Here is a 144,179-nt window from a genome sequence, read left to right on the forward strand (position 1 = left end):
AAGCAGCGTGTGTGAGTGCTCTGAGGTTTGTGGAGGCCTCATCTGGGCCTGGGACTCAATTTTGGGTCTAGGCCCTTTTGCTCCATGGCGGAGCCCGGTTGTGATCCGGGTGGGGGTCCTTCCCCAGAGGCACTAAGTACCGGTCCTGGCCTACCACCCATTGAGGACCTGGGAAAAGGGCCCAAAAGGAATGAGTCGTATGCCTCTTACCGAGGCCGTGTTGCGGCCCATGTGGCCCGGATTGGAAAAGAGGAGGAGAAGTTGACCAAAATGAAGGGAGACCTAAAGAGGTTTAAAGCCAGCTTTGAGAGGGCCAGGAGCGCTAAGAAGCAGGTGATGGGTCCTGAATTGGAGTCCATGGAACTGGCAGTACGCCAGCAGGCCAGTTTGGTCTCCTCCCTAAAGGCAGCAAGTGGGATTTTTCGTGAGAAATATAGCAATGAAGATCGTTATAGGCATGCCCGTGAGCGGTCTCTGGCAGCGGCAAGAGGGCAGGCCGGTGAGAAAGGATCTTTGGGAGACCTGTCAGATTCCTTTGGGGATGCGAGTGAACCTGCGTCTAGCAGCTTGCTGCAAGCGGGGGAGTGTGTGTCTGCAGTGGAAAGTATGAGGCCGGAATCCATCTCACCTCAGCAGCAGCAACAACAGCAGCAGGAACGGCCGGATTGGGGATCCCTGGAGGGACCGGAGGAAAGCGCCGGCATGATGCAGTTTATTTCAGAGTTGGAGTCCCCATTGGGGGGCAGGGATTTCTCCTTCTCGTCGGAGGATATTGAGGATGGGGAGGAGGATTTTTGCCCGAAGGCAGTGAAACCTAAGGAGAAAGGAAAGTTGGTGTTTGTGCACCTAGAAAGAATGCCCAGTTCACTGGTGGAGAAAGCACAGGAGCCAGGGGGGATAGTGGTGGAGCCACAGGAGAAGGCTTGTCCTCTGGCAGAGACTGTGGATAATGGGGACGTTAATTGTGTGGAGTCTCATGCGGGAATTGGGGGGGTGACAGTCCCAGCTGGCGCTATGCCAGGGGTAGGGTCTTTTGTGGCTTCCCCTGTGGGTGTCCCAGCTGGTACCTTGCCAGTGGGAGACTCTGCATATGTTGTGGCTCCCTCGATAGTAAATGCCCCGGCCGGTGGTGTGACGGTGACAGGAGCTGTCATGGCTCCCCGTGCACTGACGGTCCTGGCCGGCGGTATGCCAGCGGGACCTTTTGACCCTGTCATGGCTCCCCCTGCTTGTGATACTCAGACCGATGTTTTGCCGGAAATAGGAGCTGTCATGTTCCCCCCTGCTTTGGGTATTTCGGCCGGCGCTGTGAAAGCGCTGGGTCCGGTTGTACCTCCCTCTGCACCGGCGGTCCTGGCCGGTGTGGTGCCGGGGGGAGCCTTTGAGGCAGCTGGGTCCTCGAATATACTAAAAATCCCGGCGGGTGACTTACCGGTGCCGAGGTGCCTCGCTGGTCCCCCTGCGGTGGCCATCCTGTCTGGTTCGGTGTTGGGGATGGCACCTGTCACGGCTCCTGCATTGCTTGCTCCGGGCAGTGCGGTGCAGGTGTCTGAGTCTGTGGTGGCTCCCCCTGCGCAAGTGATCCCGGCTGGTATTGTGCAGGTGGAGTCTGTTGTGATTCCCTCTGCATTGGCGCCTCCGACCGGTGTTTTGCCGGCGGTGGAAACTGTCATGGCTCTCCCTGTGCCTGCATTTCCGGCCGGCTGTCAGCTGAGGGGAGCCTCTGCGAGAATGGAGGCTTCTCCTCGGCTGGTGTCTATGTCTGGCTCCTTGCCGGTGGGGGGGCATGGTGCTGACTCACATCTAGGGGTATCTGTCCCGGTCGGCGCAGCAATGTTTGTGGGGTCTGGGGGTGTTACAGGTCTCCAGGGGGTGCCGGTCTCGGCTGGCACCGTGGTAGCTGCTGGTAGCAGCACAGATTCTCCTCGGATGTCAGTCACAGCTGGTGATGTGGCGGCTGGAGCAGGGGCAAACCTAATTTCTGCAGCCAGGGTCATGAACTACTCCGCGGCTCTGAGGGGTGTGCAGGGTGCGGTAGGACCACCAATAGCTCAGCTTGGGAGATCTGTTGCCCCTACTAAAAGGAGAAATGTAGTGCAAATACGGTGGGTTGGTGGGAACTCCCCCCCAGGCAGGAGGGAGGTGATCGATAGGATCCTTGAGATGGGCTTCACGGCTTCAGACATCTTTGCCTTTATAGCCCCAGTGGGAACGGGGGAATTTGACGTGTCTTTCCAAAGGGCAGAAGGCTTAGATCTTTTTTGGATGAGATATGAGAGGGAGTGGAGAGGGACCCCCAGGTGGGAAAACCTTGCGCCCAAGGTGGTGTCTAGGCAGCCCTTAGTTAAAAATGTGACGATATTGGTTCGTAACGAATCCATCCCGTCTGCAGATATAGCAGTATGGTTAGGGCGGTTTGGTGATGTGTTGGCCCCCTTGAGGAAAATCCTGGATGATAGGGGCATTTGGACGGGGGGCTGGTCAGCTACGGTCAGGCTGCACGTGGAGGATAACGTAGTGAAGCATTTACCCACTTCAGCTTTTATAGGTAAAGATCGCTTGGTTGTCTTTTATGCGGGGCAACCAAAGGTTTGTCACAGGTGTGGTAGCAGGGAGCATTTTGCGGCATCTTGTGTAGTGTTGAAGTGCTCCTTGTGTCAGGACATAGGTCATGTAGCGAGGGATTGTAACCTCATAAGGTGCAACCTATGTTTACGAATGGGTCACTCATACAATCAATGCCCTGAAGCACTGCACAACTTGCCTGGGATTGAGGAGGAGTTAGAGAGGATGGATTCGGAGGAGCGAGGTGCGGACCCGCCTCCTAGCATTTTGGGTGTCTCTGATGCCCCTATGCCAGTGACACCAGGTGTGCCCCCTAATGTGTCTGTGCCTCCCCCGGCTGTAATATCTCCCCCTGTTTCGACGTCTTCCCAGGTGCCGTCTGATCCTTGTGTGCCTGTTCCCCCGGTTCGTAGAAAGCGTGGGGAGATAGTTAGAGGGATAGGAGGGTCCCAGAGGCCCTCAGTGGCCACTCCTCCGGTTTTACTTCCACGCCGTCGTAGGGGCTCTGTAGCCTCTGGAGGTGGGTTGGGGGGTCCTGATCGGGGTGGGGGTCCTGCTCAGGGTGGGGGTCTCTCGGGCAAGGGTGGTAAGGAGGTGAACTGGTCTATGGTAGGAAAGGGGGGTAGGCGTAAGGTTATGTTATCCCCTGCTTCCTCTGTGTCCTCTTTAGAGGCAGGTGATTTACAGCTGAGAAATAGGTTTGACATACTTTCAGGGGATGAGCTGGACTTTGGGCCCCTCTCCCCCATGGAAGATGGGGAGGCTGGGGGGTCTCTCAAGAGGGCTAGGCCCCCTGCTGAGTCAGAGAAGGATAAGGTTAAGAAACGTCCACCTCCATTATCTTAATGGCAGTTCCCGCTCCGTTGAAAGTGGCAACCATTAATGTTGCCAGTCTAAAATCTGTAAGTGCTAGGAGTACAGCCTTATTTTTGCTCAGTGGGATGGAAGCTGACATTTTATTTTTGCAAGAGACCCGGTTGTGTAGTTTGGCCGATGTCCATCTGGCTAAAAGGGAATGGCGGCGTGGTCCTTCCTTTTGGTCTCTTGCGGCTGAGCCTTACAGCGGAGTTGCGGTGCTTTTTTCCGGCATGGTAACGTGCCGGCGGATCATTGAGGTTGAGATTGGAAGGTGTTTGGTCCTGGACGTCCTTGTGAAGGGGCAAGAGCTAAGGCTCATTAATATCTATGGTCCTCAGACTAAGTGGGATAGGAAATGCCTCTTCACAAAGATTAGGCCTTTCCTTTTTACGTCCCGGCAGATTGTCTTTGGAGGGGATTTTAACACCGTTACTAGGCTCAAGGACAGGAAAGGCTCCAATGACAGGCTGGGATATGACAGCGTTTTTCTGAATAAGATAGTCAGGGAAGCAGGTCTGGAGGATGCCTTAATTAAGCGCAGCCCGGACAGCACGGGTTTCACGTATAGGAGAGGTAAGTGTGAGAGTAGGATAGATAGGTTTTTTTTAAAGGGGGACTCTAACTTCTCGGCACCTGTGTGTCGGGCGGTGGAGTTCTCCGATCACCTTATGTTAACTGTGACTTTGAATGCTTCAGATACACCACTGAAGGGGAGGGGTACCTGGAGAATGAATTCGGCCCTGCTGGACGATGAGGAGGTGAGACAATCCTTTGAGGAATTATTTCAGGCTCAGGAAACTATTCTGGATTTTTGCAACAGTAAGTCGGAATGGTGGGAGCTTGCTAAAGTGCGGATCAGCAGGTTTTTCAAGACCGTAGGTAAAAAGAAACAGCTTGATAAGTATATTGCCTACCAGCAGCTGCGGAGGAGGCTTGACCGCCTTGTCTCCAATGGTGGAGATCCTGGGGCCATCTCGGAGGTGAAGCTTCTTCTCAGAAAGCACCAGTACGACCGGCTCGCTTCCCTGGTTCTGGAGAGGGATTATGGGAAGTACCATTCACCCGACCCTTACCAGAATTGCAGGGAAAGCGCAGCAGTAAAGACGGTAACTGGCCTGAGGGACGGTACGGGATCCGTGGCAAAATCCAGGTCAGGGATCTTGGAGGTCTCGAGGTCTTTTTATAAGGAGCTTTTGGGGAAGAAGCACCTCGACCGGGCAAGGATGTTGAGCTTTCTGGATACTACGCCGGGTCTGGAGGGGAACATTTCGCTTGCAAGTTTGACTGGTGAGATCACAGTAGAAGAGGTGGTCAAAGCCATAGATAGTCTGGCCATAAAAAAGACACCGGGACCAGATGGCTTGACGGCAGAGTTTTTTAAGACCTTTAAAAATAGCTTGGCACCTCATCTCGCGGAGGTTTTCAACTGCTGTCTGGAGGAGGGGTCACTCCCTCCCTCCATGAGACAATCTTCTGTGATCTTACTGTCAAAAGGTAGGGATCCTTTGATGATTGAGAATTGGCGCCCCATTAGCCTTCTCAATGTCGATAGGAAGATTCTGGCCAAGATCTTGTTCTGGCGCCTGTCGTCAGTGGCAGACAAATTACTCTCGGGTCAGCAGCACTGTTCGGTTCAGGGCAGGAGCACATTTACAGCGGTGTTAGCTGTCCGGGAGGTTCTGGAGCGGTGCAGAGCTGATGATTGTGGAAAGTATCTGCTAGCATTGGACCAGGCAAAGGCTTTCGATCGGGTTGACCATGAGTACCTCTGGCATCTTCTTGACCGGTATGGCTTGGAGGGGAGGTTTATTGGATGGCTTAAAACTTTATATAAAGAGGCGGAAAGCTTCATGTTGGTGAATGGTTGGGTTGGACGTCCCTTTGAGGTTGGCTCCGGGGTGCGCCAGGGGTGTCCGCTGAGTCCCTTGCTCTATGTCTTTGCCATTGACCCCTTCGTGAGAAGGCTAGATGGTGGGGCATTGGGCGGGGCGCCGGTGGGCATTTCTGGGGGGTTGCCTTGGAGGGTCGTGGCCTATGCTGATGACGTTTCTGTCTTTATCTCTGGGTCCGAAGAGGCGCAGGAGGTGGTCTCGGTGATAGAGCAGTATTCCGAGGCATCTGGCTCCAAGGTCAACCAGGATAAGTGTGAAGCTTTCTGGATGGGTAGGGAAGGTGAGAGCTTTACGCTTCCGGATGCCTTCCCGGAGCCTCAGAGAAAGATCAAAATTTTAGGCATTGAATTTGGCTCGGATGATTACAGCAAATCAAATTGGGAGGCCAAGCTGACCGATGCCGAGGTCAAAGTAAGATGCTGGAAAGGATGGCGGCTCTCCTTGAGGGAAAGGGTCGATTTGATCAAGACTTACCTGGTCCCCGTCTTTTTATATGTTAGTTTTGTTTGTCTCTTGCCAGAGTCTCTCTATACGAGGGTCTACAGTTGTTTCTTCCAGATGTTATGGGGGAGCAGACTGAACCTTGTTAAGAGGAATGTGACCTACCTATCCAGGCGGGAGGGTGGCCTAGGCATGGTCAACCCGATTGTTTTTTTCTCTTTGATGTTCTTGAAACATAACTTTGGTAACATGCTTGCAGAGAGACCGCCTGCATGGGTGGGCCTTTTTCGGGCCTGGTTTAGTCCTTTTCTGAGCTGTTGGGAGAGTGGTGGTCCAGTGAGAAGCCTGAGGGTCAGACATGGTAAGCTCTCGACTTATGCTGCCCTGTGCCTGAAATTACTTAGGCGGTGGTGTGTGACGGCAGGGGAGGTCAGGTCTCTCTCTAGGAAAGTCCTGGGTGAGAGGGTTGTGGCCACTGCTTTTCATGTGCCACTGGCCTTGAAGGATTGCCCAGGCCATATTATGAGGGAGGGTTTGCGCTTGATTAACTTGGAACGGATACCCTTGAAATTTAGGGACCAGGCCTGGCTCGCGTTCCACGGCAGACTCTATGTGAGGGGGAACTTGAAGTTCCGTTCTCTGGATGACCGTGGTTGTCCGAGGACGGAGTGTGGGGGTGAAGTGGAAAGTATGGACCACTTCTTGCTTCAGTGCCCCTTTAACGTAGAGGTGTATAAAGAGGTGGGAAGGGCTCTGGATATCCCCTTCTTGCACTGCATGTCTTATGCAGAGTGGGTGTATGGAGCATTAGAAAGCCATGCTGGTTATGATTTTGACACTCTTTTTCTAGTCTGTCTAGTGGTCCGCTACTTCACATGGAATGCACGGTGTCAGGTCTCCCTTCGGCAGAAAGTCCTTCCGGTCCAGGTGGTGGTGTGTGACATTCTTGGTGAGGTTGGGAAAATTCGGGGTCTTGAGAGAGACAGATGGCGGCGAAGGGCTTGGATAAAGGCGTGGAGGAATATCAAGCCTGTAGCTGCCATCTGTTGATCGTGGGTGTTGGTATCTTTCCTGTCTTCTTTTTCATCTCCTTCACTCCCTTAGATTTTGCTGAGGAAATACTGTTTTGATGAAAGGCCACAAGTGCCTGAAGATCAGGTTTCTTAACCTTGTCGTTATCAGTTTATGTCCTATAGTATAGTTTGTTTTTTTTTTGGAGGAATAACTTGTTATGTTATGTCCAGGTTAAAACCAGAATATGGTATGTGTTTTTTATTTATTTATTTATTTATTTATGTAAATTCTATTTTTGTAAGAAAATTTTGAATGTTGGTTGCAAGTTTTTACAAATAAAAATTTCCAACTTCTTTTGCAATTACCTTTTGAGGCTTTCCCTCCTCATGGAGAGTGTCACTGATGGTTTTCTGCACAACTGTCAGGTCAGCAGTCTTTCCCATGATTGTGATTCCTACTGAACCAGACTGAGAGACCATTTAAAGGCTCAGGAACCCTTTGCAGGTGTTATGGCTTAATTAGCTGATTAGAGTGGGACACTTTGAGCCTAGAATATTGCACCTTTTCACAATATTCTAATTTTCTGAGATTGTGGATTTGGGGTTTTCATGAGCTGTAAGCCATGATCATCACAATTATGACAAATCACGGCTTGAACTATCTTGCTTTGCATGTAATGAGTCTATCTCATATATTAGTTTCACCTTTTAAGTTGCTTTACTGAAATAAATGAACTTTTGCACGATATTCTAATTTTTCGACTTTCACCTGTAGTTCCCTGGCACTGGTGCCAAATGTCTAGGGCACTTGTGTATATAAACAGTGAACCAGATTTCTGGATTGATAGCCTGGACCAACCCCCTTCCATTTCCTAAGCCTTCTATTTCTTAGGAAGTCCACACACCACACTGATGAACAAATTTGGAGGAGCTAGGGCACAAGGTCAGGTTCTCAATTTAGTCAATATTTATGCACTAGAGTGTCCCTGCATTCTAGTTGGAAAATGGTTCTGACATGCAGGTATCTGGAAATGCTTGCCACGAGCTATCAGCATTTGCTAAGGACTTTTATTCTGAACTTCAATTCAGCTTTGAGCTAACTCTTAGCAAACATAAATTCAGGTTTAACTAATGGTTTGCACAGTTATTTAATCCAGTCTTGGTTTATAAGATTTAATAGAGTCCAGGTAATCGTTTTAAAAATGTTTCTACAGAAATGCTGTAACCACAGGAACCTAGTAGAGATGGGCACTCAGATATTTAAACTTTCATTTGGGAATTAAATAAGATCCTAATCATTGCTTATGCTACCCTTGTGTACCTTTACTAGAGGGACTTAGAATTTCACTGGCATAAAGCAGCAAATGAGGTTAAATATCTGTGCTCTAGGGAAAGTATGGGAGGAATAAAAGGTCTGAAGTGACATCTATTGATATTTCTGTTTCCAGTGGAATGAACTAATCACACATGTGGATATAGCAGTACCTTCTCACTGTCACATCCATCTTAATTAAATAGCTCACATCAAAGAGAGGAAATTCTCAACGGCCAGCCATCTCAGTCCTTTTATTGTGGATGGATAAAGATGTCTTTTACCTATTTCCTTATTGTGTTAAAGAGTAGTGAGCTGCATGACATTTTACAGGGGCATTGCATCTGGCCTCATTCCCTTACCAGGGCGCCAGAGTGCATTTACGGAGAAGAAAATTGAAAAGACCCTATTGCATGTTCTTCTCTTACTGAAAGGTCCATTAAGCTTAAAGTACAAGTTGATCCAGTGTGACAAAAGCATTTTGTCAGTGTCAAATTAAAACTTCTATTGGACTTAAAAGTACTTTTTCAGGGGCTGCTTGCTCACTTAAATGGCCATTCTGTCTAGATGAATTCAGAATCTAGATTTTATTGTGGAGCTATTAAAAAAAAGATTGTTAAAACGTGGAGCTTGTGTCGCAATGTCATGATCCAGCTAGGAGTAAGTAGGTTTGGATCATATTTTTACTTATTTTCATTAACATTTAGATAGTCACGGTACATGTGCTGCCTTGATTTCTAACAGAACAATCTCCATATTTAATTTGGAATATGCATACCATTCTAACAATACAGTGTGAAAGGAAAGCCAAATGTTTCATTCATATGCCATCGCAGTGTGGGGTTACGTAGACACCAGTCTATGCATTTGTATTCCAGTTAGAAGAAATTTATGTGACCTGTACACCAAGAGCTTCTTGAATAAACCCACCTTTTTGACATGTCACAATCAAAAGTACACCATTTCAGGACCACAGGGTCCCTTCATCAGGCAAGTGACATAGTATGTGATACCTATAACAAGATATATACAGAGGAGACACCACTATCAAAACATAGATTACACCACTGTTACATCATAGTGATGTTCATAGTGACAACATGTTCCCTTCAAAACAACATTAATGAACACAGTTGTCAGCATCTAATTCTTTTTTTTTTCAAAAATACTTTATTGTTTTAAGAGAAGACAAAAGCATTTAGAGCATGTACAGCCATAGGTCCCAGTCAAAAATAGACATGACATGTTGCTTTCCGTTTCGCAGACGGGACAAATTGTAAACAGTTGTGCAAGACGAAATCATGTAAAACAGTACATCCATCATAAAAAGTAAAATGGTGGATACCAAGAGGAAAATGGATAAAATGATGTTAGTGAATGCTATCTCGTCCTGCCTCTCATCAACTTTTTAATGGTAAAGTAGTGTGATGATAGGGGTAAGGGTGGGAAAGCGTTGGGTACTGTAACGGTCATTGTTTACATATTTATAACTAGCATATGTACTATGGTTGAAGTTAGTCATATATGTGTGCAGGTAAATGCTCTATTTGGTTGATAGAGAAGAAATGATACAGGGAAATAACAGGTGTGAAGACAAGAGGTTAGAAAGAGAGAAAGACAGTAGTAGAAAGAATTATAGGGTGAGATGTTGGGGAAGAGAAAAAAAAAAAGGGGGGGGGAGGGGAGAAGGCATTACATCCTCATGTATTGGCCCAGCCAGACAGGTATTGCTAGAGCTTAAAATATGATGTGTGAAGGATCGGTTAGTGGGGTAACGCAGGTATCAAAAACCCCAGAAGGCATGTTGAGATAAAGATGAACATATCAGCATCTAATTCTAAACTGTTAAATCCTCATTATAAAATGAAAGGCCAAGGCTATGGTAGTTGTGCACTAAATATACTCTGTGTCCACAAATCTGATATAAGTACACTGACATAAGGGATCTTGGTGGGGTTGTGACCACTGTTACTGTGTCATCGACCAGCAACAGGTCCTCGTGTGGACCAATAATCCACTACTGAGTGGAACTGGTACTTCTCCTGGGGCCGCTGCTCATGTTTATCCATGTCCAGGGACAGGGGCGTGTCCTTCAGTGCTGTTTTTGCTTTGGTGGCAAGCCAATAAAAAGCAGTTACCAGCACATGTGCAGTGATATGCGTCTGTCGCTACACAGCATTTGCAGCTATGCATTCCGCGCTGCGTCTGTGCAGTCACATGCCAGGCAAATGACATCGATTGCTTGGTGGTTGCCATCAGCAACACACTGACATAGAATAGAGGTCCGCATGTGCAAAAACAAAAAATATATAAAGTCAGCACCTACTAGTGTAAAAATAAGTAGCTTGCAAATACAGGTAAATATACACCATCCTTCACGTGAACTCTAAATAAAATTGTCACATTATTAGTCTAAGAATGACAGTCCCATCAACTTGGTATATCAAAAATTAATTCATAGTCCCTCTGTGCAATATACTGTATGTACTTGATTTCCTCCAATAAAAATCAGACTATCTACCACTGACAATCAGAAGAATTGCACAAATCCACAAACATACTGTATGCTGCCTTGATATAAAGTGCAACATCAGCATTTTAATTAATCATCACAAGACCATCCATCTGCTTGTGTGGCTCCTGGGGGACTGCTCCACTCCTTCTTTCTTTGCAGTATAAGACTTGTATTGATGTGACACCAAAAACAAATAAAAATATATAGTGAAGTATGCTTATGTATAATAGAATTCAACACCTGTGCATAGGTGATACTCCATGATACCGTGTGTGTACAAAACTCCGCCACCCACATAAAATGCGTGCTCACTGCCAACGTTTGCTGATCATGAGATGTATATATTGTATATATTGTTATTGAGCCGCCACTCCGGTTTCCCAAATGGTAGTGTGAAATGTAAGTCAGAGCGGCTGTTTTTATTATTGATTTTATGTGATTTCACTGTGGTGCTACTTGTTTGGTTCGTAATAAATACTACACTATACAGCGTTTTATTTAGGTTGCCTTGTGGTGGTGTTTGACAGTGAAAGTGAAACAGTACCTCCTATGGAGATGTGATTAAATTGGGTGGGAGAGAAGATTGATGCCAGCACTTCAATTTGTCCTGATGCATCATCTCCTGAACAGCACACATTGGCAGTGAGCACAAATTTTATGTGGGTGGCGGAGTTTTGTACACACACACACTGTATCATGGAGTGTCCCCTATGTACAGGTGTTGAATTCTACTATACATAAGAGTATTACATAATATTTGTATTTGTTTTTTGTGTCACATTGATACAAGTCTTATACTGCAAAGAAGGAAGAACTGGAGCAGTCCCCCAGGATCCACACGAGCAGATGGATGGTCTTGCGATGATTAATTAAAATGCTGATGCTGCACTTTATATCAGGGCAGCATATATTTGTGGTGACTTGGCAATTCTTTTGATTTCCAGTGGTGGATACAGGGGTGTATTTACCACAAGGCAAACAAGGCATTTGCCTAGGGTGGCATTTTTCAGGGGGGCAGCAGCATTTTTCAGGGGGGCAGTGCCATCCCCCGAAAGGGACACACGCAGCACGGGGACCAGGTAGGATCTGAGAGAGGCTGCAGGCTGCTTGATGGTGCCTGACTCTTGTTCCTGGGGATGTCCGAAGCTGTGAAGGTGAGTGTCTTATCTCTTGCCGGGGCCGGGGTTGCCAGTGTTTGGGGGGGCGGTGGTAGTGGAAGGCTCTCTTGGGTGAGGGTGGAGGTTGGGGTGTTGTTGGTCAATGTCGGGCTCTCTTCATGGGGGAGAGAGGCGTGGGTCGGTGTCAGGGTCTCTCCGTGGCAGGGAGCCAATATTCATGTTGCCTATGGCAGCACGAAACCTAAATACATCACTGGGTGGATAGTCTGATTTTTAATGGAGGAAATTGAGTACAACAACACAATTATTGCACAGAGGGACTACGAATGAATTTTTCATATACCAGGTTGATGGGACTGTTATTCTTGGACTATTCATGTGACCTTATAGCGCTGCAATTCTATTTAGAGCAAAAACAAAATGGGCAATAGCAGGGAAATATACAGTATAAATACACAGTGGGGTAGATTTTCTAAAACTGGTGCACTCAGAATCTGGTGCAGCTGTGCATGGTAGCCAATCATCTTCTAACTTCAGCATGTTCAATTAAGCTTTGGCAATAAAACCTGGAATATAAATAAATTGCCGTGCTCAAATGTCACAACTCAGAATCTGTCACAACCATATAGGTAATAACATGAATTAGTCCAAATGTAGAAATTAATAGTCCCAGTGTTGTGAACCATATAGTAGATTACCAGGTGTCTTCAATATAATTAGTGCTCCACCACCAGAAAATGGTAGGACCAGAACATATGGACCCTTATAGAAGAGTCACATACGCATGAGAATATATTCTCTGAATCCCTCAGAATTGGAAGATGTTATATCAAGGTACTGTGTGGAAATATTACCTTCAATTCCTCCCCTTTCTTAATCACAAGATAATACCTCTCAGTATTGCCATGCAAAGAAAGACAAAGGGACAACCATTGCATAAAAAATATTTATTATCATAAAAGTATTGCACTCACAATCAGGTGGGCAAATCAGCGCTGTGTACAGAGTATTCTCCTGTCCTGGGAACAGGTACACTTCCTGGTGTTGGAGAGCAGACGTCAGACACACAAGCTCCAACTGACGCATTTCATCACATATGATGTTGTCTGGGGCATGGGAACTATGTGCGACCATCACCGCTGCTTTTTATTGCCATCCAGAGAGGGAATGAGCCCTCTTAGATCAATTATTGAAATTAAAAATGGCCGCCGTATCACCAGACCTTGATATGGATTTAAAATGCCCACCGCTTGGCTAAACCAATCCTCACTCTGGATGTCACAATAAAACCTAGAAGCTGATTGGTTGCTAGGTAGAGTTGCACCAGATTTTGCAATCTCCAGTTTTAGAGAATCAACCCCTCTGTGTCGTAACTGTGACAGCCACCAAACTTACCTCCATCCTGTGTGGATGAAGAAAATGTTCACCACCCATGAGTACTTTGTGCACAATATAGTGAAAATGTTCACCGCCCATGAGTACTTTGTGCACAATATAGTGGTGTAATTTGTGAAAGTCTGTTTTGTGTGCTATTAGCATCAATTCACATTTGGGGTTGTTTTTGTGTCCGGGATCTGCCTGGATCAAATTACTTGGTAAGGGGTACATTTTTCACCTTATGGAACAAATTTTTGTCAGCCTGTAGAATGTTCAAGTTCTGGGCTGGGTCTTTCTTAACAAAATCTGAAGATGTACTGAGTCTTTGTGCAAACAGGATTTGATCATCATTCCTCTGGTTCTCAACTTTCTGTGCCATTAGATCTGTTGGATGACCAAGAGCAAGACTGAGAACTGTTGTTGGGTAAGTCTGTTCTATAACTTGTTTAGCATTGTATGAATTTATTGAGTGCATGTGTTGGGATTAAAGCAGAAACACATAGCCCTCATAAACTGGGAATTGGGTAAAGTTGTGAATCAGATGTCTGTGTTATGTGCTCTGGAAATCTAAGCCTACTTTCACACTGATCTACTGAAAAAAACAAAGCAAAAACGTATAGGCATCTTTACCTTGCTTTTGCCGTGCTTTCCGAGCATTTTTAAAGGGCACATAACTTAAAAACTGCTCCAAAAAAAGCTTCCCATAGGTGCTTTTGAGGTGCTTTTGAGGCACTTTTGAGGCATTTTCCATTGATTTCAATGGGAAGAGGCATTTCTGGGGCTTTTTTTTTAACCCCCAAACATGCCCCAAAGATGCTGCAAGCAAGAGTTTTTACACCACACCTGAAGCACAACGCTTGAGTGTGAAAACATACATAGATATACATTCACATACATAGGAAAGCAGTTTTCTTGAGCTTTTCAGGCACTTTTTTTAATACAAAAATGCTTCAAAAATGCCTCAGTTTGAAAGTAGCCTGATCACAGTTTAGGTGCTCTGCTCTCCCCCTCCCTTGCTCTGCCCAAATGACCCCCCTCCACATCCTGCTGCAGCTCTTTGAAGCCGAGCCACGGAGGACAAGAGGTGTGACTCCTGTCACCCCCTCACTATCTTCCCCCCGGGGGAAGATAGCGGCCTCGCAGTGAGGATTCACACCTCTCCACAGAGAGGTGCGAACCTCCCGCGGCGATGTTCTGGGCCGCGGCGTCAGGCTAACGCGTGCGGGCATGACGAGTTCCTGCGCTTGTGGATATCACCGGACAAAGGCCACGCTCTTGAGAGCGCGACCCGTGTCCAGGGGGGCATGCCTCGTTGCTGAGTGATGAGGCACATCGCCTATGGCCCGCCCACCGTTGCCAGGACAACCTGGAAGCATCCTGCATTGGCTTAAGAGACCGATGCCGGGCTCCCCGGTCATTCATTCCTCTGCCAAGCCACAGAGGGATCCCAGTTGAGGGGGGACCCTCGTGGCGACTCTGCACAGACCCCCCAAGGATAAGGTAGAGCCTCCACAAGCTACCACTCTGCAAGCCCCTAAGCTAAGGGGGAGACCCACGCCAGCTACCCACCGCAAGCCCCAGAGAAGGGGGAGACCTCCGCAAGCTGCCACTCTGCAAGCCCCTAAGCTAAGGGGGAGAACCACGCCAGCTGCCCACCGCAAGCCCCAAAGAAGGGGGAGACCTCCACAAGCTGCCACTCTGCAAGCCCCTAAGCTAAGGGGGAGACCCACGCCAGCTGCCCACCGCAAGCCCCAGGGAAGGGGGAGACCTCCACAAGCTGCCACTCTGCAAGCCCCTAAGCTAATGGGCAGACCCACGCCAGCTGCCCACCGCAAGCCCCAGAGAAGGGGGAGACCTCCGCAAGCTACCGCTCTGCAAGCCCCTAAGCTAAGGGGGAGACCCACGCCAGCTGCCCACCGCAAGCCCCAGAGAAGGGGGAGACCTCCGCAAGCTGCCACTCTGCAAGCCCCTAAGCTAAGGGGCAGAACCATGCCAGCTGCCCTCTACAGTCACCCAGGACTTGGGGGGACAATTGCTAACGCTGACACTGCTAATACTCCAGGGCTGGGAGTACCACTGACACTGCTAATACTCCAGGGCTCGGAGTATCGCTGACACTCTGCTAATACTCCAGGGCTGGGAGTACTGCTGACACTGCTAATACTCCAGGGCAGGGAGTACCGCTGACACTCTGCTAATACTCCAGGGCTGGGAGTACCACTGACATTGCTAATACTCCAGGGCTGGGAGTACCTCTGGCACTCTGTTAATACCCTGGGTCAGGACTATCAGCTGTGGGCTCCACGATACTCTGTCAAATACTCTGGGGCCCGGATTACCTGCTGTTTCTGTATGCTAGAACTACCCACTGTTGCTGTGTGCTAGAACTACCCACTGTTGCTGTGTGCTAGAACTACCCGCTGTTGCTGTGTGCTAGAACTACCCACTGTTGCTGTGTGCTGAGCAGGGTCACCCCTGCTGCCGTCCGCTGTGAGCCAGGACATCCCTGCCAGAGCCGTGAGTGTATACACCCCTGTTTTATTCCCCCTGGACTGTTCTTGAACTCTGTTCCCCCTCTGCTCCCTATGTGGATTATAAATCACTACTCTAACTTACCACTTGGGGACGGATTACAATTATTTTGAGCCCTCTCCTTGCTATTTCCACACTAGGCACTTTTCCACTCCCTGCAATCCCCACATTGAGTGACTGTCATTTGTCTTAATAAAGTTTTGTGTGTTTGACATCCACCTTGTGTGTTCTATCCTGCCTATCCTCCGTCACAAGCCTAATAGCTTTTTCCTTTCAGTGGGTTTAGAAAACACTGATGCAGACAGGGCCCCATTCATGACAGAGCAATACACATCTTTAAAAAGAGATAGTTGTATTAAAATTTTAAGGATTAAATATGATGCATGGGAAGATTCTATTCAGAAAATCAAGAAAGGCCTAAAAGCCTATATGAGGAAGGTGTCATCTATAAACCTAATCTACCCTTTCACATGTCTGTTGTATAGTGAGGAGGGAGAGGGTAAATCTATTTGTTCTCTAGGTAGCCAACAAATAGAGCTGCCTTTAGCAGTGCCTCTGATTTAAGCAAAGGTTTGATTTTCAAATGGTTTAAAAAGTTTAAAATCATAATAATAAAAATGAACTCACTAGATACAGTATGTCAACAATAGGAGACTGATTCAAAAAATACCCAACCACAGTCTGTCAGCAATAGCATGCCCACATTCAAAATTATGTATTCATTTGGATAACTGTGCACAGGTGCAGACCAGCACATAGCTGGCCTATGCACACAGAGGTGCTCATGCATAAACTTTAATGTGCTGTTAACTAGGTTAAAGTGCAAGTTTACCCATAACAACTTGATAAAAAGAATGTTCTTTAGCAAGAAACATACATTGCACATAATAATGATGCTTTCAAAATAAGTATGTGCTGTAAATTGCCTCCAGCTTTGCTCCTGTTTATTACGCCTGAGGCTGCCATTTTGCTGAAGCCCAGAGCCCCTGAACATCAGTAAATCCTCAGGCTGTTAAGACTGACAGATATACCTATAACAAGCAAAAATGCTATCTACATCCTAGCGAATCTCTGTCCTGTATACTATAGTAATATGCTGAAAAGGTTGCTTAACTCAAGTTAAAGTGGCTTATTCTACAGCACTTGCCAGATATCAGGTGAAAAACTTCTTTTTCTGTCAGAGATCTTCCTTGGTGTTAAGTCATCTTAAAGTCCTCCTAATCAGTTTTTGTTGTTGCATTTTATTTAGAAAGCGTAGATAGCTAATCCCACATGGGTTTGGTCCCTCTCTACCTTATTATACTGTCCAATTCTATAGTTGATATATTCTCCAATTCAAGCTCAAAATGGCCCTGTTGTATCATGCATGCCATAGGTCATATATGTTAGAAGGCCAAGCTATTGGTAACCATGGCTACAGAGCAATAGCCAACTGTCAACTGAAATACAGCAATGGTATCTATGTTACCATTGTATCCAGCAGCTTTTGCTTGAGAAGCATCTCCTCAAACTCCAATAGACTTGATGTCTGTCTCCAAGATTCAACAGTCTGAGGAAATCAGTACACATATACTATATATATATATATATATCAAATGCAACACAGTAGGCACTTATTTGTAATGTTTTCCATAGTTACACATGCAAAAGGGGGCCAGCCTGAAGTGTTTGTGAAGTGTAGTGTGGAGGGAGCACAGTTCAGAAACAAATTCTTAAATCCCCATCTCCACTAAACCTAGCAAATGTGTATTAGGTACAGCTTGATTTGGGGATTTAAAAAAAGCCGCTGTTTACAACCCATGTGAAATGTGAAAAGGATAAACAATTGCCATGTTTTTGAAGTGGAAATATTCACAGTAACACCAATTGGGAAGCTAGGGGTATATTATTATTATTATTATTATGAGCCAAGAGTTTGCGCATAGCTTTACAAAATGAAGGTAGACATAACAGTTACAATACAATTTGGTACACGAGGAAGCAGAGGGCCTTGCTTGTTAGAGCTTACAATCTAAGAGGAAGGGTTGAGTGATACAAAAGGTAATAGCTGTGGGGGATGAGCTGATTGAGGAAACAAAAGGCAGTTTACTAGTTATAAGAAGGATAGGCATCTTTAAAGAGAAAGGTTTTCAGTGATCATCTAAAGGTGGATAGATTAGAAGATATCCGGACAGATTGGGGTAGGTAGTTCCAAAGGATGGGAAAAGCTCAGGATAAGTCTTGGAGGTGAGCATGGAAGGAGGTAACATGGGAACTAGAGAGCAGAAGGTCTTGGGAGGATCGAAGAGAGCGGTTTGGTAGATATTTTGAGACCAGGTTGGTGATGTAGCTGGGGGCAGAGTTGTGGATGGCTTTGTAAGTTGTTGTTAGTATTTTGAGTTTTATTAGTTGGGCGAGTGGAAGCCAGTGGAGGGATTGGCAGAGAGGGGTAGCAGACACTGAACTGTTGGTAAGGTGGTTGAGCCTGGCAGCAGCATTCATGATGGACTGGAGTGGGGATACCCTATGTAAAGGTAAGCTAATAAGGAGTGAGGTGCAGTAGTCGAGGTGAGAGATAACCGGGGAGTGAATTAGGAGCTTTGTGGTATCATTGCTTAAAAAGGGGCATATTCTGGAGATGTTGTGGTGGTTGAAGCAGTATGATTTGGAGAGAGAGTGGATGTGGGCCTGAAAGGATAGTTCAGAATCCAGGGTTACCCCTAGCACAATGGCATGCGGGGATGGGTTGATAGTTGTGCTATTGATCCTGACCATGAAATCAGGGGAAGAGGCACATGGGGGAGCAAATATTATGAGCTCTGTTTTGGATAGATTGATTTTTAGGAAGTGGTGTGACATCCAGTCTGATAAGTCTGTTAGTAAATCGGTGATACATGAGGAAACTGATGGGATGAGCTGAGGAGTAGATAGATAGATTTGTGTCTCATCATCATAGAAATTGTATTGGAAACTATGGAAAGCTTTCAGCTGACCCAAGGAAGAAGTGTAGATCGACAATAGGAGAGGTCCAAGGACAGAACCCTGGGGGACCCCGATGGTAAGAGGAGTAGGAGAGGAGGAAGTAGAGTTGTAAGTGCCACTGAAGGTGTGATGAGATAGGTAAAATTCTAACCAACAGAGAGTACAGTCACAGAGGCCAAGTAAATAGAGTTTTTTGAGGAGGAGAGGGTGGTCAACTGTGTCAAAGGCAGCGTAGAGGTCCAAGAGTAAGAGTATGGAATAGTGACTATTGGTTTTAGCGGTTAGTAAGTCATTTTTGAGTTTTAGGAGAACAGTTTATGTGGAGTGTTGTGGGTAAAATCCAGACTGAAGGGGATCGAGAAGGTTATTTTCAATAAGGTGGCAGCCCAGCTGGTTGTAGACTAGATGTTCAAGGAGTTTGGAGGCAAAAGGATGTAAAGAGATGGGTCTTAAGTTGCTAAGATTGGTGGGGTCCAGTGAGGCCTTTTTAAGTATGGGAGTGAGTAGACCATGTTTTAGAGAGTTGGGGAAGATGCCAGTAGAAAGGTAGAGATTGAAGATATAAGCTAAAGAGTAAGGGATAGAGCCAGAGGGTGACCCTAGTATTTGCGAGGGAACAAGGTATGGGGGACAGGTGGTTAGGTGGGCTTTAGAAAAAAGTTTACCAACCTCCTCTATGGTAGCTGGGTTAAACAAGGGAAGTATAGATTGTACAGCTGGACAAGGAGTGTAGGGTGAGGAAGATATTTGTACAGTGGAAATCTCATCACAAATTGTATCAATCTTATTTTTGAAGTGATTAGCGATCTACTGACTAGTGAGTAAGTTATAATGGTAGTGAGGTATAATGGAGGAACACACTCAATTGTTTAAATATACTGTATTCCTAAATACCAGAATACCTTTTAAATATATTTAAAAAACTAGATTTTATATGGTAACAGCACATGCCTGCCACTACAGCTGACAAATGGACTTTTTTAAACAGAGCTGTTGCATGTGATCAATGCTGTCTGGTCTACAGTGTTCCCTGTATAGATGTTACCCTCTCTTGTGTCTAATCACGTGATACTGACCCAGCCTGCCTTTAACTGCTCCTGAACTCTACCTCCACTTACCCTGGATTGTCCCTGGAATACGCTTCTGTCTACTCCTTGCTTCTGATTTGCTCATCCGTTGTCGACTCTGGGTTGAACCCTGATCACTCTTATGTCTCCATCTGACCACTAGTTTCTGACTCAGCTTGCCTGACTCTGCTGATCCTCTAGCCACCGCCTTTCCAGGGCCTGCTGCTCATCTACCTTCTACCCTGTCTCTGTCTGCTGCCCATCAGGTTTCTACTTTGTATCTGTTCACTACTCCACAGCCAGTTCCTGTTGAGCACCAGCCTGCCGGTCTCTGCTGTTTTTGTATCCACTGCCCAGTCGGACCCTGATGACATATAGACTGACTTCCCACCAGGACCATGTTTGCCAGTAGGCACAGCAGGAACTTTAGACGGCAGAGGTAAAACAACTTTTCTATGGATAAGTATTGACCACATATTTTATTTTTCATCATGAGTACTCATTTCACATTAAAACAATGAAATGTCTTGTGTAAAAGAGGTTATCCTGGTAGAGAGGTGTCCTCTATACACTCAGGTTTAATGATGCAAATCTGTTACTGCAACACACTGAAGAATTTTTCTGGTTCCATGATATAAGGGACAGCTCCAGCTTCATTTTGGACACGTGAGGTCACACTGACTTAATAACAGGCACCAACATCCTGTAACAAACTGTGCAGATGATATGTACACAGCAGGGATACAGTGCTCTCTTACCCTCTTATCTCAACACCAATATGTAAAATTAAGTAAAATGTATGAACATTAAACATAATAAAAGAAAATGCAGTGGGTTAACATCTTCTAGATATGAATAACACACTGTCTCTCACTTTCTGGGAAGAAGTCAAGCAATTAAAATACTGTTGAAAGTAAAATAGGACTCACTGACTCACACTTGTTAGGTTTTGTGACATTTGTTTGAAATGAATTAAACACAACCATCAAAATACAGAAGTTTCTGTACTTTAGGATCTCATGTTTAAAGGAGAGACAAGATTTAATTATGCTCCTTTTCTCTCACCCTTATTCCTTTTATTATTTTTTGCTTCAGATTACAAGAGACTTCATTAGTTACTGATTCTTGCCATTTAGGTGAGAAAACTCATTATACATCCCAAGAAATTACCTTTAAATAGATAGGTATGGGAGAGCATGTCCATTATTCTAGAAGTTTCTTTTTTCTCAACTTCAAACAGTACTGCCCATTTTTAAAGCAGATGTCATGACAGCCTTTGCTTGTCAAAGACTGACACTGTACAATCTATCACTTTCAATAGCCTACATTTTTTTATAGCAAGGAAACCATCAGCTTAGTTATCATATAGATATAAATATCTTTTCAAAATGTATGTATGTCCAAGAGGCGGACTGACCATTTGAGCACTCGGGCACTGCCCGAGGGCCCAGAGTCAGTAGGGGGCTCCATGAAATGCCCCTGGCACCTTTTTTATAGGCTTTTTTGGGTATGCTTTGAGTGTGGGCAAGGACACAGGGGCCCCATGATCCCCTATTGCCCGGGTTGTCAGTCCGCACCTGGTATGTCCTAAACTGATATCTCAGGGTTTTGTCATAGTGCTAGCTTCTTGTAATTTTTGGGGATTCCAGTAGAGTGATCATTGTACCAAAGTTTTCATCTCAACCCACCAGTTGTGGCCATTATGAGGAGGCACTTTCAATCTCACTATTAAATTCTTTTTACCCTTCACATCTCTTTACATGCATCATGTTTTCTGCATCTTAAATGCAGTATCCAGCAAAAAAAAATAGTATATAAAGCTTCCTAATATGTGCAACACCAGACTGGCCAACCAGAGGATCGGTGGGCCCCAATGCCTAGATGATACCACTGAGTTACAGACACTTACACCAGCTACAGCAGGTGTGAAAATTGTACCACCCATCAACAATTTAATTTTTGCCCCTTACCATTTGTGGCCATCTACTTTTAAATTTACAGAGCAGATCTCAGAGGACACAGACCACCGACCAATATCAGTGCTTGGGAGCAGAGTTATGTGAGGAGGTAATGGCTTTGCGGACCTTTTGAGTTTGGTGCATGAAGCACAGCTTCTATAAGTGATATAGTAGGTAAGTTATAAGTAAGCTTGGAGGGCCATTAGAGTGCTCACATTTATAGTAAATAACCATATGTGTACTTGTTCACCAGTGCTCTTCTTTATTTACCCCTATCCTTCAAATACTTGGTGTATATCCAATCAATTAGTCTCAGATCCAATTCAGCTCTGTGTCTCCTTGTGTCTGGTACTTCAATGGTCATCTCTAGAGATGAGCGAATCGAAGTAGGCGAAGTGGAATTCGAGTCGAATATTGGAAAATTTTCGATTCGCGCCGAATCCGAAAAATAGCCTACTTCGGACGCGCGAATCAAAATTTTTCATAAAATGGCGGCGGACATGTGCGGCAACGGAGCGGGGATGTCTGGGAAGGCGCGCAGACAAGGCGCGCTGACCCATAATGCATTCCTTAATGACATGTGATCGCATTAGCCAATCAGCAGCCAGCCAGCCAGCACTGTGTAATGGTCGAGCTATAAATAGCGGCCATTTTAGAATTCTTCATTTGCCTCCAGTCATTCAAGAGAGGCAGACCGCTCTGTATTAGGGACAGAGTTAGGGCCACAGAAACGTTACTTGGGGACAGAGAAACGTTACTTAGGGACAGAGAAGCATTACTCAGGGACACAGAATTGTTAATGAGGGCCACAGAATCGTTACTTAGGGCCAAAGAAACGCTAGTTAGGGCCACAGAATTGTTACTCAGGGACAGACAGAATTGTTACTGAGTGCCAGAGAATTGTTACTTAGGGCCACAGAAACGTTAGTTAGGGCCACAGAATTGTTACTCAGGGACAGACACAGAATTGTTACTGAGGGCCACAGAACTGTTACTTAGGGCCACAGAAACGTTATTAGGGCCACAGAATTGTTACTCAGGGACAGACAGAATTGTTACTGAGTGCCAGAGAATTGTTACTTAGGGCCACAGAAACGTTAGTTAGGGCCACAGAATTGTTACTCAGGGACAGACACAGAATTGTTACTGAGGGCCACAGAACTGTTACTTAGGGCCACAGAAACGTTAGTTAGGGCCACAGAATTGTTACTCAGGGACAGACACAGAATTGTTACTGAGGGCCACAGAACTGTTACTTAAAGGCCACAGAAACGTTAGTTAGGGCCACAGAATTGTTACTCAGGGACAGACACAGAATTGTTACTGAGGGCCACAGAATTGTTACTTAGGGCCACAGAATTGTTACTCAGGGACAGACACAGTTGTTACTGAGTGCCAGAGAATTGTTACTTAGGGCCACAGAAACGTTAGTTAGGGCCACAGAATTGTTACTCAGGGACAGACAGAATTGTTACTGAGTGTCAGAGAATTGTTACTTAGGGCCACAGAAACGTTAGTTAGGGCCACAGAATTGTTACTCAGGGACAGACACAGAATTGTTACTGAGGGCCACAGAATTGTTACTTAGAGCCACAGAAACGTTACTCAGGGACACAGAATTGTTACTGAGGGCAACAGAACTGTTACTTAGGGCCACAGAAACGTTAGTTAGGGCCACAGAATTGTTACTCAGGGACAGACACAGAATTGTTACTGAGGGCCACAGAATTGTTACTTAGGGCCACAGAAACGTTACTCAGGGACACAGAATTGTTACTGAGGGCCACAGAACCGTTACTTAGGGCCACAGAATTGTTACTCAGGGACAGACACAGAATTGTTACTCAGGGACACAGAATTGTTACTGAGGGCCACAGAACCGTTACTTAGGGCCACAGAAACGTTACTCAGGGACACAGAATTGTTACTGAGGGCCACATAACCGTTACTTAGGGCCACATAATTGTTACTCAGGGACAGACACAGAATTGTTACTGAGGGACACAGAATTGTTACTGAGGGCCACAACCGTTACTTAGGGCCACAGAATTGTTACTCAGGGACACAGAATTGTTACTGAGGGCCACAGAACCGTTACTTAGGGCCACAGAATTGTTACTCAGGGACACAGAATTGTTACTGAGGGCCACAGAACCGTTACTTAGGGCCACAGAATTGTTACTCAGGGACAGACACAGAATTGTTACTGAGGGACACAGAATTGTTACTGAGGGCCACAGAAACGTTAATCAGGGACACAGAATTGTTACTGAGGGCCACAGAACCGTTACTTAGGGCCACATAAAAGTTAATCAGGGACACAGAATTGTTACTGAGGGCCACAGAACCGTTACTTAGGGCCACAGAATTGTTACTCAGGGACAGACACAGAATTGTTACTGAGGGACACAGAATTGTTACTGAGGGCCACAGAACCGTTACTTAGGGCCACATAAACATTAATCAGGGACACAGAATTGTTACTGAGGGCCACAGAACCGTTACTTAGGGCCACAGAAACGTTAATCAGGGACACAGAATTGTTACTGAGGGCCACAGAACCGTTACTTAGGGCCACATAAACGTTAATCAGGGACAGACACAGAATTGTTACTGAGGGACACAGAATTGTTACTCAGGGACACAGAATTGTTACTGAGGGCCACAGAACCGTTACTTAGGGCCACAGAATTGTTACTTAGGGACATAGAATTGTTACTGAGGGCCACAGAACTGTTACTTAGGGCCACAGAATTGTTACTAGGACAGACACAGAATTGTTACTCAGGGACACAGAATTGTTACTGAGGGCCACAGAACCGTTACTTAGGGCAACAGAATTGTTACTCAGGGACACAGAATTGTTACTGAGGGCCACAGAACTGTTACTTAGGGCCACAGAATTGTTACTCGGACAGACACAGAATTGTTACTCAGGGACACAGAATTGTTACTGAGGGCCACAGAACCGTTACTTAGGGCCACAGAATTGTTACTCAGGGACACAGAATTGTTACTGAGGGCCACAGAATTGTTACTCAGGGACACAGAATTGTTACTGAGGGCCACAGAACTGTTACTTAGGGCCACAGAATTGTTACTCGGACAGACACAGAATTGTTACTCAGGGACACAGAATTGTTACTCAGGGCCACAGAACCGTTACTTAGGGCCACAGAATTGTTACTCAGGGACACAGAATTGTTACTGAGGGCCACAGAACTGTTACTTAGGGCCACAGAATTGTTACTCAGGGACACAGAATTGTTACTGAGGGCCACAGAACTGTTACTTAGGGCCACAGAATTGTTACTCGGACAGACACAGAATTGTTACTCAGGGACACAGAATTGTTACTGAGGGCCACAGAACCGTTACTTAGGGCCACAGAATTGTTACTCAGGGACACAGAATTGTTACTGAGGGCCACAGAACTGTTACTTAGGGCCACAGAATTGTTACTCAGGGACACAGAATTGTTACTGAGGGCCACAGAACTGTTACTTAGGGCCACAGAATTGTTACTCGGACAGACACAGAATTGTTACTCAGGGACACAGAATTGTTACTGAGGGCCACATAACCGTTCCTTAGGGCCACATAAACGTTAATCAGGGACACAGAATTGTTACTGAGGGCCACAGAACCGTTACTTAGGGCCACATAATTGTTACTCAGGGACAGACACAGAATTGTTACTGAGGGACACAGAATTGTTACTGAGGGCCACAGAACCGTTACTTAGGGCCACAGAATTGTTACTCAGGGACAGACACAGAATTGTTACTCAGGGACACAGAATTGTTACTCAGGGACACAGAATCGTTGAATTAAAGAGTATGTCAGACAACATGCAGAGGAGTGGCAGAGGAGGCAATGTTTTTGGAGCGAGCAGACGTGGCAGCAGAGGAAGGGGTCGAGGCAGCACTATTCGCAGCCAGAGGCCAGTGCTCCCGGTGTCATCCAGCGGTCGTGTCTCCACCGACAACCCTGCCGTCGTCGATTGGTTGGCTCGGTCGTCTTCCTCTTCCCAGGTCACCTCTGACACCTACAGCCAACGGTCGGTGGGTACGTCAGACACAACCGTTAGTTGGCATGGCCCGGGAGCAAGCCCACTGAAATCACGTGTCCTCTACCTGCCCCTGTCCTTTGGTGTTCCCTCACCAAGCGAAGTATCGCATGCTGTGGGCTCAGCCCCACTGTACAGTGAGGAAGAGCTAACAGAGGGCGGTCAGGAACGGTAGGAGACATCCGCCTTTTCAGCAGCCAGGCGAAGAAGTAGTGGCGAGGAGAGTGGCTCGGTAGCCGGTCTAGAGACAGGTCTGTCTCCTGACCCAGATGCAGCCGAGGGGGCTAGTAGTGAGGCGGAGACCCTACTTGATGAGGAGGAGGTTGATCGCACTTGGCAGCCTCGTCGTCATCAGGCAATTTCTTCCGCATCATCAGGAGAAGAGGGTGGCAGCTTGGCAGCGAGCGAAACAGTCGGTGGGTTGCCCAGGAGGCAGCAGGGTCGCAGCAGTGTCAGTGGAGCCAAACAGCCACGGAGTAGAGCACCAGCTCCACTGCAGCCTACCACCACGGCCAGTAGTGGTGCCGGTGTGCACGGAGGAAGCAGCAGTCAGCCAGTGAGGAGTATCGGGGGCAAAGTTTCCTACTCGGCGGTGTGGCAATTTTTCGTCAAGCCGCCCAAGGAAGTAAATGTAGCCGTATGTCGACTATGTGGCCAGAAAGTCAAGTGTGGCCAGGGGGCCCATGTTGGGACTACAGCGTTGCGGCAGCATATGCAGCGTCGCCATTTGGTGGCCTGGGAAAACCGTGATAAAGATACGGCGGTTCTGCCCGCCCCAGCCCCCGCTCCATCACCCGCTCCGTTACTTGCTCCGTCACCCGACGTCAATCGCCCTCCATCAGCCAGTCAAGGCTCCAACACCTCTGCTGAGGGGAGTTGTCGCTCATTGGCATCTTCCGCTCGTTCAGATGCTCCTTCTCCTGCTACTCCTCTTCACGGATTCCGTCAGCAGTCTTTCTTGGAATCCGTTTCCAAGAGACAACAGTTTGCGAGCACGCACCCGACGGTGCAAAAGCTGAACGTCCTCCTGTCCAAGTTGCTGGTGCTGCAGTCCCTCCCTTTCCAAGTGGTGGACTCAGCACCTTTCCGAGAAATGATGGCTTGTGCCGCGCCGCGGTGGAGAGTGCCAAGCCGTCATTTCTTCGCCAAAAAGGCAGTGCCAGCCCTGCATTCACATGTAGAAGAGATGGTGGGCCAGTCTTTGAGCATGTCGGTCTCTGCCAAAGTGCACGGCAGCGCCGACGTGTGGAGCTGTAACTACGGTCAGGGACAGTACATGTCATTTACGGCCCACTGGGTGAACGTGGTGCCGTCACAGCCGCACCAGCAACTTGGACAGGTCACGCCGCTTTTGCCTCCACGTTTGCACGTCCTTGGTCCACAAAAGATGTCCGCCTCTACCACCTCTTCTTCCGCCGTGTCCTCAGCCGCCACCCCCGTGCCAAGTCCCATTACCCGACCGGCATATCACATGTGCAGGGCGCAACGGTGTCACGCTGTTCTGCACCTGGTATGCCTTGGCGAACGTAGTCACACAGGGGAGGAACTTCTGAGTGTAATGAACAGAGAAATCGACAGATGGCTGTCTCCGCGCAAACTGAAAATCGGAACCATGTTGACCGACAACGGAAAGAACATGGTGTCTGCTCTGCGTCAAGGAAGGTTGTGCCATGCGCCATGCATGGCTCACGTGTTCAATCTGGTTGTCAAGCGGTTCCTAAAATCCACCATCCCACTGCAAGACATCCTTAAAATGTCACGTAAACTTTGCATGCATTTCAGCCATTCCTACACCGCAAAGCACACCCTCATTGAGCTGCAGCGGCAGAACGGAATTCCACATCATCGCCTGATCTGCGACGTTGCAACAAGGTGGAATTCTACCCTACACATGTTAGACCGCCTTTACGAGCAGCGAAAGGCCATCACCGATATCCTGATGTTACAAGCGGATAAAGGTACTCGCCTGTGTAACTTCGATGTCAGCCATTGGCAGCTCATGCGTGACACCTGCGCTTGCTCAGGCCATTTGAGGAGGCCACGCTATTCGTGAGTCGGCAGGACTATGGGATGAACGACGTCATTCCTCTGTTGCACGTCCTTGAACAAATGCTGTTAACAATGGCTGGTCAGGGTGCGGTAGACGTGGCGCACAGATCTCAACGCCACATGACCCCTGTGGGGGCAGGACAGGAAGAAGAGGAGGAGGTAGAGGAGGACATTTGTGCTCAGGAATTATTGAGTGAAATGGGTGGTTTTTCCACTCAGCGGACAGGAGTGGAGGAGCAGGAGCATCTGGTAGAGGAGGAGGAGGAGGAGACAGAGGACCCAGACGCACCGTGGCAGTATGCTGTGGAGATGGAGGCAGGGAGTCCCTCGCATTCCTTGGCACAAATGGCCCATAGCATGCTCGCTTGCTTGCGTAGAGACAGCTGAATAATAACCATCAGACAGAGGGATGACTTTTGGCTGTCCACCTTGTTGGACCCTCGCTACCGTTCAAAAATGGTGGCCTTTTTCACACCTGCTGAGAGGGAGGCCAAAATAACGTACTATAAAAACCACCTATGTAGTCAGTTGGTCTCTGCCTTTGTGCGCCAACGTCCATCCTCAGACACTGTGGGCCCTGTGCGCTCGCGTTCCGCTGCCATGGCAGCAGGGGAGGGGTGGGGTGGTAGGAGCAGTGGCAGCTCCACCAGCAGCGGCTGCCTCAGTTTGCAGTCGATGATGAGTAGCTTTCTTCACCAGCGCAGTGAGGAAACTACTAACCAGCCGCAGCAGCAGCAGCAGCAGCATCAGGTGGACCTGGAGCAGGACCTCAAACAACAGGCTTGGGTCTACTTGGACAGCACCCTGCCAACCGAGGTAGACAATCCCCTTGACTACTGGGCAACAAAACTTGACCTTTGGCCCCAACTAGCTGAATTTGCCCTTGAAAGGCTGTCATGCCCGGCCAGTAGCGTGGCATCGGAGCGCGTGTTTAGTGCGGCAGGAGGTATTGTAACTCCGTGGAGGACACGACTGTCCACCCAAAGTGTGGAGAGACTCACGTTTGTGAAAATGAATCAGGCGTGGATTAGTCTGGATTTCAAACCACCAGTTCCTGACACAACTGACTAAATCCGCCATGAATCATGCCTCAAACATGTGCCACTTTCAGGTCTCCTCACACACTGCTGGTGTGTTCCATTTTTTGTCATAGGGTGCTGGCAGATTACGGGCCTCCCATATCTGCTGCCAGGCCCCTAATCTGCCATAGGCCCCTATATACCGCCTCCTCATGCTGCTGCCAGGTCCAGAGTCTCTCATGGGTCCCTGTACGGCCTCCCATTGCTGCTGTCTCCATCGCCACACTCTGCCATGTGCCACTTTCAGGTCTCCTCACACACTGCTGGTGTGTTGAATTTTTTGACATAGGGTGCTGGCAGATTACGGGCCTCCCATAGCTGCTGCCAGGCCCCTAATCTGCCATAGGCCCCTATATACCGCCTCCTCATGCTGCTGCCAGGTCCAGAGTCTGTCATGGGTCCCTGTACGGCCTCCCATTGCTGCTGTCTCCATCGCCACACTCTGCCATGTGCCACTTTCAGGTCTCTTCACACTGCTGGTGTGTTGAATTTTTTGACATAGGGTGCTGGCAGATTACGGGCCTCCTATAGCTGCTGCCAGGCCCCTAATCTGCCATAGGCCCCTATATACCGCCTCCTCATGCTGCTGCCAAGTCCAGAGTCTGTCATGGGTCCCTGTACGGCCTCCCATTGCTGCTGTCTCCATCGCCACACTCTGCCATGTGCCACTTTCAGGTCTCCTCACACACTGCTGGTGTGTTGAATTTTTTGACATAGGGTGCTGGCAGATTACGGGCCTCCTATAGCTGCTGCCAGGCCCCTAATCGGCCATGGGCCCCTGTACCGCCTCCTCATGCTGCTGCTAGGTCCACAGTGTCTCATGCCATGTGCCACTTTCAGGTCTCCTCACACTGCTGGTGTGTTGAATTTTTTGACATAGGGTGCTGGCAGATTACGGTCCTCCCATAGCTGCTGCCAGGCCCCTAATCTGCCATGGGCCCTTATACCGCCTCCTCATGCTGCTGCCAAGTCCAGAGTCTGTCATGGGTCCCTGTACGGCCTCCCATTGCTGCTGTCTCCATCGCCACACTCTGCCATGTGCCACTTTCAGGTCTCCTCACACTGCTGGTGTGTTGAATTTTTTGACATAGGGTGCTGGCAGATTACGGGCCTCCTATAGCTGCTGCCAGGCCCCTAATCTGCCATAGGCCCCTATATACCGCCTCCTCATGCTGCTGCCAAGTCCAGAGTCTGTCATGGGTCCCTGTACGGCCTCCCATTGCTGCTGTCTCCATCGCCACACTCTGCCATGTGCCACTTTCAGGTCTCCTCACACACTGCTGGTGTGTTCAATTTTTTGACATAGGGTGCTGGCAGATTACGGGCCTCCTATAGCTGCTGCCAGGCCCCTAATCTGCCATGGGCCCCTGTACCGCCTCCTCATGCTGCTGCCAGGTCCACAGTGTCTCATGCCATGTGCCACTTTCATGTCTCCTCACACTGCTGGTGTGTTGAATTTTTTGACATAGGGTGCTGGCAGATTACGGGCCTCCCATAGCTGCTGCCAGGCCCCTAATCTGCCATGGGCCCCTATACCGCGTCCTCATGCTGCTGCCAAGTCCAGAGTCTGTCATGGGTCCCTGTACAGCCTCCCATTGCTGCTGTCTCCATCGCCACACTCTGCCATGTGCCACTTTCAGGTCTCCTCACACTGCTGGTGTGTTGAATTTTTTGACATAGGGTGCTGGCAGATTACGGGCCTCCTATAGCTGCTGCCAGGCCCCTAATCTGCCATAGGCCCCTATATACCGCCTCCTCATGCTGCTGCCAAGTCCAGAGTCTGTCATGGGTCCCTGTACGGCCTCCCATTGCTGCTGTCTCCATCGCCACACTCTGCCATGTGCCACTTTCAGGTCTCTTCACACTGCTGGTGTGTTGAATTTTTTGACATAGGGTGCTGGCAGATTACGGGCCTCCTATAGCTACTGCCAGGCCCCTAATCTGCCATAGGCCCCTATATACCGCCTCCTCATGCTGCTGCCAGGTCCAGAGTCTGTCATGGGTCCCTGTACGGCCTCCCATTGCTGCTGTCTCCATCGCCACACTCTGCCATGTGCCACTTTCAGGTCTCCTCACACACTGCTGGTGTGTTCAATTTTTTGACACAGGGTGCTGGCAGATTACGGGCCTCCCATAGCTGCTGCCAGGCCCCTAATCTGCCATGGGCCCCTATACCGCCTCCTCATGCTGCTGCCAAGTCCAGAGTCTGTCATGGGTCCCTGTACGGCCTCCCATTGCTGCTGTCTCTATCGCCACACTCTGCCATGTGCCACTTTCAGGTCTCCTCACACTGCTGGTGTGTTGAATTTTTTGACATAGGGTGCTGGCAGATTACGGGCCTCCTATAGCTGCTGCCAGGCCCCTAATCTGCCATGGGCCCCTGTACCGCCTCCTCATGCTGCTGCCAGGTCCACAGTGTCTCATGCCATGTGCCACTTTCATGTCTCCTCACACTGCTGGTGTGTTGAATTTTTTGACATAGGGTGCTGGCAGATTACGGGCCTCCCATAGCTGCTGCCAGGCCCCTAATCTGCCATGGGCCCCTATACCGCGTCCTCATGCTGCTGCCAAGTCCAGAGTCTGTCATGGGTCCCTGTACAGCCTCCCATTGCTGCTGTCTCCATCGCCACACTCTGCCATGTGCCACTTTCAGGTCTCCTCACACTGCTGGTGTGTTGAATTTTTTGACATAGGGTGCTGGCAGATTACGGGCCTCCTATAGCTGCTGCCAGGCCCCTAATCTGCCATAGGCCCCTATATACCGCCTCCTCATGCTGCTGCCAAGTCCAGAGTCTGTCATGGGTCCCTGTACGGCCTCCCATTGCTGCTGTCTCCATCGCCACACTCTGCCATGTGCCACTTTCAGGTCTCTTCACACTGCTGGTGTGTTGAATTTTTTGACATAGGGTGCTGGCAGATTACGGGCCTCCTATAGCTACTGCCAGGCCCCTAATCTGCCATAGGCCCCTATATACCGCCTCCTCATGCTGCTGCCAGGTCCAGAGTCTGTCATGGGTCCCTGTACGGCCTCCCATTGCTGCTGTCTCCATCGCCACACTCTGCCATGTGCCACTTTCAGGTCTCCTCACACACTGCTGGTGTGTTCAATTTTTTGACACAGGGTGCTGGCAGATTACGGGCCTCCCATAGCTGCTGCCAGGCCCCTAATCTGCCATGGGCCCCTATACCGCCTCCTCATGCTGCTGCCAAGTCCAGAGTCTGTCATGGGTCCCTGTACGGCCTCCCATTGCTGCTGTCTCTATCGCCACACTCTGCCATGTGCCACTTTCAGGTCTCCTCACACTGCTGGTGTGTTGAATTTTTTGACATAGGGTGCTGGCAGATTACGGGCCTCCTATAGCTGCTGCCAGGCCCCTAATCTGCCATAGGCCCCTATATACCGCCTCCTCATGCTGCTGCCAAGTCCAGAGTCTGTCATGGGTCCCTGTACGGCCTCCCATTGCTGCTGTCTCCATCGCCACACTCTGCCATGTGCCACTTTCAGGTCTCCTCACACACTGCTGGTGTGTTCAATTTTTTGACATAGGGTGCTGGCAGATTACGGGCCTCCTATAGCTGCTGCCAGGCCCCTAATCTGCCATGGGCCCCTGTACCGCCTCCTCATGCTGCTGCCAGGTCCAGAGTGTCTCATGCCATGTGCCACTTTCAGGTCTCCTCACACTGCTGGTGTGTTGAATTTTTTGACATAGGGTGCTGGCAGATTACGGGCCTCCCATAGCTGCTGCCAGGCCCCTAATCTGCCATGGGCCCCTATACCGCCTCCTCATGCTGCTGCCAAGTCCAGAGTCTGTCATGGGTCCCTGTACAGCCTCCCATTGCTGCTGTCTCCATCGCCACACTCTGCCATGTGCCACTTTCAGGTCTCCTCACACTGCTGGTGTGTTGAATTTTTTGACATAGGGTGCTGGCAGATTACGGGCCTCCTATAGCTGCTGCCAGGCCCCTAATCTGCCATAGGCCCCTATATACCGCCTCCTCATGCTGATGCCAAGTCCAGAGTCTGTCATGGGTCCCTGTACGGCCTCCCATTGCTGCTGTCTCCATCGCCACACTCTGCCATGTGCCACTTTCAGGTCTCCTCACACACTGCTGGTGTGTTGAATTTTTTGACATAGGGTGCTGGCAGATTACGGGCCTCCTATAGCTGCTGCCAGGCCCCTAATCTGCCATGGGCCCCTGTACCGCCTCCTCATGCTGCTGCCAGGTCCACAGTGTCTCATGCCATGTGCCACTTTCAGGTCTCCTCACACTGCTGGTGTGTTCAATTTTTTGACATAGGGTGCTGGCAGATTACGGGCCTCCCATAGCTGCTGCCAGGCCCCTAATCTGCCATGGGCCCTTATACCGCCTCCTCATGCTGCTGCCAAGTCCAGAGTCTGTCATGGGTCCCTGTACGGCCTCCCATTGCTGCTGTCTCCATCGCCACACTCTGCCATGTGCCACTTTCAGGTCTCTTCACACTGCTGGTGTGTTGAATTTTTTGACATAGGGTGCTGGCAGATTACGGGCCTCCTATAGCTGCTGCCAGGCCCCTAATCTGCCATAGGCCCCTATATACCGCCTCCTCATGCTGCTGCCAAGTCCAGAGTCTCTCATGGGTCCCTGTACGGCCTCCCATTGCTGCTGTCTCCATCGCCACACTCTGCCATGTGCCACTTTCAGGTCTCCTCACACTGCTGGTGTGTTGAATTTTTTGACATAGGGTGCTGGCAGATTACGGGCCTCCCATAGCTGCTGCCAGGCCCCTAATCTGCCATAGGCCCCTATATACCGCCTCCTCATGCTGCTGCCAAGTCCAGAGTCTCTCATGGGTCCCTGTACGGCCTCCCATTGCTGCTGTCTCCATCGCCACACTCTGCCATGTGCCACTTTCAGGTCTCCTCACACTGCTGGTGTGTTGAATTTTTTGACATAGGGTGCTGGCAGATTACGGGCCTCCTATAGCTGCTGCCAGGCCCCTAATCTGCCATAGGCCCCTATATACCGCCTCCTCATGCTGCTGCCAGGTCCAGAGTCTGTCATGGGTCCCTGTACGGCCTCCCATTGCTGCTGTCTCCATCGCCACACTCTGCCATGTGCCACTTTCAGGTCTCCTCACACACTGCTGGTGTGTTGAATTTTTTGACATAGGGTGCTGGCAGATTACGGGCCTCCCATAGCTGCTGCCAGGCCCCTAATCTGCCATAGGCCCCTATATACCGCCTCCTCATGCTGCTGCCAGGTCCAGAGTCTGTCATGGGTCCCTGTACGGCCTCCCATTGCTGCTGTCTCCATCGCCACACTCTGCCATGTGCCACTTTCAGGTCTCTTCACACTGCTGGTGTGTTGAATTTTTTGACATAGGGTGCTGGCAGATTACGGGCCTCCTATAGCTGCTGCCAGGCCCCTAATCTGCCATAGGCCCCTATATACCGCCTCCTCATGCTGCTGCCAAGTCCAGAGTCTGTCATGGGTCCCTGTACGGCCTCCCATTGCTGCTGTCTCCATCGCCACACTCTGCCATGTGCCACTTTCAGGTCTCCTCACACACTGCTGGTGTGTTGAATTTTTTGACATAGGGTGCTGGCAGATTACGGGCCTCCCATAGCTGCTGCCAGGCCCCTAATCTGCCATAGGCCCCTATATACCGCCTCCTCATGCTGCTGCCAAGTCCAGAGTCTCTCATGGGTCCCTGTACGGCCTCCCATTGCTGCTGTCTCCATCGCCACACTCTGCCATGTGCCACTTTCAGGTCTCCTCACACTGCTGGTGTGTTGAATTTTTTGACATAGGGTGCTGGCAGATTACGGGCCTCCTATAGCTGCTGCCAGGCCCCTAATCTGCCATAGGCCCCTATATACCGCCTCCTCATGCTGCTGCCAAGTCCAGAGTCTCTCATGGGTCCCTGTACGGCCTCCCATTGCTGCTGTCTCCATCGCCACACTCTGCCATGTGCCACTTTCAGGTCTCCTCACACTGCTGGTGTGTTGAATTTTTTGACATAGGGTGCTGGCAGATTACGGGCCTCCTATAGCTGCTGCCAGGCCCCTAATCTGCCATAGGCCCCTATATACCGCCTCCTCATGCTGCTGCCAAGTCCAGAGTCTGTCATGGGTCCCTGTACGGCCTCCCATTGCTGCTGTCTCCATCGCCACACTCTGCCATGTGCCACTTTCAGGTCTCTTCACACTGCTGGTGTGTTGAATTTTTTGACATAGGGTGCTGGCAGATTACGGGCCTCCTATAGCTGCTGCCAGGCCCCTAATCTGCCATAGGCCCCTATATACCGCCTCCTCATGCTGCTGCCAGGTCCAGAGTCTGTCATGGGTCCCTGTACGGCCTCCCATTGCTGCTGTCTCCATCGCCACACTCTGCCATGTGCCACTTTCAGGTCTCCTCACACACTGCTGGTGTGTTAAATTTTTTGACATAGGGTGCTGGCAGATTACGGGCCTCCCATAGCTGCTGCCAGGCCCCTAATCTGCCATGGGCCCCTATACCGCCTCCTCATGCTGCTGCCAAGTCCAGAGTCTGTCATGGGTCCCTGTACGGCCTCCCATTGCTGCTGTCTCTATCGCCACACTCTGCCACGTGCCACTTTCAGGTCTCCTCACACTGCTGGTGTGTTGAATTTTTTGACATAGGGTGCTGGCAGATTACGGGCCTCCTATAGCTGCTGCCAGGCCCCTAATCTGCCATAGGCCCCTATATACCGCCTCCTCATGCTGCTGCCAAGTCCAGAGTCTGTCATGGGTCCCTGTACGGCCTCCCATTGCTGCTGTCTCCATCGCCACACTCTGCCATGTGCCACTTTCAGGTCTCTTCACACTGCTGGTGTGTTGAATTTTTTGACATAGGGTGCTGGCAGATTACGGGCCTCCTATAGCTGCTGCCAGGCCCCTAATCTGCCATAGGCCCCTATATACCGCCTCCTCATGCTGCTGCCAAGTCCAGAGTCTGTCATGGGTCCCTGTACGGCCTACCATTGCTGCTGTCTCCATCGCCACACTCTGCCATGTGCCACTTTCAGGTCTCCTCACACACTGCTGGTGTGTTCAATTTTTTGACATAGGGTGCTGGCAGATTACGGGCCTCCTATATCTGCTGCCAGGCCCCTAATCTGCCATGGGCCCCTGTACCGCCTCCTCATGCTGCTGCCAGGTCCAGAGTGTCTCATGCCATGTGCCACTTTCAGGTCTCCTCACACTGCTGGTGTGTTGAATTTTTTGACATAGGGTGCTGGCAGATTACGGGCCTCCCATAGCTGCTGCCAGGCCCCTAATCTGCCATGGGCCCCTATACCGCCTCCTCATGCTGCTGCCAAGTCCAGAGTCTGTCATGGGTCCCTGTACAGCCTCCCATTGCTGCTGTCTCCATCGCCACACTCTGCCATGTGCCACTTTCAGGTCTCCTCACACTGCTGGTGTGTTGAATTTTTTGACATAGGGTGCTGGCAGATTACGGGCCTCCTATAGCTGCTGCCAGGCCCCTAATCTGCCATAGGCCCCTATATACCGCCTCCTCATGCTGCTGCCAAGTCCAGAGTCTGTCATGGGTCCCTGTACGGCCTCCCATTGCTGCTGTCTCCATCGCCACACTCTGCCATGTGCCACTTTCAGGTCTCCTCACACACTGCTGGTGTGTTGAATTTTTTGACATAGGGTGCTGGCAGATTACGGGCCTCCTATAGCTGCTGCCAGGCCCCTAATCTGCCATGGGCCCCTGTACCGCCTCCTCATGCTGCTGCCAGGTCCACAGTGTCTCATGCCATGTGCCACTTTCAGGTCTCCTCACACTGCTGGTGTGTTCAATTTTTTGACATAGGGTGCTGGCAGATTACGGGCCTCCCATAGCTGCTGCCAGGCCCCTAATCTGCCATGGGCCCTTATACCGCCTCCTCATGCTGCTGCCAAGTCCAGAGTCTGTCATGGGTCCCTGTACGGCCTCCCATTGCTGCTGTCTCCATCGCCACACTCTGCCATGTGCCACTTTCAGGTCTCTTCACACTGCTGGTGTGTTGAATTTTTTGACATAGGGTGCTGGCAGATTACGGGCCTCCTATAGCTGCTGCCAGGCCCCTAATCTGCCATAGGCCCCTATATACCGCCTCCTCATGCTGCTACCAAGTCCAGAGTCTCTCATGGGTCCCTGTACGGCCTCCCATTGCTGCTGTCTCCATCGCCACACTCTGCCATGTGCCACTTTCAGGTCTCCTCACACTGCTGGTGTGTTGAATTTTTTGACATAGGGTGCTGGCAGATTACGGGCCTCCCATAGCTGCTGCCAGGCCCCTAATCTGCCATAGGCCCCTATATACCGCCTCCTCATGCTGCTGCCAAGTCCAGAGTCTCTCATGGGTCCCTGTACGGCCTCCCATTGCTGCTGTCTCCATCGCCACACTCTGCCATGTGCCACTTTCAGGTCTCCTCACACTGCTGGTGTGTTGAATTTTTTGACATAGGGTGCTGGCAGATTACGGGCCTCCTATAGCTGCTGCCAGGCCCCTAATCTGCCATAGGCCCCTATATACCGCCTCCTCATGCTGCTGCCAGGTCCAGAGTCTGTCATGGGTCCCTGTACGGCCTCCCATTGCTGCTGTCTCCATCGCCACACTCTGCCATGTGCCACTTTCAGGTCTCCTCACACACTGCTGGTGTGTTGAATTTTTTGACATAGGGTGCTGGCAGATTACGGGCCTCCCATAGCTGCTGCCAGGCCCCTAATCTGCCATAGGCCCCTATATACCGCCTCCTCATGCTGCTGCCAGGTCCAGAGTCTGTCATGGGTCCCTGTACGGCCTCCCATTGCTGCTGTCTCCATCGCCACACTCTGCCATGTGCCACTTTCAGGTCTCTTCACACTGCTGGTGTGTTGAATTTTTTGACATAGGGTGCTGGCAGATTACGGGCCTCCTATAGCTGCTGCCAGGCCCCTAATCTGCCATAGGCCCCTATATACCGCCTCCTCATGCTGCTGCCAAGTCCAGAGTCTGTCATGGGTCCCTGTACGGCCTCCCATTGCTGCTGTCTCCATCGCCACACTCTGCCATGTGCCACTTTCAGGTCTCCTCACACACTGCTGGTGTGTTGAATTTTTTGACATAGGGTGCTGGCAGATTACGGGCCTCCCATAGCTGCTGCCAGGCCCCTAATCTGCCATAGGCCCCTATATACCGCCTCCTCATGCTGCTGCCAAGTCCAGAGTCTCTCATGGGTCCCTGTACGGCCTCCCATTGCTGCTGTCTCCATCGCCACACTCTGCCATGTGCCACTTTCAGGTCTCCTCACACTGCTGGTGTGTTGAATTTTTTGACATAGGGTGCTGGCAGATTACGGGCCTCCTATAGCTGCTGCCAGGCCCCTAATCTGCCATAGGCCCCTATATACCGCCTCCTCATGCTGCTGCCAAGTCCAGAGTCTCTCATGGGTCCCTGTACGGCCTCCCATTGCTGCTGTCTCCATCGCCACACTCTGCCATGTGCCACTTTCAGGTCTCCTCACACTGCTGGTGTGTTGAATTTTTTGACATAGGGTGCTGGCAGATTACGGGCCTCCTATAGCTGCTGCCAGGCCCCTAATCTGCCATAGGCCCCTATATACCGCCTCCTCATGCTGCTGCCAAGTCCAGAGTCTGTCATGGGTCCCTGTACGGCCTCCCATTGCTGCTGTCTCCATCGCCACACTCTGCCATGTGCCACTTTCAGGTCTCTTCACACTGCTGGTGTGTTGAATTTTTTGACATAGGGTGCTGGCAGATTACGGGCCTCCTATAGCTGCTGCCAGGCCCCTAATCTGCCATAGGCCCCTATATACCGCCTCCTCATGCTGCTGCCAGGTCCAGAGTCTGTCATGGGTCCCTGTACGGCCTCCCATTGCTGCTGTCTCCATCGCCACACTCTGCCATGTGCCACTTTCAGGTCTCCTCACACACTGCTGGTGTGTTAAATTTTTTGACATAGGGTGCTGGCAGATTACGGGCCTCCCATAGCTGCTGCCAGGCCCCTAATCTGCCATGGGCCCCTATACCGCCTCCTCATGCTGCTGCCAAGTCCAGAGTCTGTCATGGGTCCCTGTACGGCCTCCCATTGCTGCTGTCTCTATCGCCACACTCTGCCATGTGCCACTTTCAGGTCTCCTCACACTGCTGGTGTGTTGAATTTTTTGACATAGGGTGCTGGCAGATTACGGGCCTCCTATAGCTGCTGCCAGGCCCCTAATCTGCCATAGGCCCCTATATACCGCCTCCTCATGCTGCTGCCAAGTCCAGAGTCTGTCATGGGTCCCTGTACGGCCTCCCATTGCTGCTGTCTCCATCGCCACACTCTGCCATGTGCCACTTTCAGGTCTCTTCACACTGCTGGTGTGTTGAATTTTTTGACATAGGGTGCTGGCAGATTACGGGCCTCCTATAGCTGCTGCCAGGCCCCTAATCTGCCATAGGCCCCTATATACCGCCTCCTCATGCTGCTGCCAGGTCCAGAGTCTGTCATGGGTCCCTGTACGGCCTCCCATTGCTGCTGTCTCCATCGCCACACTCTGCCATGTGCCACTTTCAGGTCTCCTCACACACTGCTGGTGTGTTGAATTTTTTGACATAGGGTGCTGGCAGATTACGGGCCTCCCATAGCTGCTGCCAGGCCCCTAATCTGCCATGGGCCCCTATACCGCCTCCTCATGCTGCTGCCAAGTCCAGAGTCTGTCATGGGACCCTGTATGGCCTCCCATTGCTGCTGTCTCCATCGCCACACTCTGCCATGTGCCACTTTCAGGTCTCCTCACACTGCTGGTGTGTTGAATTTTTTGACATTGGGTGCTGGCAGATTACGGGCCTCCCATAGCTGCTGCCAGGCCCCTAATCTGCCATGGGCCCCTGTACCGCCTCCTCATGCTGCTGCCAGGTCCACAGTGTCTCATGCCATGTGCCACTTTCAGGTCTCCTCACACTGCTGGTGTGTTCAATTTTTTGACATAGGGTGCTGGCAGATTACGGGCCTCCTATAGCTGCTGCCAGGCCCCTAATCTGCCATGGGCCCCTATACCGCCTCCTCATGCTGCTGCCAGGTCCAGAGTCTCTCATGGGTCCCTGTACGGCCTCCCATTGCTGCTGTCTCCATCGCCACACTCTGCCATGTGCCACTTTCAGGTCTCCTCACACACTGCTGGTGTGTTGAATTTTTTGACATAGGGTGCTGGCAGATTACGTGCCTCCCATTGCTGCTGCCAGGCCCGTAATCTGCCATGGGCCCCCGTACCGACTCCTCATGCTGTGACGTTGCAACAAGGTGGAATTCAACCCTACATATGTTAGACCGCCTTTACGAACAGCAAAAGGCCATCACAGATTTCCTGATGTTAAAAGCGGATAAAGGTACTCCCTGTGTAACTTAGATGTCAGCCATTGGCAGCTCATGCGTGACACCTGCGCTTGCTCAGGCCCTTTGAGGAGGCCACGCTATTTGTGAGTCGGCAGGACTATGGGATGAACGACGTCATTCCTCTGTTGCACGTCCTGGAACAAATGCTGTTAACAATGGCTGGTCAGGGTGCGGTAGACGTGGCGCACAGATCTCAACGCCACATGACCCCTGTGGGGGCAGGACAGGAAGAAGAGGAGGAGGTAGAGGAGGACATTGGTGCTCAGGAATTATTGAGTGAAATGGGTGGTTTTTCCACTCAGCGGACAGGAGTGGAGGAGCAGGAGCATCTGGTAGAGGAGGAGGAAGAGGAGACAGAGGACCCAGACGCACCGTGGCAGTATGCTGTGGAGATGGAGGCAGGGAGTCCCTCGCATTCCTTGGCACAAATGGCCCATAGCATGCTCGCTTGCTTGCGTACCGACAGCCGAATAATAACCATCAGACAGAGGGATGACTTTTGGCTGTCCACCTTGTTGGACCCTGGCTACTGTTCAAAAATGGTGGCCTTTTTCACACCTGCTGAGAGGGAGGCCAAAATAACGTACTATAAAAACCACCTATGTAGTCAGCTGGTCTCTGCCTGTCTGCGCCAACGTCCATCCTCAGAGACTGTGGGCCCTGTGCGCTCGCGTTCCGCTGCCATGGCAGCAGGGGAGGGGTGGGGTGGTAGGAGCAGTGGCAGCTCCACCAGCAGCAGCTGCCTCAGTCTGCAGTCGATGATGAGTAGCTTTCTTCACCAGCGCAGTGAGGAAACTACTAACCAGCCGCAGCAGCAGCAGCAGCAGCAGCATCAGGTGGACCTGGAGCAGGACCTCAAACAACAGGCTTAGGCCTACTTGGACAGCACCCTGCCAACCGAGGTAGACAATCCCCTTGACTACTGGGCAACGAAACTTGACCTTTGGCCCCAACTAGCTGAATTTGCCCTTGAAAGGCTGTCATGCCCGGCCAGTAGCGTGGCATCGGAGCGCGTGTTTAGTGCGGCAGGAGGTATTGCAACTCCGCGGAGGACACGACTGTCCACCCAAAGTGTGGAGAGACTGACGTTTGTGAAAATGAATCAGGCGTGGATTAGTCTGGATTTCAAACCACCAGTTCCTGACACAACTGACTAAATCCGCCATGAATCATGCCCCAAACATGTGCCACTTTCAGGTCTCCTCACACTGCTGGTGTGTTCCATTTTTTTGTCATAGGGTGCTGGCAGATTACGGGCCTCCCATAGCTGCTGCCAGGCCCCTAATCTGCCATGGGCCCCTATACCGCCTCCTCATGCTGCTGCCAGGTCCAGAGTCTCTCATGGGTCCCTGTACGGCCTCCCATTGCTGCTGTCTCCATCGCCACACTCTGCCATGTGCCACTTTCAGGTCTCCTCACACTGCTGGTGGGTTCCATTTTTTGTCATAGGGTGCTGGCAGATTACGGGCCTCCCATAGCTGCTGCCAGGCCCCTAATCTGCCATGGGCCCCCGTACCGACTCCTCATGCTGCTGCCACGCCCGTAATCTGTCATGGGCCCCTGTTGTCGCTTGTTGGCATATTCCGCTCGTTCAGATGCTCCTTCTCCTGCTACTCCTCTTCACGGATTCCGTCAGCAGTCTTTCTTGGAATCCGTTTCCAAGAGACAACAGTTTGCGAGCACGCACCCGACGGTGCAGAAGCTGAACGTCCTCCTGTCCAAGTTGCTGCTGCCAGGCTCGTAATCTGTCATGCGCCCCTGTACCGCCTCCTCATGCTGCTGCCAGGTCCAGAGTGTGTCATGGGCCCCCGTACCGACTCCTCATGCTGCTGCCAGGCCCGTAATCTGTCATGGGCCCCTGTACCGCCTCCCCATGCTGCTGCCAGGTCCAGAGTGTGTCATGGGTCCCTGTACGGCCTCCCATTGCTGCTGCCAGGCCCGTAATCTGCCATGGGCCCCCGTACCGACTCCTCATGCTGCTGCCAGGCCCGTAATCTGTCATGGGCCCCTGTACCGCCTCCTCATGCTGCTGCCAGGTCCAGAGTGTGTCATGGGTCCCTGTACGGCCTCCCATTGCTGCTGTCTCCATCGCCACACTCTGCCATGTGCCACTTTCAGGTCTCCTCACACTGCTGGTGGTTTCCATTTTTGTCATAGGGTGCTGTATGGCCTCCCATTGCTGCTGCCTCCACCGCCACACTCTGGTTTTGGCCCCGTGACTGCCCAAATGAGTGAAGTGTGCGGTGATTCTAAGATCGACGGCACTCATCTGCATGTCATACTGACTGTCAGTATTATTTCTCTTCCCCAGCAGACTCCAAGGGCATTTAAATTAAAGGTACAGTGTTCTGCACTAATATAAAGTCTCTCTGAAGCCTAGAAACACCCTTTTATAAGTTAAATTCGCAGCGAATATATTCGACTCGAATCGAAATTTTTTCACGAATTCGCCGAATCAGTCGAATTGAATTTTTGAATACTTCGCTCATCTCTAGTCATCTCACATGAAGATCCAGAAGATTTAATACAAAATACAAAATACCAATATAGTACAACACTGTTTTCTAAAAAAATCTCTCCCAGATAGAAAGCCACTCACATTATAATATATTAACTGTCCATTCCCATTAATACCCATAGAAGGAGCCATCAAGTGTATCACTTTGCTAAGACACTCCAAGTTCCTTTCTGAATTTCCAATAAACTGTGCTTTAAAGAAACCATTCAACCTTTTATCTGTGCTTGTGCGGATAGTCCCCCAAAAAGCAAAGACTAATATAGTGTGATATTGCTTATAAACAATGCTTGAAAAACATACAACCACTCCCATTTCCATAGCACCAAAATAGTGCATATCCCTTTAAATGATACAGGTCCACCGCAGACAAGTGTTTAATAGTCACTCCATGCACCTTATCAGATCCGTGCCTTTCAAATCACTTTCCACCAAACTCCTCCACTTTCAATAATCTCCTTCTTAACTCCAGCTTCTCTCCAGGGTTCCCATGCAAGAGAAATCATACATAGGCCATAATGCAGTAAAACCTTATAAAACAATATATTTATTCAAATCTATGCACTTACAAAAATTCAGTTTAAAAAACGCCTGTAACCACTTCCAAAATGGCTGCTGTGACACTTCCAGCGAACACGATTGCGTCAGTTCCGGCATCTGATGTCACTTCCAACTGGTTTTGTCATCAAAGCTTCCAAGGATGTCATCTTGCTATGGGGCCACATGATCTATAGTTGTGCCTCTGAATTGTAAAGTTAGGGAAACCATACTTTAGTGGTGAAAAAACTTTATACAGTAATATACTAATGATCAATCCTATGTAAAAACCTATCTATTAATGTAAGAGCATAATAATGATATTAAGCAAAAAGAAGCCTTTTTCTGCAGATTCAGTTACAGTTATGATTTCTTTTAGAAGATACAACTCAGCAGTCTGCAGATTGTCTCTTTAGATAGAAATCAATCAGTAACACTGTCTTGTGATTTGTATTTAGTGGCAAAGCTGTGTCTGTTCCCATGCAGAACCTTTGAAAACAATGTTAAAAGATTATTATCCTTTGTGTTATATTTAGCATGCTTCCTTTTACCCAAATGCAATATCACACTGAATGATACAATTATAGACAATTCCTTTCTGAACTACATTGTGTCATACAAACAGCTTGTCTAATTTAGTTTTATGCTTCCAGACTAGACATTACTTGAAAACTACTTGTATTATTACTATAATTGTAATGTTAGACAAGAGTGTTTTTCACATTAAGCGTAATTATTAATGAGGTTGGAAGGAATCATGCTTGTTATAAGTTATGATCATTTTTACTGGAGAGTAAAGAAAGACAGAAAAATAAAGAGAAAAAGAGAAACAGAAAGAAAGTCTAAACTTACTTGAAACTTGTACTTGTATTTTTGCTATTATTGTATTATTAGTTGGGGTTGCTTTTCATATTAAGCAAAATTGTTAAAGTGGAATTACACTGCATCTGAGCATTATCTTGTGTAAGGGCAGGTGGTTCATGTATCATTTATTTCCTGGAATCTATCTGCCCTTAGTTTAGGCATGTGCTTAGCTGAGAAAGCACCTCCTCCCCTCCTGAAGATCTACCTTGGATGTATGACATCATTTTCCTAGGCCTGGAAAACCAGGAAGTAACTGAAGAAACATAAAAGAAAGTTTAAACAAGTAAATATGATACGCTTTCCTATCTATTTACTAATATTAGCAGCATAACGATTAAAAATAGTCAACATTGATTGAAAGGGTGAAGGAGGGTAAATAAGATGATAATTTTTACAAAAGAAAGAGGGAGAGAGAGAAAGAAAGAGAGAGAGAGAGAAAAGGGACAGAGAGAAAAGAGCGAGAGCAGGGGCAGACTGACCATTCAAGCACTTGGGCATTGCCCAAGGCCCCAGGTCAGTAGGGGGCCCCATGAGATGCCCCTGGTACCTTTCATTGGCTTTTTCATAGGCTTTTTTGGGTGTGGGCGAGGACACAGGGGCCCCATGATCCCCTATTGCCCAGGGGCCCCATGAGTTGTCAGTCCACCCCTGAGAGAGAGAAAGCAAAAGGAGAGAAAGAGGGAGAGAGAGAGAGAAAAAAGAGAGAGAGAATGAAAGAAGGGGGGAGAAGGAAAGAAAGAGAAAGAAAGAAAGAAAGAAAGAAAGAAAGAAAGAAAGAAAGAAAGAAAGAAAAAGAAAGAAAGAAAGAGAAAGAGAAAGAAAGAAAGAAAGAAAGAAAGAAAGAAAGAAAGAAAGAGAAACAAAGATTTTTTGAAAAACAATATAGGATTGTCTAGCTTGTGATGGACAAATGTACTATGTAGGTAACTTCCTGAAAGATGAATCCTTTTAATTTAGTATACTTAATTTAAATTTTTCACACATTTGTTAAATCTGACAAGTTATTCATTTGCATAAACTAGCGAGGGATTAATACAAAAGTAGGCCATGTTATTTTACCATTTGATGTGCTATGACTCACAAGGTTTGACATGATTCACGACATTTGTTCCATACAAAATAATTTGATTCATTATTATTATGACTTACATTTCAACTCTGTATGCTACACTTCATCAGAATTACTTAAAAATGTATCAAACATTAAAAAACCCTTCTTCATATATCCCTGTGTAGTCACCAGGAAAGAGGCATCCTCCTGTTCCACATCCTCTTTGAGAACTTCATCCCACTGCTGTTTGCATTTCCCTTGCATCCTAGTCTCAGCACAAGTTACAATTTGATTGAACACTCTCCTTTAGATCTACCAAGAAGTATGTAGTGCAAAATTCTGCCTGTTTGGATACAAATTGATTGCATAGTTCAGGTAGGGCCTTGTATTACACAGTTTTGGTAGGTCTAAAATTTATTGTACAGAGATTGTATAGTCAGTTTGTGTCATGTATGTTGACGATAGATGGTTCAAATCTTTGCTGGTTCAGCCATGTCTGGGTAGGCTAATTGTACCAAAGTTGATCCATCGATTCACTTGGGTACAATCAGCATGTCGGATTTCTAGCATGTAATTATTGCTAGTGGCTATAGCCGCTAGCAATAATCACTGTTTTTTCCCAGCAGGGAAGGCTCCCCCATGCTCCTCCCGCAAGAAGAACACAAGAGCTTTGCGGGAGGGATTCTCCCATTATAACTGACTGCTGTGGTGGCAGGAAAGAAAATTGCATCATCTTTGGCCTGCCTAAGTCTGTCAGGTTCATGGCCCTTTGATCATGAAGTAAATTGATCACACCATTTACATTTTATTAATAATAAAAGGGGAGTGTCTGAAAACTGTATTAGAGAAGAATACCAGGCATGAATTAGTATTAGTAACAATAGACTGAAACATTTAGGCCACCACAGACGGCAGTGGCATGTGACTACCTACACATGATATGTCAAAATATTGTTATCTGTTCAGCAGTAATATGATAGATCTCAGGGGTCTAGATCAGTGGTCTCTAAACGGTGGCCTGGGGGCCAGATGTGGCTCTTTGCTTGCTTATATGCTGCCCTTGAAACATTATTCCCCCCACTGTCAGCAACAATGGGGCATAGTTCCTGCCACTGACACTGACAATGGGACACTATTCCTCCCATTGATACCCAGTGATGGGGCACTATTCCTCCCATTGACACCAATGATGAGACACTATTCATCCCAGCGATACCAATGATGGGGCACTATTCCTCCCATTGATACCAATGCTGGGGCATTGTTTATTCATGTTGATGCCAGGACATTGATTTCTCCCACTGGCCTTAGTCCAGCCCCCCCAAAGTATGAAGGACAGTAAACTGGCCCTTTGTTTAGAAAGTTTGGAGACCCCTGGTCTAGATAATAGAGTGTGCCTCCTACTTTACAGATATAACCAAATTCAAAGGATGTTTTAGATAACCATGCATGGCACAGTGATGCCATTGCACACTGCAGATCTGGAAAGGGGGTTGATAGACTTACACTTTCTGTTTCGCCTATTTATAAATTCTGCTGTTACCAAATTCTTCTCCAGTTAAGTTTTTTTATCTTTTGCCCAAAAAAGTAACACCGCTTTAGCCAATGTAGTGACCTTCAGGCAGAAAAAAAGAATCCTCAGCTTTGGGGTGGATTGACATTACCGCAGGTTGGAAGATTAAAATGACGTTGGACACCAGTCACTTTCTGTCTTTTCATAGCTGTTTTATTGCTCCAGGCTCAGAGGGAGAGAAGGTTAGGGATTCAGATACCTCCAGCAACATGTCTTTCAGATTACGACCCCACTCCTTCTATCACAGGGCATAAAGACAGCATGGATCGCTGGCAGAACTATATTTGGCTAGTCACCTCTGGTTATGGCAGGGTGGCTGCACTGAGAAAAAATTGCTTCTGCGTTCTCTATATACATTGAAGAAATTTTAACAAACATAGCAGACTCCTACTTTTTCCTGTTCTTTTTTTTTACACTGTGTCCATTTCAGTCTGATTTCTGAGTTGGAGGGTCTGTGTTTATTATTACGACCTGAGCAAATCTCAGTGGTTTAATATGAAAAGCTGCAATGTCAGGATCCCTTTGTAGACCAGCCTTATAGAGTATCTCATCAAAATGAAATATCTATTGCAGGGGAAGACTAAAATCTTACTTGTATTTTAATGTAGACATTGGGGGAAAACAATCAACCAATTACAGAATTTTTTTTACAGTTTAAGAAAAAAACAGCTGTTGCAGATTGAAATGCAAAGGTACAATACTTTTTAAAATGAATTACAAACTGGCTTCTGTAGCAATTCTATATGCTACATTAATTTTTAAAAAGTAGAGTTTGCCTTTTAAAAATTATACATCTCTTCACAATGAAGCCTTCCCATTTTTTGTCTTGCAGCCTTTTTTTAGAATGTATACTGATCTGTGCATGCACAGTTCAGTGTAAATTCTTATTGTGCATTTGTACCACGATGGCTTTTTCCGAAAGATGCCAAACCCAGAAGATGACCGGGTGATGTTGTAGGTATTCGTGGGGAGTTCATGGAACTTGCATTGCTGGGGAAGAGAGATGAGTATAGATCACTTTAGTTCCAGTTTAAAGTAGAACCAGACCAAGTCACTGAATCTCATATATAAATGTGAACACTTGTTTTTAGTCTTCTTTTTGCATGTAAATATTTATTGTGTTTAGCAATCTATCATGCAAAGGTCATACAGGCTCAAGGAGACAATAAATCTAAAATTCCAATAGATGGCAGTACAAAGCTGTATGCACATGGTAACACACTTGGTCAGCATAGCATCAGTTGCACAGCTCCCGATGTACACAGGACGATGTCTTTTGACACACTGACTTATGAAGGTCGGTGCTCCCTGTGATTGTGCATGCAGCCTTGTGCCGCAATCTGTTGGTGTGTTACAAAACTTTTGAAGCTTTTTGATATCACCTCATATTTGATACATAAGGTTATCAGTCTTTTTAGATCTGCCACTTTTATTAAAGTGTATGTAATGTTTGCCCCTTTTTGGTCTGCTAAATATAGAATTGGAAGTGTTTGGTTATACCTGTTGATCAGTGCTAAAAGAAATGTTGATCTTGTCAGAAATTAAAGACGGTCCTGTGTCTACTGCACACTTCATTTGTTATCTCCTATTTTTTTTTTTTATTTAGGACTACATGATGATTAGACTTTGTTGTGGAGATCTGATAGTAGAAGTGGTTGCATAATTTAGAAAAAGACAATAAACAGGGCTTTGTATGCTGTTACCTGTGTTGGTGAAGCACTTGAACTAGCCATTATTAGCCAAAAACCTCAGCTAGAAAAGCTAATTGCAACAACTGCTCATGAACGAATGCCTTGGTTTCACAGGGCTATCTCACGTGTGGAATCTGAACAGCTACTGCTGCATGGAGTAAAGACAAATGGAACCTTTTTGTAATCCACCTGGAAGCTGCCTGGTAATCCCTTGAACAGGGAACACATCTACCACGCTCGTTTTTAATGTTTTTGATGTAAGCAGATTGATTAAAAGGCACTTTCCAACCTTTGGAAGCCAGAGGAAAGGCTCAAACATCTTTAAAGAAATACCAAGTTGGAGTTTGGACATTGCTTTATTTATTTAAATTTTGGACTTTAAATGACACTGGATATTAATTTTACTATATTTGCGGAAATGACTTTGTTTACTTTATTTATTTATTTATTTATTTTAATTGAACACATTTTGCTTGCATAGTTGTATATTTTGGAGATTTATTTTCTAAAGATTTGATTGCCACTAAATATAGGGTGGGGGTTTAGAAGGTGGGGACCCATTCATACTGTTATTTAATTATTTATCTCTTTCAAGGGTGAAAGTTTCTTTGTGAATATTGGGATAGTTTGTTAGACCTATTTGGTACCGTATTTCACACTTATAAATAAACAGGGCTTGTTCTACCCCAATCCCAAAGGTGGATGGATGGATGAATGATTAGCCTCCACTCCTGCAACCTGCCATCTAAAGTACCACTTCTCAGCAGCTTATTTCAAGGCAATCAATCAACCAGGTATAGCGCAAGCATCATATAAAAGAGGAAGGGAAACCACTCATGGTTTAGTTTAAAAAAAAATGCATTTATTACAAACTAAGTATCTATTCACATATAAGCAAAATAAGTCAGCATATCAAAAATACAGTGTCCAGCACCCTGGCAGCAAGATGAAGTTGCTCCGCCCAGCGCGTTTCACCCAAATAGAGGTAGTTACTGGGGCAATGGAGATCCTCCTCATATATATTGAGGTGTAATTTCTTTGGTAAGCAGCTTTAGTTGCTTCCTCTCTTTATGTGATTGCACGTTTTACATACAGAGGACTCTGCAGATGCACTTTGGACTCTATCTGAACTTTTTATTATTTAATTATGATTTCATATGCACTGATATTTTCCTCACCAATATTCACTGTAATTGTTTATTTATATTTGAATTTTAATTATGTAGCCTCCCTTCTGACGTCATCGCGTTGGCCGCCATCTTGGACTTGGTTTATGAAATGATTGATGCCCTTTTTCCTCCAGTGTTTTGTAAATGCGATTCCTTTTGCTTAGAAAGTAACCTGGTTTTACTGCACTATGGGAAGCACTTTTTATTTTACATGAGCTTATCTCAATATCAACATTGGAATAGCTTATTGACATCTAAGTGGAACGCAGGGTCCCCGATAAAGTACAGGAGTTGGAACGGAGCTGTGTCCATATAGAGCACACTATGACCCACTATAATTGAGGGGTATGTCAATCTGGTAAGCCTCTGATTTGTCCATACGGTGGTGGCCATTCACATTGGTGGTTTTTGATGGAATGAAGATTGCTTCTATTGATCACTAAATTCCAGTAATCTGATTTGCACTTATATGGACCGTGAGAAGGATTTCACATATGTGGACTTTGAGCACTTTATTGTCCTTCAACAGATTGTTTGTAATTTAAATTATTTAATTGGTTTGAGCACTTATTGTGTATTTATTAGCTTGTTTATTATTATTAATTTTTTTCACACAATCATCACTTAATTCACACACTTAGCGAAACTCTAAATTATTTATATATACAGGTGAAACTCGAAAAATTAGAATATCGTGCAATTATTCATTGGTTATTCATTCATATAAGTTCATTTATTTCAGTAATGCAACTTAAAAGGTGAATCTAATATATGAGATAGACTCATTACATGCAAAGCAAGATAGTTCAAGCTGTGATTTGTCATGATTGTGATGATTATGGCTTACAGCTCATGAAAACCCCAAATCCACAATCTCAGAAAATTAGAATATTACATGCAATCAATAAAACAAGGACTGTACATAGAACAATATCGGACCTCTGAAAAGTATAAGCATGCATATGTACTCAGTACTTAGTTTGGGCCCCTTTTGCAGCAATTACTGCCTCAATGCAGCGTGGCATGGAAGCTATCAGCCTGTGGCACTGCTGAGGTGTTATGGAAGACAAGGATGCTTCAATAGCGCCCTTCAGCTCTTCTGCATTGTTCGGTCTCATGTCTCTCATCTTTCTCTTGGCAATGCCTATAGATTCTCTAGATAGGTTTAGGTCAGGCGAGTTTGCTGGCCAATCAAGCACAGTAATCCCACGGTCATTGAACCAGGTTTTGGTGCTTTTGGCAGTGTGGGCAGGTGCCAAGTCCTGCTGGAAAATTAAGTCAGCATCCCCATAAAGCTCGTCTGCGGAAGGAAGCATGAAGAGCTCCAAAATCTCCTGGTAGATGGCTGCGTTGACCCTGGACTTAATGAAGCACAGTGGACCAACACCAGCAGATGACATGGCTCCCCAAATCAACACAGACTGTGGAAACTTCACACTGGACTTCAAGCATCTTGCAGTGTGTTCCTCTCCATTCTTCCTCCATACTCTGGGTCCTTGGTTTCCAAATGAAATGCAAAAGTTGCTCTCATCAGAAAAGAGGACTTTGGACCACTGAGCAACAGACCAGGTCTGTTTTTCTTTAGCCCAAGTAAGACGCTTCTGACATTGTTTGTTGTTCAGGAGCGGCTTGACAAGAGGAATATGACAAGCCCATGTCCAGGATCCGTCTGTGTGTGGTGGCTCTTGATGCACTGACTCCAGCCTAAGTCCACTCCTTGTGAAAGTCCCCAACACTTTTGAATGGCCTTTTCCTGACAATCCGCTCCAGGCTGCGGTCATCCCTGCTTCTTGTGCAACTTTTTCTTCCACACTTTTCCCTTCCACATAACTTTCTATTAATGTGCTTTGATACAGCACTTTGGGAACATTCAACTTCTTTTGCAATTATCTTTTGAAGCTTTCCCTCCTTATAGAGGGTGTCAATGATGGTTTTCTGCACAACTGTCAGGTCAGCAGTCTTTCCCATGATTGTGGTTCCTACTGAACCAGACTGAGAGACCATTTAAAGGCTCAGGAACCCTTTGCAGATGTTATGGCTTAATTAGCTGATTAGAGTGGGACACTTTGAGCCTAGAATATTGCACCTTTTCACAATATTCTAATTTTCTGAGATTGTGGATTTGGGGTTTTCATGAGCTGTAAGCCATAATCATCACAATTATAACAAATCACGGCTTGAACTATCTTGCTTTGCATGTAATGAGTCTATCTCATATATTAGTTTTACCTTTTAAGTTGCTTTACTGAAATAAATGAACTTTTGCACGATATTCTAATTTTTCTAATTTCACCTGTATATTATGAATTGCCATGCATTTCTTTCACTGATTTGATATTCACTTTATTTATTTGCTTTGGTTGATAGCACGACATACATATATTCTTTGTTTTGTCTTTATCCTATGTGGGGATAAATGAGTGCAGCTGTCTGTGCTGGAATTTTCCTTTGTGATTTGTTATTCAATATTTTGACTATTTTAATGCAGGATTTCTGTTGGTATCATATGTATTTTTCTTGCAAGCTTTGTAAAGGTATAAAACATGGGAAAGTGTGCATGTAGTACAGTGCAAATACTGCTTTTTCTGACATATGCTTTAAAAGAATACCTGGGGATCCGGCCATGAAGGTCCTTGTTCAGGCACTTCCTCTTATGGGGACAGCTGCATCATAATTGTGCTCCTGTGTTGTCACCTTGTCACATTTATCCCTAATCTCGACTATGGGGTTGATTTACTAAAACTGGAGCGTGCAAAATCTGGTGCAGCTCTGTAGAGAAACCAATCAGCTTCCAGGTTTTCTTCTCAAAGCTTAACTGAACAGCTTAAGCTGCACCAGATTTTGCACTATCCAGTTTTGGTAAATCAACCACTATAAATGGCAATGTTGGTCCATATTGATAAGTTGTGCTTGAATATCACTGTCCATATTAAAAACCTTATTTATTTATTACAGATACTGTATACAGCACCATTAATTTACGCAGTGCTTTAAATATATATTGTACATTCACATCAGTCCCTAACCCTGAAGGGGTGTACAATCTAAGGTCCCTAGCTCACATTCATACATACACATACTAGGACCAATTTAGACAGGAGCCAGTTAACCTACCAGCATGTCCTTGGAGTGTATCTGGAGTACCCGGAGGAAACCCATGCATGCACGGGGAGAACATGCAAACTCCGTGCAGGTAGTGCCTTTTTACAGTGCAACAGAGGCACTATCTGCAATGTCATCAGCAGAAACATTTGACACACTTGTTGACCATTTGGGTTGGAACCACCTGGACTTTCAAATAGAACTTCTTTCATTTGTGGCTTACACCACTGAAAGCAGCACAACCTTCAGAGAATGCACTTGAAATCAGTCTTCCTGTTACAGTAATCCTCAGGGACAGTGGTCAACACCTTTTCCAGCCAGAGACTAAGTGGAAACAAGCAATATTACCTGTAGCATATCATCACTGAGCATAAAGGTTTGCAAGTGCAAATTAATACTGTATATGTGCAATCTGTTTCTGATGGACTGTGGTAGCTACAGATTGTGTCAGCATTCCAAGATTTATAGCTGGAGAATAAACTTTTATTGAGTTGTCACTGCCCATACTGTAAACTGAAGCAAACCCCTAGACAGGTAATTGCGCTTATACTATGAGTCAGTAGCTAAAGTATTTGTAGCTGCTGATTTTTTTTTTTGGGGGGGTGGGTGCCCAGAGCTCTAGATTAAAAGGTTAATTCACCAAAAGACTATCTGATGCTTGGAAGTTTTCCAGCAGAGATAGTGAGTCAATCAACAGTAAGTCAATTTAAACATTCTCTAGGATGAACTCTGATCTATACTTAAACAAAAAATTAACAAAGTAATTAATAAAAAGAAAAAAAAAATGAAAAGTTGCTCGATAGACCACTTGTTCCTATGAGTATTCTGGTGTCCGTTTATGAACCAGCGGTAATAGATCGCTGCTCAGTTCTCCGGCATTCTCGGAGAACACAGTTCTCCTGTGAATGCAGTTTATGAAGCAGTTCTCCGAACGAAGGGAGAACGGTCTCCAAACGCTGGAAAACGGTCTACAAACTCTGAAAAACGGCTCATTTTACTATAATCTCTCGAGATTATAGTAAAAGATCAGTTTACTAAACAGAGGTAAACTATCTCTGCTTAGTTTTCGGTCCCTCTGATTCTCCAGCTCTGGGCTGGAGAATCTGGAGGGAGAACACAGATCTCCAGAGAAGGGCTGACATGATCTCCTGAGTGTCATAAACTGTGAATGACCAGAGAATAGCTGAGATTCGTTGAATCGCAGCTATTCTCTGTGTCATAAAAGGACACCTCTGTTGGTTTACACCTACTTACAATTTCTTATATATCATTTTTGTTTATCTAGAAGTCTATACATGCACGAGGAGCATGGGCAGACCTGCAGTAGAAGCTGTCATGTTTTGCAGTTCATCTCAAGGTTCCATTCAATTTTTTGTTTTTTTGCTATAACTGAAGTGAATGTGGACTATGCTTTACAATTACACAACTGAAAGATCCATGTAATGTTTTTTATAGGACATTTGGCTAATATTCAGAAAAGACATTAGCCAAGCAAATCTGACCTTAAATTCCTTAAAAGTGACAATCCCTTTGGAAAAAAGCACCTGGTAAGCAAATGTTTACCAGTTTTCAAATGACCCCTGAAGTGTCATGGTGTTAATAAAGTAACCCTCACTTCAGTTCAGCAGGTGTTCTCCAGAAGTAGCTCTAGTTTTTTTTTTCAATTTGCCATTCCAGCATCAAGTAGAGAGGAAAAATACATTTATCCACCCCACTAGCATTTACATTAGCTTTGATTTCTAAGAGAAACTCTACTTTTTAGAGCTGGAACCTAACCAATAGTCAGTTTTGGGCTGAAGGCTAAATCTGTGGCTTGCACAGCTGTGCTTAATATAACTCAATTATTTCACTACCTTAAGTGTTAGCTTCAAACTGTTAAACCAGCAAAAACATAATTACATGAGTTTAAAATATCCATATGTTTCATGAGTAGGGCAATTGTGTTTTAGTACTAAAAAATAACATATTTTAAACTCTCTGACAATATATTTGTTTTAAACCATGTGTTCAGTGCCATGAGCGTTTACTGCTTGTAGTTACACAACAGAGAATTATAATAAGCCATCACTGAATCAAGATTTAAATGACTAATGATAAGCCTTAAAATGTTAAGTATACCCTCTTTCACACTCTAATTAAATGCAAGATCAGTACATTCGTTGATGTGGATTTCATTTTATAAGAAGTTAAAATCTTTAGAAAGTAAAAATAACAATGCCATAAAAAGGGGCGATTTACAGGGACCTATCTATGTTTAGAAACAATAAGAACATTGGACATGCATGTTGATTTTTCAGTGCATGTCACTTCTACTTAACAATGCAATGTGTGGCATCAGCTTATTTTGTCATCATCGTTAACAGAAAGTCACTGGAATTGTTGCAATCTACTACAAGGTTCAATTTGGCGATGACCTGCTGCTTTCATCAATTTATATAAGGTGCAAGGCACTGAATATTTTGTGAAACAATGTATGTACCCACAGTGAAGAAAAATATATTTGAAATATATTTAAAAAAATATTCTTCCCAAATATATTGCCATATATTTGAAATGCTACAATTTTGGCCATATTCAATATATTTCAAAATATATTTCAGTGAATATATATATATATATATATATATATATATATATATATATATATACACACACACTGCATATTGAAATGTGTTTTTATTACAAAATATATAAAAAATATTTAAAAAATAAATTTCAAATATACTGTATGTCTTTAAAAATACAAATCTAGATTTTTGGAATGCATTTACAAATATATGTAAAAATATATGTTAACATGACTTTTTTATATGTTAAAAAAAAATCAGAAGAATATATTTAAAAAATATATATTTTTAAAAAATATCTATTTTTTAAATATATTCTTCAGATTTTTGAACATATAAAAAATCTATTTTAACATATATTTTTACATATATTTGTAAATGCATTCCAAAAATGTAGATTTGTATTTTTAAAGACATACAGTATATTTGAAATATATTTTTCATATGTTTTGTAATAAAAACGCATTTCAACATGCTATGTATATATATTTAATGAAATATATTTCAAATGGCCACAATTGTAGCATTGCAAATATATAGCAATATATTTGGGAAAAATATTTTTAAAATATATTTCAAATATATTTTTCTTCCATATGGGTGTATATATAGATACTTATTTATGACATCATGACAGGGACTAGCACTGTCACAATGTATATATATAAGGAAATCTGAGAACATACAATCAGCCTGCCAGGATGTTAAATAAAGGGGAACTTTATGAAAAAATGCTAGAATAAATATTTTAGCAGAAGAGACCATGTGAAGAAAAAACAAACTGTATGTGCCACTTGTACAGTACAAGCTACACTCCTTGCCCATTCCTACAATCCAAAGGTTGCAAAGAATATCAAACCAAGGAGCTGATCTATCAGTCCTGGAGGAAGAAAAAACAACCAGGTGAGTCTGTCATAATGTGCAAGTTTACTGTGGACAGTTTTGTTTCAAGTGGTTGAAGTGGTTAGCACTCATGCTCGTAGCTCTGGGTTTCAAAGAGTACTAAAGGACTAATCATGTGATTATAAAATCAGAGGACCCAGAGCTTAAAACTGAAATTGACCTGTACAGTGAGCTTCCCTCCAATTACACTACTAGTTTTTTCCCTATGCTAGACTCACCATTGAGATACTTTTGTATATTGTGATCATATCTCACCTTCAGTGTCTCTTCTCCAGGAAGAGCAAGTTTATTGCTTTTAGTCGTTGCTCATAGCTGAGGTCCTCTAGCCCCTTATTAGTTTTTTGCCCTTCTCTGGACACTCTACAGTTCCGGTACATCCTTCCTGAAGACTGGTGACCAGAACTGGACGCATACTGAAGATGTGGTTGGATCAGAGTTTTGTAAAATGGTAGAATGATAGTTTTATCTCTTGAATAAATACCCTCTTCACTGCATGCTAATAGTCTGCTAGCTTTGCTTGCCACAGATTGGCATTGCACGTTATTGCTGATCCTGTGGTCTTCCTGTGGTCTTCTTTTCATCCTGGATTCTTTCCCTTGCAAGTAAGTTGCATTCATGTTTTTAGCCCCCAAGCAGGGGCGGACTGACAACTCACGGGGCCACCGGGCAACAGGGGATCATAAAACTCAAAAAAGCTTATGAAAAAGGTACCAGGGGCATCTCATGGGGCCCCCTACTGACCTCGGGCCCTCGGCCAGTGCCCGAGTTTCCAAATGATCAGTCCGCCCCTGCCCCCAAGTGCATTACTTTACATTTTTTCAATATCAAACCTTATTTGCCATGTAGTTGTTCACCTCTTTATTTAATCAAGGTCTTCTTGTAAAGCTTTATAACCCGCTGTGACGTTATTACCCTTCTTAGCTTGATATCATCAGAAAACACTCAGATTTAACTATTTATGCCAACCTCTATATCATTTACGTGCAATTTAAACAGAACTGGTCCGAGGAAAAAACTTTGGGGTACCCCACTAACAAGTCCAGACCGTTCAGAAGATATACTATTTATCACCACCTCTGAACATGCTCCTGTAACCAGTTTTCTATCCAGGTACATACACTATCGTCATTTTGTAAATTAGGCATTTATGGGGAACTGTATCGAACGCTTTGGCTAAATCCAGATACACCACATCCACGGGCATTCCTCTGTCTAGATTACAGCTCACTTCCTCATAAAATTTTAACAGGTGGTCTGGCAAGAACAGTCTTTTATAGATTCATGTTGGTTACTACTAATGATACTGTTTTCAGAAGCAAATTCTTGAATATTGTCCCTTAGCATCCCCTTCAAAAGTTTAAAAACCATTGATATTAGACTGGCTGGTCTGTAGTTCCCAGGTATATATCTTGGCCCTTTTTTGAATATTGGCCCCATGTTAGCTTTTTACCAATCAGCTGGTACCATTTCAGTCACTGAGCTGGCCTTAAACATTAGAAATATTGTTCTGGCTATAAGATGGCTATGTTTTTTGAGGGTTCCTTGGTGTAAATCATCTGGTCCTTGTGATTTATTCACATTAAGTTTTTCAAGTCTCTTTTGGACACTGGCTTCTGTTAGCCACAAGGGTGTTACTAACAATGCAGTCTTGTTTAATATACCCCTCCTTTTCCTTTGTAAAAACCTAGGAGAAGAATGCACTAGTTGTCCTCTCCTTGTCACTTGTAACTAACTTCCCCCAACAATATGCTCTGACCTCATATTTTTACTATAATATTTTAAAAACATTTTTGAGGATTTTTTTTTTACTCTTCTTCGCTATGTGTCTCTCATGGTATATTTTATCTGCCCTGATTGCCCTCTTACATTTTTTGTTTGCTGTTGTCGAAGAGAACGGAAAAAACTGTTATTATTATACAGGATTTATATAGTGCCAACAGTTTACGCAGTACTTTACAACAAGTACAATTACAATACAATTTATTACAGGAGGAATCAGAGGGCCCTGCTTGTTACAGCTTACAATCTAAGAGGGAGGTACAAGAGATACAAGAGGTAATAACTGTGGGGTATTGGCTGATGAAGAAGATACATGTACAGTTGCAGGGGCGGACTGACAACTCATGGGGCCCCCGGGCAATAGGGGATCATGGGGCCCCTGTGTCCTTGCCCACACTCAAAAAGGCCTATAAAAAAGGTACCCGGGGCATTTCATGGGGCCCCCTACTGACCCCGGGCACTCGGGCAGTGCCCGAATGGTCAGTCCGCCCCTGTACAGTTGTTAGGTAGGGGCAGGATAGGCCACTCTGAGATGAGTTTTCAGTGATCGCCTAAAAGTGGACAGAGTAGGAGACAGTTGGGCACATTGGGGTAGGGAGTTCCAGAGGACAGGAGAGGCTCTGTAGAAGTCCTGGAGGGGAGCATGAGAGGAGGTGACCAGAGAGCTAGAGAGTAGGAGGTCTTGGGAGGCATGAAGAGAACGATTTGGTTTGTTTTTTGAGACAAGGGTAGTGATGTTGCTGGGGGCTGAGTTGTGGATGGCTGTTATAATTATCTTATGCCTCTCTCCCAGCAGCCAGAGCTCTTCTACACTCTCCAATGATTTGGGTTTTGGGTGGGCCCCTGGCTTTCTCATGTACAATGCAGGATTAGCAATCTACACTGCAAGGGTCAATTTTTATTTTTACTGGGGCTCAGCTTCAACATGGAAGACCCCACAGTGGGATGCTCATGGTAATGTGTTTTCAAATGAGTAGACTACAGGCAAGAAGATGACAAAGGAAACTACTAACCCACTAAACAGTGGTGTCATTGGATGGACTAATATCTGTGATTCAATTATGGCTAGAATTGCTCTTTAACACCTGGACAAAAATGTTAAAAATTCTGGTTGTTACAAAAGGGTGCTTCTGTCTGCATTGTGCACTATCCTGGACATCTCACAGACATCAGAGACAATAGGTGTCAGGAATTCTCTTTCAAGTATGTTGTTTCTGTCTCTCTCCCTCTCCCTTCAGACCTCCACACACTGCCATAAAAAACAGAAACACTGACATTATCTTATAGCAGGTTCTGTATCAATTATATCCAGCTGCTTCATTTCAAACTGTGTTATGAAAAACATACTTCAAATGAAAAATTGAGTCACCTGTTTGAACCGGGAGCTTAAAAACACTGGACGTGATGACTGCAATGGGTAAAATATCATCTTAAATTTAGACAGACAAGACGAAAGTAGAGAAATGTAGTGGGAACTATGGCCTCAACCTTTCCCAAAGCAAAGAAAACCAGAATATCTGTGAAGGGGTGAAAAGAGTTTCTCAGGAATAGTGCATGCTTTCAAATGACTTCTGAGAGTTGATAACACTAAAGCATTCAGAAATAGCAAACTTTAATGAAAAAAACTTTTTTTTTTACATTTTTATTGTTCTTATATGAAAAGCAATCCCAAAGCTAGCACGTCTGATCATTCACAGAACTTTGAAATTAAGAAATAGCTCCACTTGGAATGTGAAGCTTTGCATGGCTACTTTGTAGAACAGCAGAGCTCATTTTTATCTGACCTGGAACATGAACAGTATGCAAAGGAAAAAGTGAGGGTTTCTCATGTAACAATCAAATTCACTCTTACCTGTGTAGTTTACATTTGATCCGTTACTGAAGTCTTTTTGAGGTGCATTTTGCATTCGTGCACATGCGTTTTGGACACGTTTTTTATGCGTTTTGCAGTTTATTTTTTCAACTTGTTGCTGGGCAGAATAAAACAAAAAATGCGTCAAAAACGCGGAAAAAGCACATCAAAAACACACTACATGCATCATCTCAATTGAAGTCTATAGAACCAAAAACGCAACGTTTTGCGTTTAAAAAAGTCCCTAACCCTTTCCAAAAAACACACCTGGTGAAAACGCAGAGAAGTGAGCCTGTCCCATTGGAAATCATGTTAAATGGACTGTAGTGCATTTCTGCAAAACGCAAAATGCAGCGGAAAACGCATAGGTGTGAACCTAGCCTTACTTAGTCACATACAGATTGTATTTTTTTATTTCAGGTACTTATATTGCACCATCAATTTACGCAGCGTTTTTACATATATATATTGTACATTCACATTAGTCCCTAACCCTCAAGAGGTGTACAATCTAAGGTCCCTAACTTACATTCATACATACACATACTAGGGCCAATTTAGACAGGAGCCAATTCACCTACCAGCATGTCTTTGGAGTGTGGGAGGAAACTGGAGTACCCAGAGGAAACCCACACAGGCACAGGGAGAACATGCAAACTCCAAACAGGAGGTGCTGTGGCTGGGATTTGAACTAATGGCCCTAGTCCTGCCAGGTGGAAGTGCTAACCATTTAGCCACTGTGCTGTCCAGTATTGTGATTTTGCATAAGGTACATATTCTTTATTTGTTATGGTCAGGACAAAAAAAATGTACATTATTTTTTTTAAGCCAAGAAGTATTTCACTAAACATTCTATTAAACTGTATCTAAAGCCAAACCTTCACATTCTTCTAGTGAACATTAGAAAAAAATATAAAAATCTGTTTTTGATTCTGTGTCTGGGTCCTCTATGTGCTCCAGATTTGCAGCTCCTAATGTACATATACTGAGTGCATGTGCAATGCACTTCTTAAACTACGAACCCCATGACTCATTGTGCCAGTTGTCTTACTGCGCATGTATCGCTGACATCATTTGGGCTGTTTCCCCTACAAGTTTATTAATGAACAAGTTATTTTGTGCTTTTTGATAAGTTTCATCATAAAAAGACATCTTCGCATGGTGATTACTGATTCGCATATGCATACATTCTGTTTGTAAGTGTAGTTTTTATGCCCAATTAAAATTGTTTAAGTGGTTTTACACTATGAGGAGTGCTCTATCTGCTTATCTTTTCATGTATATACAACCTATTGTGAATCTTACTATACACTAGAGGAGCAATACTGGTGGCCATTATTGTGATTGACATGGAGAGTTAACATCGAGGTGGAGCATATAGAACGTTTATGACCACTCTGAATAAGGGGGTCTATATATCTGGTAAACCCGCATCATATTTTCACTGCGGTGATGGGTCACACTGGTGTTAGTGGATGAAGAGTGTGTAATTCTGATGTATTGAAATCCATTGACTGAGCACTTTTTAATTTTTAGCCCTGAATCACACTGATGCAGTGTGGAATTCACAACGGTTTCTGGTCTCCGCATCATAATCGCACCCCATTCATGTGAATCGCTGTGGGTATGTATTTTAAGGTAGCAACACCCTGAAATTGGTTCGCAAAGCGCGGTGCTATGGGCAGAATCGGATCACATGGGTGTGAATACCCATGCGATCCAATTCTGGTGTGGACAAAAAAAGGGTCCTGCCCTATTTTGGTGCGGATGCGGTGTGATTTGAGCCATATAAAATGTATGGCACAAATTGCACTGCACATAAATCACATGTGATTCGCAAAGGAATGCGGTCTGGTTCCTGTGCGAATCACATGCAATGTGCCGCACCGCATCAGTGTCAATCAGGGCTAAATATGAGTAATTTTTTCTCACTGTTTTCAAATTTATATTTATTGTAATTGTTTTGAGACACTCATTCTTTTTCACCTTGGTGATTTTGTTTACATATTATTATTTTGTTTGCATGTATTTTATTATTAGTCACTGTATCGTGTAACAATTATCATCATATTTGGAATTGTTTGTATATATTCTAGTATTAGTCACTTTTTAGCACAATACTTATTTTTACAGTGTTTTAGAGGATATCCTCTTTTTTGTGTTTGCTGCTGAATTTTGCTTTGTGCACAGTTTGTGCGATTTCCAATTTTTATTGCCAGTTTATGTCATGTGCCGATGTAACCAGATCTGACACATAAAAGCACAATAAAACTCCCAATGATGAAACTTGTGAGTGGAACCAGCACAAAAGATGTCAAATACACATGTAAAGTAGAATTACATCCATGTAGTCTATAACAGGAGAGTGCCGAGGAGGGTGGCTATGTTTCCACATACAGTGAGATCATGTTAAGCAGGGGTCCTCAAACTTTTTAAACAGGGGGCCAGTTCCCTGTCCCTCAGACCGTTGGAAGGCCAGACTATAGTTTCAAAAAAAAGTTAATGACACCCGCAGCTTTGTTCACATGTTATGGCCCCCCCATGTCACTGACCCCCCCCCCCCACACACATATCAGTGTCTTCCCCATGTCACTGACCTCCACACATGTCACTGTCCTCAGCACATGTCACTGGCCCCCCACATCTCACTGTCCTCCGCATGTCACAGCCCTCCCATGTCACTGACCCCCCCTCCACATATCAGTGTCTTCCCCATGTCACTGACCTCCACACATGTCACTGTCCTCAGCACGTCACTGGCCCCCCACATGTCATTGTCCTCCGCATGTCACAGCCCCCCCATGTCACTGACCCCCACACATGTCACTGTCCTCAGCACATGTCACTGGCCCCCCACATGTCATTGTCCTCCGCATGTCACAGCCCCCCCATGTCACTGACCCCCACACGTCACTGTCCTCAGCACATGTCACTGGCCCCCCATATGTCATTGTCCTCCTCATGTCACAGCCCCCTCATGTCACTGACTCCCACACATGTCACTGACCTCAGCACATGTCAATGGCCACCCACATGTCACTGTCCTCCGCATGTCACAGCGCCCCCATGTCACTGACCCCCACACAAGTCACTGTCCTCAGCACATGTCACTGACCCGAACACATGTCACTGTCCTCAGCACATGTCACTAGCCCCCCACATGTCAGTGTCTTCCCTATGTCACAACCCCCCCCCATGTAACTGTCCTCTCTCCGATTCATGATGCTCCCCAATACGGATCTTTGATTCATCTTGCTGGAGCATCGGCGGCTAGTGATCTGCGGGATGAGCGGCGTGTGTATGTGTAATCAGTGGTGAAGCAGAAAAGGGGTTAACTGTGACAGCTCTGTGCTATGGTTGTTGACCGGCGATCGGCTACTTCTTCCGAAAACCGTGACATGCGCAGATGTGTCAGGGACACACATCTTCATAGGGGAACTCATCTTGCCACTGCGGCATGCTGGGTACTGTGCGAGCCCCGCCCATCGTGTCATCCCCATAGGACGGCTTGGTTGGAGGGTGAGGGGCGGGGCCGGTGAGGCAGTGAATTTTGTATCTCCTGTGTGTGCCGGATATTACAAAACACCCGGCGGGTCGGATAAATGTCTTCGGCGGGTCGCATGTGGACCGCGGGCCGTAGTGTGAGGACCCCTGATGTAAAGGGAATGTAGCCACCCTCCTGTAGGAAAATAAAAAAAGGGGTTATACAAAAATGCGCCATAGGCCTCTATAGTCAGTATCAAAAATTGGTAGATGCATGTATAGCTGCAATCATACCAAAAGCCAAACTACTGCTGACTCCACCCTAGAATAAATTGGTTCGATCACCGAAACTCATCAATAGATCCTAAAACAATCAAGGGCAATAGATAGTTTAGTAAGCTGCATGGTCACTTTTGAAACCTCCTTTTGGGGTAATCTATTACCCTTGATTGTTTTACCCTCCTGTAGGAAGCTGTAGCAGAGAAGAATACAAATATATTTTTCAAGATGTGCTGCCCACATATGGGCTTTAAACCTGTTCCAGATTTTACTGCTTACTGCTATCTGTGTCCTCACTAGGTAGTCACCCTTTCTATTTGTCCTGGTGATGAATGATGATTGTCAGTGGGGCAGAAAGTAATGAAAAATGTTCACGGTTGTCACAGGAATAGAGAGAGATGGCAAAGTTTCCACTGGGAACATCAATTTCAATGAAAACTTTCCCTTTGGAGAGATTTCCTCTTAACATTTGTTGTGTCTATGGGACAGAAAGTAAAGGCAAACCTTTTCGGTTGCTCTCAGAAAGCAAAGCAAAACCTGAAAGGGTTTCTGACCATTCCCCACTGTATCCAAAACTGGAAAACAAAATTGGCTTTAGACATATTTTTAAGAGCTCAGCAGCTTAAATTGGATTGTACACAACACAAGTGAATGCGTCACAACAGTAATTCCTTCCCTTTCTCCTCTTTTGGTGCCATCCAAGCTTTTGACCCTAGACAGAGTATGGCTGATTTACCAAAGGAGTTGAAAATCTTCTCAAACTGAATTACTAATTATGTGTAGATGAAATAACTAAATTTAAATTTGCTTTACACATGTTTGAATAATTAAAGTGAGTAGTCTCACAATTTATTGAGTAAAGATTCTCAACTCCTTCAGTAAATCAGGCTTAATGCTTCAGAGTTGAATACTACTGCTGTGCTCTCATTTTCAAAAACCAACAGCATTGTGAGAATCCTGTTTCAATCATGCATAATATATAAAATGTTTTTAATTAAATTCTATAGATAGGTAGAAAAAATACATAAATAATTCAGATTAAAATTCTAAAATATTAAAATGATCCAAGACCATTATAATCTCATTTAGGATTGTCACAGCACAATAAATGCACCCTTTAATATTACGGACAGTCCAGAGGCACCCCATTCTAAAATGTAAAAAACGATTCAATAGAAACAATAGTTTTATATAACGCAGCAACATCCAAACATGTAGGACACCCAACATTTGAGGTGATTTATTCTTCCAAAGCAAATACACTATTGCACATTGGTATTGACTAGTATTCCCATGTTTCTCTTCTCCCTCAGTTGTTCTCCATCACTAAGTTAATGTGCCCCCAGCACTGATAATGAGGGGCAGGGGAGGGTCAAGCAAGGATGCTGTGCAGTCAGCTGACATCCTCCTTATCAACTGATGATGTAATTGGTTGTCAGGATGCCGGTGGCTAGAAGGTAGTAATGGTGCACAATTAAAATCTGTGGCTTTGTGAAACTAAAAGACTGGCTTGTATACAAGTTTTGGGCAATTTTTAGACATTTTGCCAAGGCACCCCTGAAGAGACCTCAAGGCACCCCAGAAAGGCTGTTTTATACTATAGTGGTTCTAAAGAGCCCATACGTGTGTTCCCATAGCAAGCTGCTTCCTATAGGGGCACACAGAAAAGAGGAGGAGTGGACAACGCTGGTGAGGAACCCCAGAAGGGAGGTACAGAACCACTCTGTGCAATACCAGTGCACAGAGCAGGTAAGTATAAACCTCTTTTTTTATTTTAGGTAAAAAAAGGAAGCCTTTACAGTCACTATAAATGAAATTAGATCAGGTCATGATACTTAACAAGGCAGTTGTAGCCATCACAGGCTTTCAGTGTTAATGGTGGGTTCCAGATCATCTGCAACTTACATGGAAATGTCATGTAATTAAAAAGTCCTATTTCCTTAAGTGACAAGCAAAATTAGAAATAATATACAAAGTACCAAAAATAAGAAAAAAACAAATGTTTGCCAACCAATAATGCATATTATTAAATAGTGCTGTTCTATAACTCAGTAAGTAATAGCTTCCTAAAATAAAAGCCAAATGCTGGTTATAGAAGCTCCTTACCAAACTGCAAACTAATCTCTTGTAAGGAACTCGCATTTGCACATGGATAAACTCAATTTAATAGAAATATGAGACAAGCCTGTTTTGTGTTTCTGGAGATGCTCAACATTTACTCCTTTTGTGCCAGTGGAGCCAAATTCACAGTACCAGTGCAAGAGAGTAAGACATTTGTACAGAAAAGGTTAATATTTCATAATCACATTTTCACAGATGAAAAGAGCAAACAGATGTTCCCTCGTCATAATACATCATATTGACCAGATGTTCAGAAATGTTCCAAGGAAAGCACCCAAGACAGGATAGATTGTAAAGACAGAAAGCACATTTCAGTACAGAATAAAACTCTATTGAAACAATACTGTATGTAAAAATGTATATACAGAAATATATTGGTTGCACTAAAACTGGAACAATCCAATCACTTACCATCACAATACATGAACCTTTTAAAAATGTATCATACATTGAACTGGTGGGAATTGTAGCAATTAGAAGCACTCAACATGTCTCCAATTCAGTCACTTCGTCAGCAGTAGAAGTAAAACAGTTTTTTTTCATTTGTTTTAATTTTGCGACTGTCTGTTAGAAATAGAGATTGACAATATTACAATGAAGTGCTTACTTTATCAAGAGTATCCAGTTTACAAATTTGTCATTAGAATCATTGTACACTATTATTATGTGCTTTTATATAGGCAAATAAACACAAGTGAAATTAAATAGATCATGCTATACCTGTGTTTCTATGAATCCTGGTCTTGCAGCAATAAAGTATGTCGCCCAATCCTGTCCAAGAATATACATGATATTCAGTCAAAGGTTTTCATATTATTTACATATTGTGGTTGTCATGAAACCCAGAACTAATAAATGTTACCTATATGGCCCTAGTAGGTCTAATGGTCCCTAAATCCATAATCATCAATCTGTGCAACTCACACAACGTATACATTGTATTAAAAAAATTTATTTATTTGGGTTCTGGAATCATTAGTGTTTTCATTAACACCCAGCAATCTTCTAATGAGTCAACCCACAAAGACGCAGATGTCCAGTGCTTTGCCTTTCTTTTTCTAACTTATTGGGGTTGATTTGGTAAAGGTGAATAGGCTAGGTAAGTTTCAATTGCAAAGAAAACAGCCTATCTGCCTTAAGTAAATCAACCCTATTTTCCTTATTGGACCAGTTGTGTACCAAGTGCAATCTTTGTTTACTACATACTAACTGGTCCCATTGCTGGAAAATCAAACATTCCCACCACCAGGACAGCTTTTTCAGGTGAACAAAAAAAGCTTCTGTAGGATTTTGAATTTCCTTAAAATGGTGTTAGCATTTTCTTACATATAAATTGACAACAAGAAAGATTTGCACACATTTAAGTAGTTATAATTACTATGTCACCTCCTGAGCACTTGTATACCAAGAACATGAGTGGAAATTGAGGAATTGGGTAGATTTTGCCATTTTGTGCAAGACTGATAACAAATGGCATTGACTGCAGTAAAAAAATTAAAAAAAAGGCTCAGTAAGAGGTGATCCAAAGTAAAAAGTTGTTATTTATTGATACATAGTCCCAACAAAAATAGCAAAGTTAATTTCCATAGCATCCACCAACTGTGGTGGATCAGAGGTTGTAGCCAAGGTTTGGACTGTGTTTTGTATCTGGTAAACCCGTCCTAAATCTCAAATATTCTAGATCACTTTGTACTGTCTTATCTTCCCAGTCACTCATATCAATCTAAAAATTGGCAGTGAAGGCTTTCTCCAAAAACGTATTTTGAAGTCATCCAAAGAGCATAAAAATGAATCTGCTTTTTGCTTATTGTGATAAAATGCGAATCTGAGTTATCCCAAAACTTTTCTTGGGAACAATGGCACAAGCTATAAACATTAACAATAAAGCCTTGTCGTGCATAAATCATTGGGATATATCATAAATAAATACTACATAGATGACATATAACGCCATACAGACTTTCAAAGATGTTTCCATGTACTTCCCCACTTTGTTGGAGATGCAATGATCAAACAAGAATTGTATTTTATATTTTCTGGAACTGTAAAAATATACACAGTTTTTGGAACACAATTTCAAATGTGCTATCATCTCTTACAGGTTGTTTAATATCCCTAACACCAGCAATGGCACTCCTAAGCTTAGGATTAGATTCTTACCCTGTACAATTTAGAACAGTGGTGGCTCATGTACTGTTCACAGCCAGACTCATTCTGACTAATAAATGGAAATCTTCTGATGCTCTGAATATTTCTGTAGTTATTGATAGACTAAACATTCAGGGCCAATATAAACTTATACTAGCCCTTAAAAATTCTACAATGTATACATTTATAAACCAATGGCAAATGTGAATTTTACATCCTAAAGCGGCTAATTATTTAAGAGCTCTTACTAGGAAATGACGTGTTGTACTGACAGATATAGTGTTTTGCTTCGCATTCTGCTTGTGTTTGTTATAATTAATATACAGTATGTCTTTACTATGTTTTTGTGTGTGTGATAAATATAAAATTTGCTGTAACTGACTACCTATTATATATGGATATTCTTTGACTTTCACAAATAATTCATATGTGTTGCCTTTTTGTATCTTATATGAGTTTAAATTAATAAAAATATTGGGGGAAAATAATCTGCTTTTATTGGCTACCTAAATTGCAATAGCCGGAAACTCTCCATAATTTATTATGAGCATGTGAAATCCAAAATTCTAACAAAGAAAAAATGTATGTGGATACTTCTCATTAAAACAAAACATTTTGACAAAGTGTGGTCCCATTGGACCAAGTATAATTTAAATACTGTTGCATAGGGTGTTGACTACAGGGGACCTTCTATAATCTAACCTCTTCTTTTCTATTTTACATTTCTTTATTTTCCTTCAGCTTTACCATGCTTCTATTTTTTCCTTTTGCCATTAATATTCTTCCTATATGCCTAGTTACATTTCCATCCCTAATTGCAAGGTCTTTGATTTACAAAGATACTCTGTTGAAGTATACCTTTTGTGTCAGATGCCAGTGTAACAAAGACATGATTTCAAGGAAACCAGAGTAAGCACATAAAATACTATAATACATATCCTTTAGTCAGAAAGTCATAATTACATAACTCCAGAATGAACTGTGTCACTTATATCTAATTACATTTTCATATTTCAGTTTCAGTGCTGTTAATCTAAAATGTGAATACAAATGATTGAAAACTAAAAACAATATAGCCCATTGGTCTGTCGATGTTTTAATGTAACCATGTCTTCAATGCATATTTAGTTTGACTTACATCATTCTCAACTTTCAATGGCCCCTTCCACCTATAGACTTTTTTCTTCAGCATGAGCAGCAGGCAGCAATATATGAATACAATTAGTTAGATTGTGATGACCAAACTTACATGAAAATCTACAAAATGTAAAAAGACGATAGGATACCTTTAAGCAGTAAATTTACTGCAGCATTTATCTTCACCTTAATAGCCAAAGCTTTTATTTTTGAGGCCTTTATAAGAAATGTCAGATTGGGGCATTTCATTTTGCTCATCTCTGCCTACTAGTTTCTGGAATTGATGAAAATTAATGGCAAAAACCTGTACCTGTATTGATTAATGTTTCTAATAGAATGTATTGGTCCTTATTTTTAAAAACTGGAGTAAAGAAAAATGGAGATTTTGTCGACAGAAACCTGTTATCCAGCTGTCATTTTTGCAGGTTAGAAAATATTAAAACCTGACTGATTGCTATATGCAATGGTCTTTCATCTTTTAGAACACAAATCATCCGCAGCACCGAAGTGGTCCTAGACTTCATTTACTGAAGTTTAATCTTTTACATTTTTTTGTTATAAATAAGCATAATTTCATGCAAAGTCAGACACCAGTTTTTACATTGCTATATATTTACTATAATAATAATAATATTACTGTAGAAAGTAATGAAAGGTGTGCTGGGTCTGCTCATGTACAGAGAACCTAAAAGAGATTAAGTGCCCTTCTCCATTAAAAAGGATGGTGACAATTTTGGTTGGCTGGCAGTCAGAGCATACATAAGAGGATACAGTAGAAGCTAAGATCAATCCTGCTTATGTGTCTTGTGGCCTCAGACTGTTAGATGCTTATGCCAAGTGCCAAACCCAAAACACTGACACAATACATTTGTTTTTGACTCTGAAATCCAAGTTTTAGTATTCAGTTTAGGGTTTACAGCACTGAATACAAGTGAAAATGTGTTCCCCCTAGACTTCTAACCTAGTCCTATTCCTATTAATCAACCTGAACCTCACACTTACCTGCCCTGAACTCTAATACTTACCATAACAATTAAAATTCACCCTACCAAATTCCATATATAGGTAAGCAAAGAAACATTTTTTCAAACAGATGTTGAAAGGTTTGAAAAGACCAATGAAGCATTGGTTGCATTTGGAGAAAAGACCATTTTGTTACCAGTAGAGGAAGGGGTTCTTTAATAGAGTGGTTACTTTGTAGACTAACCTATCCTACATGCCAGTAAAGGCAAAGCTAATAATGCAATTAAAAAAAAGCATGGATGGTTTTAAAAAGGAGTCCTCTTTACAGTTATCTTACAGCTATTAGAACACTCCCCTTTCCTTCTTTCCTTTTTGTTAAACACTCTGCAAGAGAATTTGCTCCAGAGCTTAGTAATTGAGGGGAAGCTCTGTTGATTTCCATCATCCGATCATATGCAAGCAAAAATGCTGTTTTTTTACATGCGATTGGGTATTCTTTGCAAAGTGAAGCATGAAAGGTGCATAGTATATTTACCTTTAGTAACTCAGCCCCTATATTTATTATTTTAGGTACTTATATAGCACCGTCAATTTACGCAGCACTTTACATATATATTGTACATTCACATCAGTCACTAACCCTCAAGGAGTATACAATCTAAAGTCTTTAACTCACATTAATACATACTAGGGCCAATTTAGACAGGAGCCAATTAACCTACTAGCATGTCTTTGGAGTGTGGGAGGAAACTGGAGTACCTGAAGGAAACCACACAGTCTCAGGGAGAACATGCAAACTCCAGGCAGGTGGTGCCATGGTTGGGATTCGAACCAGCGACCCTAGTACTGCCAGGCGGAAGTACTAACGATTTAGCCACTGTGCTACCCGATATCTATATGTCTTGCTTTAGTTTAGGTTTTTACTAGGGACTTGACTTCCCTGATGTATTAATTAAGCCCAGCCCAAATGCCAGCCTTCTGTTAGGTGAGATTTCATTAGAAGTATTATTGCAGGACAGGATGCGGACAGGCCTTGTCCATTTAAATGAACAGTTATGCCAGTTATGTCTGATCACTTTTGCTTGAGAATATGTTAACGCTCATATGACATTGTTATACACTGCTCAAAAAAATTAAAGGAACACTTTGTAATAAGAGTACAGCATCAAGTCAATTAAACTCCTGGGATATAGATCTGGCCAGTTATGTAGCAGAGGGGGTTTTAATCAGTTTCAGCTGCTTTAGTGTTAAAAAAATTAATAACAGGTGCACTAGATGGGCAACAATGAGACGACCCCCAAAACAGGAATGGTTTTACAGGTGGAGGCCACTGATATTTTTTCCCTACTCATCTTTTCTGACTGTTTTTCACTTGGCTAGGGTCAGTGTCATTACTGGTAGCATGAGGCGATACCTGGACCCTACAGAGGTGGCACAGGCAGTCCAAGTCCTCCAGGATGGCACATCCATATGTGCCATTGCCAGACGTTTTGCTGTGTCTTCCAGCACAGTTTCAAGAGCATGGAGGAGATTCCAGGAGACAGGCAGTTACTCTAGGAGAGCTGGACAGGGCCCTAGAAGTTTTTAACCCATCAGCAGGACCGGTATCTGCTCCTTTGTGCAAGGAGGAACAAGATGAGCACTGCCAGAGCCCTACAAAATGACTTCCAGCAGGCTACTGGTGTGAATGTTTCTGACCAAACAATAAGAAACAGACTTCATGAGGGTGGCCTGAGGGCCTGACATCCTCTAGAGGGCCCTCTGCTCACTGCCTGGCACCATAAAGCTCAATTATCATTTGCCACTGAACACCAATATTGGCAGGTCTGCCACTGGCGCCCTGTGCTTTTCACAGATGAGAGCAGGTTCACCCTGAGCACATGTGACAGACGTGAAAGGGTCTGGAGAAGCCATGGAGAACGTTATACTGCCTGTAACATCGTTCAGCATGGCCGTTTTGGTGGTGGGTCAGGGATGTTCTGGGGAGGCATAATCATTGGAGGGACACACATCTCTACAGGCTAGACAATGGCAACCTGACTGACATTAGGTATCAGGATGAAATCCTAAGACCCATTTTCAGTCCCTACGCTGGTGCAGTGGGTCCTGGGTTCCTCCTGGTGCATGACAATGCCGGCCTCATGTGGTGAGAGTATGCAGGCAGTTCCTGGAGGATGAAGGAATTGATTCCATTGAATTGCCCCCAAGCTCACCTGGCCTAAATCCAATAGAACACCTCTGGGATATCATGTTTCAGTCCATCCCACACCATCTGATTGCACCTCAGACTGTCCAGGAGCTCAGTGATGCCCTGGTCCAGATCTGGGAGGAAATACACCAGGACACCATCCGTTGTCTCATTAGGAGCATGCCCTGATGTTGTCAGGCATGCATACAAGCACATGGGGGCCATACAGATTACGGAGTACCATTTTGAGTTGCTGCAAAGAAATTTGAGCAAAATGGACTACCCTGCTGCATCATTTTTTCACTTTGATTTTCGGGGTGTCTTTGAATTCAGTCCTCTGTAGGTTGATAATTTTCATTTCCATCAAACAATGGGGCATCCTTACATTCCTAACACATTACCCTGTCCATATCAGTATAGATATCCAACATGATATTTTTCCCCATTGAGATCTGATGTGTTTTTAAAGTGTTCCTTTAATTTTTTTGAGCAGTGTATATAGTTATTTATAGTTTCATATTTTTTTTATTCTAGCACAAGCAACACAGTTTATGTGGATATATTTTTTCAGTAACATTCCAATTTAGTTGTTCAAGATCTAGCACAATCAATTGTTTATTTTAGTATGCATGTGTAATCTTTTAAAGAGTTTGTAAGCCCAGCATTTCGTATTCCTGGTATGTGCCTGCTGTACTATGTACTTGTGTGAAAATGTATCCTGTTCTCTTTGTATTGCTTTCTTTGTGTGAAATCCCTGGTGTTCCTGCCAGTCCCTCTGCTTTCCTACTATAAACTGACTATACTAGGCAGGAAAGGAAAGGGTAGTCAATTCTCTGGTTGTGCTGTTCTCCTCCAATGATCAGACTTTTGCTGACAAATTACCCCCCTCCCCCACACTGTCATTAACTGGTAAGTTCAGTGTGATGCTGTTTCTCCTCCCCCAGCTTTCTGTTCTCAGCTGCATAAAAAGCTTAGAGAGAATCTAACTTTTAAAACTGGGAGAAAAAGTACGGAGTGTTCACTTTATGAATTGGAGTGCTCACCAATATATTTGATTTGTCTTATTTTCATTTATCGGATGATATTGAGATCATTACTTAATATTTATTATTTATTAAATATATTTTATTAATTTATATATTTATTTATTTATTTATTTTGTGTGTACACGAGTTTCACTTCAATTTCACTTTTTGTTGGAGTGTACACGAAATGCTGTTTTGTATGATTCACGTGTTTTTTCACAGTTGAATCTGTTTTTGGTGCACTTGTCCATTGTTTGCACTGATACTGTATTTATACACATTTAAGGTATTTATATGGATTAGTTATTTAGAAGGTAATACACTATTATAGTTTAATTTTTTTGAGGTTCACGAGGATTGATATGAGAATTGGAAGTTCAATATACTGGACTAAGAGATTTTTTGTGGACTATTGATTGATTGGACTTTTTTTTGACATTTTATTATTTATTCATTTTGATTTATTTTTTTTATCATTTATTTATCATTTAGTATTTATTTGGTAAATTTTTGGAATATTTATTCGATGGGGTTGGAATAGGATTTATCTGAATAGGACTTATTTGAATTCAATACTTATTTTATGTAGGAGCTTTTATAGCTAGGTGGAGGAAAAGGTTGATTAATATTGGGATTCAAACCAGCACCCCTAGTGCTGCCAGGTGGAAATGCTAACCATTTTAGTTACTGTTCTGCCCACTTTAATTATCGTACTTCGTATCAACCTGTAGAATTTTCTATGAACAAGATGCTTATAGTTTATGTCATGTAAATAGCTCTAAAAACACTAAACATCTGATTTCTTATTTTTAAAATGTGAAAGTGTCTGACATTTTAAACTTCCTGTACCTATATATCTATTTTATCTTCCTATATCAAGGATCATGCAAGAAAAAGGGTATGCAGTATTTATAGTTGTGCAAGCAAGCACAGATTTGCAATGCATGTGTAGATGCTACCAGTTTATTTGGTAAGTTTAACTTTTAAAAATCAAAAAAGTCCTAAATGCAAGATTTAAGTCTAATGTGAAATCTTACAAAGCTGTTAGACTTATGATTTTTATTTCTAACAAGCAAGGCTTCAGCAGATAGACAGGGTTGACAGTAGTTTGCTTGTAGCAGCCCTAGTTAGGGATCTATGCAATGTTATTTGGCAATTTGCTGCACATCTTAGTTTAATTTGTGCACACAAGTTACCATATGTGAATGATACTGCATAGCGTGGGGTTCTGCAATGGAAGGTGGGAAAAAAGCTGACTATAATGAGTATACAGTGTATCAATTGCTGCATAGGTAAGTCCTAATCAAAACATTAAAGCTAAAATTAAGAGCTCTTCCAAAATGAAATGTGCTGCTTCTATAAGATTAAAAGAAAGACTGTAGTTTTATAGTAGTAATACAGTATATACTCTCCATTTTTGTTTTACATCAGTATATTTGACCTTTCAGTTGATGCATTTTACCCATATGCGTTTAATAGGAGATCTCTTAGTCTAATTGTTCCTCTTCAAGGCTTCCAACCATCAAATCCACATGTGAGGCAATGCATAGGATTGCATACATTGAAGATTAAAAGAAACCTACCCCATTTAGATAATTAAGATGCACTGAGAGCAGTCACAACAGGTAGCAAAGCATAGATTAATCTATATCTACCTCTTCAACTCTGGAAAGATAGCATTATATCAAAGAAGTACTAAAAATACCACTATTAAATCCCAGAATATTGATCAAAATATTTCATACATTTTAAGAATCACATGGAAAAAAATAAAATACAAAATACATCAGTAGGCCTTTTTTCAAATACTTGTGTACATGTTTCAGACTCCCGTAAAGGTTACATTTGCAGCAATTTACAGCAGTTACATGTACACAGCAATGACCACTGGGAATAAGGATTAGAAAGGAATACATAAAAAAAATCAAAATCAAAAGAAAGTGTATTTATAGGGAGAAGAGCAAAAAAATATATCCCCAAGGTTGTATAATTTGGGACATGCACAACTATGAGACAAATATTGACTGTATTTTTTGGATACGCTACATTACTTACAAAAGTTACTACTTCTCTACTAATATATGGCCTATATTTGCTTTGAGCTGTTCTGAATCTGATCAACAGGTTGCCTTTTTTGACTTTGACAGAAAGCTTTGACCTTCCCTTGAAAGGTTAGTTGTGTGTAGTGGACAAAGTGGGAATTCAGGTGCAGAGGTCTCTATTAAAAGAAAGATGTACAAATAGACTTCTGCCAGCCACCCAGAACCATAATATGACCCATCATAGGCATATAATTAAAACCTTTATGGAACAAACCACCTGAAAGGTATTTCCCAGGTTAAGAGATACAGTGAAGGAAATAAGTAGTTGATCCCCTGCTGAATTTGAATGTTTGACCACTCACAAAGAAATGATCAATCTAAAAATCAAATGGTAGTATGTCCCATACCTTTTTTATCTTAATGAAAATAGTCACTTGGACAAATAGACAAAGTGAATCTCCCCAGTGGGGACACAGACAGCAATTAAAACCTTACAGGGGCTCTAACCTTTCCACGCTCTAAACAAAACCTTTTGCCTCTAGGTAAATTTTAAATTATTGTCTTCTATACTTTGCTAATCATCCATGCTAATCTTAAATTTGTCACATACAGTATGTTTAAGGACGTAGTATTTAGCCAGCGTTAGATATGTTGTTGCTATAGTTAGTATATTTACACTAATATCTGTTTCCCCACTATATTTTTACCACTGCTATTATGCTTGCTTATTGCATTTCTGCCTTATTTTTTTCCAGCTCAATTTCTGAGTGCAGAATCCATGTACATCACAGTAAAATGAATTGATGTTCCTGAGTTCACATCTCTGGATGTTTATCTGTTTCAGAAATGATAAGGGTTATTTCTCTGCCATCAGTTCCAAAGCTATCTTGTTATCCTCATAATGTAGGTGTTGTGATGCTCACATGGTTTGCTTCAGCACCCTTATCTCCTCACCTAAGAATATAATTGGATCATATGATACCGCAAGCTGTATTACCTGTCTGAGATACAGATATAGAACTGTTTTGATAGACTGCCTCTGTCCAAGTTCTAAAAATAAATATGAAAAAAACTACTGATGGAATATATTTTTCTATCTATTTAATTCTTTCCAGATGTACTATATAACAACAAAATAAAGAGAACAATTGGCATTTATTTTAGACATGTGGTGGTCTCCTATATATTATAGATTTATCTTTTTTTTTTCTTATTACCATCAATCATACATGTATTGACAATATATATGTGCTTCTGTTATAATGATAGCCTTACTTACCATTACAACCAAAGTGGATGGAAATTGTTCTGCACCCATGCCATGTGCTCCTGTGTCATCTCTCTCTTTTCCTTCCAGTCTGATTCTTTTTTATTTTAAACAATATTTATTGAATTTTATACACTTGGTACAAAAATATCTTGACATCCAACTCTGAAAACCATTTTTTCATAAGAATGATGAGTACAAAAGTCAGTGCAACTTCTGCAATGAAAACAAAAGGCAGCATCCAAATAGGCATCAATGTCACAACAAATCAGTACAACAAAGCCGAATTCCAAAAATTAAACAATTCCCTAGGAACGGAAGTTTGGTTATTAAGGCCTGAATAATAACATCTCTATCAAAAAGACAATTGAGAAAGAATGAGCTAAGAATCACAAGGAGGAGTATGGGCTCCATTGCGTGACTGGGGAATAGAGAGCTGTGGGGTGAGGTTACAAGAGGAATTGGACAATCGTAGTTTACCCAACGTTTTGGTAAGTTGAGCTTTGAGATACCAAACCGAATATTGAAAAGGTTCCATAAGAGTGGCTAGTTCTGCAGGAGTAAAGGAATATTCAATGAAGCCCTGTCATCTAGAGATGAAGTGACTTGCAGACTTAAAATTCTGAGTAATGGTGTCCAGCTTCTCCAGATTAAATAGGACAGTTAGTGCCTGTATTACCATCTTAAGCTGTGGGGAGTTTGGCTGTATCCAAGCTTGCATGAGTGCTCTGTGAGCTACCAATAAACAAATATGGATCCACTGAGGAAGAGCATTAGGACTTGCCGACATCGCGGGATCTTGGTAATTGAAGAGACAGAGCATAGGGTCTTTGGTGAGAGAGATGTTGTACAGATGATTAATTATTATTATACAGTATTTATAAAGCGCCAACAGTTCGCTCAGCGCTGTACATTACAAATGGAGACAGAACATGCGACAGTACGAAAACAATACAATGCGATACACGAGGGATCGAGGGCCCTGCCCTTTCGAGCTTACAATCTAGGAGGGAGGGGATAGTGGTACAGGAGGAGATAGCTGTGGGGAATGGAGTGGTAGGAAGAGTGGAGGAGGTCAGCAATTAGCAGGGGGTAAGGTAGGCTTCCCTGAAGAGGTGGGTTTTCAGGGTGCTCCTAAATGAGAGGAGAGTAGGTGATAGTTTGATGGATTGGGGTAGGGAGTTCCAGAGGATAGGTGATGTCCTGGAGAAATCCTGGAGGCGGGCATGGGAGGAGGAGAACAGGGAACTAGAGAGAAGGAGGTCTTGGGAGAAGCGGAGTGTGCGTGTTGGGTGGTACTTGGATATTAGGTCGGTGATGTAGTCAGTATGATGGACAGCTTTGTATGTCAGTATTAGGATTTTGAATTTGATCCGTTGTGCGATCGGAAGCCAGTGGAGGGATTGGCAGAGGGGGGTGGCAGAAACGGAGCAGTTGGTGAGGTGAATGAGTCTGGCTGCCGTGTTCAGGATCGACTGAAGTGGGGATAGCCTGTGGCGAGGCAGGCCAGTGAGGAGGGAGTTGCAGTAATCGAGTCGTGATATGATGAGGGAGTGGATGTAACAAAGAACTCGATCCCAGAAGGTGGAAACTCGGGCACATTCCCAAAGTCAATGAAACAAAGTAGGTTGAGTGTGGTCGCACCAAGGACACGTAGGGCAGGGAGTGACAGCTAGATTCGCTGAGAAAGGATAGTAAGCTCTGTGAATGATTTTGAATTGAGTTTCCTGACATATTTTGCAGAGGACAAGTGAAGAGATTTTCTGGTATCCCGACAGTATTTTGTCCGGAGTTTCATCAGTAGACAGCATGGTAGTCCACGGCTTAAAAAGAGTAAGATGGTATTTTGCAGACTGGTGTGAGATTAGATGAGAATAAATTGCCATGATGGAATAGTTATCCCGACGCAGTAGAATTTCTATTCTTTATTGTTTTTCTTCAAAATGTTTGGTCTTTTTTTGTTTGTTGTGTGAAAAAAAGGATGTAAAATTGGGTGGAGCATTGCATGACCGGGCAATTATCATTTGAATTAGTGCAGAGCCGAGTAGCAAAAAGCGGCCTAGTCAGGAAGGGGGGTAAATCCTCTGGAGGGCAAGTGGTTAAGTGCCTGCCTCTGACCTCTGGATGAGTTATTCTCACAACTACATGTCATGCTTATGCATCAGTTTATTTAGTCACATGATGAATAAATGATAAACTGGTGTTTAAGGACAGAGGTAGAAATTTCTCTCTCAAATGTCCATTTTCACTAAAGAGTGACATAACATCTCTAAACATTTCATCTTCTTCCCCTATTGTTTCCTCCACATCATTGTCATTATAATCCAATAGGGATATCATGTATCAAATAAATATGTACACCTTCTTTGAAAATACATCCCAGTTCTTAATATATTTATATATCTATATATATATAGATATATATATATCTATATATCATATTCCACTATACCACATTATTGTTGGTGCATGCAGAGTCAGTAATAGGGTCTTTTTGGCAGCTAGGTGGAGGTCTTTAATTGTTTCTAAGAGTATTAATTGATACTAGTTAAGTGAGATATGTTAAGTGATAAGGTATCTTCAATTAATAATAATAATTATTATTGTTATTGTAATTTAGTTTTCTTTTGTAGTACTCTGGATGTGTTAGAGGAATGATTGTCATTCAAAAGGTAGTTTCAATGAAGTATATTTTTGTATATAATTAGCAGAATGTGCAGTCTTCTATTGGAAACTTTCTATTTGTGTTCTACCATCTTCTAAGACCCTTTTCACATGGGTGTTCAGTCTAGATCCATCTGTCAGTTTTTCAGATGAATCCAGACTAAACCACAATGTATGTCTATGAGTGGGTGGATATAAATGGATGATCATCTATTTAAATCTGTCTACATCCATGTCTGTTGAGGTCCATTTTTTTAAAGAGAACGGCCAACCTCCAGATCCATTGAAACAGAACAGAACTGATGTTCACTGATGTAAACTGATATAAATCAAACTGAAATGATATAAACTGATCTGAAGTATAAACTGAAGTAAACTGAACTGAATTGAACTGAGCTAAAGATGACTATGCAAATGATGTAAACTGATGTTAACCTCTTTGAAAAAACATGACTGAAAGGATGACATGTGTGTGAAAGAGGCCTTAGGCCCCTTTCACGTGGAGGGGACCCATTAGTGAATCCGCTTGCTCAGCAGGGGATCTGACTGATGATCCTCTCTGAGCAAGAGGATGACACAGTCCACTGTCCTCTATGGGCGGTTAGATGGAAACAGACCACCTGTCTGTTTTCATCCTACTGTCATCTGATACAACGGATATATGGAAGGGGAATGGATCCCCATCCGTCTCTTTTTGATGGATTGGATGTGAACGGGTGTAAACAGGCAAATGTCCATTTACACCCACTGCTCCATAAAGGAGAATAGAGGTTCCGATCAGGTCCTCCTGAAAAACAGTCAGGTGGACCCGGTTGGAATGTTCATGTGAAAGGGGCCTTACAGTATGTATGTGTGGTAGATTAACACTTACATGGCTGAGAATGACAAAAGTACTGTTATGAGATTCACCCCTGACAGGTGATGCAGGCTCACTCAAACACAGATACACACACTCTGAGTGGCACTTTGGTATTCACCAGAGCCACCCACATGGAATGATGGGCCAGTTACCCTAGTGGCCATTGGGTGACTTTGATGTATGATGTTATCAGATCATGGCCCTCAGGATCATCCAACAAGAGCCTTGCAGGAACAGAAGAGCTACAATGAGGAGACAGAATGGTGTCAAGCAGATTGACAAGATAAGGTGGAAGGTAAGATTAATGTGTTTTCAAGCAGAAGTCAAGGCAGACAGCAAGCAAAGATAGTCTGTTTTTAGGCAGGGGCAGGTGACACAGGCACAGTCAGATAATCTGGTTCATCAACAGAAGAGACAAAATTCAAGCTAAGCACTCTCACAAGGTAGCTATCAGAAAGTCATTGCACTGGCTGCCATAAGTTAGGGAGAATAAATACCCTCTTTGACACATGCATACACCTACACCAGTGTTTCTCAATCTTTTGTCAGTCAAGGCACCCTTTAAAATTGTGGACAATGTCAAGGCACCCTCTAAAATTATGTTCAGTCCTGAGGTACCCTTTAAAAGAGCCTCTCCAATCCTCTGGAACTCCCTGCCCCAGTATGTCTGCTTAGCTCCCACCCTGTCCGCCTTTAGACGATCCTTGAAAACTACTTTATTCAGGGAAGTCTACCCCACCTCCACCTAAGAACTGTACTGAAGTCATCTCCATCAGATCATCCCCTGCAGCTATTACCTTTTGTACTACCTCCCCCTCCCTTTAGATTGTAAGCTCCATGAGCAGAGCCCTCCATTCCCTTCTCTATTGAGCTGTGTTGTAATTGTATTGTCCCCCTTATATTGTAAAGCTCTGCGTAAACTGTTGATGCTATATAAATCCTGTATAATAATATTAAAAATTATAATGGACAGTCTTGAGACACGCCATTGTAAAATGTAAAAACTATTCTAATAGTTTTATATAATGCAGAAACATCCATATACATTGGACACCCACGGTGGCTAGAAGGACGTAATGGTGCACAATGAAAATCTGTGTCTTTGTGAAACTAAAAGGCGGGCTTGTTCCACCCGCTGGCTTGTATACAAGATTTTGGGCAAGTTTTAGACATTTTGCCAAGGCACCCCTGAAGAAACCTCAAGGCACCCTGGTTGAGAAGGGCTGCTCTACACACAGGATGTACATCAACGTATGCAAATCCGTACACACAACTGTGACCAGGGATGTGCCTCATGTGGACAGGACAGAGCTACTGTTCCAAGTCCCCCAAGTGAACACTCTTTGGTAATATTGGTTGCCCTTCCCCACTGCTATCCATGTGTACAAAGACCACACCATGCTTGTAAGACATTAAGACATCATGTAATCTACATAACATAGTAGGCATTTTACTTTGTATACACTTTCAGGTTTAAAAGTGGATCCTCCAAACATGCAAGAATCTTCTCTAACATATACAATGTATTCTGTTTAACAAAGCATAAAAAAATCATTTTTTTCCCAATATAAATAAATAGAAGAAAAGCTGTATTCTACGCCAAGGATTTGTGTATTTTAGCTGAATCATGCTGTAGTATGTTGTAGCTGAAAAAATTAATGTTTTGTCACAGTGATAACCTCATAAACACAAACAACCTGGCAAATTTTGGGCTCACAATAATCTAGTCTAATCCATTTGTGTATCAGCTGTAATGTTAGCCATCTTGGTTTCTCCTTATGTTAAAGCGATACTAAAGGTTCTTTTTTTTGTAAAATAACAAACATGTTTATACTTATCTGCTGTGTGCAGTGGTTTTGCATAGAGCAGTTTGGATCCTCCTCTTCTCAAGTCCCATACAGGCTCTCCTGGCTCCTCCTTTCTGTCGGGTGCCCCCATAGCAAGTAGCTTGCTATGGGAGCACCCGCTGCTCAATGTGTCCATTCACGCAAGGAGCTGTGGTTGGCCCCACCCCCTCTCTCTCCTCATTGGCTAAATGACTGTGATTGACAGCAGCGAGAGCCTTTACAATCGCGTTAAGTTATAATGCATTTGCAAAAACTGATTTATAATTCTGTTCTTGTTAATATCACAAATCTGGCCTGCCTATTCAAATCACTGTAAGGCTGATAACTGGGACACATAGTTCTAAACTCTACTTCAGATTTTAACAAAATTAACTAGGCAGCCTTATATGTAATTTATGATTTTTTGACTCAATGCAAATTTCAAGCATTATTTGAAAGACTTACCGTATTTTTCACTCCATAAGACGCACTTTTTTCCCCCAAAAAATGTCTTATGGAGTGATTATGGAGCTGATTATGGAGCTGCCGGCCCGGTATTCCCCCTATTGCCACTGTGTTCGCCGCTCGGCTCTTCTGTGCAGCAGAACCTGCTCCTCGGTCCTACCTGTTCCTCGGTCCAGCGGTGTCCTTATCACCTCATCATCTTTAGTGTGGGCACCCGGCTGTAACAGCTTGCAGCTTCACAGCCAGGTGCCCACTGCACATGCGCGAGAAGCACTGCGCTTTGTGAATGGCCACGTAGTCTTCTGGGACCTGTCACGTGTCCCAGAAGACTTTGGGGAGAGATTCGATCACAGAGGAAGTAGGAGCGGGTACCTGTCAAATTTGGGTACCCGCCCCCCCTCTCCAAAGGTCTGCAGTCTCTGGTCATCTCCCGTAGTATGTCTGCAGTCTCTGGTCATCTCCTGTACTATATCTGCAGTCTCTGGTCATCTCCTGTACTATGTCCGCAGTCTCTGGTCATCTCCTGTACTATGTCCGCAGTCTCTGGTCATCTCCTGTACTATGTCCGCAGTCTCTGGTCATCTCCTGTACTATGTCCGCAGTCTCTGGTCATCTCCTGTAGTATGTCCGCAGTCTCTGGTCATCTCCTGTGTAGCAAACTTGCTCATCAGAGATGGACGCGGAGTTCCCCTTTTTTTATTAGAGTATTCCTCAGTCCTTTATTCCCTAACCCTTCCTTTCTGAGAGGCACAGGGACAGATGTGTAAGTGTTAAAAGTTGCTGGAAGGCTGGAGCAGCAGGGGGCCCAGCGCTACAAAGCCCCCCCATAGAGACAGCAGACTCTCTGTCCCAAGACCTGTGTAAACTCACACCTCCTAACCAAGATCAGGTAGTTTTTTCCCTGGACTTGAAGAAGTTGGAACCTCATAAACCCTACCAGCCAGGTGACAGAAGTTAAATGAACATTTCTCAGGTCAGCTGTCACCTATGTTTCATATCATGGATTATGAAGCTGTCAGTTTTAATGCAGAGTTCACCCGACGATCCGGCCCAAAACAGGGTATTGGCCAGTACTCAGAGCCACCCCCCCTGCAGGGGGACTTTAAAAGACAGGCTGGCAAGCCTAAAAAGTTAAGCTAAACACATCTCCCAATTTTAACATTGTAACAGCAGGAGATCAAAGACCCTTCACTCTGCAACTTTGATCTGCTTACCTTAAGGCTGAACATGGCAAGTAACTTAACCTTTTAACTTCTCCCTGTTATCTCTTTGCTGTGCTGTGCTGTTTTCTATGTATACATAAATATATATCTTAGTTACATTTTTTTTGTAAATATTTTATTGCACCTGTTTGACTCTTTTAGTAATAAATCTTTCTTTCTGAAAGTGTTAAACTGTTTCTAAAGCGCTTAATTACAATTTACGAATCCCTGCCTTCTGAAGAGATGCTACTGTGTTTGTTTAATCCTCTGCCAAATCGGCCTGCGGTGACCATATTGGACAGGCGACTTTTCAACCATTACAGTGTATATTTGATAAAGAGAGTTTCCCCTTTCTCTGTACAAAAAGTGTTGGTGGCAGTAGAGGGTTAGTTGCGTAATTAACCCGACCCAGTAACAAGCGCATTCAGGCTGCCGGTGCGTCGATAGCATTCCATTAGCTGGACAATCATTGTGCAGGGCTGTCAGGAATGGACTTGCCAATAATGGTGGGACTCACCTGCCTTGTGGGCTGCAGTACCAGGGCTGGCCAGTGGGTGCTCTCAGCAATCAGAGACTCAACCCTGCAGTTAGCCAAAACACCTGGGGCTGATTGCAGGTGTATTTAAGGGATGGCCAGACCTGCAGACTGTGCCTTGGTGTGTGTTTTTCCATGGGCCCCTGTATCTTGTTACCTGCATTCCTGTTCCTGTTCCTGTCTGACTGATTCGTTGCCGACCCTGCCTGATCCGGACCTCTGCTGACTTCTCCTGTTTGATCTCTGGCTTGTGACCCCGACTATTCTCTGCCTGACTCCCTGTACCTACCTGCCCGTTAGTTGCTGTACCCGGCTTGTGACCTGACTACTCTCTGCCTGCTCCTCCTGTTCCTACCTGCCCGATTGTTATTGACCCGGCCTGCCTGACTACGCTTGTATTGTATGTATTGTTATCTGTGGGTGGTTTGGTTTGGTTCGTTTGCACTGTGTTATGTTTTAGTATTGCACTGCGTTTATGTATTGTTAGTATTAATAAATTATATTGTTTATAACATATCTGAAGCCTGCGTTGCCCTGCGTCAGTTCACATACCTCTGGTCATACCCGGAGCCCTGACAAGGGCGCAGCTGAGTGTGGCATTGTTACGCACGTCACATTGCGATTTTAGATTGGCCAGTCCTTCGGTCACGAGTTTGGTGAGAAGGTCTGGGGTCTGATGCCACGGGCATGACGTATTGTTGGTCACGGTCGTGCGATCGTCTCATGTTGAGGGCGGCGATCGTGCGATCCGTGACATCCTGTACTGTGTCCACAGTCTCTGGTCATCTCCTGTACTGTGTCCGCAGTCTCTGGTCATCTCCTCTAGCATGTCCGCAGTCTCTGGTCATCTCCTGTACTATGTCCGCAGTCTCTGTTGTAACGGAACCGACCCAGATTGTGCTTGAGTACTTCCGTTAGAATACCGCTTCCCCATCTGAACACCAACAACAGACACCACAGCCGACCATACAAGACTAGACGACACCAGTCTGTCTGAACATGGAACTCTTTATTTTAAACTCAAACAGGCATTTTATACAATACACACTGAGACTGAGCACATGATCATATGCAAACACAGCTATGTACAGAAATAGACTTAACACTCTAAACAGTAAGTTAATTCAGAATCAACAACCAGGGATAGTCTTCATATGGCTGATAAATATTACTGTCCCATCTGAAGTAATTCCAACCTCATTCTCAGCGTCCATTAGTCACCCTATGCCCTTAAGAGACACAGGGTGACTTGCACATAAGAGGGATATGGGGAGCTGAGACAGGGGTCTCCCAACCTCTGTAAAGTAAGCTGGGTTCCATAAGCCCCCACCCAAAGTGACTCCCGTTACACTGGTCATCTCCTGTAATATGTCCGCTGTCTCTGCTTATCTCCTGTACTATCTCTGCAGTCTCTGGTCATCTCCTGTACTATGTCCGCAGTCTCTGGTCATCTCCTGTAGTATGTCTGCAGTCTCTGATCATCTCCTGTAGTACATCTGCAGTCTCTGATTATCTCCTGTAGTACATCCACAATCTCAGGTCATCTCCTGTAGTACATTTGCAGTCTATGGTCATCTTCTGTAGTACGCCTGCAATCTCTGGTCAGCTCCTGTAGTACATTTTCAGTCTCTGGTCATCTCCTGTAGTACATCCGCAGTCTCTGGTCATCTCCTGTAGTAGATCCACAGTCTCTGATCAACTCCTGTAGTACATTCAAAGTCTTTGGTCATCTTCTGTAGTACACCTACAATCTCTGGTCTTTTCCTGTAGTACATCCATAATCTCAGGTCATCTCCTGTAGTACATTTGCAGTCTCTGGTCATCTCCTGTAGTACGCCTGTAATCTCTGGTCATCTCCTGGAGTACATCTGCAGTCTCTGGTCATCTCCTGTAGTACATCCGCAGTCTCTGGTCATCTCCTGTAGTACATCCGCAGCCTCTGGTCATCTCCTGGAGTACATCTGCAGTCTCTGGTCATCTCCTGTAGTACATCCGCAGTCTCTGGTCATCTCCTGTAGTACATCCGCAGCCTCTGGTCATCTCCTGCTCAAGTTGGCTCTGAGGAAGAGGCAAGTCCTCGGAACGCATCAGCTTATTGGATGTCTACACTCCCTATTACGGACTGTTACTCAGCGCGGTGTTGACCCAGCTGTTCTTTCATGATGTGCCTTGACTTTATTGTCGTTTGTGTGTACAACACCTACTTTATTTCTTATTAAACATTTTTTATGGAAATGCACTAGGCCTGTGCGCCCTCTGTTTGTTCTTTCCTCATCTGCTGTAGTACATCCGCAGTCTCTGGTCAGCTCCTGTAGTACATCCGCAGTCTCTGGTCATCTCCTGTAGTACATCCACAGTCTCTGATCATCTCCTGTAGTACATCCTCAGTCTCTGGTCATCTCCTATAGTATATCCGCAGTCTCTGGTAATTTCATGCAGTACATCCGCAGTCTCTGGTCATCTCCTGTAGTTTATCTGCAGTCTCTGGTCATTTCCCATAGTTCGTCTGCAGTCTCTGGTCATCTCCTGTAGTACATCCGCAGTCTCTGGTCATCTCCTGTAGTACATCCACAGCCTCTGGTCATCTCCTGGAGTACATCTGCAGTCTCTGGTCATCTCCTGTAGTACATCCGCAGCCTCTGGTCATCTCCTGCTCAAGTTGGCTCTGAGGAAGAGGCAAGTCCTCGGAACGCATCAGCTTATTTGATGTCTACACTCCCTATTACGGACTGTTACTCAGCGCGGTGTTGACCCAGCTGTTCTTTCATGATGTGCCTTGACTTTATTGTCGTTTGTGTGTACAACACCTACTTTATTTCTTATTAAACATTTTTTATGGAAATGCACTAGGCCTATGCGCCCTCTGTTTGTTCTTTCCTCTTCTCCTGTAGTACATCCGCAGTCTCTGGTCATCTCCTGTAGTACATCCGCAGTCTCTGGTCATCTCCTGTAGTACATCCGCAGTCTCTGGTCATCTCCTGTAGTACATCCACAGTCTCTGATCATCTCCTGTAGTACATCCTCAGTCTCTGGTCATCTCCTATAGTATATCCGCAGTCTCTGGTAATTTCATGCAGTACATCCGCAGTCTCTGGTCATCTCCTGTAGTTTATCTGCAGTCTCTGGTCATTTCCCATAGTTCGTCTGCAGTCTCTGGTCATCTCCTGTAGTACATCCACAGTCTCTGATCATCTCTTGTAGTACATCCTCAGTCTCTGGTCATCTCCTATAGTATATCGGCAGTCTCTGGTAATTTCATGTAGTACATCCGCAGTCTCTGGTCATCTCCTGTAGTTTATCCGCAGTCTCTGGTCATTTCCCATAGTTCGTCTGCAGTCTCTGGTTATCTCCCATAGTAGATCCACAGTTTCTGATTATCTCCTTTAGTACATCCACAGTCTCTGGTCATCTCCTGTAGTACATCCACAGTCTCTGGTCATCTCCTGTAGTACATCCGCAGTCTCTAGTCATCTCCTGTAGTACATCCGCAGTCTCTGGTCATCCCCTGTAGTACACCTGCAATCTCTGGTCATCTCCTGTAGTGCATCCATAGTCTCTGGTCATCTCCTGTAGTACATTCTCAGTCTCTGGTCATCTCCTGTAGTACATTCTCAGTCTCTGGTCATCTCCTGTAGTACATTCTCAGTCTCTGGTCATCTCCTGTAGTACATCCGCAGTCTCTGGTCATCTCCTGTAGTACATTTGCAGTCTCTGGTTATCTCCTGTACTATATCCACAGTCTCTGGTCATCTCCTGTACTATATCCACAGTCTCTGGTTATCTCCTGTACTATATCCACAGTCTCTGGTTATCTCCTGTACTATATCCACAGTCTCTTGTCATCTCCTGTAGTACATTTGCAGTCTCTGGTTATCTCCTGTACTATATCCACAGTCTCTTGTCATCTCCTGCAGTATATCCACAGTCTCTGGTGCTGTTTTTTGTATGTCTCAGAGTGTGTGTGTGTCGGGGGGGCAAGAAAATGTTTGCCCAGGGCCCAATCAATAGTAAAGATGGCCCTGCATCCAACCATGTGCAAATGTTGTTTTATTTTTTTTTATTTCCTTGCATGTGTTAAGATATTTTTTGCAAAGGAAAGTTTCACTATATTCTCTAAGCTCTGGGGCAAATTCCTTTGCAAAATGAATAGCTTATTTCTTTTTAGTAAATCAACCCCATTTTATTCATAACAGGTTCTGAGACTCACATAAAGTTGGCTAAACTGCTGAGTACAAGGCAAAGGTATTGAATTACCACAACTATCTTTAGACTATATATTGGAATTGTTCTTGGTATAAAAAAAAAGAAAAAAAGAAAAGCAATCCATACTATAAAATAAATGGAATATAACTGTGCAGAAAAATAATTTAACCACTTCAATACCGGGCACTTTTACACCCTTCCTGTCTAGGCCAATTTTCATCTTTCAGCACTCTCACATGTTGAATGACAATTGCGTAGTCATGCAACGCTATACCCAAACTAAATTTTTAGCATTTTCTTCACACAACTAGAGCTTTCTTTTGGTGGTATTTAATCACCACTAGGGTTTTTATTTTTTACCAAATTAACAAAAAAAGACAGAACATTTTGAAAAAATTTTCTTTGTTTCTGTTATAAAATTTTGCAAATAAATAATTGTTCTTCATAAATTTAGGCCAAAATGTATTCTGCTCTATTTCTTTGGTGAAGTACTGACAGCCAATCTAATTTTTCGAGGCCCAAAAATGTTCGGAAAGTACAGATGTCCCCCAAATGACCCATTTTTGCAAAGTAGACAGTCTGAGGTATTTCGTAAGATTCATTGTGTTTTTTTTGAAGTTACAATCTTTTTTGTCATCATTTTTTGGAAAATTAAGAAATTAAAAAATCATTTTCACAATTTTTTTTTTCTACATACTGTCTCCAGTGCAGTACAGTATCATCATATAAAGAATTTCTATGCTATAAGTAAGCATTTAACTGAATGAAATTGATTCATTCAGGTTTTTATGTTGTTATTAGCTGTGATTGGCCATGGTAATCACATGACCCAGATGGGCTGTGATTGGCCCAGTCTGTACATATGATCACTGTGACCAATCACAGCTAGTGACACAATTGTATACAATGGATGGCATGAAAGGAACCCATCCATTGTTTACAATTGTCATGTGACCTAATGTGATTGGTCACAGCAAGTCACATGGTACTGACAACAGGCCGGTAGACAGATCTGTCATCGGCTGTGTCTGAGGTACACAGCCTGTGACAGATCTCTCCACAGCACGGTCCTGCGGGCACACTCAAGGCGCGATCCTGCAAGGACATCATATGATGCCCACCCGGATCAACGAGAGTCCCGCTCGGCCGTAATTATGCTATTGGACGGGCAGGAACAGGTTAAACAAGCACATCTGACTTACGTAAGAGGCAAAAAGCTAATAAAATTTACTAAATGTACATGTATTTTATCTTACAGTGGTCATATTACAAACAAGACTAAGGCTGGCCATAGACAATTAGAATCTCAGTTGGTTCAGCAGGATCAATTGACCAACGTGGGTACAACCACCCTGCTGGATTTTACATTCAGTTATCGCTAGGGACTGCTACAGCAATAATCACTGTCTTCTCCCCTGTGGGGACTGCTTCACCTGCCCCCCCAATCCCGCTGGGAGAACAAAATGGCACTGCAGGAGGGATTCCACTGTCAACATTTATTGTGTTGATGTGGGAGTCGAGAAAAATTATTTTATAAAATATAAATCAGTGTCCTAAAATATTTACACTCTATAATACCCTGTGAAATAACACTAAAAAAGAAAAGTCCCACTTTCACCCTTGAAAGTATAAATCAATAATAATAAACTTTTTTAGTGTCCATCCAATTTAATGAAAAAAAATGTGAAAAAAACAAAACTAAAATCCATAAATCTTTTCTTCTAATTTCTGTTTAAACTCGCCGTATGATTCCAATAAGTGTTGTGTACCTCAAAACAAAGAAAACTCAATAGTGTATTATCCTCACAAAATTGATTAATAAATTCATCAATACCCACAGAAAAAATTAAAAAAATTCCTCATTATTTACGTGCAAAATACAAAAAACATGAAAACACATGATAAACCGTGAAGACGAGTGATAGTGAAACACTCCGTGTGATGGTTACATATATGCTTCTCCGTAAACACACAGTGTACACATCTAAGTGACTGAATTACATACCCTTACCCCAATAAACAATTAGCCAGCCTTATAAGAATATATAAATCCAGAGAAGGATATGGATCAACCGGAACCTTCTGATCCCTCAATACTCTCTCCAGTACTCTCGCCTCTTTATACTCCAAAGTATTCATAGAGAGAAAATAAAGCCATATAGTGCAGTATGTTCGAGATTATCAGATCCACGCTTTAATATAAATATGCTTACACATAAAGCCATAAAAAACACATAAAAGATCCCATGGCTCCACCTCAAGCAGCTTCCAGGAATGCCAAACTGTAATATCACACTAAAGATGGCCACTCCGCTACTTCCGGTTTCTCGGGCAACGTCCAACGTGACGCGTTTCGTCACTTCCTTGACTTCCTCATAAGGAGAGAGTATTGAGGGATCAGAAGGTTTCCGGATGATCCATATCCTTCTCTAGATTTATATATTCTTATAAGGCTGGTTAAATCTTATAGCACCCACAAAAATGTACCTAAACTGATGCATTTCTAATGTTTGACATTACATTCATCTGCCATGGTTATGTGTACCACGTACACATGCCCTTAAGTATGGTGCAAAAAACAGCAATGGTTTCTTTTCCCTTTTTGATGGTAGTGATGAGTGAATTTGCCCAGATTCTATTCTCTAAGGAAATTCAGCTAACCACAAAGACTAATCCCATTGGGGCTGGATGGCTGGGGGGGGGGGGTAGCGCTACTGGGGAATTGACTGTCAAAAAGACATAGGAAGTTGGGCACTGCCATGGGGACATGATACAAACATTTTGAAGAGATTGTCATTTTATGCAGTTTCCAGGGGCGACATTAAACGATAAGTTCAACTCTCATGACATGTTACATGTTACACCCATATTCAGGGTGTAACATGTAACATGTTATGAAAGCACTGGCACCCGCTCCCTGCCAATTCTCCCCTTTGACAGCTAGCAAAGGATCTTCTCCCCCCCGCTAGCTGACAAATTTCTCTGTGAATGACAAACAACAAGACCCAGCAGCTTTAGCGGCTGTCGGCTTGTAGTAGTCAATGAACTACCATGGCACTGTGGAGCACTGTGCTAGTTCATTGAATCTTCCTGTCAGTATATCTGCTTGCTTGTACATCCCATACGGGAAAGCAGATATACTGACAGATCTGAAGGAGACCTGTATGGCATCAATGATCTGCTGAGGCTCCTGCAGCAAAAATAATAAATGCACATTTTGTTTACCTGCAAAAAAATGTGCATTTATTATTTTTTATCAAAAGGTGAACGTATCCTTTAAGCATACTCAAAACATTTATATAACATTCCTGGTGTGGTGTTACAGAACAGTACAATTTTCATGGGCAGTCTCAGCAACAGTGTTTGGCCATGAATTTGATGTAGGTGCTCCTGTTTTTCATTGATGCAAATGTAATTATGACCAGCAGCAGGGTTTTTTAATGAGGGAGAATTGTCTGAATTGTACTACATAAAAAGAGTACAGGCAGAGGTTTTAATACATGTGTAGTGCGCATCTACAAAAATAAAAGTCCACAAACATCAGGTGAAAACAACAGTGATGTGCAAAACTTCTAAAAAAAAACAGTCCACCAACTCCATGAATGTATCTTGAAGAGATGACTAAGACACTCATGCCCTTCACCACAAAAAAGTTTGGCCTCTTACCAAGTATGAAAGATCCCCACCACAGAGATCAGCCAGGCATGTAATTAACAGACCCCAGACATTCATCAATGGCAATAGCAGGACACCAACTTCCAAGATTTAGCATATCAGATCAAGCAACATCCACACTCATGGAGGAAAACAGAGGCCACACATAATGTAAAAGGACCAAAAATGTATTTAACAATAGACAAGGTATATACAAGAATAGATAGGTACTTGCAGAGGTAAAAGAAAATACAGCATGTCACAGCATGTACTGATGCTCACCACTGGCCACATTGGGAGCGCGCTGAAGTCACAAGTTAAGCTCCCCCAATATGTTTCAAAGTATCATTAGGGGGACAGGGCTCCAACTGTAACTGCACAGCAGGCTCACAACAATCCAAGTCACAATTCTAGGCTTTAGAATAGCATCCACTCTGCCTCCATTGTTTTCAGATGGAATCACCTATTTACTGTTCTTGCAGCACTCAGGTGGGTCACAGTCTGTCTCAGCACTGGTCACCCCCCAGAAAAAGACCCTTCTGTAATGGTCATGTGTACTGGGCACTTGAATTGCTGTGTGTGTGTAGCTGCCATTTTGATCACGTCACAAGTCTGCTATGCTATTTCTTCATAAAAAAGTATTGTACAGTGCAGGGGCGGACTGAACATTTGGAAACTTGGGCACTGCCCGAGGGCCTGGGGTCAGTAGGGGGCCCCATGAGATGCCCCTGGTACCTTTTTTCATAGGCTTTATTGAGTTTGGGCAAGGACATAGGGGCCCCATGATCCCCTATTGCCCGGGGGCCCCATGAGTTGTCAGTCCGCCCCTGGTACAGTGACCTTCCCCAGTCCTCCCCCCCGTCCTTCAGTTTATACAGCACACAAACTGTTAACTGATGGCAGAATGCCACAATTTCAGCCTGAAAACCCTAATAAAACTCACTCTCCAAGCTTGAACAATCCAGAGAACTAACAGATATTCGCTCGTTAATAGCTCAGCTGAAGGGAATAGTTAATCCACATTTTTGCTAGAATGGTTAGCAGCCAAGACTCTAAAACTTCAGCATATTTCATAACTCATGAAATACAAACAGCACAGCCATAGCAAGGACATATGTCCCTCCCTCAGTTAATTTGTAGTGTTTTGAACCCTATGCTAGGAGGTACCAGAGTGGATTAGGCCTCCACACCCCTCCTATGAGAAATAAATATCCAAGACCTGTCATATTTATTCCCATTTCAAAGCTAATTTCATGCTGGACAATAATTTGCATGTTAGCAGACTGTATACAGTAGGCATTCAAAAATATGAAACTATATTTTTTGACCTTTTCATAACCATGGTGACCTCCCAGCCACAACCCCTAAACTGGATGATTGGTAAGATTGTCTCTGTCAATACCCCTTTGATACCACAGAAAAAGGGAATGCTAGGACCTTTTGATAGCTCTCGTGTACCATCAACCAAGGAACATCTGTCAAATTATGAGAGCTGATAACACCTTGCTCACCCTTGACTGAACTTTGCTAAAATCAAGGACTTTGCAAGTAGTTACTTGTTTTTCACCTCTTGTTTTGCTGTTGCTTATTCTCTTTATTTCTTTGTAACACTTTTTTTCTGTAAATATTTTATTTGCACTATTTTGACCTTTTCATTATTAAACCCTAATTTGAAAAGGGACCCTAGGGCTTTTAATGCAAACAAATAGAATCCGTCTCTTGAAGAGTGCTACTGTAGTATACATCTGTGAATTTACCTGTCCATGGTGACAGTGTGCGTTATAGACAGTTATTCTAAAATCATAGTTAATTTTAATAATATTTGAGTTCCTCCTTCTAAAAAAGCTGGTTGTGGCAGTTAAAGGATTAATTACTTAATAATTTAACCCAGTGACAATCGCTCTCAGGCTGCTGGCACCTAGATTGTTGTCCCGAGAGCTGGAAATTCTTTGTATAGGGGGAAACTGAGAGTGGCATTGTTATGTAAGTGATCACAGTGAAAGATTGGCCAGTTCATTGTCATGAGTTGGGCAGAAGGACAGGGGCCAGGCACTGCATTACTCACACCTTCTTTTTCCTTCAGCCCATGAAAACTATTCCATTTCCTCCCCTTTAACCACTTGCCCGCCTGAGGATTTACCCCCCTTCCTGACCAGGCCATTTTTTGTGTTACGGTACTACGTTACTTTAACTGACAATTGCGTGGTCATGCAACGCTGCACCCAAATGAAATTTGTGTCCTTTTTTGTCTTTTCTAAAAAAAAATCCAAATACGTGTAAATTAATTGGTTTACGTGAAAGTTATAGTGTTTACAAATGGTGGTATAGATACTGAAATTTTTTGTTATTTTTTATTTTTACTAGTATTGACGGCGATCAGCGACTCACAGCAGGACTGCGGTGGGCATTTTGACACTGTGGGGAACTGACTTGGTGTCACTGACATCCCCAGTGACACCAATACAGTGATCAGTGCTAAATAAAAAGCACTGACACTGTACTAATGGCACTGGGCAGGAACAGGTTAACATGAGGGGCAATCAAAGGGTTAATGGTGTGCTGTTTCACAGTAAGCTCTGTGTTTGTGCTTCACTGTAATCACATTGCTTTGGATAGCTGTGCTGTGCACAGCCATCCAAAGCAGTGTGCATGCGCTGACAGGGAGAACTGTATTATTTACCTCCCCATCGGAGATCCTTGGCAATCACCAGACGATGGCGAGTAATCACCAGGAGGGACACGGTGATTGACAGCTTCAGCCATGAATGACGGCGTGGGTAGGGCACGTGCACGCCTCGCGCACACCCCCTACCCAGAGATGTAAAATTACATATATACATGATTTTGCGCACCCGTGCTGCCCTGTTGCAGTATATCTGCTATAGGGCGGTCAGGAAGTTCCTTTCCCTTGGGAATTGTAGTTTCCAGACAACTTGTGGTTATAGCTCCATCTCTTCAGCAAACTACACTCCCCACAATCCTCCATGGTGTTCCTCAGAATATCTTGTAATCCATGTCCCCCTGGTGCCCTCTAGTGGAAGTAGGGCAGAATTAACACTGGCTATAACAGTTCCACATTAAGAGTCTCTGTTTGGTCTGTGCCTGTGTAGCAATCCTTGTTGTGCACACATGAACATAGAAACAACAGCCGACAGAGTGAGAGTGCAGCTACACCTCTCCTGCCAAGTAAGTATCAGACTATACATGAATGAAGAGACCACAGATGACACAGCAATGTAAAATTATGCAGCAGCAAGATCATTTTAAATAACAAGGGCAGGCCCAAATGTTACAAGAGACAAAGAGTACAGGCTGGAGCTTTATTACAAGAATAAATATATAATACAGAGGATACAACAGTGTAAAGCTGGCAAGCAACAGGACAGCTTTAATGAGGAATAATAGGCCTAACTGGTGTATGCCTAACTTTCATCTATGGGGATAGGGAGTGCAGTGAATATGTGTGATTTAATATGACATGGTTTAGGTGCATACCGTTGTTGCACTCGTTTTTTTTTTTTAAATGCTGCAGTGTCATACTGCAAACCAAAAGCAGCCATTAGAACAGATGGTCAGTAACAAGTGAATGTTGTGGGTTGAGCATCCCAAATTTAGAGAAAGGCCCTGTGAACATAAAATAAAAATTAAATTAAAAAAAAACACAAAGGAAATGAAAGCCACAAAACATCCGCCCTGAAAAAAAAGTAATTTAACCTAAAACGAAGACCTTATTAACATAAAAACAAATATGCCCCCAAATAAATAACATCCTCAAAATACCACCCCCAGAAATAAAAGTAACATTTTAAAACGTTGAAGTATTAAAAAAAAGTTTGCTATGGACAGGACAGCAATTAAAAATGGCCACTGACTTCAAAACCAATCACAAAATAAAATGAAAAACAAAAAATACCACAATGCGACTGCCCAAAGAGCTAACAATCAGAAATGAAGTATAGTTTGCTAAGTGACACTAATCTCTCCCTTTGCAGGTTGTCAGCTTTCTCTACAAGAGTTTGCAATTTACAGACAATATGACTGCCCTGTGCCCCCCACTTTTATAGTGAGAGAGATGACTTAAAGGGGAGCTCCACCCAAAAGGGGAAGTTCCACTTCAAGGACTGGTCCCCAGTTCCGCTTGAAAGATTAGCACCTTTGGGGAGTGGGGGGGAGCGGCTACCCAAAATTGACATGTACCCACTCCCACTTCTGCTGCGATCACCTAGTTGAGCGGAAGTGGAAGTCGCCCTCCCTCTCCGTAGTCTTCTGGGACACATGACAGGTCCCAGAAAACTACCGGACCATTCACAAAATGCAGTGCACACTCGCATGCGCAGTGAGCACCCGACTGCGAAGCCGCAAGCTGTCACAGCCGGATGCCCACACTGAAGATGCCGGTGCCGGGAATGCAAAGGAGCCAGTGAAACTGGCTGCAGGGGGGACAACATGGGATTGTGGGACAGGTAAGTGTCCATTTTTTAAAAGTCAGCAGCTACAGTTTTTGCAGCTGTCAACTTTTATTTATTTTTATTTTTCTCTTTAACTGAAAGTCCCCTTATTGGTTCTTCAAAGCCTGCTGGCCATAGTTCAAGGCCTTACAGTACATAATGGTTCTGAGTGAATCTGCGCATAAATTCACTAGGAACGTGAATCTCAAACCCTCAGGATTTCCTCAAACCTATGGTAATGGTGAATCAGAACATCAGCCCTAATTGAATTTCCTAGGAACAATGGCTACTCATATTAGAACCACATGTATTGACATTACTTTCAGCCTTAATGTCCTGAGTTTATCTGCTTTGATCAAGTGTAACCTTTCCATTTACATGTCAAAACCCCAGCTATGATTTAATGTCTGTGTCCTTATCTATTCATATTTACAGCAACCTTAAATCAAACTGACTTTATCTGGTTTTGTACGAAGGATATGATCTACATAGTAAATCAGTGTGTATTATTAATGGAAGCTAGGAGAGAAATGTTCTGCACATCTCTAAAGAGATTAGTAAACAAATCTTTACATTTTTGGTACAGCTAATAAATAGGATTTTTTTTTAAAGAAAGCTTAAGCTTCTGCCTAATTAATCAGCCGTAGCTTCATGAAGAAAACAAGGTACTGCTGTGGTAATGGGTAATATATGCTTGTAGACTAATTACTATGTATCTGATGGTCATGATATGATATGGAAGAGAGATTTTTATATCATATTTAATATCCGTCTCAAAGATACGGTTCAGAGGAAGTCATTAATCTTCTACATCAGTCACGGTGACTCTCTCTGAATAGGTAATTAGAAAGCAGGTAAAAAAAGCCCAATCTTAAAGAAATCCTAAAAATTTAGCTTTAACTAGTTAAGCATTCAAGTTACTTGATCATGAAAGTAAATGTATCTGAAAGTGTAATACCAACAAACAGCTTTACAAGATGCAACTCCATCCTAAGTTGGTTGACACCACACTTATCTCTAACACTAGAGTCAGCTGTTCTCTGACTTATATGAAGAAAAGCTAACTGTCACATAATTCATTGTGAACTTCAGCCATCTCTTCTGTGTAGCATTATGAAGACAAGATTGACATAAGAGCCAGTCCAACTGACAGAGATTAATGTGTTTACATCAACGGAGTGGACTGGCGCAGTAATTTCTAAGTGCTTAGCACAGTGGTCTTGCCGAGCTGGAATCATGGGTTTGATTTCCATTCCAACAAGCATAATAGCTGCATAGACTTTCCTCAGGGTACAACCTTCCTTTTACATTTCAAACTATGTAGGTTAAATGTCTTCTAAATCAAATTGGCCCTAGAGTATTAGTATTAAAGACCTTAGATTGCAAGCGTCTCCAGTCCCTGGATTTAATTTGAACACTTTGGAAAATACTAACAAAAAGTGCAAATTGGATAAGATTGCACTTTCAAGGACTTGGAAATGGATAAGATTGCACTTTCAAGGACTTTTAATTATATTTGTATAGAAATAATTATGTGCTAAAAAGACTTGAATGGAAATATTTAAAAAAAAGTAAAAAAAAAACTGTATGCTGTTGCTGATGATCAAGTATTAGCAGGAGTTTGGCTTCAATTTGTTACTGTATTTAAATCTGCTAGTCCATCTAACACTCCCCTCCCACCAGATTGACAATGCTGCTGTCCAAAATCACCCCCTGTGCTCATTCATCCAGAGTGTAGGCATTCTAATACATTAGGTGTGTTACTGGTCAGATCACCAGGTGAAAACAGAGGGGGAAAATACTAAAGAAGGAAAACTAATACAACCACTACATCTACTGATTTATAAGCTACAATATATTACATTTTTGGATTGAGGTTTAATACCACTTTAACTCAAAAAAATTTTGTAGATATATACCTACCTTTGGTTTAGTATACTTAATGTTTAAAACTGATACAACCAATAATAGCACTTCAAACATGTAGTGTTGCAAATATGTAGGCAATGACAAAACTGCAAGTGTAGCAAACTTATGGTCATGTAAGTACAATTCACTAAGCTATAGTGATCATTATTTCTTATAATGGCTGTTATTTTTAGCATTGACAGCCAATGAAAGCTGTAGCTAATGGTCATGTGGCCGACAACAGGTAAAATTATGGACAAAAAAATCACGCTTATTGAACTGAGTCTTCTGTCAGATACTTCATATTGCTTGGCCTTGCACCAAGCTGACTGGCCTGCTGCTCTGTAAAGACCAGATGCAGTGAGGCAGGTAGATAGGAATTGAAGGCAGTTTTATATATGGGCTGAATTCTATGATGATGATTGCAAACAAGATAAATAATAATAACAATACTACTGACATTATTAATTATTATCATTATTTAAGTTATCAAAAAATGTGACTGGATGCATTTTGAAATTTAAGGTAATATTTGTGGATTTTCTGTTGCTAGTGCCTATATGGCAGCATACATTTGGTTGTTGCCCTGCCCCCATCTAAAAAAGCCATTGCTCTGTTGCATAATTTAATAAATATTTCTTTGGTACACATTCCAAGTCATTAACTGTATGTATCCTGCTATATAGGCTCCAGGAAACTGGAAAATCAAAAAATAAAGATAAATTTCCTTTTGTGGTGCCTATCCAAGGCAGCATTTATTTTCCTCCACATTTTGTATCTTTGTACGAGACCGAAGAGGGAGCTATTAGACCAATGTTTTATAATGCTACAATTGATCCTTTTGGTTTGCATTGGGCTTGGAAGCAACCATATGTATGGATAAGCACCAAACAAGGAAAAATATGTTACGTGAGTATTTAATTTTCCAATATATAAAATATATCAGTCTAACAGGGCAAGAGTTTACTTTTAAAACCCAATCAATGCCATGATTATTAATACTGTTATGCAGTCAAGTTGTATACCAAGTAAAGATAATGACATTTATTTTTTTATGCTAATATGCATTTGTTTTTAATACTAGAGTGCAGAGGACTAGTTATTGAGCAATATGTCACAGCCCCTGTATATTATTCCAAACAACAGCATTCATGCTCCCTGAGAAGCTTTTTTAATTGGAGCACTCTGCAGTGGGATGCCATACTGCATTATTTTTTAGAATTGTAATATACTTTACTTGTTACACAGCCTGATTGCAGATAAATAATAAAAACCAAGACTTCAACTGGGCATTAAGCAGCTACATTAATGAACTACCAGAAGTGGCTGTCGGATGCCTAACCTGGCTCTAGCCCAGGGTTTCTCAACCAGGGTTCCTCCAGAGGTTGCTAGGGGTCCCTTGAGAAATGAGAAATTTCTGCTTCTCAGATTCTACTGACACCATTGATATTTTCAGCTATCCGTAAGGGGATAATTCTTCCTGATGACCACAAGTGTAAGGAGCATTCTTCCCACTGACCATCACACTAATGTACCATGAGTTCAAGATATAGTAATTTTTTAGTACGGGTTCCCTGAGACAGGAAAGTTATTTCAAGGGTTCCTCTGTGTTGAAAAATTTGAGAAAGGCTGCTCTAGCCTATGCTGATTATTAAGCCGTGAGCTAAAATTAGCTACAGAATCCCAGTTCAAAAGGGACAGGTGTGATACATATGTGACATTGGTGTATAGAATGTATGTGTGAAGGATGACTGACACTCAATTGCCATAATTTTAGTAGGATATATCAGTGAAGAGGTAACTAGAGTTTAGAATAATAAGACAAGGACATTGTTAAAATCTATCAAGGCTAGATCTATGATTCATAGTTACCAGATGTGCAGTCACAATCAGTCAAGGATTTATAGTTACAAGATATATAGTCGAACAAGTCAAGGTTAATAGTCACAATAGTTACACAGAGTCTACTGCGCATGGCAGTAGACAAGGACACTGCAAATTATGTATATAAAAGACGGGGTATTCTAGGGGAATTCGGGACTCGTTGACGTGCCTTGCGGTGATTTCCCGCATTTTCCCTTTGCTGATTGCTGAGTCCCCCAATCGTTGGGCAACGGGTGATGCTACAATATCCGGAGATGTATTGATGTTTTATTCTTGCTATAATATGATCTAAATATGATTTGCAATTCTGACAATTCTTATGTTATTATACTAACAGAACTTATTCAATAAATCATGTTTTGCTTTAATATTTATTAAGCCTAATCCGTGTATTAGTGAGCGATTGTAGTAGTGTTAAAAACACTTTGTTTTGAGGCAAAACATAAATTGGCGTAGTCGGCAGGATGCCAGGTAGATATACCTCCTATTAAGAAAGGTTGTTTAAAAAAGTAAGATTTACACATTGGTCCTCAGGCATAGGGAAACCTCTGTGCATATTTTTATATACCTGGCATTCTAACGAACCTAATATGTTTAAACGAGAAAATAAGGAGGTTAAAGTGGAGATTCCCGGCTGGACCGAGGCTCCATATGATATTTTAGCACAGGAATTGTCAGGTGCAGGGTGTACAGAATCGTGGGATAGTAGGTATCGAACCCCTTGATGTTGTAAATGTACTCAAGGGGGTCCCTGCCAAGGCAGGTGATGCAGTAGCTTTAGGTTTAAAAGGTATCGAACCCCTTGATGTTGTAAATGTACTTCAGGGGATCCCTGCCAAGGCAGGTGATGTAGTAGCTTTCGGCAGACGCAGTTGGATTTTGCTAACTGCATACAGGAAGATTCATAAGAAATGACATCAGGTAATGAAGGATTACCATCAACTAGAGCAGAAGACCATAGAACAAGAAGGTAAAATTGTTCTTCTGCAATGTGGGCAAAAATTGTTGAAAGATAAATTAGAACATTATCAAAATATAGCCGAGATAGCAGCAGTAAAAGTGGCCCAAAATAAGTATAGGAAACAAAGGGGAAGGGTGAACCATGGAAAAGTCCATTGGGCAATAGCAGCAGTCACAGTTGATTGGAATCCAGATAAGTGGGATGCTGATGTGTGGGATTCTTCATCTAGCAATGATTGGGATGATTGCCCTGGAGGACCAATTGCTGGGAAATCCATCCGGCCAAAATACAAGGTCCGTCTCAGGTAGTGAAATTACTGGGGATACAGTGGAATAAGGGGCACAGAGAGATCTTGCCCAAAGCAAGAAAAGAAAAAAAAATGTGAAATGTCTTAGTAAATGGATAAAATGTTATGATTTTGATGCATCATTAGACAAGGATTTTTGTGTTAAGCTATGTAGGAGAATTAAAACTGAAGCCGGCACTAAAAACATAGGCAACAGGTGCTCATGAATGAAATGAAAATAGAACAAATGGGTATAGCATTGACCGAGTTGTGTGAGTCTACTACTGACTATGAGTGTTGTATATAAATACATAACATATCTGTTGAGACCCCAGACTGCTATGAAGTCATAGAGAACCATAGAGACCTGGTAAATGTTTTACAAGCTTGATGTTTTAAGAAAATAGATATGCTGATTTTGTTGTTTTTTACTAACATTCGTATTTATGTTGTTGCTAAACTGCATGTGCATTTGTAAAATGTCTTTAAAGAACCCGGATTTTAACTATATTGATAAGAATAAGAGAAGTGTTTAATAAGGATGGAACGGATGTGTATGCTGTTGAGAAAGATACATAGTAAGGAAGTGTGGGGAAAAGATGTGTGGCAGGACATTGAAAGTTTTGTTCAAAACATGACTGTAACTGTTTATAATGTGGATGCTCATGTCCTTCTTGACTCATTAGAACGTTTGCTTAATTCTCAAGCAGACACTGCTGCAGCCATATCCAAAACATCCAATGCAGAAAGAGAAGCTGAAATTCAGGAAACATGGCTGCAGGGCACAACCCTTTGGGCTCACCAAAAAAGTGGACATCTTGGAGAAAAGGCCACTTACAGGTGGGGATACCATTAACTATGGACATAATTAAATCCATCATCCTTAAGTGTCCAGTATGTCAACATGTACAGAAAAGAGAAGTCCCACACACAGTAATGGGACACATTGGAAGAGGTAAGTTGCCAGGTCAGATATGACAGATGGATTTCATCGGACCTCTCCCAGCAAGCAGGGGATGTAAGTATATTTGCACGGTGGTAGATACTTACTCAGGTTATCTAGTAGGGTTCCCCTGCAAAGCTGCTACTCAATGGAGTACTTTGAGGACTACAGAAGTGATAACCCAATATTATGGTACTCCTTTACAAATTCAGACAGACAATGGTTCCCACTTCACAGGACAACAGGTAAAAGATTATGCCATGCAGCATAACATTGAATGGGTGTACTACATTCCCTACTACCCTCAATCAGCTGGGTTGGTGGAGCGAATGAATGGTATACTAAAATCCACTTTAAAGAAGTTGCAAGGGTCTGATGCATATGGTCAATGGCGAAATAATCTGTCAGAGGTCTTACAGATAATTAACAATAGACCTGTGACAGATTCTACCACTCCTCTAATGAGAATGCTGACACCTAATTTGACCATTAATGCAGTAAAAATAGAAACCCTGATATACTGGAAAATGCATGAGAAAGCTAAAACACCTCTTAGGGCATCTCCAGAGGCAGCTGGATTGGACCTATATTCCATTGAGACCATGGTGATCCCACCAGGAAAGGTAAGAATAATCTCAACAGGTATAGGCTGTCAGATTCCTCTGGGACATTATGGCCAATTAGCAACTATATCAAGTATGGCGGTCCGTGGAGCTGTAGTTCTGGGAGGGGTAATAGATGCTGATTACCAGGGAGAAATCAAAGTAGTGATAATTAACCTTAGCACTGAAGCTATGATTTTAACAGCCCAGGACCAAGTAGCTCAGTTACTTTTGATTTCTTTATATATTGCTAACATTAAAGAGGGAGAGGCCCCCACAACATTGACAGTGAGAGGAGATCAAGGTTTTGGTTCCACTAACACAGTTAATGTAGGGGCTAAAATTTGGGTACAGGGGGCATTTGGTCCCCCAGAACCTGCAGAAGTAATAGCTGTAGGTAAGGATCCCACCCTACTGATCATGAAACCAGGTAGAGAAAAGTGGGAATATGTCCCACAAGAAAAATGTTACTTGCGAGAATGATTCATACTGTATTGTCTTTCACAGAGCAACAATGTACTTACCTTCAGTTTTGGAATCCTTGGTATCGTGTAGTTGGTCGAATTAGAGGTCGGAGCGTGGACTCCGGGAGTTTAAGTAACAGATACAGGCAATGCCAGAATGAGCTGGGGTTGGAAAACCATGCGTACGAATAGAACTCAAGATGATTTTATATGCCCAGCTAATCAGCCCTGCCTCATTCTAAATATAACCTTCAATGGTACTGTATGGACAGGAGCTCCGATAGAGGGTTACAAGCCAACATATGCGGTTCATGGAAATGAAGGTGTGATAAATGTAATCTCTGAAGTTAGCATTTGCTGTTGCCAACAGGAAGCAAGCTTCATTTATTTGTCAGCTGCAGATAGGAGGTCGTAACAAAAAACTGTACCGCAAAGACTAAACCAAGTACTATTTTTCTAAATGGATGCCTACTATATTTTATCCAGTTAGTATAGCTGCTGGAGTTGATAACATGATGCTTCATTTAACAAATGCTTCAAATAATTTTGCAAAAGGTTTTGACACTAATGTTGCAAGATTTATTATCTGGACGGTGTGTACATTGCAAACCATGTATGAGCAACAACAAAAAGTTAATATGCAGGCTACGTTGATGACCGGAAATGAATTAGTATGGAGGACTGTGTTCAACAAGAATGTCCCCATAGATATGTGGATACACTTGGATGCTCAAAAGATGATTTGTAATGATACTACCTGCCCTGGGACAATAATAATATATAATATTACTAAATCAACTATATTGTGTAAATTTGTTGTGATGCCTTTGATTATTGGTGCGCCTGGCGCTCAACATTATTGGAGCCCAGAATTATATGGCACCCATGTAGATAATGATAATAAGACTCATGATCTTTCTTTTTGCGATACTTTAGAGGGAAAAATCTGTAAGCTACAGTCTTCTGTATATGAGCCATGTTTGTTACAGAACACTGTAAATATATGTAAATGGACCATCTTACCTATTTCCTATGAGATGATGATTGAAATAGCTCCGCAAACTGTGTGTATGGTGACTAACACTCCTGTGGTAAAGGGAATGAAAGTTCCCTTCTCAGGCTGTGTTAGTAACCTGTCTTCTTTAATTTGGCACAATGAAACCTTTATATTACAGGGTGACAAGGAAGAACCAGTCCAAGAATATTGGAAGGGTTTTTCATTGGAGATCCCCAATTGGGAGTTCAATTTAACGGTTTTGAAACAATTAATGAATGAATCAATAGAAGTCCAACATATCAAATATTTAAATAAGAAGATTGCACAACACATTGTGACTGCGACCATAGTAGGTGGAAAATTGATAAAAGTGGGGTCTAGTATAGCGGAAGCTACTTCCCATCACTGGTGGGATGTGTTTCTAGGCTATTTCCCTTCAGCTACTAAGGTTCTAGATTTTCTGGTTCACCCTCTACTGATTATTATGATTATAATAGTTTTATTAAATCTATGGAACTGTTATATAGCTTACAAACTATTTTGCAAGCGACTAATTATGGTCATGGCAACTTATGTCACTTGAGTTTCAATCAAGGACCAATTGTGATACATATGTGACTGTCAGGGCAGGGCTGTGGAACGGACAGGTAGGCCTAGTGGCAGGGTAACGCACTGACTGACGACAACCACCACCAACAGACCGAAGTCCCTCAGGGCGCGTAGTCTAAGTCCCAGGCTGCCCTTCACCAGGGCCCCTGATGGTGGGGATGGACTTGACACAGCCAGGAACCAGGTCGCAGCCCCCGAGACACCCCGGCTGCGGTAATGGCCGCCGCCAATGGCGTGTAGTTGGTAAGAATGACAATAGCATAGTCAGGCAGGCCGGGTCGACAACAACGTGACAAAACGGTACAGAACAGTAGACAGAGAATCACAGGTCACGGGCCGGGTTCAGCAACGGAAGGTCAGATCAAAGGAAAACACAGAGAATGGTCTAGTCACAAGCCGAGTTAGATACCAGAAGAGTCACGAGAGTATACACAGAGCTGCAGCAAGACAAAGACACAAGACACAAGTGCAAAGAGCATGTGGGGATCACAGGCTTATATGTACTCAGCCACACCCCTCTGGGGGATGGACCTCAGAGACCTGAAGGCATAAAAGACTCCCACCATGCTCTGCAGGAACCCAAGATGGACACCAGTACATGAAGCCGCACAGTCTCTGGGAAAAGGTAGGACCTTTACAGTGACATGGGTGTATAGAATGTATGTGTGAAGGATGATTGACACTCAATTGCCATAATTTTAGTAGGATATATCAGTGGAGGGGTAACTAGAGTTTAGAATAATAAGACAAGGACATTGTTAAAATCTATCAAGGCTAGAACTATGATTCATAGTTACCAGATGTGCAGTCACAATCAGTCAAGGATTTATAGTTACGAGATATATAGTCAAACAAGTCAAGGTTAATAGTCACAATAGTTACACAAACAAAATCTACTGCGCATGGCAGTAGACAAGGACACTGCAAATTATGTATATAAAAGACGGGGGATTCCAGGGGAATTCGGGACTCATTGAAGATGCGGCAGACGTGCCTTGCAATGATTTCCCGGATTTCCCCTTTGCTGATTGCTGAGTCCCCCAATCGTTGGTCAACGGGTGATGCTACAATATCCGGTGATGTATTGATGCTGTATTCTTGCTATAATATGATCTAAATATGATTTGCAATTCTGACAATTCTTATGTTATTATACTAACAGAACTTATTCAATAAATCATGTTTTGCTGTAATATTTATTAAACCTAATCAGTGTATTATTGAGCGATTGTAGTAGTGTTAAAAACACTTTGTTTTGAGGCAAAACAGACAGGGTTAACTGAAATAACTGGAGCTGCATATGAACTGTATTGCAATAAACAGGTTCACCTACCAATATACCGGATGGTGACCACTACTACTAATATACTGGAAGATGACCACTACACACATGCAGTAGCACATAAATGGTTAACTAGACTGAACTAGGGTCTCTAATAAGCGTGCTAAGATATGTACATTGTGAAATAAATATACAGCAAATGATAACTGGTAAGGTTTTTAAGGTCATTGCTAAGAAAATTCATAGGAAATTAATATGCATGTGCCATCAATTAACTTGCCCTTAACATTTTGCAAAATATTTGTAAAATATCATTTTTCTTCTACCTAATAGCCAATGTACCAGCATGCTAGCACAATACAAAAGAAATACCTAATTAGTACAGGCTTTCAGACATATTTAACACTCATTGGAAAGACCACTTTATATAGTAATTGAGCATAGTGTGAGCGCTCTACTGGATAACAAAGACATACATCCTCAGTGACCCCACTTGAGCTGATTAAAAAGCTAACTTTATAGCTGAGAAAAGAGAATATTGTCAGTGTGAAGACAGAATCAATGCACTAAAGTAGTCTAAATTAACTCTTATATTTAAATATCTTAATCAGTGTTCTTGAGAGTTGATCATCACTTTTAAGATCAAGACAGCTAACATTTCTCTGAACTAGGTAAAATTGTAATATTTCTGATGAGCGAACGTTACCATCAGAGTTCCCCTGGTGAATCAAATCCTACATTAAATGGAATGCCCTCCATAGACATATGCAAATAAAGGTACTTTTTTTATAAACACATTTTTCTTCAAGATCCATTGAAATCAAAACCATGATGTTGTCCCCTTCAGCCATCCATGGGACATCTAATTAAAAATATCATGGGTTGCTTTAGCGGTGTTGAAGCACATTTTCTGCCCTGAGGGTAATCATAGTCCTAGTTAGTGTTATGTCAGATGAAGTTAGAAAATAACCATTCAAAAAAAGATGGGGGGGGGGGGCAAGTTTAATGTTAGAATCAGGCATAATTAGACTCTTGAAGTGAAATGTGAGATTTCATCATTCCTCTTCTCTTCTACTTTATTTCTATAGCAGATAAAAAAGTGAGTATATACATTAAACATTGTACTATACTAGTGGAAATGAAAACTGTAACATTAATGTTATTTACAGATTTGATTAAACCTTGTAACATAATTGTATAAATTGTTCCTAATGTAATTGGAAAAGTCATTCAATTTACTAAGAGAATATAAATAAATTGTATAGCTTTTATTTAGAGCAGTACATTTATTTATTCTGTGAAATTGAAGGGAAAAAAATAGTAACCTTGCAGTGCGGGGGAGAAGACATCAGGATGGAGAGCGGGGGTGGCTGGTAACCATGTGTTTACCAGCCCTCTTCCTTTCCTTGAATGAATACAGTCAACAATCAGTACTAATTTCTTCTGTATTCATTCATCACTGAAGTATAGTAAGCAGTGTTTACTAAACCACAGTTTGTGAATGGATAGGAGTCTCTATACAGACTCCTACTCATTCAACTACAGTGCAGCTCAGGTTGCAGAGAAAGGGACTGCATTCCCTTTCTCTGTCTTAAAAAAGAGACATTAGGGGGTCTGTTTAGACCCCTGATGTATATCCAAAGCCCCCCCCCAAAAAAAAATATTAAAATATATTTTTTTATTTCAAAATTGTAGAAAATATTTATTTTATATTTATTCAATACAAATACAAAAACTTGTAAGAGTAAGTTTAGACATGCATCCAAATGTCCCTTGCTGCTGGAGCCCAATATGCATTCGGATCATGTTCCAGAAGCTACTGACGGGCAGGGAAGAAGCAACTTGACGCCTCCTCATCACCTGTTTTAACCCTGTTTGCACACAGTTGTGGGACTTTTTAGGTGCTTCCCTATTGAATGAGTGAATATAAATGTGTAGCGTTTGGAAGGTCTCATCACCACAAGTCATGTCCACTTTGCCTTGGGTGAGAAGCAAAGCATCACAGCTGCGGCTATTGCAACTTAAGGGGGGCAGTTGGCTGGCGAGAGAAAAGCAACATTTTTTGCTTTTTGATTTCATAAGTGTAAACATTCAAGCGTGTCGTGCTACACTGAGGAATTGTTTAGCCACACAGGAATGCAGTGGTGTTCCATGTATCCCCATGCAGGCTGTCCCATTGATGTCAATTGAGGCACAGCAGCTGCATGGGAATGCATTCATTGATCTCAACTGGGACACAGAGGCTGCATGGAAACAGCCACTGTGCCCAACTTGACATCCATGTGCATGCATGTCCCTGAACTCACACTGTCTGCATTTGTACCTACACCACATGGATGTCAGGTGTGTCAATGCAGCTGCTGCATTCCAATTGCAATGAACAGGACTGCCTGCACAGGAATACGCAGAACACCTGTGCATCCCTGTTCAGGGAAACATGGCTCAACATGGGAATACGCTTTAGTACACCCCATGTGAACGAGGCCTTAGCAGGAATTTAGCAGGAATTTTGTACGTTATTTTGAGTTCATATGTGCAAATAATAAGGATTTTAGTGTTTCTTAGTGAAAATAGCAATTTGGTAAACATTTCCGCAAACTTCATAGGCCTTAAAAATCAGTAGCACCTTCTTTTTATTCTACTGGCCATGTGCTTTCAGAAAATATATGGCTTGGGGGGGGGGGGGTCTTTTATAAACTCTGAAAGCTGTAACTCAAAAATAAAAACTTCCAGATTTTTAGAGAAATTTGATTATTTTAAATTTTGCGTAAATTTGATTTTCACCTTTTAGCAAAAAGGCGCAAGTTCAATTGTGCAAATATTTGTTATTTATTAACTCAATAATGGTTAAGCTTTTATATTTAGTAGGAATTTAGCAAGTATTCTGTAAAATTTGCTGTTTGTATTTACTAATAATGATTTTAGTGTATTATTAGTGAAAATATTGTTTTGATGTATATTTGTGCAAGTATTGCGGGACCTTAAAAATCAGTAGTACTTTCTTTTTACTCTACAGGTCATGTGCTTTCAGAAAATATACGGGGGGTCTTTTACAAGCTCTGAAAGTTGTAAGGGAAAAATTAAAACCTCGTGATTTGTAGAGAAATTTGGCAATTTACAGTTTTGGTACATTCAATTTCACAAAAAAGCGCAATTTACAAATATTTGTTATTTATTAACACAGTACATGTTAAGCTTTTATATTTAGTAGGATTTTACTGGGAATATTGTAAAATTTGCTGTGTTTGTATCTGATAATAATGATTTTAATGTCTTTTTAACGAAAATATTGTTTTGAAAAACATTTGTGAAAATATTGTGGGGCCTTAATAATTAGTAACACCTTAATTTTATTCTACTGGTCATGTGCTTTCAGAAAATATATGGTTTGGGGGGTCATTTACAAACACTTAAAGCTTTAATTGAAAAAATAAAACTTCCTGATTTTTAGAGAAATTTAGTTAGTTACAGTTTTGCATACGCTCGATTTTCACCATTTCAGAAAAAGCGCAATTTAACATTTACAAATATTTGTTATTTAATAATTCAATACAGGTTAAGCTTTTATATTTAGTAGGAATTTAACAGGAATTGTGTAAAATTTGCTGTGTTTGTACCTGCTAATTATGATTTTTTTAGCATATTTGTAATGAAAACATTGTTTGATAAACATTTGCACAAATCTCTTAAAAATCAGTAGCACCTTCTTTTTGTTCTACTGGTCATGTGCTTTCAGAAAATGTTGGTTTTGTGGGGGTATTTTACAAACTCTGGAAGCTGTAAAGGAAAAATAAAAAAGCAATGAAAAAAATTGCAAAAATGGTCTGGCCACCTGAATTTAAAAGTGGAGCGCAGTGCCTGGCAGCGACAGGGTTAATAATAAGTGAATTACAAGCAATCTGCTCCTCCTCCATTGTGAGGAAAGAGGGGAGGGACTTCCAGAAGTACAGTGTTTATAATTTTGATTGCTGTGCTTGGTCACAGTGATCACATGGCACAGAGCCACTCTCAGTTCCTCTGTACCTTTTGGCTGTGATCTGCACTTCCTATCATAGTGTGTTCACAGGATTGGAAACATGCACATACTGGAGAGCAGCTCTGAGAGGATGTACAGGTATGTCCAGGCAGAACAAAAAGTCTGCCGACTGGCTGTTTAATTTTCATAGCCAGTCCTTAGGTGGTTTGAGACCTATCATGTAAAGACAACTAACTGTTTGTTTTTATTGACAGTTGCTGTTTGCTTAGTAGTCTCCATCCAGTGAGCTCAGGACTGGCTCACACAAGAGGCAGTTCAGTGCTTTTTTATCTGCATCTAAAAGCATGCCCAGTGTTTTTCATGTATTGTAATGGCCCTAGTTCACACCAGTGCAGTCAATTCCAGTGCCTTCGGGTGCTGAAAAAAAGCAGAACATAAGATAAGGATCTTATTTTAAAAAGTGACAGTTATTTTCAGTCTCTTGCAGCCACATGCCCTAAATGAAGATCCTTATGCTTTTGTTGAAGCTTTGGGAATTGAGCCTAATAAATGTATTCTTCTATATTCTTTGGACAGAAAAGCATACATCCTGAAAGAGTTCCAAATTTACAAATGTCCTTTGTCCTGAGGTCTGTGTGTATCTCTGAGACTGTCATTTGTGCTTAGTAATTTATTTATTTATTTCAGGTACTTATATAGCTCCATCAATTTACGCATCGCTTTACATATATATTGTACATTCACATCAGTCCCTAACCATCAAGGGGCGTACAATCTAAGGTCCCTAACTTACATCCATACATACACATACTAGGGCCAATTTAGACAGGATCCAAGTAAACTACCAGCATGTCTTTGGAGTGTGGGAGGAAACCGGAGTACCCGGAGGAAACCCACGCAGACACAGGGAGAACATGCTAACTCCAGGCAGGTGGTTAACAGAATAAACTCTCCAGCCCTCAAGGGATCAAATGCCACAGGAAAGCCAAGGGAACCAGGACCAAATTCTCCTATGGATAGCCTTTTGGAGATGCTGCCCTCCTCAGATAGGGAAATCAACGACTGAAAAAAGAGCAAACAGAAGGCGCACACCCTGGGGCGGACTGACCATTTGGAAACTCGGGCACTGCCCGAGGGCCCGGGGTCAGTAGGGGGCCCCATGAGATGTCCCTGGTACCTTTTTCATAGGCTTTTTTGAGTTTGGGCAAGGACACAGGGGCCTCATGATTCCCTATTGCCCGGGGACCCATGAGTTGTCAGTCCACCCCTGCGCACACCCCTAGTGCATTATGCAAGGTTTATTATAGTATAAAAAGGGATGAAAACATACTCACAAACATAGCATAAATGTACAGCTTAGTAGAATGGTGGAGATGGCCATAGCAATGGTGGGGTGTCCGACTGTTAGTATGGTTGGCTAGTTGACGCGTTTCAGAGACGAATCCCTTTCCTCAGAGCTGGTTGACATTTATGCTATGTTTGTGAGTATTCATCCCTTTTTATACTATAATAAACCTTGGATAATGCACTAGGGGTGTGCGCCTCCTGTTTGCTCTTTTTTCCAGGCAGGTGGTGCCATAGTTGGGAAATATTTTGTAGTTACCAAGACAGTGGTAACTGCGTGCAATGCATGCAGCATTGCTCATGTTCTATTCAACTATTCCCTTTAAGCCACTCCCACTGTGGCCACACCTAGCTTTCAAAATTAATATTTTATTCTCTGTTTTTGCATTTCACAAGAGGCCTTTTTTTAGGCTTTACTACATTAAATAAAAATATGCAAGTGAAATATTTAAGAAATCATACAAATATCAGTAAAATATTTTAACAGCATATTATAACAGTTTGGAAATGAGGAGACAGTGAAGATGCCAGCTCCAGCATACAGTTTTATGGTAGCCTAGAGCCCCTACACCTGTGCTTACAACATGAAAGAGAAACCAGTAACAGATGGTGCTCATCTATTAGGCAGCACAAGGAGCTTTTCTTACATGCTGTCAGTGGAGGTCAAGTTGACCCATTTCATGTCATTGGCACTTAGTACAGAGAATTATTATCGCACTAGTGACTGTTATGTTTTATCTTTGATGTTGACAATTGTCCTTTCAGCACATTTGTCTGCACTGGATTATTGTGAGTAGCACCAACTCTTAGAGCGTCTCGTCTTTTTCGGCATCTGTCTCAAATACATTTTGTTCCTCTACCAGTGTTATTTTAATTGCGTGTCTTATGCTCGTTACACATTTGTAATTTATGATAAGGACATAAATTGACTTCAAATAAATAAAAAGCTCACTTTAGTTAATATGTTTCTGTATTTTTGATTCTGCTTTCATGTTATTTTCTAGTAACTACACACTATAAAGGAGGTTTACAAATTGACTAAAAAAGAAGAAAACCACTCCATTTCAAGATTCATACTCAACAGTGGTGCTTGACTGTTGGACTTGCAGAATATCGAGGCTAATACTTAACCCTAGTCCATAAAAACCACCACCACCCTTCAAACCTTCCCTACCTAAATGACCACGTGACTCTCTTTTTGGTGTAAAACCGGCCATAGCAGCCATTTATTTTACATAACTCAAACATAACACTTCTTACAGTACACTCAAATAATAACTGACAGTAATGATCCCAACCGGGTCCAAGGTCTTTGAAGGCACCGTTACTCACATCACAAACTCGACTGTATCTGACACCTAATGAAAAGGCCCCCAGGCGCTACTACACCACCTCGGGGACAATACTACAGTTATGTAGTCCCAGATACAGCCAATGAACTCCCACATTACCAACATGACCTTATGATTGGGAAGGGACACCCATACCTACGATAGGCCCAACGCATAATCCACCAAATTGTCACTCCAACACCGCCTTCAAAGACCCATCGACCTCTGCCGGCTGCCATGACAAAACAAACAGACAAACACCTCGGGACACAAAAAGCCATTCTGAACAAGGAACAAATGCAAGGAACCCACACAAAACAAACACAGGAGAAACACAAAGAACAAACCAAACCAAAACAGCAAAACCAACAACAGGACAAACACAAAGAAAAACCATAACCAAACAGCAAAACAAAATACAAAACAGCTCCAAGGAGGGAGGGCGGGAGAAACCACCCCTGTGCTGGCACAAGCTCCGACTGACCTCCAACAAGACCCAACCCCCCTCCTAATCCTGGCAAGATCACCCCTCAATGTTGCGTACTCCAATCAGGTAAGTAACCACCCCCTTACCCCCTGCATAAACTCCCACCCAAAATACACGCTCTGCCTTGTCTGCACACCCCAGTCATGCTGGCGCTCCCTTTTAGCTTCGCTCAGTCCAGGCCTTGACTTTCCCACTGTTTTACTAATTGTGATCCACTCCAGCATCACAAATATCTCAGCAATTCTTATGAGAAATAATTTGTCCTTCTGGTACTGAAGAGTACCCCACATACAGCCATTATCAGGCAATATTCTCAGAGTGCATGGCCTGTTCTGTCTTGTACATCATTCATCGAATGTAAAATAGAATACAACCTTTGTATAAAAATTTAAACATTAACTAGGCAAAATTTATTTTCTCATAGCGCTGTATCATAAACAGGTGCCATGTTGAATAATTCACAGGATGTCACAAGTTGCTTACACTGCTTCAAAAAAGGAGCTTTTCTTCCAGAAGATGAAGGGAGTCATTTACATATAGTTTGCTTGTACTAACATATCTGTATTCTCAGACTTGGTTCACGAGGCATTGTCATGTAGATGTGCCCTCATTCCTTTGCTGTCTTTTCCTTTGCTCTTCTTATCGATAGGGGGTTACCTTTGCGGTCATAACTCCCAAGCAGTTGATTGAACTTGAAAACATTTATAGCAAGTATGAGTTTCTCAAACCTGCCTTACTGGACTTGACTCCTCTGGAGGCACTTCAAGTGCTGGATTCTCCCACTGTGGCCAAGGGCGGAACCAAGAGGAACTGCTCTCATTGGGACAGATCTATCCCAACTATCCATAGCTTTACCCACTGATTCATTTTATTATGGGTTTGTTGATCTCCTCATTTGTTCATTCCAGGACATAATATCAGGATCTCAATAAAGCTTTTCTGTTCTTACCTGTAGCTTTGAAGTGTTACTAAACCCACAACAGGAAAATCAGTCTGTATATGCAGTAAAGCAGGCTTGCTATACTCACTGTAGAGCCTAAAGGGTTAATCCTCTGCATTGTGTAAAAAGGCTCATTGATTCTGTCTTCTCTGATCCTCCTCTTCTTCCACAGTCCCCAATCCATCTGCAGATAGAACAGAGCCTTGGGGACAAGCTGCACATGCTCAGTTTGGTGTGCATTGCTAGAGAGTTTTGTTTCTTGGGAGAATGCATGTGATTAGCACTGGGTCAATCAGCCCTGTCCAGAAAGAGGGACAGGGGTTATGCAGCCTCAAAGGACAATCAGGGGAGAATGAAAACTCCTCCTACAAGCTTTAAGCAGTACTCTGCTGGGCAGTGATAGAATTTTATATTTTCTAAAATAATTGCATTTCCATGTTCTGTGTACTGTGGGAGACCAGATATAGTGAATGCAGGGTCCTAGGTTTAGTAACACTTTAATCTTCCAGTTTACATAAATTTCCTCACATGAAGCTGTACACTTTGATTTGATTTTAGTTGCTATTTTTTTGTCTAAGTTTCAATTATTTTTTTTAAGTAGAAAAACATTTTAAAGTTACTCTACCAATAACTGAATTAATTCTAGCAGTGAAATCATTTTGCAAGTCAAGTATCTGCTGTTACTGGTTTAAAGGTGGGATCACCCTTCCTGTTGAATATTTAATTTTACTAATGTAGTCCGGTGCTCGCTATATCATTACGCCATTCAGAGACATTTACAGATGAGACTATGATTATTCCTTTTCCCCCTAGTGCCCAGTACTGGGACCTCTACATCACTGCCTGCTAGAAAAGTGGTTTCAGTTTTTCTGACAGCAGAAGATATTGGGACCTGTAGTCCTATAGCCAATACATCCTGTATTCCTGAGTGCTGGTTGAACTATAACTACCAGAGAGCTGGTGAACAAGAAGAAGGCTAGAAAAGCAGATATATTCTACAGCAAGGGACTGGCTCTCTCGCTTGGTGCAGGATTCAGAGCTGAACACAGAGGGACTACCATTCTCCTCCAGAGACAGATTGCTGACCTACTGCTTCGGGATTATGCACATCAGTTCAGCAGAGCAGTGATGCCCATCACCACACCGTGACCGCATCAGCTTCTCTGTCACTGTCTGGTCTTCACACAGACATCTCTGCTCGCCATGCTGACAGGCAGTCAGGTGGTAACTCTGCACATTCCTGCAAACAGCCATGAGCCTGGGCAAGAACTCTTGTTCCTAGGAGGTCATGGTATCCATGGGATGGATGAGCAGGCAGGTGCCTAGCCTCTTTCTGTCATCACCTTAGAGACACTGCATAAAGACACCTTTACATCTTAGTTCCCAGGAGACTATGCTTTGAGAAGTTTCACAGCTTATCTGTTTAACTTCATTGAATTGCCAGTATTCGCTAATGCTTATGGGCCCCACCATTGCTAGCAGAAGACAGTGGATACCACACTATCAGGAACTTTAAACATTGCATGACTCAAGTCTCTTCTTTTCTAAAGCCCCTGTTTTTCAACTTAGGGTACTTATATCTATTTATGCCAGAGTATACATTGACATAATTCTCTGCATGCCTCGCTGTGGCGCTGGTGGCACAGAGGGAGCTGATAAGTCAACAAGCCTTTTCTTTCCCTCTTGTGGCTGGTGTTGCAATTAAATAGTTGAAGCTTACTACTCATGACTGTATAACCTGTTAAACGTTGCTAATTTATTATTGATTTTTTACCAGTGTTCTGAATTTATGCGTTAACTGAGGTTGTATCTTACAATAGTCTCAGGTGCTCATAAAGATTTTTCAGATTGATAACCCAGAAAACACCACCATTGCCTGTTGTTACCCCTTCCAAACCTAAAGAACTTTTGAGCCTTGATGCTATCACCTCTTCATTGTTCCCTGTCATTTTGGGCCTACCTTGGCTTCAGGCCCACAACCTTCAAATTGATTGGATTACTGGAGAAGTCAACTTCCAATCTACCTATTGTCAAGAACATTGTTTGCCAGAATCACCTAATTCTGCTGTAACCCTACTCTGTATGGACTCTGATCTTGAGGTCTGTCAAATAGTGCCTGAATGTTATCATGAATATCTTGAATATCAGCAGATGGTGAGCTGATACCCTACCCCTCATTGGCCATATGATTGCCCGATTGAACTGCTTCAGGGAGCTGAGATTCCTTTCAGGCAAATATTCCCACTTTCAGAATGGGAACAGAAAGCTTTAAAAGAGTATGTTGATGAAAACTTGAAAAAGCATTTCATCCACCCATCCACTCCTCCAACAGGGGCAGGAATATTCTTTGTCGAGAAAAAGGATCACTCTTTATGACCATGCGTGGATTATCGGGAACTCAACAAGATTACAGTGAAAAACCGTTATCCCCTTCCTCTTGTACCCGAACTGTTCCAAAGGTTCAGGTCCGCAACTGTCTTCCCAAGCTGGATTTTTGAGGGGCCTATAACCTGGTCCGCATACGTGAAGGAGATGAGTGGAATATGGCTTTTTGTACCAGATGCAGCCACTTCAAATATCTGGTCATGCCGTTTGGTCTCTGCAATGCTCCTGCCACCTTCCAGCATTTTATTAACGATATATTCAGAGACTTCCTGGACATTTTTGTAATCGTATATTTAGACGATATCCTAATCTTCTCTATGTCCCTTGACTTACACCGAGGGCATGTGAAGAGTGTTCTATGCCGGCTCCACCAACATGGACTTTACGCCAAACCCAAGAAGTGCGAGTTCAAGCAGCAGTGCATCCGATTCTTGGGCTTGGTGATTTCTACAGCAGGAAATAAGATGGATCCCCAAAAGATGCCTGCTATCTTAGACTGGCCTGCACCCACATACAAAAAGGGGGTGCAATGGTTTGTGGGATTTGCGAACTTCTACCGGAGATTTATTAAAGGATTCTCCTCCATTATTGCTCCCATCAGACACCTGACTAAATGGAACCTTTGTTTCCACTGGAGCCCTGAGGCACAAACTTCGTTTGAAACCCTAAAGAGATTTTCACTTCTGCACCTATTCTCAGTCATCCTGACCCATCTATAGGATGTTTTTAGCAGCATCCATGCTCAGCAGGTGGTAGTGCCCCCTGAACGCAGCAGAGAGTATCGTTCTTGCCTTGACCACAAAACAAAGCACTGAGGCTGTGACTTGTGTACACCTCCAGCTGATGCCTTTGCAGGCAACGAGAGCAGTGTGTGTGTGTAGGGGTAAAAGTGCGATTGAACTGTATGGTTTTACAACTCCTCCAACCGCAAGTGTAAACAAGCCAATACTGTGCCTGACAAAAAGCGCTGCATGTGTCCTCCTCTAGCATTTGAATCAAGTAGAAATGAGTGTGGCCTACTACACTCATGATTAGACAAGCAGCAGACAATCACAAAATACCCTACTTACAAACACTTGATCTTGCAGTCTATCTTGTTGTTTGCACTATTTGCATTTGTTTTAACTGTTACATAGGTTCAGAAATTGTATTATGTTTATTTCAGCTGTGAATTGCCCATTTAGCATAACTCTCAGACTCTACATTTAACCCCACACTCTGTATATTTGCTTTTATTTCTGTTCTCCAGCTCTTTAATAGGTACAAAGGCTGCTCGGCAAAAATCTACCCCAGCATGTTTATCGCTTGGCTAAATGACAAATGACTGTATATTGGCATGATGCACTTAACAGCACAACACAATCTTTTTTCCCGTGCTGATCAATTCTTTCCTTTTCTTAGATTACAAACATTTTCTCTGCCTGAAAAGTGAAATCATATAAATGAAGCGGTGACCATGCAGCTTCAGAATGGTTAACTAATTTTTGGGAGGTTTTGTTGTCACTCCGTGAAGCCAGGAAATATAACAGGGATAGAATACAGTGATTTGAAAGTCATCTTAGCAGTGATTTCTTTTAAAAGGATTTACATTGATATGTGTTTTGTTATGCATAGAAAAAAAAACATTTAAAGGTTATGGAGTGCATGATTTTACATTTAGGTGGGAGCAGGAGGTCCTTGTGTTTGGCTTTGGTACCCATTTTTAGGAACAGTGTTGGAAATCAACATTTATTTTCCTGTGTGATACAGTTTGGACTATTGCTAATTACACTCCTCTTACTCTAATGTTAGCCATACACTAGTTGAAAAATCGTTTGAATGGGTTTTTGAAAAAAAAGCACATGGCCATGAGAGAAAACAATATTGCCATCATGCAATGACTGAATTTTGAATGATAAGTTGTTCACTGGACATAAATGAGTCAGTTTTCCATCCATTTTTTGCTTCTGGGTCACAAATGCGGAGTACTAAAAGTTTGATTTCTAATGGGTGAGAAACACATTAACCTTTCAATTCATTGTCCATTTGGCAGATGTATACCAAAGTTTTCCTCCAGTTTTTTGGCTCAAAAACATCACTATTGGATTACGATTTGTGCCCATTAACTGGACAAAAACAAAAGAACTGTCCAAATGACAGATTTTCGAACAATTTTTCATCTAGTGTATGGGCACCATAAATTGCATTTAAAGACCCCTAGACAACCAGCTTATGTCACAAACCATAATACACAAAAAACAGTGTACAGAAAGCACAAATTAAGGCACATTCCAAAATTACTATATGATATAAAGCACCTGTACTTTATTGTAGTTGCTATACATTTTCAAAGAATGTCTTCCCTTTTTAAACTTTAACTACTTTCACAGACTTTACCTTTTTTTTTTGTTGCTATGATAGCAGTGTACAAAACACCCCAACAGTGTACAAAACACCTCCAGAAATAACGTGGTTGTTGGCCCATTCTATTATATTAACGCTGGGACTGATTAGTGATCACAGGCAGGTGCTCCCACTTCCTTCTATTTCAGAAAGTTACTGAAAGGGCTTGGTGCAATATCTGCATATTAGAAGAAGGTAATACAATGCATTAAAGATTGCCAAAACCCTTGCTATTCTGTGTTTTCTTCTCATCAAATATGGAGTACCCCACAAAACAGCTTCCATTAAAGTTAAAATCATATTAAATTGTAATAAAGTTATTGCAAAGGTTGTTTTTGTTTTTACATTTAAAAAAATCTTATACTTACCTGCTCTGTGCAATACCTTACCTCCTCTTTTGGAGGACCCCGCTAATGCTGTCTGCTCCCGTGCCAGACTGTGTGCGCCCATATACACACACTGTGCACCTCGGTCATGCCCAACCTCCCAGGACTTGACTGACAGCAGCAAAAGTCTATAGCTCCTGCTGTTCTCAATGTGTCCTACTCCTGTGAGAGCAAATGTATCAGTTAAGACAAACCATTTACCACTGAAAGGGGTGCATACAATGATGATATCAGGATATGGGTTTGAACCTGGAACCTCTACACTGTCTACCTGTATCTCTTCTCACTGTGCCACCTGAGATGTTGGACAGCTCCCTGCCTGATTCCTTGAACAACCTTGCTTCGTGTCTTGTTTCTGGTGAACCTTGAACCCTTTGCTCCTTCCAAGAACTTTCTGATTCTTATATAATGCTTGCTTTTTTATACTGGTGTTCATGTATGTATTTATGGTTAAAGTTATCGTATTTTTTGCTCCATAAGACGCACCTGACCATAAGACGCACCTAGGTTTTAGAGGAGAAAAACAAGAAAAAAAATATTCTGAACCAATGGACTGCAGACACAGTACAGGGGATGACCAGAGACTGTGGACACAGTACAGGGGATGACCAGAGACTGCGGACATAGTACAGGGGATGACCAGAGACTGTGGACACAGTACAGGGGATGACCAGAGACTGCGGACATAGTACAGGAGATGACCAGAGACTGCGGACACAGTACAGGGGATGACCAGAGACTGCGGACACAGTACAGGGGATGACCAGAGACTATGGACACAGTACAGGGGATGACCAGAAACTGCAGACACAGGACAGGAGATGACCAGAGACTGCGGACACAGTACAGGGGATGGCCAGAGATTGCGGACACAGTACAGGGGATGGCCAGAGACTGCGGACACAGTACAGGGGATGGCCAGAGACTGCGGACACAGTACAGGAGATGACCAGAGACTGCGGACACAGTACAGGGGATGACCAGAGACTGCGGACATAGTACAGGAGATGACCAGAGACTACGGACATAGTACAGGAAATGACCAGAGACTGCGGACATAGGACAGGAGATGACCAGAGACTGCGGACATAGGACAGGAGATGACCAGAGACTGCAGACACAGTACAGGAGATGACCAGAGACTGCGGACACAATACAGGGAATGACCAGAGACTGCGGACACAGTACAGGGAATGACCAGAGACTGCGGACACAATACAGGGAATGACCAGAGACTGCGGACACAGTACAGGGAATGACCAGAGACTGCGGACACAGTACAGGGAATGACCAGAGACTGCGGACACAATACAGGGAATGACCAGAGACTGCGGACACAGTACAGGGAATGACCAGAGACTGCGGAAACAGTACAGGGGATGACCAGAGACTGCGGACACAGTACAGGGGATGACCAGAGACTGCAGACAGTAAAGGAGATTACCAGAGACTGCGGACTTTTGGGAAAGGAGGGGGAGCGGGTACCTGAATTTGACAGGTTCCCACTTCCGCAAAGTTGTCCTTCCTTCTTCTTCTTCCCGCGCCGCGCTTTGTGAATGCCCCGGAGCCTTCTGGGATCTGTCATGTGTCCCAGAAGACACCGGACCATTCACAAAGCGCGGCGCTTCTCGCGCATGCGCAGTGGGCACCTGGCTGTTACAGAAGCCGCCGCGGGAAGACTGCAGCGCTGGAGCGAGGAACTGGTAAGGTCCTGCAGGAGAGAAGAGCTGAGCGGCCGGCCCAATATTCTGACATGGTGGCGGCAGAAATACCGGACCGGCAGCTTTACATTCGCTCCATAAGACGCACTGACAATAAAGTGCTTCTTATGGAGCGAAAAATACGGTAAATGCTGGTTGTAGTAGTTTTTCTGCTCTCAATTACTCTGATAGATTACTGGTTAATTTCCCAGGAAGGGAATCTGTTCTGTTTAGAGGTCCTGTCCTGGGTGGAGGCACTGCTCAACTTGATAATCAAACCCACTCTTCCACCTAGCAAAGTTTCTGGTTCTCTTATTTACCAACAGGGTTAGGGGAATATCCTATTTGGGAAGGGCAATTTATCATATAACCCCTCAAAATAGGCTACATGGTTTTTTTTTAAGATACTACAGTCCCTTTGCTGCACAAATGGACAGCAGAGTGGTGTCATATTATGAGGCAGGGGAAACTGATAGCCTAACATGACAAATGTAAATCATTCCTGAACAGCTGGACCTCATTGATTGCCTTGATGGGATCGTATGAGGTTAGAACCTAGGAATGAGTCCTACTCCTTAATGACTTCACTAAGAATACAACATGCTTCACAGAAAATAAATATATGTATATCCAAAACTTTGTTAATTTATTTTTGCTGTCTCTATCCTGTTTGGGAGATTCCTCTTTATGCTTTGGTCTGGAAATGCATCAGGAGATGAGAATAAACCAACAAAAAGTGGGGGGAGTAAAGTTGTTACCAGAACAGGTGTCTCTACTGGAATATCTACTATTAAAAAAAAATTGCCATGGTTTTTTTAATCATTACTTACTCTGATGGAAAAAAAAAAAAAAGAAATGTTGGCTTTCAAAACAATGATCTTTACATGCCAACTCATAAATGTTTGGGCCTCCCAGAATCCAATAATTTGAAGAAACAAGGTGATACCACTCATGCCAGTACTATGGAATCACTCTGCTGGCAGCATGGGGGAACTGCATGCTGTCATTGATATATTTTTTACCTAAAGCGGAGTTCTAGCAGTTTTAGTGGTTAGTAAAAGTCAGCAGCTTCAAAAACTGTAGCTGCTGACTTTTAATAAACACACACTTACCTGTCCTGGAGTTCAACGATGTTCTCCCCTGTGCGGTCCCTTCTCTTCTCTACGGTGCCAGCATTTCAACTGTGGGCACCAGGCTGTGACAGCTTGCGGCTTCACAGCCGGGTGCCCACTGCTCATGCGCGAGTTGCACTGAGCCTCCTAATTGGTCCGACAGTCTCCTGGGACCTGTGAAAGTTCCCAGGAGACTGCAGGAGGGAGCTGAACTTCCGGCTCACTTTGTCGCGGCAAACTGAGCCGAAAATGGGAGCAGGTACCTGTCAAAAACAGGTATCCCCCCAAAAGGTACCAAATATGGCAGTGGAGAGGAGGGAGGAGGCAAATAAGTGGAGTTTCCGCTTTCAAGTGGAACTCCGCTTTAACCCAATTCCCACCCGGCCAATAGCAAAATGACAGCTGAGCGGGACTTCCGCCGATCTGGGTGGGCTTCACATGATGTTCGTACTGTCACCAGCTACACCAGTTGTATGATGACGCTGTACTGCACTGATGACAGCATGTGAAAAACATTTTTTTTTCATTTCTTTATTTTCCAAAAAATTACAACACACAAATTACAACTTCAAAAAACTCGTAATGCTTCTTACTAAATACTGCAGACTGTCTACGTTTTATAAAGGGGTAATTTTGAGGATATCTGTACTGTCTTGACATGTTTTGGGCCTCAAGAAATGAGATAGGCCTTCAATACATCAGGTTTGATCGATTTTCAGATACATACCATAATTTGGACTTTTGGTTATTTTTATCAAAGAAATGTAGCAGAACACATTTTGGCCTAAATGAAGAACAATTATTTATTTTCAAAACTTTATAACAGGAACAAAGTAAAACTTTTTTTTTTTCAAACTTTTTTAGCAAATATAAACTGCTAAATACCTTTTTTCATCAGCAGTGAGAGCACTGGTGTGACTTCTGTCATTGTCCAGCAGACCACTGGTTAAAACTTGTAGGAGGAGTTTTCATTTTCCCCTGATTGTCCTATGAGGCTGCATAACCCCGAACCCTCTTTCTGGAGAGTGCTAATTGGCCCTGTGCTGATCACATGTTTGTTCCCAAGACAAAAAAAAATACTGAGCATGTGCAGCTAGCCCCCAAGGCTCTGTTCTATAAAGAAATGGATTTGCGGACAGTAGAAGAAGGAGAGGATCAGGGAAGACAGGATTAAACATCCTTTTTACACAATGCGGACGATTAACTCCTTAGGTTCCACAGTGAGTATAACAAGTATGCTTTACTGCATTTACAGACTTATTTTACTGTTGTGGGTTTAGTAACACTTTAAATATTAGACTGGGCTTGGGCCGCTACTGAGGTGTGTTTTACCTCTAGCTTTTAATAGTTTCTAACTGATGGTAACATGCTTGCTCTCAGGCCCCTTTCAGGGTCCCACCAAGGGGTTACCTCGTTAAAGTACAACTCTACATCTCATCGTGTATGATTCTGCTCACTCTCATAGCCAACTATCTATCCTCTGGCCCAACTCCTTTCTACTTACCTTGCTAATACCCTGTTACGGAAGCACTACAGGTCAAAACGGACAATGATCGTCCCTTTTTTTTTCTTTCATGCTAGTCTCATATCAAAAACAAATAGGTTATTAGAGTTACAAAAAAATCTCATAAGACAGCATACAGCTTCTTGCAATGAGGTAATATATTGTATTGTATTTAATTGCATTCTTTAACTTTTGAGCATTCGCGGTCTTGATCACTTGTTTTTTTTACGAACGAATACTATACTGATTAAACGAAAATGGGTCGTTCTGTTATCTTACGAGAAGAAATTTTGTGCTGGTCCCTTCAGATAATTTTGCATGAAATGTCCTGATCAGCTCACTAACAAATAGATGATTTGACAATCGCTCTGAAAACATTTTTTTGTCCGATTTTGTGTACTAGGCTTTACTCTTTAATATAGCATTCAAATGACATTTTTTGCACCTGTCTACAACCCAGCATGAATACAATTATGCATATTAGGGGAAGGGGTAATTATATCATGGCCATTAGTCAGGTTTCCAATGACAAGATTTCCCAATGCATGGCATGCTTGCAGTATATAATGCCACTATGAGACTCAAACATTTCATATACAATGCAAAAACCTAGCTGAACTCCGGCTTTAACTTTAGTCTTGCATAGTTGTGCATGCCCCTCTGCTGAACTAAAATTGCTTACTTTGAGAAGCACAATGTGAGCTTCTCACAGAGTGCATTAGAAGCTGTAGCAAGTCAGATAGAGCTAGTCTAATTTCATTGGATTTCAGCCCACTGCTTACATCAAGGTTTCTGGATGTTGAAGAAGAAAAGAGGCAGGGTGCTGTGATATTTTTAGGCATATATCTACAGCAGGGGTTGGCAACCCCGGCACGTGTGACAGACATGGCACGTAGCCGCATTCATGATGGCACGTGAAGGAAGCATAGGACACACTCCTCCTCACAGCTCAACAAAGCCGTAGCTGAGTACAAAGAAGGGAGTGCAGCTGTTTACCTTGCACCTCAGTTCCTGCCAGCCTCAAATCCCACCCACCTCATGCTGCTTGCCGGCACTTAGCAGTGTTCGGCATGGCCAGATCTGGGGAGTGATGCACCCACCCCCCTCCATGGATGCTGTGTCGGCTCAGCGAATTCACCTCCCATCCTGCAGAGCATACAGGCAGGGCAGAGAATGTGCAGGAGAGAGCTTTGTACCGCACATAGCTGAGATCAGACAGGCTCCATCTGCACATTATTAAGCTGCCTGCTATTTTGCTGTTCTGACCTGTGAACGCCCCAGATCGGAACAGCAGCACAGCTGCAGCAGTCAGCTATACACTGTGCAGGTGAAGGCTGTGTCTGTAAGAGAATCTGCTGAACTCTGCTAAATGCCCTGCTAGCAGAGACCATTGGCCTCTGCCCTGTTCACCCCATCATGTGCCCTACTGGCTCATCTTCTCCGCCCTGCTGAACCCTGTCCTATGCTTAGCTGACACTTATCCTCTGCCTTGCTGATTCCTGTCCTACGCCCTAATGGCCCCTGTCCTCCACCCTGCTGACCTTTCTTTTCCATCTTGCCGACCCCTGTCCCATGCCCTGCTGACCATCCATCTTCTGCCCTGCTGACCCCTGTCCTCCAATCTGCTGACCCCTGTACATTGCTCTGTTGACCCCATCACCTGCCCTGCTGGCTCCTGTCCTATTCCCTACTGACCCCTGTACACCCCTCTTCCATTCTGCTGGCCCCTGTCCTATGCTATGTTAACCCCTGTACATTGCCCTGCCCACCTTCCATTCTCTGCCCTGCTTACCCCTGTTCTCCACCCTGTTTGCCCCATCATTTTCCTTGCGGACCCCTGTCCTCTGCCCTGCGGAACCTTGACCTGCGGACCCCTGTACACTGCCCTGCTGACCTCTGTGCTATGCCTTGCTGACTCCTCTACACTGTCCTGTAGATCCCTGTCCTCCATCCTCTGGCCCCTGTCCTCTGCCCTGCTTACCCCTATCTTACACCCTGCTGACCCCTATCCACTGCCCTGCTGACCTCCCATCCTCTGCCCTGCCTACCCTTGTACTTTGTCCTCCAAACTGCTGACACTATTTTCTTCCCTGCTGACCTCATATCCTCTGCTCCCTGACATTTTTTCCTGCACCCTTGCATCAGATAGGCTAGATCCGGCCCTGGTGTTAAGTTGGATGCCCCAGGCTGCCTGCTCTCATTTTGGACTGGTATTTAACCAGCCTTTGAGAAATACTAATTTAAAATTGCAGGAATTGGGGTGATCTGAGCTATGAAGGTACAGGAATTGGGCTAATCTGAATAATGAAGGTACAGGAGTTGGAGTGAACTGAGATGTGAATGTAATTGCATTGGGATTTATTTGAGATTTGAAAGTACAGTAATTGGGTTGATCTGAGGTGTGCAGATGCAGGAATTGGGGCTGACCTGAGGCCTGTTGGTGCTGGAATTAAAACTGATCTAAAATGTGATCATGCAGGAATTGGGGCTGATCTGAGGCATGAAGGTGCAAAAATGTGGGCTAATCTGAGGTGTGAAAGTGAAGAAATTGGGGTGATCAGAGGTGTAAAGGTGCAGGAATTAGGCTGATCTGACGTGTGAAGGTGTTGGAATTGGATTGATCTGATGTGTGATGGGGCAAGGTTTGGGTTAGATCTGAGGTGGGAAGGGGCAGGGATTGGGTTGATCTGATGTGTGAAGGTGCAGGAATTGGGGCTGATCCGAGGTGTGATGGGGCAGGGGATAGGGGTGATCTGAGGTGTAAAGGTACAGAAATTGGGCTGATCTGAATTGTGAGGGTGCAGGAACTGGGTGATCTGAGGGATGATGGTGCAGGAAATGAACTGTTCTGAGGTGTGAAAGTGCAGAAATTGGCTAACTTGACTTGTGAAGGTGCAGGCATTGGGGTGATCTAAGGGGTGATGATGCAGGAATTAGACTGATCTGAGGTGTGAAGGTACAGGAATTGGAGTGATCTATGTTATAATGGTGCAGGAAATAGGACTGATATGAGGTGTGAAGGTGCAGAAATTGGGGTGATCTGAGAGGTGAAGGTGCAGAAATTGGGGCTGATCTGAGGCGTGAAGGTGGAAGAATTTGAGTGATTTGATGTATGAAGGGGCAGGAATTTACATGAAGATGCAGGAATTGGGGTGACGTGAGGTTGAGAAGGTGCAGAAATTGGGGTGGTAAGGTGCAGAAATTGGGGTGATCTGAGGTGGAAAGCTGCAGGAATTGTAGTGATCTGAGATATGAAGGTACAGGAATTGGGGCAGATTTGAGGAATTGGAGGTGAAGGAAATGGGGCTGATATGAGGTGTGATGGTGCAGAAATTGGGGTGATCTGAGAGGCTGAAGGTGCAGGAATTGGGGTGATTTGATGTGTGAAAGGGCAGGACTTTGGGTTATTTGATGTGTGGAGGGGCAGGAATTGGGGAGATCAGAGGCGTAATGTTGCAGGAATCGGGGTGATCTGAGGGGTGAATGTGGAGGAATTGAGGTGATCTGAGGAGTGAAAGTACAGGAATTGGGGTGATTTGAGGTGTAATATTGTAGGAATTTGGGTGATCTGAGGTGTGAAGGTGCAGGCCTTGGGGTGATCTGAGGTGTGCAGATGCAGGAATTGGGGCTAATCTGAGGTTTGAAGGTGCAGGAATGGGGGTGATCTGAGGTGGGAAGTTGCAAGAACTGCAGTAATCTCAGATATGAAGATGCAGGAATTAGGGCTGATCTGAGGTTTTGGTGGTGCAGGAAATGGGGCTGATATGAGGTGTGAAGTCGCAGAAATTGGGGTGATGATTTGAGGTGTAATAGTGCAGGAATTGGGGTGGATCTGAGAGAACTCTATTATGGTCACCGTTATCGAATCACACTTTATTCCCAACTGTATAACTGAAATGAATATTCCAGCTAGGTAAGGGTACCAGTTACCATTTATTTTACCACTTACCATTGATCTTGAAAGCTCAATAATTTTTTAGTATTATTTACTGTATGTCCTTTACAGCATTTACATTATAAAAATTTGTTTTCGTGATTGAGAGTGTGAAATTGACATTTTTTTATGTAGCTGGTACTCTCAATTTCTTTGAAAACATTTTTGGCACACTATGCTAAAAAGGTTGCCTACCCCTGACCTATGGCACTCTGATAGCTCCTCCTGCCAACCATGATCTGCCCATATTGCATAGAGAAGCATGAAGACCCAGTGATAATGTCACCAGATCTAAAATATTGTATCTTGTGAAACTTCTTTTCAGACCAAGGAAAGGCAAAAAAATGAAATATATCTCAGCATGGCAGCACATTCTTCAGATGTTTCTCTCCTAAACCGCCACGTGTTTTCACTTAAACGCCATAATGACTGCTCAGTATGGTTTTCTTTAACATTTGTAATCATTAAATTAGTGACTGAGTAAAACAGTGCTTCTGATTAATAGCAAATGTTCAAAACGTCATATGAAAGGTAGATGTTATCTCCTCTGTTATTCTTAAAGATTAGCCTGAATTTTGCAGGCATTATGGTATCTATATTAACTAGAAAGCCATTTGCCAGGATTAAGCTTTCTTTAGGTCATACAACACTGCAGACAAACATTGACTTCAGACTGCAGACATCGGTGCATCAATGAGCTGCTGTACAGTTTGTTGTGTATCTGGATATAACTCAATGATGAAACGAGTGCCATAACCTCGAATGAGTAAAATGTCCTCTACAGTTTCCTGTATCTATTACCTTGTTTACAGAAGATTAATGTTCTTTCACTTATGCAAGCTCATAATAATCAGCCTTGTTCTCTAGTAGCAGATGCTGCTCATGACAAGTTCACTTACTGAAACCCAACCACACAAAGGTCTATGGCCAGATATTAATAAATAATCTCTTTCAAAAGGCGGTATGCAACCTTAAAGCTGAACTTCAGGAAAATTAAAAGTCTTCACTTGGGCTGCCCCCACACCGCAAGTGGTAACTGCTCGTTAAGTCTAGAGCAGGGGCGGACTGACCATTTGGAAACCCGGGCACTGCTCGAGGGCCCGGGGTCAATAGGGGGCCCCATGAGATGTCCCTGGTACCTTTTTCATAGGCTTTTTGAGTTTGGGCAAGGACACAGGGGCCCCATGATCCCCTATTGCCCGGGGGCCCCATGAGTTGTCAGTCCCCCCTGGTCTAGAGGATGATAAAAACGGAAAATTGTATCCTACTTACCGTAATTTTCCTTTCCTGACGCCAATTTATGGCATCATACATGTGATATAGCTCCCCCCTATATCCACCCACAGGACCTGTGTATATCTATAAAAGACTGACTGTCAGCAACCTCCCCCATTCTCCATACAATCAAACAAGGGGGAGTTTATATGCTGCCATGCATTGGCTTCAGGAAAGGAAATTTACGGTAAGTAGGATACAATTTTACATTTTCCTGACGCCAACATGGTAGCATACATGTTTGATTGACCTTCTTCTACCTCTGGTGAAGCCAGGTGCAAGGCAAAAGTGAATGGCTTGGATAAAGTTGCTTCCAGAACCAGGAATAAAGATGGCTATGATGGGCTTGGGGCCTCCTTGGTAAGGAGGGCTAACTGTGGTGCCCTGTACTCCTGTGCAGGGCTGCATTCTTACCATTGTGCCTGGAGTCTGCTGGCATAAATGGTTGGACAATTCAGGGATCGTTAACTATTTGTCCATGATGGACCATGACTTGCTGGCTCCCAGCCTCCTTTGTCCTTAATGAGGTTGCAGCGGCAATATCATCAGGCATGTTAGTCTGGTATTAGGTCCACATTGCAGGCTCAGAACTCTTTACCCTTTGCCACTCTTAGAGCTCAGGGAAGCAGAGATGCCAACACTCACTGGGAACTATATGTGCATCCTGGGTGAGACCAGCGGGGCTGGAAGAGCCACTGGACTCATCATGCCATGGCAACGCTATTTTAGCTTAACCTTAAGCAAGAGCGAGAGTGGACTAGGTTGTAGGAGAAGATGAAGGCCATGCTCCTGAAAAGGCACTCTTTTTCCTCTTCTTACTTACCACACTGATGGTCCCTACCTGAGAACATGGAGCACTTTGTTATGTGGCAGAAGGCTCATGTTGGAGCAAGGATGTCAGCACTGCGCAGAAAGTAAAATGAAAGAATCAGAGAAAGATGAAAACAGATCATAGACATGTGCCTGAATCATCCCCCCCCCCCCTCATTCATCTGCAGCATAAGCAAGGAAAAACAGGAGATGTTTCTAGTGCAAACCCACCTTGCACATGCATGAGCTTGGACCTACCTTAAAGATGGTCGCCACAAGAGGCCCTCTGCACAGTGTATGTGTGGATGCCATAGCCAGCCATGAGACCGGAAACGACCACAAACCCTGGACCGGACGGTGTATACATCTGGTCACAGGTGAAAGGAAAAACTGCTGACAAAAGAAAACCCCCAAATCACTCTCACAAAGGAAAAGTGACAACATCTAATGAAGGTAGAGGCAAGGGAGAAAGACAAAAAGGGATAGCACTAACATGGCAGAAAAGAGAAAGGCAGCACTTCTCCAGCACCATGATTCTGTTCAGGTGTGCAGAGAAACACATGCAGCATGGACTGCAGCACATGAGGTTCTGATGTCTCTGGTTAGATGTCTCCTCAGCCCCAAAAGACCACCAGAAGGGGCTCCCCACCTTGTTAGTGCATTTAGCAACCTAAGATGAGGGACTGTGCCTGGGAGAGGCTGAACCCAGACGGAGTCCGACTCAGTCGGCAAGTAGGGACTTATCACAATGTCACGGTCTTGGTGGTGTAAATCTTGAGGATAAAAAGAGAATGGGGGAGGTTGCTCTCAGTCAGACTTTTATAGATATACACAGGTCCTGTGGGTGGATATAGGGGTGGAGCAATATCACATGTATGCTGCCATGTTGGTGTCAAGAAAGCACTTTTACCAGGGACCCCGCATTAGTATTAATTACATGACAGGACCTTGAAAAGGCTGCAAAGAATGGTCTAGCACTGCGGCAAAGCCTGCAGGATTGGAGGATCAGGTAAGTAAAACTGTTGTACCCAGTCCCCTAGGAAGAGACGAGCAGTTAACCATTTCAGTGCAAATGCAGCCCTACCCTTTCAGTGCAGAGTTAAGCTTTAGGCAACCCTGTCACTAGAGAAACATGGAGGATACTATTACCAACTTTCTTTTAAAAATTGTATTTGCCTGGCTTTCATTCTAAATCTTTGCTTGAAAATGTTGAATCTCTGACTCAGAACGAGTAAGTAGATAAAGAAATCTGACTTTGATACTCCTGCTATCCTGATTCACATATTTTTTTCAGGTCAGTGGCTGAATATACTGAAGTGAGATGTTACAACGTAACAACCAGGCAAGGGGCATTATCAGAAGAAAGCTGGTATTGACGTACAAGGGTCGTTGGTTTGAATTCCAACCATGGCACCATCTCTCTGGAGTTTGCATGTTCGTGGATTTCCTCTGGGCATTCCAGTTTCCTCCGACATTCCAAAGACATGCTGGTAGGTTAATTGGATCATGTCTAAATTGGCCCTAGTATATGTATGTATGAATGTAAGTTAGGGACCTTGGATTGTACACTCCTTGAGGGTTAGGGACTGATGTGAATGTACAATATACTGTATATATGTAAAGCACTGCATAAATTGATGACGCTATATAAGTACCTGAAATAAATAAATTAAAAAATAAATAAATGGCCAGCTCCATATTTCACAGGCTTATTTTAAAGTCCAACTATTTTGTATTCTTTTTCATGAAAGGTATTATTTTAATTTTACAAATAAATGAATAAACATACAGAGCTCACATCAAGAAAATCAAATTACCTGTACTGAAAAACTGTATGTCTCACAATGCGCACGCTGCTGGATCCTGGAGAAATCTTCACTACAGGGCTGCCCTGTCCTCTTCCTGCTGCTGAACGTTCGGCTGTCACGTCTATGATAGTGAGGTCTATCAAACCACAGGGCGCGGAGTCTAAGCCCCTGCCTGCTTGTTCAGCAGGGCCCCTGATGGTGGGGATGGACTTGGAGCAAGCGATGTCAGGAACGAAGCCGGGGTCAGTACACAGATATACAAACGGATACTCAGTAGAACAAAGGGGAGCTCCAACAACAAACATTGCTCAGGCAATGTGGCCCAGTCTGAGCACATCTTAAATAGACAGGCAGACAAGGAGGTGGGACAGGAAGTGATGGAAGGAAAGGACATAAAACCCAGGGAATAGCAGACGACACCCATAGGTGAGCACAGAACAACACACATGTGAAGGAATCAAGAGCAGCATGGAGGTAAGAGTAAACACACAAGAGGCTGAAGGCTAACTTGTGACATCGGCACTGTAGGGTTAAAATCTTCTGGCTTAGCTGCACTAATGATGGACCAATGAGGACATATGCCCTCCTGCTCTCTTGTCCATTGAGAAAAGATCTGTGAATGGAGGAAAGAATCCTAAGACTTATCAGGCTCTCCCCCATTCATAGATAGTGTTACAAATAGTGTGGTCAGTGTCAGAAGTTTAGAGACAGGAAGAGAGAAGCTTTCTTCAGGATCCAGTGCACATTGTGGGAAGTCTTTCATTTCAACTAAGTAATGTAACAAACTGTAAAGCAAAATTTTTTTTTAGTTGCTATATTTTTTCCCACTTAAGTGGAGTTACCCTTTAAACTAAACTTCAGCTTTAAAGCAAAATTAAGGATCTCAGTATTAAAGATTCTCATTAATAACTAATAGAAAATGCTATTTTGTAAATTGTTTTTTAATTTTCGAAAAGGTTCCTCTCCAGCTAAAAGCGGAACTTTAGCCATAACGACTTGATAAAAAAATAATGATCTTAAGCAAGGAACATACAATTCACATTAATAATTAGTGTGTGCTGTAAATTGCCAGAATTGTTCCTGTTTCTTCTTGCTGAAGACGCCATTTTGCTAAAGTGCCATGCCTCTAAGCAGCAGTAAATCTTTAGGATATCAGCAGATCGACCTCTACAAATTTGGAGCAGTCCTGAAAAAATTAGAGCAACTGAGCATGTGCAGAACAGTGTATTTCTGGATTTTAAACAGTATAGACACTTATTTTTAATGATTTACATAGCTATACCTTCAAAAGGGGCCAGCCTAAGGTGATCTAGCAGGACTCAATTTTCTGACTAAAGTCCCATTTAAAATAAACAGCTCAAACTTGATCCAGATCTATCCAACAAAGTACTTAATTTGCCCCACAAGGTGTCCTCATTGTTCTGGGTCTTTTGAAGCCCATCGTCACTTGACATGGAACGGGCTTACTGTGGATCTACTGTGACCGCAGGGTGTCATGGGCCCAAATCCATGGAGCCCTGTAGTCAGCATCACCTGACAGCATCACCTCAGTGCATTTCTCTGCATCAGCGATTACAGCCCACCTGCTGTGAAGATTTGAAGATGGCCCATTGAAACACAGGACCAGCATGAAGACACCTGGAAAAGGCAAGATTTATTCTAAAAAAAAAAATTAAAAAAAATAAAATAAAAACGTACAGTATACAGATCTAACACTAAAAGTAAGGACTACTGAGATCTCAACACCAGCATATATATATACAGTATATATATATATATATATATAGTGAGAAACCTGGCTTATACTGGGAATCATTCATTGAATGAAAGATAATGAAAGCCTCCTTTGTAGTTTGTAAATTGGTCATTCTTGTAGCAAGCCATACTGTATTTGCATACAAGAACAGCTCTCCCATGCTATCTAAATATTCCCATCTATTCCCTGATGAAGAATTAATTGAGATTCTTTCACAATGATGCCTCATTTTATTTCTAATTAGTTTTTGGCAGGGTAAATGTGTACCACATCAGCTGAGTGCTCTTTGTTTTCTGCTAGATGTCACAATGCATTTAATGAGCTTGATGTCAGTTTTGGGCCCAATTTCTGGAGAGACCCTAATAAACCATTACAAGGGGAGACCAATAACCTTTTCAGCATTTCCACACATTGTTGATCAATTTGTTGACACTTTAACTGGACATGCAAACTTTTCACAGCACTGATGCCCTCTAGTGTTATCGAGGTAATATGTGAACTGGCTGTCAGTGGCTGTACTGTGAACCTGTAAAGATATTAAAGATAGCCACAGACATAAGATGAATATGATGTAGTGCTGAACAGATTCATCAAATGATTGATTTTCAGTTCAGCTGAAAATGAACATAATCTAGTGCAAATCCAACCAAAACTGATATTCATTTTGGATAGTTGTCAGCAGGAACTCCAAGAGTGGAGAGAGCTTGGCATCTATGATCCCAGCTCCTTTCATTTGCAAATGATAAAACAAGAAGTCTCACTTCCTTGTGGATAGTTCAGTAATATAATATTTTAAGTTTTACTTGATGTCATCACCTGGGGTATCTCATCCCTTTTACACATTCTGTGGTAGGGACCAGGAGCTGTCATTTATGGTGAGCAGTTGTCTTGAGAAGATCATATTGACAATTGGTGTGTGTATGTTATTTGGCTTGTTGGCAAATGTTGTTCATTTTGATTGATGCAGATCTGTATTACTTAACATGATTGATGATGGTTTAACATTGTGGGACTTTTTTTGTTTTTTAATAAAGGACTTGTCAAAAAGTGTGTGTGTTTACTATTTAAACCCTTCCTACCACAACCTCTCTGCGTTTTAAAAGGTTCTAAATGCTGGTAGGCGGAGGCAGGCATTCCATTCATGTGACTGCTTTTACATGATCAGAAAGCTCCCAATTGCAAGTATGCATCGAGAGCTTTCTGGTACTAACTGATAACTGTGCTGGCTGCACACAGGGCATGCATTCTCAGCACAAAAAACTGTTTACATAGGACTGCATATATGTGGACTCTGGCATTAGGGCTCACCCACCGAAAGGCTGCATATATGCATATCTCCGGTGGGAAGGTGTTTTTTTTTGTTTTTTGGTTTTTTTGTGTGAATGAGCCGGGGTACTATGTACTCTTACTCAATCACATAGAAAGGGCAGTGTCTGGGAGCTCTGGGGCCCCTTATTTTTAGAGGGCTTCTTTATTCCAATAAGTCCCCGGTCTTCAAATCCCCACAACCGCCAGGCCAGGGTTGATGTGATGAGGATCTTGTTCTCATCAACATGAGGACCAGGAGCCTTGCCTGGGGGAGAGCACGTGGACTGGTAGGGTTCAAGAGGGGGGGGACTTGCTCATCTTCCACCCCTTTTCTGGCCTGTCAGGCTATATGCCCAGAAAGGGGTCTGGTATAAACTTTAGGGGAGACCCATGCTTTTTTTTTTTTGCTTTTTTTTGCGAGGTTCCCCTTAAACTCCATACCAGACCTGAAGATACTGGTACAGATTTTAGGGGGGGACTCCATGCTTTCTTTTTGGGGGTCCATCTTAAAATTCATACCAGACTTATTGCATAAATCTGCAGAAACATCAATATAATATACCTGTTAGTGAACTACATTTTTACTGTTACACATGCTGAGATGCTGTCAATGTATGGCAATTTGTGGCAGTTTAAATAACTTTTAGCCAGTTTCCAATAACAAAAGTAAGCAAAGAGTTGAAGCTAAATTACCAGTAACAGTTTCTATTAAGGGAGAGGTTTGGGGCTAAAAAAAACAAACATACATACTCACATTCATGCTGCAGCATTGGTGTGATGCTGGTGTGATGCTGCAGCTCTCCCCATGCCGGCTGTAAGCTCAAGAACTGAGAGATCACATGAATGCTCAGTTCTTGATCTTCTATAAGCCTATGAGTCTATGATTCTAGAGCAGTGGAGACCTGTTCTCTGGATTGAAAAATCACACTTCTCTGTCTGGCAATCCAATGGACGTGTCTGGGTTTGGCGGTTGCCAGGAGAACGGTATTTGCCTGCCTGCATTGTGCCAAGTGTAAAGTTTGGTGGAGGGGGGATTATAGTGTGGGGTTGTTTTTCAGGGATTGGGATTGGGCTTGGCCCCTTAGTTCCAGTGAAGGGAACTCTTAAGGCGTCAGCATACCAAGACATTTTGGACAAATTCATGCTCCCAACTTTGTGTGCACCAGTGCGCAAAACAAGGTCCATAAAGACATGGATGAGTGAGCTTAGAACATAGAACACCCGATAGAACACCTTTGGGATGAATTAGAGCGGAGACTGTTAGCCAGGCCTTCTCGTCCAACATCAGTGCCTGACCTCACAAATGCACTTCTGGAAGAATGGTTAAACATTCCCATAGACACACTCCTAAACATTGTGGACAGCCTTCCCAGAAGAGTTGAAGCTGTTATAGCTGCAAAGGGTGGGCCAACTCAATATTGAACCTTATGGACTAAGACTGGGATGCCATTAAACTTCATGTGCGTATAAAGGCAGGAGTCCCAATACTTTTGGCAATACAGTGTACTTCCTCTTTTGTACATATTTGTACTTAATAACACCAGCATGCACTTTGATGCATTGTTTTTTTCTCAGTTTTATGTAATTCTTTTATTCTGCAGTATGTTGCAATGCATTACAGTGCCACACTTTGGTGTGACCTGAAGCCATAGAACATAAGGCAAATTGTCTTGCTCATGCATTGGGACTACATTTGGCACTACTGCCTAGTAGAGCCCAATGCAAGCACACACAGTTTTGTGATTGAACCCTAAGGGAAGGGCTCAGGGGTATCATCAACATGTTTCATGGTAGCCCCACCTCCTTGTGTCTATATGTTGTACATAAAAAAAAGCAGCAGTCTAGAGGTGGTAGAGTCAAATTCTGATTTAGTGTATGATATTTCTAAATTATAAAGGTGTAATTTGCTTAAATCATTTCAAAAAGGGATTTAAGATTGCACAAGCAGCGTCACTGCTAATTTTACCAAAGCTCCAATTTTATTAGACTGCCATTAAACCCTGCTGGCTGATATTATTATTCAAATCAATGATTAAGGACTAAAATCAGTTTATATTCCCTCAAATATGTCCTTTGGATGATTGTATGACTCCAGCTTTGCCACCCAATAACAATCATTTAAAGTAAAGGCTTGCTGGATTATTTAGTTATCTAAAGTGCAATAAACCGCCAATAAGCATTATTCATTCTGTAGTAAAGTGAATGCGGTTGTCTGTTGTGAGCTATACACATGCATATCCATGAAATGTGAACTGTTTTACTGGGTAAGCTAGATTCTATTATAAAAAAAGGTGGAAAATCTTCATCATCTGTATTTCTAGAGTCCTACCAATGCAGTTAATAGGATTTGTGGAATCTTTTTTTTCATGTGAACAGGATAATCCATTCTAAGCCCACTGGTAGGCCCAGAGGGTGCCCAAGAGGGTTTGTATTGGACTTCAACCACCTGCTCTTGCTCCAAGTTGATGAGGTTGTTGACGTTTTATATTATATATGGAAATTTCCAGATCATTTCAATCTAAATATAGAAATTGATTATATTTCATTAAATATAAAACCAGGAATTATAAATTGTAATGCAACATTCAAATATATACACACTGTCACATTTCACATCTATATATACACCTTGTCACCATAGACTTTACAGCCCCTACATTATTTCAGAATCTGCTTTACATACCATTAAACAAGGGAACATTCAGAAAATGACACTAGTGTTCCTTCAGACCTGTAGGAAGATATTTGTTTAACTAAGGTGAACATGACCATCAATGACATTTGAATCCAAGAGCTTCATATTGGTTAGGCAAATATCACATTTGTATAAAACAAATTGCTTAAAATTCAAAGTCTGAAAATAAATAATATTTGTTGATAGTAGAAGCATTGCTAATTTGATCATTTGCAAATAAAACCAAACTGAATAACTATGAAAGAATCCAAAAAAACAAATCTTGGTTTTGTAACACAACTTGGTCTTTTGTCATAGCACACCTCTTCTTATTTCCAGCACTGAGATCAAATGTAACAAATGTTAATTTACTTTCACAAATTGTGTCTGTTGCAGTGCTTCAACTTTGTGAAATCAACACGTTTGTCTATTTCAACGGGATATGATGCATTGCTGAGTTTTGATAACATGTTTACTTTCAACATGTAAAATACACATGCATATTCATTTATAGGTGTTCACTTTTTTTAACAAGAGAGAGGTAAAGCAAGGGGGAGGGGGGGAAACAGACGCACCGAACACAATCAATGAAGAGAGATGTATAGTAGAAGGATAGCAAGTATCCCAAGCAATACAAATTATTGTATGTCATGACAACCATAAGAGGTAAAAATAACAATCAAGTGGCAAAAATAAGAATAATAATTTTAGTAAATAACACATGCATTATAGCTTGGTGAACTAAGCCATTATCTTTTCTGCTCACAAGGTTTATTCACTATATGCAGGGCGTAGGGTTCAGGAGTGTGTAATACAGGGCTCAGGAGTGCATACCACGCAGGGTGCAGGATTAAGGAGTGTATATTGCTCAGGGCTCAGGAGTACACATTATGTAGTGCTCAGGAGTGAGCATCACACAGGCCACAGAAATGCATATTGCACAGGGTTCAGGAAAGCATAGCAGCGCATAGCTCAGGAGTGAGTATTGCACAGAGCGCAGGACTCAGGAGTAAGTATGGGTCGGTAACACAGGCCACTGTACAACCAAAGATTTTCTCCCCCAGAGGCTAGTGCAGATCGTGTATTTGTCTGGTAGGGAGGATATGAGAGGGAGAAGAAGCTATGTACTTACAGTTTAGACCTCCTCAGCACAGCACCTGTCTAGAAATAAAGGCAGCTTATTCCCCTCTTTGGTCACATGATATAACAAGCGGGAACAGGAAAAAGGGCAGCCTGCCCTCACCCTCCAGCAGGTGCCCATGTTGAGAAGGAGGTGTGTTCTGAGGCCTGCCTGCTCTCTCCCCCCACCCCCAATCCCATTGAAAGGAGGAAAAAGCAGAATTGTCCCTCCAGCAGCTATCATGGCCCCTGCTATGTGCTCCATTCTCCAGCTGCTTGAAAGAGAGGTATGACAGTTCACTCTTGTCATTATCATTGTCTTGTTTTGCACAGAGTAGCCCCAATCCTCTTCGTCTCGGGTGCCCGCCGGCACTCCTGGCTTCTCCACTTCTCTATGTGTCACCAGAGGAAGCCGCTTCCTATGGTTGCACACATGTGGGCTTGATCCTCAGCTGGGCTGTGTGTGTCTATAAACCAGGGTTTCTCAACCAGGGTTCCTCCAGAGGTTGCTAGGGGTTCCTTGAGCAATGAGCAAGTTCCTTGAGCAATAAGTTCCCACTGACACCACTGATCTTTTTCGCTATCTTGCTTATCTATCTATCTATCTATCTATCTATCTATCTATAAGGGGTCACATGTGTAAGAAGCATTCTTTCAACTGACCATTACAAAATTGTATCATGGAAAAAAGAAAAAAAAGTGAGCGCTCTCCAATCAGCAGCCAAAGCACATAAGGTAATCTCAGCAAACCTTCAGAAAATATACATAAATAAAGTGTGGCGCTTAATGAATAAAATAATAAAATAAATATTCAGATGATCTGAAAAGCACAGTAAGGTATGGGACACAAACTATGATAAATAACGCAGAAAAAAAAGGTGACTAATACATCAAGTGAAAAAACATAACAATGTCCAGACAAAATGTCGCAGGATCCTGTGTGTAAAAAGCTGGATATATCAGGATCAAATGGTAGAATTGCGCACTCACCGGACGCGCTAAGGATATGCGCATATGACAAACAGACCACCGGAAATCCCTCATCTAGTGGGGAGAGTAGATATCCATCTGGGCACAGATAATCCTGATGCTCCCTCTAATTGGTGTGTGGTAAGCAGTTTCCAGATCCAGGAGTCCACTCAGGGCTGATTAAACCTTTCCTTATAGGTATGGAACTCCCTCCGGTGGCAATAGTAGGCAATAGGGTATCCTGGAATTAGCTCCAAAAGGAGCCAAAAAAGTGCCTCATAGTGTAGTATTGTTTTAAAAACGAAAAATTTATTGTGTATATACAGCATAAAAACAGGGTGGAAACACTCAGGGAATAAAAGAGTGACTGACCCAAAAGTAAGATGGCCGCCGGGCCTCCTCGTGGCTCCGGGCGGCTAAGACGTCACGCTCTGTTGGCTCCTCCTAGGAGGAGCGTGACGTCTTAGCCGCCCGGAGCCACGAGGAGGCCCGGCGGCCATCTTACTTTTGGGTCAGTCACTCTTTTATTCCCTGAGTGTTTCCACCCTGTTTTTATGCTGTATATACACAATAAATTTTTCGTTTTTAAAACAATACTACACTATGAGGCACTTTTTTGGCTCCTTTTGGAGCTAATTCCAGGATACCCTATTGCCTACTATTGCCACCGGAGGGAGTTCCATACCTATAAGGAAAGGTTTAATCAGCCCTGAGTGGACTCCTGGATCTGGAAACTGCTTACCACACACCAATTAGAGGGAGCATCAGGATTATCTGTGCCCAGATGGATATCTACTCTCCCCACTAGATGAGGGATTTCCGGTGGTCTGTTTGTCATATGCGCATATCCTTAGCGCGTCCGGTGAGTGCGCAATTCTACCATTTGATCCTGATATATCCAGCTTTTTACACACAGGATCCTGCGACATTTTGTCTGGACATTGTTATGTTTTTTCACTTGATGTATTAGTCACCTTTTTTTTTCTGCGTTATTTATCATAGTTTGTGTCCCATACCTTACTGTGCTTTTCAGATCATCTGAATATTTATTTTATTATTTTATTCATTAAGCGCCACACTTTATTTATGTAAAATTGTATCATGAGTTGTAGATGCAGAAATTTTCAGGAGGGGTTCCCTGAGACCAGAAAGTTATCTCAAGTGTTCTTCTGTGTTGAAAAGATTGAGAATGGCTGCTATAGACACAGACAGTGTAGTTCAGCCCTGACCACGCTCCCTTGTCACTGGGTTTGATTGACAACAGCAGGAGCTAATGTCACCCTCTGCTCTTACTGAGTCCAGGGAGGAGAGAAAGAGAGCAGTACCACTGGATCATGATTGGACACAGGTAAGTATTGGGGGGGGGGGGGCAGAGAATGCATTAAGGTAAATAACCATCAACTTTTACAACCACTTTAAGCATTGTCAGGAGGAGTACTGTGATCTCTTTAAGAGGTAAGAGATACCTGTAAGTGTAATACTTATACATTTATTTGATGCTAGGTCCACTTTAGTGTATCACAAAGATATGAGCTGTGCCATGACACTGCCAGAAGTTAATAAACAGAAGATAAAGAGACATACTAATCACTTAAATAGAAAGGTTACACTTCCTACATCAAAGCTTTTTTAATTCTAGTAAATATTTAAAACATTTCCATTTTATTCAGACACATTGTATTTCTGCTCTCTTGTAGTAATTATTGTTCTATCTCTATCAATTTAGCTAACGATTGCGTGGTAATTAGATTATACAAAAGGGAATAGCAATTGATTAAGTTTACAGATTCATTGGAGAGTTTATCGTTTTTCAGGGAAGAGATTAATTCATTTTGTTTCATTATGCTGTACAACCTTCTACAGGTATATTTGAGACCAATATAGGGTAATCACAAAGAAGTGGCTTCAAATAGATGTTCAAAAATAAACAAAATATTTTAAGCTGCAAATTCTTAGTAAAAAATATTTTAAATAGGGCTACAGGAATAGCATTCTATTAAATGAACTATCAGTGAATTCAACACTTTTATAGGGAATCTGTCACCAAGGAAAGAGCAATTGGACATTCTGCAATTCACTAATTAGCTGAAGTAGTGTGTTTCAACCAAGTCTGTCAGTGTCCATATTAAAGGGATATATGTACTTTACTAAGAAATCCTATAAGTTAACCCGCTCCACTCACCTCATCAATTTTCTAAATACAATTAAAGGACTCAAATGCAAACTTTGTCTTCTTCAAATCTAGGGTCTTATAAAATGTCTGTCTTCAGCCCAGTACATGCACCTGGATTGACTACTGTGTATGGCTGCTGTGATGAGAATGTGAGTGATCGCCTCTTGAGTCAATCAATGCCGCAGTTTCTAGAGTCCTACCAATGTCATTAATAGGATTTCTGGAATCTTTTTTTTCATGTGAAAAGGATATTCCATTGTAAGCCCACTGGTAGGCCCAGAGGGTGCCCAAGAGGGTTTGTATTGGAATCCAACCAGCTGCTCTAGCTCCAAGTTGATGAGGTTGTTGACGTTTTATATTTTATATGGAAATTCCCAGATCATTTCAATCTAAATATGCAAATTGACTATACTTTATTAAATATAAAACCAGGAATTATAAATTGTAATGCAACATTCAAATATATACACACTGTCACATTTCACATCAATATATACAGCTTGTCGCCATAGACTTTACAGCCCCTGCATTATTTCAGAATCTGCTTTACACACTATTAAACAAGGGAACATTCAGAAAATGACACTAGTGTTCTTTCAAACCTGTTGGAAGATATTTGTTTAACTAATTTTCTTAACCTCATCAATTTTCTAAATACAATTAAAAGGACTCAAATGCAAACTTTGTTTTCTTCAAATCTAGAGTCTTACAAAATGTCTGTCTTCGGCCCAGTACATGCACCTGGAATGACTACTGTGTATGGCTGTTGTGACGGGAATGTGAATGATCACCTCTTGAGTCAATCAATGCTACAGCTAACCCTTTACACATGCACACAATAGTTGCCACCATGTGCTTATCAGAAACATGCACTGTTCACAGTATCTGCTGTAACAATTCTGACCTTAAGAAGCAGCTATTATAATCTCTGTCACACCAGACAGGAATAAGGCAGAGATAAAAGATATTATTGTAGTATATTTAGGGGAATATTTGTTATTAATGTAATTTTATTATATCAGGGCTTATGAGAGGTAACTAGATTTTTTTTTTGGTAGTTCAACCTCAGGTTAGAAAAAGACAAAATGTAGTGTCAGGGCTCCCAGGTATGACCAGAGGTGTGTGACTGATGCAGGGAAACGCAGACTTCAGATATGTGATAAACAATACAATTTATTAACACTAACAATACAAACATAAACGCAGTGCAATACTAAAACATAACACAGTGCAACCAAACCAAACCAACCACCCACAGATAACAGTATATACAAGCAAGCGTCGTCAGGCAGGCCGGGTCAATATCAATAGGGCAGGTAGGTACAGGGGGAGCAAGCAGAGAATGGTCGGGGTCACAGGCCAGGTTCAGCAGGTAGCAAGCAGCGTAGTACAGAGGGTCAAGCAGAGAGATGGTCAGGGTCACAAGCCAGGGATCAGGACAGGTAGCAGAGAATCAGACAGGAACAGAGAGCAGGAACAGGATACAGGGCCAAGAGAAACACAACACCAAGGCAGAGTCTGCAAGTCTGGCCATCCCTTAAATACCCCAGTATCATCAGTTCCAGGTGTTAGCTGGCTGAAAGGTTGAGTCTTTGATTGCTGGGAGCACCCGCTGGCCAGCCCTGGTACTGCAGATCAAAAGGCAGGTGAGTCCCACCATTGCTGGCCAGTCCATTCCTAACAGTACCCCCCCCTCAAGGAGCGGCCTCAGGACGCTCCAAACAGTCCTAGCTGGGCAAAATGTTCCACCGCCCGGGTCTGGTAACTGGCGGGATATCAAAGACTGGCACTCCGGGCAGCGGCACACCGGGCTGGACTCCGGGCAGAGGCACACCGGGCTGGACTCCGGGCAGAGGCACATCGAGCAGAGGCACACCGGGCAGAGGCACATCGGGCAGAGGCACATCGGGCAGAGGCACACCGGGCAGAGGCACACCGGGCAGAGGCACACCGGGCAGAGGCACACCGGGCAGAGGCACACCGGGCAGAGGCACATCAGGCAGAGGCACATCGGGCAGGACTCCGGGCAGAGGCACATCGGGCAGCACTCCGGGCAGAGGCACATCGGGCAGCACACCGGGCAGAGGCACACCGGGCAGAGGCACACCGGGCAGAGGCACACCGGGCAGAGGCACATCGGGCAGAGGCACATCGGGCAGGACTCCGGGCAGAGGCACATCGGGCAGGACTCCGGGCAGAGGCACATCGGGCAGGACTCCGGGCAGAGGCACATCGGGCAGGACTCCGGGCAGAGGCACATCGGGCAGGACTCCGGGCAGAGGCACATCGGGCAGGACTCCGGGCAGAGGCACATACCAGGCGAAGCAGCAGGCAGCGGGCCACCAGGCGGAGCAGCAGGCACCGGGCCCCCGGGCGGAGCAGCAGGCACCGGGCCCCCGGGCGGAGCAGCAGGCACCAGGCCCCCGGGCGGAGCAGCAGGCACCGGGCCCCCGGGCGGGGCGACATGCATCGGGCCCCCGGGCGGGGCGACATGCATCGGGCCCCCGGGCGGGGCGACATGCACCGGGCCCCCGGGCGGAGCAGCAGGCACCGGGCCCCCGGGCGGAGCAGCAGGCAC

General features: G+C 43.4%; 1 protein-coding gene and 1 long non-coding RNA gene across 4 annotated transcripts; one reads left to right on the forward strand and one right to left on the reverse strand.

The window, feature by feature from the left end:
* Window positions 1-43,222: 43,222 nt before the first annotated feature.
* On the reverse strand, window positions 43,223-103,503 carry LOC149456550 (uncharacterized). Of its 3 annotated transcripts, none has more exons than XR_016313859.1 (6): window positions 103,401-103,503; window positions 66,387-66,437; window positions 66,078-66,230; window positions 59,784-59,901; window positions 44,302-44,349; window positions 43,223-43,437 (listed from the first exon to the last, which is right to left on the reverse strand). It is a non-coding gene; the product is annotated as an uncharacterized LOC149456550 (long non-coding RNA). The 3 variants fall into 3 exon arrangements; XR_016313857.1 differs by having other exon boundaries at window positions 44,085-44,349; XR_016313858.1 differs by lacking the exon at window positions 44,302-44,349.
* Window positions 103,504-103,804: 301 nt separating this feature from the next.
* On the forward strand, window positions 103,805-104,920 carry LOC149456551 (uncharacterized). Its single transcript, XM_089684821.1, has one exon. It carries the CDS (start codon window positions 103,805-103,807, stop codon window positions 104,918-104,920), a length of 1,116 nt encoding a protein of 371 aa, XP_089540947.1.
* Window positions 104,921-144,179: the final 39,259 nt, after the last annotated feature.

The sequence above is a fragment of the Staurois parvus genome, unplaced genomic scaffold (assembly GCF_062004578.1).
Source record: "Staurois parvus isolate SC_StPar_1 unplaced genomic scaffold, SC_StPar_1.0 ptg000358l, whole genome shotgun sequence".
Lineage (NCBI taxonomy): Eukaryota > Metazoa > Chordata > Amphibia > Anura > Ranidae > Staurois > Staurois parvus.

Excerpts from the sequence above, each read along its gene's own strand:
- LOC149456551 (XM_089684821.1), top strand. The coding sequence starts at position 103,805 with ATGCCTACTATATTTTATCCAGTTAGTATAGCTGCTGGAGTTGATAAC.